The sequence below is a fragment of the Lithobates pipiens genome, unplaced genomic scaffold, assembly GCF_037356315.1.
Source record: "Lithobates pipiens isolate NorthernLeopardFrog02 unplaced genomic scaffold, aLitPip1_a1.2 Scaffold_28, whole genome shotgun sequence".
Lineage (NCBI taxonomy): Eukaryota > Metazoa > Chordata > Amphibia > Anura > Ranidae > Lithobates > Lithobates pipiens.
In genome coordinates this window covers 203011863-203156041 of record NW_027507789.1, presented here as the reverse complement: position 1 = coordinate 203156041, position 144179 = coordinate 203011863, and the positions used below count along the sequence as shown (strand labels likewise).

Genomic DNA, 144179 nt, shown 5'->3' with positions numbered 1-144179 from the left:
AGCATCTCAGCGAGCCGCTGAGTCAGCCTCTCCCCACCCCTCCACAGCTCGGTGCTCCAGTGAGCGTGGAGAAGCAGAGAGGAGAGACGCTGACTGAGAGTCAGCAGCTCTTCTCTCGGGGATCTGTGAGAACTGAGCTATCGGTGATGTTCGGTGGCTCGGTTCTCAGTGCAGAGACGGCGGGGTACAGCTTTGGGGAAAAAAAAAACATACTTCTCTTTTAAAGGCTAAGTCCAAATGTGAAAGATGGTCACAGTCTACAGCTCCCACCCGCCGCCCCCCACCATCAAACTGCCCCCACTTACCTGAATACAGGGGTTCTTCTACTTGGCTCTTGACATTTTCTAGTCCAGAAATCTGTGAATGGAGAGACACATTCACTAAACTCTGAGGAAAATGAGTGCAACTGCACTTGTGTAGCACAGACCCCTGATGGGCCCTGCAGATTTGTCCCAGGTTCTATTTCCAAGTGAGTGCACAGCAGCCAGGCACACAGCAGCTCCCTCAGTCTTGCAACACAATGACCAGGCAGTGAGTGCCTTTTTAAGGTTTAAAGTATAACTTTAAAATCTTACAGTTAGAACATGCTGAGGGAACAAATTTAACCCGTTGATCACCCCCCCCCCCCCCCCCCTAGTGTTAACTACTTCCCTACCGGTGTCATTTATACATTGATTGATCACTGTGTTAGTATCACTGGTCCCCAAAAAGTGTAATTTAGGGTCAGATTTGTCCGCTGCAATGTCGCAGTCTGCCTAAAAATTGCAGATCGCTGCCATTACCAGTGAAAACAAAACAAAAAAAATCCCTAAATCTATCCCATAGTTTGTAGATGCGATAACTTTTTGCGCAACTCAATCAATATACGCCTATGCGATTTTTTTTTTTTTTTAACCGAAAATATGTAGAAGAATATATATCGGCTTAAACTGATGAAAACATTCGTTTTTTTTATATTTTTTTTGGATATGTATTATAGGAGAAAGTAAAAAAAATAATGTTTTTAAATTGTCACTATTTTTTTGTTTATAGCACAAAAAATAAAAACCGTAGAGGTGATCAAATGCCACCAAAAGAAAGCTCTATTTGTGGGGGAAAAAAATGACATTTTGTTTGGGTACAATGTTACACACTCGCGCAATTGTCAGTTAAAGCGACGCAGTGCCATATTGCAAAATAAGGGCCGGTCATTAAGGGGACAAATCCTTCCGGGGCTAAAGTGGTTAATGCTCGTTGAACTTGGATGGGTGGAGGGAAGCTTTGAAAGTTTTAGAATTTAGTGCACTAAATATTTGGAAAACTCTCATTTTATATTTATCAGCATGTACTGTGCCCCAAATCGGAGCAGCAGCCTGAGGATCTGGGGAGATCAGATTAGACAAACTTCAAAATGAACCACACAGAAGCAAGGAAAATGACCCCCCCCCCCCCCCCCTTCGCCTTTCCTCTTTTGTAGCAGGCACACCAATCTGGATCCTCAAAGTATTTAGTGTGAGGGGTTAGCTCGGCAGCGGGTGTGTGTGACCCCCTGGATGGGTTCACAACACAAAATCAGGCACAGCAGACAGCGTTGTAGGTAAAAAAAAACAAAAGATGCGGTTTATTCATGCTACATGCAGTAAAAAATATAACAGCCAAAACAAAAGAAAAACATGAAAATAAATCCTGGTCAGCTTGACCTCTAAATACACACATAGATTCCCTTTCTAACAACTGAGTGCAGCCTTGTGCTGCACCAGTCCCTGTCTCTGTTGTAGAGGTTTGCCACACAGGCGTTAACTCACCACACAGAACAGGTGTCACACTCCCCAGTCTATACAACACAAAACTGGTTCCAGGATGGAGCATCTCCCTAAGCATGCTGGGGTTTTTTGTAGAGGTCTTAATGAGCCCACTTACTTCAGCTGGGCTCATTAACTCTTCCCCTCTAATTGTAAAAGTCTGCATAAAGCCTGAATCTAGGGCACACATATTTCCCATCCTGGATACAACCAGGTGACTTTACCTGCGTGCTGCCACATACCCCCCCCTCTTGTTTCAACCTTGGGGTTGTAACACAAGCAGTCAGACACGCATGTATCCAAGACAAAGCATCCACATTCCCCATTTTAACACCAGGGCGATGCTTAACTGTAAAGTTAAATTCTTGTAGGACCAGGAACCACCTATTTACCCTTCTATTGGTCTCCTTGTTCTGAGCCATCCACTTTAAAGGAGCGTGATCAGTCACCAGGTCAAAGTGCCTACCTAGCAGATAGTACCGAAGGGAATCTAGAGCCCACTTCACTGCTAAACATTCCTTCTCAATCGTGGCGTAATTTACCTCATGGGACTTCAACTTCCTGCTGAGGTAAATGACTGGGTGCTCTTCCCCGTTCCAGACCTGGGATAACACTGCTCCTAACCCAACGTCTGATGCATCAGTTTGTACAACAAAGTCCTTAGAGAAGTCTGGCGAGTACAACACTGGCTGGCTACATAAAGCTGTTTTTAAGGACTGAAATGCTTCTTCAGCCTCTGGGGACCATTTAACCATAACAGACTCTTTCCCTTTTGTCAGGTTTGTGAGGGGCACAGCCTGAGAAGCAAAGTGGGGAATGAATCGTCGATAATAGCCAGCGATTCCCAGAAAGGCTCGTACCTGTTTCTTGCTGTTGGGACGTGGCCAACTCTGTATGGCCTTGACTTTATTGACTTGGGGTTTTATCACCCCCCTCCCAATAGTGTACCCAAGATATTTGGCCTCCTCCTGTCCAATGGTACACTTCTTTGGATTGGCCGTAAACCCAGCTTCCCGGATAGAGTCTAGGACTGCTTGTACTTTTGGCAAATGTGAGACCCAGTCTGTGCTATGGATAATCACATCATCCAGGTAAGCTGCAGCATATTTCTGATGGGGCCTCAGAATCTTATCCATTTTCCGCTGGAATGTTGCCGGTGCATTCTGTAACCCAAACGGCATTCTCTTATATTGGAATGCCCCATCTGGGGTTACAAACGCAGTTTTCTCCTTGGCCGACTCGGCCAGGGGAATTTGCCAATACCCTTTGGTGAGATCAAGAGTTGTCATATATATCGGGCTGTTCCCAGCCGGTCACTCAACTCATCTATACGCGGCATGGGGTAGGTGTCCAATTTTGTAACTTTATTTAATTGTCGAAAATCGTTACAAAACCGCCAGCTCCCATCAGGTTTAGGCACTAGTACGATAGGACTGGACCAGTCACTCTGGGACTCCTCTATCACACCCAATTCCAGCATCCTTTGAACCTCCCCACGTATTGCCTCCCGTCGGGCCTCTAGTATTTTATAAGGTTTTAGTTTTACCCTTTCTCCTGGCGGGGTGATAATGTCATGCTCTACGCCAGATGTTTGTCCCGGAAGCTCAGAGAAAATCTCTTTGTTACGAAGTACAAACTCTTTAACCTCCTGTTGTTGGGGTTTCTATAAGGTGTCTGCTATTCCAACCTCAGGAACTAAGCAATCAGGCTGTACTTGTGACAAAGTCTCTGCGACTAGGGATTCCCTATCCCTCCAGGCTTTCAGCAGATTGACGTGATAGATCTGCTCCGGCTTTCGCCTTCCTGGCTGTCTAACCCTGTAGTTCGCCTCACTAATTTTTTCAATTACTTCGTATGGACCTTGCCATTTGGCCAGAAATTTGCTTTCAACCGTAGGGACTAGCACCAAGACCCTATCCCCCGGGGAAAAAGTACGGGTCTTGGCCCCACGGTTGTACACTCTCTGCTGTGCTAACTGCGCTTGGGTCAAATGTTCCTTTACGATTGGCATTACATGTGCAATTCTATCTTGCATCAGGGCGACATGCTCAATCACGCTCCTGTGAGGAGAACTCTCATTTTCCCAAGTTTCCTTGGCGATATCCAGCAGCCCTCTTGGGTGTCTCCCATAGAGCAACTCGAAGGGTGAGAAACCCGTAGAGGATTGGGGTACCTCCCTAATGGCAAACATCAGATAGGGTATTAGACAGTCCCAATTCTTTCCATCTCTATCCACCACCTTCTTTAACATTTGTTTTAGGGTTTTGTTGAATCTTTCAACCAACCCTTCTGTTTGGGGGTGATACACAGATGTACGCAATTGTGTCACTTTGTACAACTTGCATAATTCTTTCATAACCCTGGACATAAAGGGTGTACCTTGGTCCGTAAGCAGTTCCTTACAAATACCCACGCGGCTAAAAACAAGAGATAGCTCTTTGGCTATGGTTTTGGCCGAGGTATTTTGAAGAGGAATTGCTTCCGGATAACGGGTGGCATAGTCCAATATAACCAAAATGTACTGATGCCCCCTAGCAGACTTCATTATCGGACCTACCAAATCCATTGCGATCCTCTCAAAGGGGACCTCAATGATAGGAAGAGGTACCAACGGGTTACGGAAATGTGGCATAGGTGCCGACTTCTGACACACAGGGCAGGAGGAACAATAATTTTCTGTTTCCTTCATGACCCCAGGCCAATAGAATCTCTGCAGTACCCTCTCTCTGGTTTTCTCGGCCCCCAGATGACCTCCCAGAATGTGCCCATGGGCCAATTCTAACACCAATTTCCTGTAAGGTTTGGGCACTACAAGTTGCTCAATGGTTTCTTTTGCCCTTTGAGCCACTCGATACAGCAGGTCCCTTTCCATAATGAAGTAAGGATAAGTGCAAGTCTTATCTGGGTTCACTAACTCGCCATCTATTTTCACCACATTTTCCCGTGCCTTTATTAGGGTGGGGTCTTTTAACTGTTCTGTGGCAAAATTTTCCCTGTGAACCTCAAGATCCGAAAACTCCACAGATGGCATGTTTTCATCTGAGGATGTTGGCTCCTCCCCAGTTTCTCGAGTTTCCCCCGCCAATACTGACAAGGGAAATTCAGGAGAGTCCTCACCACTCCCAGAGGAATTCTGGTCATCTTCCTGGTTTATAGGGGCACCAGTGGGGGGCTCAGGACAATCCCAGAGTTCCCAGAATTTTGGAAAATCCCTTCCCACAATAGCATCATGTGGTAAGTGAGACACTAACCCCACCTGATGAGAGAGGTTACCTTTGGGGGTCTCAAAAAACACTGAAGTTACAGGATACTCTCGGGTGTCCCCATGCACACAAATAACAGCCACCTTGTTCTTCCCAGAGAACTTTGTAGTAACTAATTCAGCTTTTATCAATGTTACCAGGCTACCTGAATCCAGCAACACATCAACATTTCTACCATTAATACACATTTTACATAAATGTTTCTCAGGTCCCCGAATGGCAGTGCATGCAACTGTCGAAAAACAGCGACTGACGTCTCTCCCTTATAAAGTCACATTGCATAGGCTCATCCACAACTGGGCAATTGGCTGCAATATGTCCCTCTTGGCGGCAGCGGTAGCAAATAATCTTTTTCGCTGCCTCTTGCAGCCTGGGCTTCCCGGGCTGCTCCCGCCAGACCTTAGGTAGAACTCCCACTCTCTCACTCTCTCCACCCTCACCCATTGGAGTCATCTTACCTGCCACTGGGGATGATCTGGTCCTAGGATGGAAAGTCCGTGAGTCCTTGGAAGAGGTGGTCAAGTTCTCTGTAGCCAAGTACCTCTTAACCAGATCCACAAGTTTATCTGCATTTTCTGGGTCTCCATGGCTTACCCATTTTTGGATGGCAGTAGGAAGAGCTCTCAGGAAACGATCCATAACAACACGTTCCACAATGTTTGGTGCGGTCAAAGTCTCTGGCTGCAGCCACTTCCTGCTCAGGTGAATGAGATCATACATTTGAGACCTGGGGGGTTTTCCAACCTGAAAAGTCCAATTATGCACACGCTGAGCCCGGACGGCCAGGGTGACACCCAGCCGTGCCAATATTTCTGTTTTTAGCACCACATAGTCTTTTGCTTGGTCAGGCTCTAGGTCATAATAAGCTTTCTTCGATTACCCAGTTAACAGAGGGGCCACCAGTCCAGCCCATTGCTCCTTAGGCCACTTTTCCCTTTCAGCAGTCCTTTCAAATGTGGTCAAAAACACCTCTAGATCATCCTCTCCAGTCATTTTTGTCAGTAATCGGCTCACACCAAAGGATGCGGTATTATTGTAACCACTTGCCTCATTGGCCTGCGGACGTTGCTGTATTAATGTCTCTATTTGCCATTGAAAACTCTGCTCTTGCTTCTGCAACAGGTCTATGAAGCGGGCTTCAGATTGCTGCTGGGCTTGTTGCTGAGCTTCCAAACTCTGCAGGTGAGCTTTCTGCTGAGCTTCCAGACTCTGCTGGTGAGCCTTCTGCTGAGCTTCCAGACTCTGCTGCAAAGTTGCATTTGTCTGCTGCTGGGCTGCAAGGCTCCTTTGTAAACCCGCATTTGTTTGCTGCTGATTTGCATTTGCTAGAGCCAGCTGTCTCAGTATCTCCTCCATGCTGGCCTTTAAAAAAAAACTGCCAAAATTCTCCACCAACTGTGAGGGGTTAGCTCGGCAGCGGGTGTGTGTGACCCCCTGGATGGGTTCACAACACAAAATCAGGCATAGCAGACAGCGTTGTAGGTAAAAAAAAACAAAAGATGCGGTTTATTCATGCTACATGCAGTAAAAAATATAACAGCCAAAACAAAAGAAAAACATGAAAATAAATCCTGGTCAGCTTGACCTCTAAATACACACATAGATTCCCTTTCTAACAACTGAGTGCAGCCTTGTGCTGCACCAGTCCCTGTCTCTGTTGTAGAGGTTTGCCACACAGGCGTTAACTCACCGCACAGAACAGGTGTCACACTCCCCAGTCTATACAACACAAAACTGGTTCCAGGATGGAGCATCTCCCTAAGCATGCTGGGGTTTTTTGTAGAGGTCTTAATGAGCCCACTTACTTCAGCTGTGCTCATTAACTCTTCCCCTCTAATTGTAAAAGTCTGCATAAAGCCTGAATCTAGGGCACACATATTTCCCATCCTGGATACAACCAGGTGACTTTACCTGCGTGCTGCCACATTAGGCAGAGCTTAAAGTGATTCTAAAACCTCAAGGTCTTTTACCCTAATGTATTCTGTGCATTAAGGTAAAAAACCTTCTGTGTCACAGACTAACCCCCAACCCCCCCCCCATATTTAACTGAACCCCCATCATGATCCAGCGCTGTGCATGAGAGCTGTGGCTCTCCTGGCTTCCTCCCTGGGCTGATCAATAGCAGCAGGAGCCATTGGCTCCCGCTCCTGTCAATCAACTCCAGGGAGAGCAGGGGGCAGGGCTTCCTATTGGCAGCACCAGCAAGAGAGGAGGAGCCAGGAGGACCAGTGGGGGACCCTGAGAAGAGGGGGATGAGGGCCAGAGCAGGTAGATCATAAGCACAATAATAACATGCAATGCCAATTTGCGGTCTCCAAAGTGAGCAAAGTCCTTTCTTGTATTAGGAGAGGTATGGACTCCAGAGAGAGATATATAATTTTGCCCCCCTGTAGTAAGACCTCATCTGGAATATGTAGTTCAGTTTTGGGCACCAGTTCTCAAAAAAGATATCAGGGAACTGGAGAAAGTGCAGAGAAGGGCAACCAATCTGATAAGAGGCATGGAGGAGCTCAGCTATGAGAAAAGATTAGAGGAACTGAATTTATTCACTCTAGAGAGGAGGAGATTAAGGGGGGATATGATCACCATGTATAAATATATAAGGGGTCCATATTCTGAACTTGGTGTTGAGTTATTCACTTTACGGTCATCACAGAGGACAAGGGGGAGCTCTTTACATCTAGAGGAAAAGAGATTTCATCTCCAAATACGGAAAGGTTTCTTCACAGTAAGAGCTGTGAAAATGTGGAATAGACTCCCTCCAGAGGTGGTTCTGGCCAGCTCAGTAGATTACTTTAAGAAGGGCCTGGATTATTTCCTAAATGTACATAATATAACTGGGTACTGACATTTATAGTTAGAGTTGATCCGAGGGAAAATCCGATTGCCTCTCTGGGATCAGAAAGGGATTTTTTTCCCCTGCTGTAGCAAATTGGATCATGCTTTTCTGGGGGGGGGGGGTTCACCTCCCTCTGGATCAACTGTGGGTATAGGATTGCGTATATGGGATTGTATGATATTATTATTTATTTTATTATTATTATATTTTCGAAAAAATAGAGCTTTCTTTTGGTGGTATTTGCTCGCCTCTGCGGTTTTAATTTTTTGCGCTATAAACAAAAAACAGCGACAATTTTGAAAAAGATGCAATATTTTGTACTTTTTGCTGTAATAAATATCCCCAATTTTTTTTTTTTTTAAAAGCCAATTTTTTCTCAGTTCAGGCCGATATGTATTCTTCTACATATTTTTGGTAACAAAAAATCACATTAAGCGTATATTGATTGGTTTGCACAAAAATTATTGCATCTACAAAATAGGGGATATATTTAAAGCATTTTAATTTATTTATTTACTAGTAATGGCGGCGATCTGCAACATTATGGCGGACACATCGGACAATTTTGACACATTTTTGGGACCATTGGCATTAATACAGCGATCAGAGCTATACAAATGCATTGATTACTGTAAAAATGTCACTGGCAGGGAAGGGGTTAACACTAGGGGGTGATCAATGGGTTCTAACTGTAGGGGGAGGGGACTGACTAGAGGAAGTGACGGATTGTGGTTCCTAGCTAATAGGAACACACGATCTGTCACCCCTGTCAGAACAGGGATTTGTGTGTTTACACATACACTTCTCGTGCCCATGATTGCTCATTGCCGGCGGTGATCGCGACTGTCGGCCACTAGCATCGGTGCCCCCGCTATGCCTCCGGAGGAGCACTCATGCCTGCTATCCCGATCACACGAGCCGACATATAGATACGACTGTTTGCGGGATCGTGCCGACCTGCCGCAGTAAAATGGCAGCGGCTGGTCGGCAATCAGTTAACCACTTAAGGACCATCTCCTGCATATATACGTCGGCAGAATGGCATGGCTGGGCACAAGCACGTACCTGTACGTTGCTCTTTAAGTGCCCAGCCGTGGGTCGGGAGCGCCCCGCTAGTGGCACGCTCCCGACGCGGTCCTGAGCTCCGTGACCGTGGGACCAGTAGCCCCAATCGCCGCTGGTGTCCCGCGATCGGGTCACAGAGCTGAAGAACGAGGAGAAGTCTGTGTAAACAAACCTCTCCTCGTGCTTCCTACTGAGCCTGTCACTGATTGTCTGTTCCCTGTTATAGGGGAAGACGATCAGTGACATCAGATGCCAAGCCACGCCCCCTACAGTTAAAAGACAAAAACACACACACACACACTTAACCCCTCCCTGCCCCCTAGTGGTTAACTCCTTCACTGCCAGTGTCATTTACACAGGAATCAGATGCATTTAAATAGCACTGATTGCTGTATAAATGACAATGGTCCCAAAAATGTGTCAAAAATGTCCGATGTGTCCGCCATAATGTAGCAGCCACAATAAAAATCGCTGATCACCGCCATTACTAGTGAAAAAAAAATATTAATAAAAATGCTATAAAACTATCCCCTATTTTGTAAACGCTATAACTTTTGTGCAAACCAATCAATAATCCGCAATCGCGATTTTTTTTTTTACCAAAAATATGTAGAAGAATACGTATCGGCCTAAACTGAGGGAAAAAATTGTATATATTTTTTGGAGATATTTATTAAAGCACAAATTTATTTTTCAAAATTGTCGCTCTATTTTTGTTTATAGTGCAAAAAATAAAAACCGCCAAAAGAAAGCTCTATTTGTGGGAAAAAAAGGACGCAAATTTTGTTTGTGAGCCACGTCGCACGACCGCGCAATTGTCAGTTAAAGTGATGCAGTGCCGAATTGCAAAAAGGGGCCTGGTCCTTTGGCTGCTAATTGGTCCAGGGCTTAAGTGGTTAAAGCAGTATAAAATCAAAACCAAAAAAAATTATATATTGCAGCTTGCCAATGTGGTGGCTGCATTCATTTTCTTTTCTTAGGTTTTCTTTTTCTTTATTTTCACCAATTTCATTTATCCTGCCAGCAAGTCTGTTCATTTTTTATTTCATTTAAGGGACCAAGCTGTCCAGACAAAGTGTCAGCTACAGGGTTGAGACAAACTATTTACCACTGACAGGGGTGCGTACAATTATCAGCTTTTATTCATTTATGTAAAATCTTTATTCCAAAAAGAAAAAAAAAAAAACTCTTGCTGTAGCTGCTTAAATGTTTTTGCTGGAGTTTGGCTTTGATTTGTTAGCCAAGTCCATCTAAATCTTCTACCATCTATCAGACCAACAGGGCTGCTGCCCAAGGGCATCTCTGTTGCTCCTCCAGTGGACTGGAAACACCCTAAAGCCTTGTACACACGGTCGGAGAATCCGTCGGAATGTGTCCTATCGGACCGTGTCGTCGGATAATCCGACTGTGTGTGGTATGCATCGGACTGATTCCGTCCGAATCTCCGTCAGACCCAATTTTTCAACATGTTGGAAATATTTCCCGACCAACTGGGCCGGTCAGACCTAATCCGATCATGTGTAGAGCATTTTGATCGGACCAAGTGCCACGCATGCTCAGATCAAATTTCTACATCAAAGCTATTGGCTACTAGCCTGAACGTAGTCCCATCGTAACGAAATTACGTCATCACGTTCTGAAAGATCAGATTTTTCGCCAACTTTGTCCGACCGTGTGTATGCAACAGTTTCGGACAAGATCCGACAGACAAAATCCGACGGGCAGAATCTGACGGATTTGGTTGTGGAAATCTCCGACCGTGTGTACAGGGGCTTAGACAGGAAATGTGTTAGCCCTCGTACACACGGTCAGACATTCTGACGTAAAATGTCCGATCGGACCATGTTGTCGGATAATCCGACTGTGTGTGGGCTCCATCGGACTGTTCCGACGGACAAAGTTTTAGAGCTGGGCTATAAAACTTTCCGACAACATGATCCGATCGGACTTTGTCCGAATGTGTGTAGAGAATTCCGATCGGACAAAGTGCCACACATGCTCAGATCAAATTCTTAGACCAAAGCTATTGGCTACTGGCCTGAACGTAGTCCCATCATAATGAAATAACGTCGTCACATTACATACGATTGGATTTTCCGACAACTTTGTCCGACCGTGTGTATGCAACACAAGTTTCAGACAAAATCCGTCGGACAAAATCGGACGAATTTTGTTGTCGGAATGTCCGACCGTGTGTATAAGGGCTTAGGTCACTAAAAATAAAGGGAAGAAAAAATGAAAATGAATGCAGCCAACTGCAATATATTCTTAAAATTATTAAATTGTTGTTTATTGGGTTTAATACTGCTTTGAATCTCCTAATAGAAAAACATTACACTTTGAAAATGAAGAATGCGCCCTATATTAAATACTTATAAGCAATATTTTGGTTTTCTAGAAATAATTTAAGAAAATACACTGATCTACCATTACATTATAACCACCCTCCTAATATTGAGTAGGTCCCTCTTTTGCCACCAAAATAGCCCCGACCTGTCGAGGTAATGGACTCCACTAGACCTCTAAAGGTATGCTGTGGTATCTGGACCCATGCCGTCAGTAGCAGATCCTTTACACCTCCCTTGGCTTGCCTTCTACCCATAGTGCATCCTGGTGCCATCTTTTTCCCAGGTAAGCAATGCAAACACACCCGACCCGCCACATGATGTAAAAGAAAACATGATTTATCAGACCAGACACCCTTCTTCCATTGCTCCGTGATCCAGTTCAGATCATATGCCCGTTGTAGGCACTTTTGGCTGTGGACACGGGTCAGCATGGGCATCCTGACCAATCTGTGGCTACACAGCCCCATAGCCCCAGAACACAACTCTATTTGAGCTCCAGTAGCTCTTCTACTGGTATGGACTACACAGGCCAACCTTCACTCCCCACGATTATCAATGAGCCTTGGCCACCCATGACTCTGTTGCTGGTTCACCGGTTTTCCTTCCTTGGACCATTTTTGGTAGGCCCCAACCACTGCAGACCAGGAAAATCCCACAAGTCCTGTAGTTTTGGAGATGCTCTGGCCCAGTCATCTAGAAATTACAATTTGACCCTTGTCAAAGTCACCCAGATCATTACACCCGTTTTTTTTTTTCTGCTTTCAACAAATCAACTTCAGAGACATGTTTACTTCCTACCTAATATATCTCACCCACTTTCAGGTACCATTGTAATGTGATAACCAATGTTATTCACTTTACCTGTCAGTGGTCATAATGTTATGGCTGATCGGTGTATATAAAACAGTTCTTCAAATGTGTAAATGTTGTAAATAAAATTTATGAAAACCGTTCTCTTTAATTGAGATTATATATTTTTTTGAATGGGTCAAGGTGACATGTACTTAGCTATAGGCTAGGGGTTTATAATCCTGAAGTCGTCTGTCTTGTCCCAACTTCCACTGTAACAATCTCTGGAGATCTCAGACTGATTATTCTTTTTTTTTTTTGCATTTCTTACATTTGTCCACTAGGTGGTAGTAAATGGTTATATAAATGTGGTATCCATCTTCACAACTCTGCACCCAAATGTGTGTCCTTTTTCCTTCTCACCTGTCAACATATATACCGTAGACCAGCTCACCCTGTAAAATGAATCAGGTTGCATATTTTCAAGCACTAGAATAAGGGAAAAGTAGAAGTTGTGTTTATACCGACTGGTCAGGTGTTCATTTTCATTCGACTATTCTGCAGCTTCAAGACATTTTGTTGATGTTGACCTCTGTGGATGTCTGCAACTGGGTGAAAAGGTGTTTTCCACCAATGGAGGATTCATTTGTTTGGTTCCAAGTGAAGTTGTGTGCGAGTTAAAACTAGTGACCTTTCCCCAAAGCACTAAAGTGCTAAAGTGATTATAAACAATTTCAAAAGCTGGTTTAATCACTTACCAAGTAGGCACTTTGGGGGAGTTGGGGGGCACTGTGTGATGGATTTGGAGGTCGGGGCATTATGGCGAGCTGAAGGCTGTGCAGCAGGCTGGGTGGCACTTTGAGAAGTTGTGATGCACTGTGGAGGGTGAAGGCTCTCAGGGGGCTTGGGGGCACTGTGGGACCCTGTTGGAGGTTGGGAGCACTATGGAGTGCAGGAGGATCTGCAGCAGTCTGGGGGGCACTATGGGAGGTTGGGGGTCACTGTGGGTTCTTAGGGGGCCTTGGACACTGTGGGCCACTATGGGAGGTTGGGGATACTATGGAGAGCTGGAGGCTCTGCAGCAGGCTGGGCAACGCTGTGGGAGATTGGGGTCCTCTGTGGAGGTTGAAGGCTCTCAGGGAGCTTGTGGGAAGTTGAGGGGGCACTATGGGACTATGTTGGAAGTTGGGGGCACTATGGAGTGCTTGAAGCTCTGCATCAGTCTGGGTGGCACTGTGGGAGGTTGGGGGGCACTGTGCAGGCTGTGGGCTCTCCGGGGGCCTGGGGCCACTATGGGAGGTTGGGGGCACTATGGAGAGCTGGAGGCTTTGCAGCAGGTTGGGCAGCACTGTGGGTGGTTGAGGGCTCTCAGGAGGCTTAGGGGCATTGTGCTAAGTTGAGTGGGCACTATAGGGCACTGTTGGAGGTTGGGGGCACTATGGAGTGCTGGAGGCTTTGCAGCAGTCTGCATGGCACTGTGGGAGGTTGGGGGGCACTATGCAGGCTGTTGGCTCTCAGGGGGCCTGGGGAAACTGTGGAACACCATGGGAGGTTGGGGTCACTATGGAGATATGGGAGGCTCTGCAGCAGGTTGGACAGCACTATGGGAGGCTAGGGAGCACTGTGCAGACTGAAGGCTCTCAGGGGGCCGGGGGACAATTTGGGCCACTATGGGAGGGGAGGTTGAGTAGGCACTGTGGAAGCAGGGAGGCAGTGTGGGAGTTTAATGTGTCTGCAGCTGTTTGGGGGCCCAGGAGAAGAGAGGCACTGGCCTGGTGGTTGAGAAGAACTAGTCTAAAGGGGGAAGACTTTCCATACTCGCTAGGTAGATGGACAGAAGGCCACATCACTGCTTACATGAGCCTCTAGTACAATCTCTTCCGCTCTGTCTACATCCTTTTAGAAGCTGTCCCCACAATACAGTTTTGCCACATGTTCCCATTGTTGTACATAGCCAGTGTTTTTTTTTTTTTTTTAGCAGAACAGGTTGCTTACAGCTAAGATGGAGGGGAGTCTGGTTGCTCAATCTATATACACATATTTAAAAATCTACAGATAAAGAATGCACCAAACACATATACAATAAAACCAAATAAACTTTTTTTTTAATAAAAAAAAAAAAATGTACATACATAATACATCTTCATACAAAATACCATAGAAGCAACATACATCCAGTGAATAAATTAAACATACACTCCGGTCACACTGAAAATGAAGCCTTGAGATGCAAATAGAGGATAACATACCAGTGTTATATCAAAGCATCGTGCCCCAGCCCACCCTACTGCTCAAAGGAGACTCGTACCTGTTCTGGGAGCACAGCCATGTGAAATAACAGGCGTTCACTGGCCTGCCCATCGTCAGCTCCTTGTTATTTGCCATACAGTAAGCCCCTGTTCACATCAGTGCGTCTTGCCATGCGGTTTGACAGTTCCAAATCGTATAACAAGTCGCACCGTATTGCCAGCAATAGAACCATTCAAATCGGTGCGACTCTAATGCCCCGTACACATGATCGGATTTTCCGACAACAAATGTTGGATGTGGGCCTGTTGGCGGAAAATCCGACCGTGTGTATGCTCCATCGAACATTTGTTGTAGGACTTTGCCACCAACAAATGTTGGCTAGCACGTTCTCAAATTTTCCGCCAACAAGTTTTTGTTGTCTGACTTTCCGATCGTGTGTACACAAGCCCGTCGCACAAAAGTCCGTACATGCTCAGAATCAATGCTCACCAAACACAACATTAGCAGAAGGAGCCCAAAGGGTGGTGCATGACTTGAACTTACTTTTTATCGGCTCGCCGCATGTCTTGTACGTCACTACGTTCGGAATTGTTGTGTGACCGTGTGTATGCAAGACAAGTTGGAGCCAACAACCTTCGAACAAAATTCCACGGTTTTGTTGTCGGAAAGTCAGATCGCGTGTACGGGGCATAACTTTGCGGTGCCGCACTGATTTGAAAAAAGTAGTTCCTGCACTATTTTTTTTTGCGATTTCAGGTGCGACTTGCATAGAAATCTGCACATGAAGTGGCCCAGATGTCAGTCAAGTAGCACCTGAAATCAGTCCACATCAATGCAAGCTCACCATTGGCATCAATGCAGCCTGATCGATGTCCATATGCAGCCATTTAGTGAGAATCTCCTATGATAGACAGAACACTGGTCCAATGGCGGCCCAGGAGACGGGACTTCCTATTACAGAGGCCGCCAAGTAAACAGGAGATTCTCGTTGTATGTAATCTGATGGCGCTTATCCCGCCCCCCTCCCTGTCCCCTCTGAGGCAGCTAAAATTGAAGTATTGGTGTATAACACGCACACGCTATTTGCACCTGATTTTCATGGTGAAAAAGTGAGTGTTATACGCCAATAAATACAGTAAGTCCTCAGTGGCTCATTAAGAAGAGAAGCAAAAATTAGGACGACAGCTGTGTTAATAATCTGTTATAGGTCCCTCTGAGGTTCATTTTATATAAGCGTAGTCGCAGTATTTCCGGGACAGCACTGGTAGTTCCCTTATTAATGTAATTTGTTGCTTAGTTAGGCCCCTATCACACGGAGCAGACTCAGTTCCGATAAGCTCACAGACCCCCCGCTGATCATAGCAGAGCGGGCAGATGACAGGTCCATGTCCGCTCAGTTCATGGCAGAGTGGAAATGGACAGAGCCCGCTCTGCTCTGTGGGCGGCCTGGTGTAAACGGACTCCGCTGTTCGTTTACACCCGACTACCTCCGATCCACCTACATGGTACCTATGTACCATAAAGCTGCATGACTCTGGCCAAAATTAGAATCACAATTTTTTTGTGTAGAATAAGGATCACAATTCTCTCACGATTCTTGCGGCGTAACATCATCTTATATAATATACAAAAAAAACGGGATAACTACACTGTTTCGTTTTTTTTTTAGATTCATTAAAGTGTATTTTTTTTTCCCAAAAAATTGCATTTGAAAGGCCGCTGTACAAATATAGTGGGACATAAAATATTGCAACAACCTCCATTTTATTCTCTAGGGTCTCTGCTTAATATATATATATATATATATATATATATATATATATATATATATAAAAATGTTTGGGCATTCTAAGTAATTTTCTAGCAAAAAAAATTATGATTTTAACTTAAAACCAACAAATGTCAGAAAAAGGTTTAGTTTTTAATTGGTTAAACTTCCCTCATTTACACACCCAAGTTCATTCCTTTGATCTAAAGGACAAAATGTTGCAATGGGGGGTTATTTACTAAAGGCAAATCCACTGTGCATTACAAGTGCAAACTACAAGTGCAAAGTGCACTTGAAATTGCACTGAAAGTGCAGTCGCTGTAGATCTGAGGGGGACATGCAATGAAAATAAAAAACAGCATTTTAGCTTGTACATGATTGGATAATAAAATCAGCAGAGCTTCCCCTCATTTCAGATCTTCCCCTCAGATTTACAGCGACTGCACTTCCAAGTGCACTTTCAATGCAATTTCAAGTGCACTTTGCACTTGTAGTGCAAAGTGGATTTGCCTTTTGTAAATAACCGCCAATGTTTATAGTTAGTTCCACTGAGGAATGTTATGATACTTGGCAGACTGCCTGTTTTTTTTTTTTTAATAGCTGGCGGCTTCAGGAGAGAATTTTCTGCATAGAAAGAATTGGGAAAATGCTTTGTCAAGATCACAAGGGTGGGAAAAAAAAATTGCGATCTCGATTCTTAACGATTAATCATGCAGCTCTAGTGTACCAAATCAGATCGGAGGTAGGCGGGTGTAAATGTACTTTGTTCGTCCATAGGGGTGAATGGACTGTCCCACCTGTCAATTTTTCATGAGAACGGTCGTCTGAAAGGGACCTTACTGTTTATGGGCCAGCTCACACTACATTAGCACATTGCAATGGTGCGAACAAAGCCTAATGCCGTGTACACATGAGTGGCTTTTCCGTCTGAAAAATCTTGGATGGTTTTTCCGACGGAATTCCGCTCAAGCTTGGCTTGCATACACACGGTCACGCAAAAGTTCTCTGAACTTTGGACCGCCAAGAACGCGGTGACATACAACACTACGACGAGCCAAGAAAATGAAGTTCGATGCTTCCGAGCATGCTTCGAATTGTTTCCGAGCATGCGTAGGAATTTTGCAAGTCGGAATTTGTACAGACTTTCGGATCGGAACTTTTTCGGACCGAAAAATTGAGAACCTGCTATCAACCTTTTGCTGGCAGGAATTCGGCCAGCAAAAACCAGATGGAGCATATACACGGTAGCATTTTCCGACCAAAAGCTCTCATCAGCCTTTTGCTGGCCGAATTTCCAATCGTGTGTATGGGGCATAAGAGAAAGCAGTGGTAGGGGCATGGTTTTCCCAAATCAGGGAACACAATGTGGCAGGTCAGGGAACAAGCATGGTTCTAATCCCCAAATGAGGTGTCCAGCTTAGACCCATGGGCAAATACAGTTTTAAAGCCTGTACGCACCATCCTTGAAGGATGGAACATGGCTCATGCATCAGATCTCCACTGAATAATGCAGGCTGAAATGCTCCTTTAGGAGAATGTAACCCCAATTTTCAGAATTTGTATTTAGGATTTCAAGTAAAGTCAATTATAAAAAAAAAAAAAATGTATGAACACAATTTTAAATAAAACATTAAAAATAAATTTGATTTGTTATAAAAACAGATATAGGGGGTTATTTACTAAAGTAAAATCCACTTTGCACTGCAAGTGCACTTGGAAGTGCAGTCACTGTAGATCCGAGGGGGACATGCAAGGAAAATGCACATGATTGGATGATAAAATCAGCAGAGCTTCCCCTCATTTCAGATCTACCCCTTAGATTTAGAGCAACTGCACTTCCAAGTGCACTCGCAGTGTAAAGTAGATTTGCCCTTTGTAAATAACCCCCATAGTTTCCTTAAATAATACATCTTACAGCTAAATCATTCACTTTCCTTTTCATAACTTATCTTGGGGTGAGGCAAGCAATGTCATTTACACATAAATATAAGGGAAATATATTCCCATCTCCTCACTGGTCGTATTGCATTGCCTGTTCGAATGTTGGCAGCATTTATAGGGTCAAGATAGATAACAGTAATAGTGGTTCAGTTTTTATAGAACGGGAGCATGAACCATATTTTCCAGCAATGTAGTCTCACTGGCCTCCTAGTGGATTACTCATTCGAGTATATTACACTCCAGGCAAGTCCAGCTTACATCACAACCCTGACTGTCAAGGTTGTGCTGGGGTGGTATCCCCACCGGGGTTATGTATATCTATAAAGACGCAGTGGTCTCAGTCCTTTACACCCAAAACCAGAAAACTTTTGTTGGTGATAAACATCAGCCTACGCGTGCGCCTGAGCATACTGTAGGTCTGCTTTAATTTTCACAGAAAATTCGGGGACTTTGTAAAGTCTGAGGTCTTAACTGAAATCCATTCTCCTGGAGTATACTGAGTATTTATGGTAGCAGCTCCACTACCAGCCAGTTAACCACTTGCCGACCGCCTCACGCCGATCTACGTCATCAGAATGGCACGGGCAGGCATAAGCACATATATGTACGTCCTTTGCCTCCCGCGGGTCGGGGGCCCGATCGGGCCCCCGCCCGGTGCCTGCGGCGGTCGGTTTTCGTTCGGGAGCGATCCCGGACGAGGGGACGGCCATTCATTCATGGCCACCCCCTCGCGATCGCTCCCGACGAATGGAAATCCCCGGTGACATCACTTCCTCTCCTGTAATGTAAACACAGGAGAGGAAGTGATGTATTCTCTCCTCCGTGTCGGTATTTTTCGTTCCGACACGGAGGAGAGCGGATCAGTGAGTTGCACCAACACATCCCACACACAGTAGAACATGCCAGGCACACTCACACCCCCCCTTTACCCCCCGATCACCCCCCCAATTACCCCTGCCCCCCAGTCACAGTGACACCAATGTCATTTTTTTTTTTTTTTTTTTTTTTTTTTGCATTGGTGTCATTTGTGACTGTAATAACTGTTAGGGCAGTTAGGGTTAGCCCCCTTTAGTTCTAATGTACCCCCCTAACCCCCCCAATAAAGGTTTAACCCCGTGATCACCCCCCGTCGCCAGTGTCACTAAGGCTGGGTTCACATTGCAGCGGTTTATGAGAACGAATGTGATTCGCACCGCACTGCAGTGCAAATCACATCCGATCTCTGTGCGATTCGAGTTCAGCCATTCGCCGCACCCGCCGCACCCGCCACACCCGCCGCAAATTCGCACGGGACCCTTTTTTTGGCCCGCAGCAGAATCGGATCGCATGGGTGTTCACACCATGCGATCCGAGTTTGCAGATCGCACTGCGATATGCGAACTGATCTGGGGGTGTCAGTAACATTTCACTGACACTCCCAGCAGTTCGCATAGGGCAGTGTGAACTGCCGCCGGGAGGCATGCGATGCGGGAACCCGCCGCGGATTCGCGGCGTTTCCGCATCGCTCCAGTGTGAACCCAGCCTAATAAGCGATCATTTTTCTGATCGCCGTATTAGTGTCACAGGTGACGCTAGTTAGGCAGGTAGGTATTTAGGTTCGCCGCAGCTTTTTATAGCGCTAGGGACCCCCATATACTACCGCATAAAGCCCCCTGATTGCCCCCTAGTTAACCCTTTCACCAGTGATCACCATATAACTGTTACAGGTGACGCTGGTTGGTTAGTTATTTTTTTATAGTTTCAGGGCACCCGCCATTTATTACCTAATAAAGGTTTAACCCCCTGATCACCCGGCAGGTGTCATTTGTGACTAATAACTGTTAGGGCAGTTAGGGTTAGCCCCCTTTAGTTCTAAGGTACCCCCCTAACCCCCCCAATAAAGGTTTAACCCCGTGATCACCCCCCGTCGCCAGTGTCACTAAGGCTGGGTTCACATTGCAGCGGTTTATGAGAACGGATGTGATTCGCACCGCACTGCAGTGCAAATCACATCCGATCTCTGTGCGATTCGAGTTCAGCTATACAGATAGTATGGCTGAATTCGTGTCGCACCCGCCGCAAACTCGCACGGGACCCTTTTTTTGGTCCGCAGCAGAATCGGATCGCATGGGTGTTCACACCATGCGATCCAAGTTTGCAGATCGCACTGCGATATGCGAACTGATCTGGGGGTGTCATTAACATTTCACTGACACTCCCAGCAGTTCGCATAGGGCAGTGTGAACTGCCGCCGGGAGGCATGCGATGCGGGAACCCGCCGCGCATTCGTGGCGTTCCCGCATCGCTCCAGTGTGAACCCAGCCTAATAAGCGATCGTTTTTCTGATCGCTGTATTAGTGTCACAGGTGACGCTAGTTAGGCAGGTAGGTATTTAGGTTCGCCGCAGCTTTTTATAGCGCCAGGGACCCCCATATACTACCGCATAAAGCCCCCTGATTGCCCCCTAGTTAACCCTTTCACCAGTGATCACCATATAACTGTTACAGGTGACGCTGGTTGGTTAGTTATTTTTTTATAGTTTCAGGGCACCCGCCATTTATTACCTAGTCTCACTAGTGTACCCCTAAATTTAGGGGTGTCTACTTTCTAAAATGGGGTCATTTGGGGGGGGGGGGGTTTGTGCCATCTTGGCATTTTATGGCCTTCAAAACTGTAACGCCCTTAGAAAGCCTGAAGGCGGTGCTTGGTTTTTGGGGCCCCGTACGCGGCTAGGCTCCCAAAAAGTCCCACATATGTGGTATCCCCGTACTCAGGAGAAGCAGCAGAATTTATTTTGGGGTGTCATTTCACATATGCCCATGGCATGCGTGAGCAATATATCATTTAGTGACAACTTTGTGAAAAAAAAAAAAAGTTTGTAATTTTCCCGCAACTTGTGGCAAAATATAAAATATTCCATGGACTCAACATGCCTCTCAGCAAATAGCTTGGGGTGTCTACTTTCTAAAATGGGGTCATTTGTGGGGGTTTTGTGCCATCTTGGCATTTTATGGCCTTCAAAACTGTAATAGGTAGTGAGAAGTGAACTCAAAAAATTACGCCCTTAGAAAGCCTGAAGGCGGTGCTTGGTTTTCGGGGCCCCGTACGCGGCTAGGCTCCCAAAAAGTCCCACATATGTGGTATCCCCGTACTCAGGAGAAGCAGCAGAATTTATTTTGGGGTGTCATTTCACATATGCCCATGGCATGCATGAGCAATATATCATTTAGTGACAACTTTGTGAAAAAAAAAAAAAAAAAAAAAAAGTTTGTAATTTTCCCGCAACTTGTGGCAAAATATAAAATATTCCATGGACTCAACATGCCTCTCAGCAAATAGCTTGGGGTGTCTACTTTCTAAAATGGGGTCATTTGTGGGGGTTTTGTGCCATCTTGGCATTTTATGGCCTTCAAAACTGTAATAGGTAGTGAGGCGTGAAATCAAAAATTGACGCCCTTAGAAAGCCTGAAGGCGGTGCTTGGTTTTCGGGGCCCTGTACGCGGCTAGGCTCCCAAAAAGTCCCACATATGTGGTATCCCCGTACTCAGGAGAAGCAGCAGAATTTATTTTGGGGTGTCATTTCACATACGCCCATAGCATGTGTGAGCAATATATCATTTAGTGACAACTTTGTGTAAAAAAAAAAAAAAAATTTTTTTTTTGTCATTATTCAATCGCTTGAGGCAAAAAAATAAAATATTCAATGGGCTCAACATGCCTCTTATCAATTTCCTTAGGGGGTCTACTTTCCAAAATGGGGTCATTTGGGGGGGTTTTGTACTGCCCTGTCATTTTAGCACCTCAAGAAATGAGATAGGCAGTCGTAAACTAAAAGCTGCGTAAATTCCAGAAAACGTACCTTAGTTTGTAGATGTGACAACTTTTGCGCAAACCAATAAATATACAATTATTGACTTTTTTTTTACCAAAGACATGTGGCTGAATACATTTTGTCCTAAATGTATGACTAAAATTGAGTTTATTGGATTTTTCTAATAACAAAAAGTAGAAAATATCATTTTTTTTCAAAATTTGCGGTCTTTTTACGTTTATATCGCAAAAAATAAAAATCGCAGAGGCAATCAAATACCATCAAAAGAAAGCTCTATTTGTGGGAAGAAAAGGACGCAAATTTTGTTTGGGTACAACATTGCATGACCGCGCAATTACCAGTTAAAGCAGCGCAGTGCCAAAGTGTAAAAAGACCTCTGGTCATTTACCAGCAAAATGGTCCGGTCTGAAAGTGGTTAATTAGAACTGCTGCTTTCAGAACTGGGCTCAGACCTCACACAGCCCTCCATTCTGCACATATATTGGATAGCTCATTACAGAGGCTTATGAGATGAGAGCTGCAACTCATTAAACAAGTCACCCTGTGAATAACGGGAAGAACGCTTTTAGTAACATCAACTTGGGTACAATCAGTTTGCCCATAGATGGATCAAATCTTGGCTGGTACCTGCTGAACTGGCCGAATTTCGATCCATGTATGAACACAGGCTTTGAGACCAGTGAAGGTCAATATGACAATAGTTTGTACTTTGCTTTTATTCTACTATATACAAATCAATGTGGGACACAGGTCGGACACCCATGTACACAATCCTTGAAGAATATCTTTGCATCAAGGTCCAAATCTGCATTACATCATAGTGGCCAGTCAATGTTGTTCATTTTGTGAGTAGCCTGCAGACAATTAATTCTTATTTAACAATGTGGTTCTAGGGAAATCCCCAAAACCTTTCACATTTTTCTCAGTTTCATAAAACAGGTGCATGCAGGGTTAACGGTCAATAGATTCCATGCAGACTGGATTTTACAAACTGTTCGGGAATTTACTGACAGTTGGCAACCCTGGGTGCATGCTGCTTGACAACTATGGGGCAGTCGACAGGGACACCTCCTTTTGGTGCGGTCTTAAAGCACTGCAGCCAATGAGGATGTGGTATTGATGTCTGGAGTCCTGTCAATTGCAACACGAGGGCTGATGTTAAGGGGCAGCTTTCACTAGTGCTAAAGCCACTGTGTTGCTATATTAATAGGCACTCCCTACAAACTCCCTACAAAGAAAAGATGTAATACTTACCCATCTTGCCCTCTCTGCCACTATCTTCACTCTCCTTTAAAGCTAAGCTAGCTGAAGAATTTACGGAATCTAACACTTTTGGGTGTGTTGGATGCCCTGTCCCCATCTGTGGTTTCCTGCCAGCCTATACATCACTACAGTGTCCTGTAATGCCATAGGGGCAGTCAGGCTGTTGGCAGCAAACACTACAGTGCATCCGGAAAGTATTCACAGCGCTTAACTTTTTCCTACACTTTATTTTACAGCCTTATTCCAAAATGGATTAAATTCATAATTTTCCTCAAAATTCTACAAACATTGCCCCATAATGACAACGTGAAAGAAGTTTGTTTGCAAATTTATAAAAAAAAAAAATGAAAAAAAAAAAAGTTCCAAGTACATAATAAGTATTTACAGCCTTTGCTCAATACTTTTTGAAGCTCCTTTGGCACCATTTACAGCCTCAAGTCTTTCTGAGTATGATGTTACAAGCTTGGAACACCTATTTCTGGGCAGTTTCTCCAATTCTTCTTTGCAGGACCTCTCAAGCTCCATCAGGTTGGATGGGGAGCGTCGGTGCACAGCCATTTTCAGATCTCTCCAGAGATGTTCAATCGGGTTCAAGTTTGGGCTCTGGCTGGGCCACTCAAGGACATTCAGAGAGTTGTCTTGTAGCCACTCTTTTGTTATCTTGGCTGTGTGCTTAGGGTTGTTGTCCTGTTGGAAGACAAACTTTCGCCCCAGTCTGAGGTCCAGAGCGCTCTCGAGCAGGTTTTCATCAAGGATGTCTCTATACATTGCTGCATTTATCTTTTCCTCAATCCTGACTAGCCTCCCAGTTCTTGCCACACAAAAAAACCTCCTCACAGCATGATGTTACCACCACCATGCTTCACAGTAGGGATCGTATCAGCCAGGCGATGAGCAGTGCCTGGTTTTCTCCAGACATGACGCTTGCCATTAAGGCCAAAGAGTTCAATCTTCGTTTCATCGGACCAGAGAATTTTGTTTCTCATGGTCTGAGAGTCCTTCAGGTGCCTTTTGGCAAACTCCAAGCGGGCTATCATGTGCCTTTTACTGAGGAGTGGCTTCCGTCTGGCCACTCTACCATACAACCTGATTGGTGGAGTTCTGCAGAGATGGTTGTTCTCCTAGAAGGTTCTACTCTCTCCACAGAGAAATTCTGGAGCTCTGTCAGAGTGATCATCGGGTTCTTAGCCCTTGTACACACGGTCGGAGATTCCGATGTAATGTGTCCGATCGGACCGTTTTGTCAGATATTCCGACTGTGTGTGGTCTACATCGGACTGTTTCCGTCGGAGTATCCGACGGACCAAGTTTTCCAACTTGTTGGTAAAATTTTCCGACAAAATGCTCCGATCGGACATACTCCGATCATGTGTAGAGAATTCCGATCGGACAAAGTGCCACGCATGCTCAGATCAAATTCCTACACCAAAGCTATTGGCTACTAGCGTGAACGTAGTGCCGTCGTAACGAAATAAGTCATCACGTCGGATTTTCCGACAACTTTTGTCGTGAGTATGCAACAGTTTCGGACAAAATCCGTCGGACAAAATCCGACGGATTTGGTTGTCGGAATCTCCGACCGTGTGTACAAGGGCTTAGTCACCTTCCTGACTAAGACCCTTCTCCCCTGATAGCTCAGTTTGGCTGGGTGGCCGGCTCTAGGAAGAGTCCCGGTGGTTCCAAACTTCTTCCATTTAGGGATGATGATCACTGTGCTCATTGGGACTTTCATTGCTGCAGAAATTTTTCTGTACCCTTCCCCAGATCTGCGCCTCCATACAATCCTGTCTCAGAGGTCTAAAGACAATTCCTTGGACTTCATGGCTTGGTTTGTGCTCTGACATGCACTGTTAGGCTGGGTTCACATAGCAGGAGATTTTGACTGGCTCTCTATGAAGCCGGTCCACATATCTACGCTGTGGCTCCTGTGCAAATTTGCACAGGGGTCCTGTGTGTCTTTTGGTCCATTTCAGGTCCGAATTCAGCCTAAAAGTCTGCTGAAATCGGACCTGAGACGGTGAATGGAGACGCACCGGACCCCCGCTGTGAGCCGCATGTGAAGATAGTGTGAACCCAGCCTCAACCGTGGGACCTTTTATAGACAGCTGTGTGCCTTTCCAAGTTAGGTCCAAGCAAATTTTACCACAGGTGGACTCCAATCAAGTTGTAGAAACACCTCAAGGACGATCATTGGAAACAGGACGCACCTGAGCTCAGTTTTGAGTGGCATGGCAAAGGCTGTGAATACTTATGTACATGGGATTTTTAAAACATTTTTTAATACTTTTGCAAAGATTTCAAACAAACTTCTTTCACATTGTCATTATGGGGTATTGTTTGTAGAATTTTGAGGAAAATAATGAATTGAATCTTGGAATAAGGCTGTAACATAACAAAATGTGGAAAAAGTGAAGCGCTGTGAATACTTTTTGGATGCACTGTACATAGTAATGTGCCTTGCCAGCCTTCGAAGGAGTCTGGAGACAACTGAGCAGCTCTGGGGCATGGCTAAAATAACTGAATAGTTGGAGTTTTAAGCATTCCTACTGGTTAGCAAGTGTAGAGACCTCCCCTTCCTGTAAAAGTGGAAGCCCTCTTTAAAAGTGCTTTGGCCTAGCTTTGTTAAGATAATAAACATACATGGACTGATAATAGAGCAATCTTATCTGAATAGAACACATATTGGGGGCCATATACTAACGCTGGAGCACTCAGAATCTGATGCAGCTGTGCATGTTAGCCAATCAGCATCTAACTTCAGCCTGTTCAATTAAGCTTTGACAATAAAACCTGGAAGCTGATTGGTTTCTATGTAGAGTTGCACCAGCTTTTGTACGCTCCAGTTTTAGTAAATCTCCCCCACTATGTCTATGGGTATGCCTTAATGTTTTGGGACACCTTAGGGGCGCACTGTGTTTGGCATCAAAGTTTGGCACAGACAGGATTTAGCATTTTATTGAGCTCTGTAGGCAACACACCTTCCTATACCATACCAATTTTGTAACAAACAAGCAATACACAAACTAATGACTAGCGAGTGAGTCAGCGCTTCACTTCACAGGAGATTATATTGGATAACGAAGAAGTCCATACAGACCCTGTAGGACTGGAGCGCAATGGAGGTGGGATGGGCAGATGGACAGATCCACAGGTAGGCAAGGAAAACACACACCGGCAGCTCCTCAACAGGGTATGGGAATCCCTTAGGCTCCGTTCACATATGCTGTGGCCGTGGCTCACAGCATGTGGTCCAGTGCGCCCCTGTTCACCGATTCAAGTGCAAATCAGGTCCGAATTCGCAAATGAATTGGACCGGAAGGTTTACAGGACCCTTCTGCAATCCGGACCGTGGCTGCCCCGGAGCTGTGTGAACCGGCTCCATCGAGAGACGGGCAAACTCTCCTGTCCTGCGAAAACCACATCCAATTTGCATATATATGAACCCGGACACAAGAGCAAACAAGACAGCAGAAAATGCGCCAGGTAAGTATGAGTAACAATAATTTATTCCATATCCACTTCCATTAAAAAAATCTTGTATACTGCATGCAAGGCTTGTGTGGTGTGCAGTTTGAACAGGCAGCGTTCCCTATAGAATGGAGGACAGCTGCAGGCACAAGCTCCGACCCGCCGCAGGAATTCTAAGAAGGAGGTGGGCAGCAAAGTGTTTCCGAGGCCCTGCCTCCTTCATCAGGCAGCCTCAGAAACATGTTGCAGGCTGCCCACTCCTTAGCTTGCCTATCTGTCCTTGGTCTCCTGTGCGCAGCTTGTGAGAGCCCCTGCAGCAGGCCCAAGCTTGTGCCTGCAGCTGTCCTCTATACCATTGAGATTGCTGCCTATTCAATCTGCACACCACACCAGCCTTGCATGCAGTATACAATCAATTTTAATGGAAGTGGATATGGACTAAATTATTGTTGTTTTTTACTGATACTTACCTGGCACCCTTTCTGTTGTCTCACACCAGTTTTGTAGGAATTCAAGAAAACTTGCAGCAGGGCGATTGAGGAAGGAATGGCAAGGGTTAACAGGAAGGTTCGTATAGGGGAGTGGTGACCTTTGCAGAAATACTGTCTTTTTTCTCTGCATGGGCAAGGTGGCAGAGGGGTTTATTTACTAAAGCTGGAGAGTGCAAAATTAGGCTCACTGCTGCATAAAAACCAATCAGCTTCCAGGTTTTATTGTCAAAATTTAACTAAACAAGCTAAAGTTATAAGCTGATTGGCTACCATGCACAGCTGCACCAGATTCTGAGTGCACCAGTTTTAGTACATCTACTCCAGTGTCTCTTTAATGTCTCACAGTGGTCCTTTAATCATTTATACCAGTCCCTGCCTCAGATGAACCTATGCTACAGTATAATTCCCCCAACAAACACACATTAAGGCCAATTTGGTTAGAAGCCAGTTCACCTCTCGGTAAGTTCTTGGGTTGCAGAAGTAAATCGGATCACGCACAGGAAGCCCACACAAACACAGGGTGAATGTGCAAATACTATGTAGATAAGTGCCCTTGGTAGCACCTAGGTGCTATTGAGCTACCTTTTTTTTTCTCTAAGCCCCTGTACTGCTCTAGGCCAGTGATGGTGAACCTTGGCACCCCAGAACTACATTTCCCATGATGCTCACCTACACTGCAGAGTGCATGAGCATCATGGGAAATGTAGCTCCAAAACATTTGGGTGCCAAGGTTCGCCATTACTGCTCTAGGCAAACCTTCTTTCACGTATTATACTGTGCTATTTTCTTAGTGCCCAGTGCAAAGTTGCCCCGGGATTTTCAAAAACAGCTATGTGTATAAACCTGAAAAAAAGCTGAGAAATTAAATCTGATTCCACTAAGTCATGTGAAAATACTGTTCGAGTTGCAGGTTCTGCGATGTCTGTTGGCATCTGGCAATCAGAAACCAGGAATGAATATACATTTTTTTTCTTATGAGAAAGATGTATCCCTGTATAGTAATATGAAAATATTACTGATAAATTTGCAATGAAATATTAGCATAAATAAATGACATTAGGAACACGCTGCATAGACGTACATACTGAAACGGTGTGCCACCGAATGTGCTTCCTGTGCCCAGAATGACAATTGAAGAACAGAGATTATTGTGCTACCTTCAGCGCGTCTTGGCATTCAGTAAAAAAAAGGAAAGTCGCGTTCTGAATTGTATGCGGTGGGTTTCTGCAGCGCTTCGAATAGCCCTTCCTTCCTAAACAGGACGAAGTCTAAAAATCTGCAGCAGATGATTGTAGGATTGTGCAATACGTCAAGAAGGCAGCGGAACAAGTGCAGATGCGATTGGTGGTGGTGGGAAGGGGGGAGTTGGAGCCTCAGGAGGGCATGTCTGGTGATGTCACTGCGACTTCCCCCTGGCAAGGTCTTTCTAAATGCTCATTGGATGCTTTGTCCAAAGTAGTTACTGGAGAGACCGGTGGAGGTTTATAGAGCAAGATAGCGAGCAAAAAGAACAGTAGTCCAATCACCTGCCAAAACAAGAAAAGTTTAGCATAAGTAAAGAGCAACTCCACCTTTAAACTTTTATAGTTTTTATTTTTATAGATCAAAGATCAACTTCAGAATTTCTTTTTATTTGGCTTTGGATAGAGGTGGGAAGGGTCAGGGCCTATATGAAATGTTCATTGAAGCCTGTGTTCATATTGAGAAGACTTCATCTCATCTCCTGTCAGCTCAGGAAAAGGAACGAACTTGTGCTTGTGGTCAAATTAAGCAAATTATGTCATAAGTATCCCGGCCCTTTTGTGTATGTCAGCTGCGGGACATGGAGTCCTTCACCCGCAGCTCATTGGCCCAGGAATTGTAAGTAGGTAAATATCCGCGCTCAGTTAAACTTAAACAACTAACAGCAGCTTAACACCATAACCCAGATACTGGACACAGAAATGCAAAGAAAAAGATAAAGTGCAGTGCTTGTTCAATAAATAATGATTAGATAATCACACAAGTGAAACGTGCAAAAAATGGTGAAAAACCAAAATAAAATGGCATTCAAACGAAATCAATATTAACATATAAATGTGCAATAAAAAATTTATAAAAATTAATTCATATGTGAGTCCATAAATGGACTCACATATGAATTAATTTTTATTAAAGAGGAAGTAAACTCTCCCACTCTGATGCTTCTTTCCATTTAGTCCATTATAATAAGTCATTATCAGACTATAGCCACTGTAATCCAGCCCAAATCACATATTACTTACTGTTTAAAGAAACTTTAAAAAAAACTTGTTTCCAGGGATTAGGCAGTGCCACCTTAAAGAGGAAGTAAACCCTGATGAGTTTACTTCCTCTTTCATTCCCTGCAAAGGCAAAGCATAATGGACTACTATGCATCGCATAGTAGCCCATTATGTGTCACTTACCTGACACAGGAGCCAGCGAAGTCGCCGCTGTCCCCTGTAGTCCGCCGCATCCATCTTGTTGGTGGGGTCTCGCAGCTCCGCCGCTGTCATTCGGCGAAGCCGCGATGACGTCACTCCCGCGCATGCGCACGGGAGCCGAGACGCGCGGCAGCTCCGTCGCTGAGAATGACGCGCTCAGTGCGCCTACGCGCCGCTGTCTACGGCGCATGCACCGTAGACAGCGGTGCCCGTTTTCGGGCAAATATCTCCTAAACCATATAGGTTTAGGAGATATTGCTTGGACCTACAGGTAAGCCTTAATCTAGGCTTACCTGTAGGTCAAAGTGGTTTGTAAGGGTTTACAACCACTTTAAGTATTGTTTTCTGAGTCCACAGTGGAGTGTATTTCCGCCCTTACATTGAGCACTTCCTGTACTGTTAACCAAGAGTCCTTCTCAATCCATCGTTTCTATGGAAACCCTGCTTCCCTGTTCATAGCTTACTTGTTTATTTCATAGTATTTACTTGTGCCGGATGTCTAATGTTTCCTTTTGTCAGACTTATCAGCTTCAGCTGATAAGACTGCAGTAATGGCCAAGTTTAGACTGTATGTGAGGTCACATGGTGTGTAGGAGGAAGCTCTGAGTGATTAGCAGAGTTCAGTGTTGTGCCATAGGAAGTCCTGATCACAGATAGATAAGACATAGAGAGTGTGCCGTAAGGGAAGATCTGGGCATGCTCAGTGACTTCATTCTACAGAACAACAGGGATTACAACAATACTAAGCAAGTAAGGAGATATCTACAAGCAGTGTTCCTTAAGCCCCGTACACACGAGCGGACTTTTCAACATCCAAAGTCCGTCAGACCGAGTCCGTCAGACTATCCGATCGTGTGTGGGCTGCAACGGACTTTAGCTTCGCAAAAGTCTGACGGACTTTAGAAATGAAGCATGCTTCAAATTTTCCCGACGGAACTCCGCCGGACCCGGTCCCCTTCGAAAAATCCGCTCGTGTGTATGCTACTCCGACGGACTAAAACCGACGCTAGGGCAGCTATTGGCTACTGGCTATGAACTTCCTTATTCGAGTCGGGTCGTACGTCATCACGTTCGAATCCGTCGGAGTTTAGTGTGATCGTGTGTGGCCAAGTCCGTTCGGCCGAAAAGTCTGTCAGAACTCCGGCGGAACTCCAGCGGAACTCCGGCGGAACTCCTTTGGAAGTCTGTCGGACATAAGTCCTCTCGTGTGTACGGGGCTTTATGGTTTTTTTATGCTGATTTACATGGGACAAAGTTGTGGGGGAGGGTTTACAACCACTTTCATTTTTTATTGCACATTTATATGTTTATATTGATTTCGTTTGAATGCCATTTTATTTTGTTTTTTCACAGTTTTTGCACGTTTCACTTGTGTGATTATATAATCATTATTTACTGAACAAGCGCTGCACTTTATCTTTTTCATTGGCCCAGGAATGACCGCTGACTTCTCGGACCAAACTCTGTTCAGAACAAATACAAGCTCATCCCTAGTCGGGAACATATGGGAAATCATTTAAATAGGGACAAAACAATTTTTTTTACATCATATGGGCTGGGTAGGGGATGAGCTCAGTCTTGTTCAGATCAGTGGTGTTAACACACCCTAAAGGGGCAGCTGGTGGGCTTAAACCATGAGTTGCAGGAAAGAAATTTACTTGATTCCCCCATCAACACAGTCAGTAGTAGGGGTGCAACAGATCGTCACGATCCGTGATCCGAGCGGGTCACCCTGTTCGGACCGACCCACCACGCGATCCGTGGATTGCTCCGCTGATCGCGGGCTTAGGAAAGGCAGCAGCTTCCGCCTAGCTCCATCTTGGTACACCCGGGGGGCACTGTCTCGTCAGGAAGTGACGGTTCGTCTCCGCCATCTTGCTACACCCCACACTCCTGCACAGTAATGATAGTGAGAAGGGGGCAAGCAGACATCTTGTTACACCCACCAGAGTGTTCTATTTCACAGTTATTTTCAACGCAAAACAGAGCTTATATGCTTAAATACAGTATTTGCAAATCTGACGGACTGTTTAGGTGTTAAATTTTAAAAGCAGCAGCAAACCTGCTGACCTTACATGGTTGCTAATAGTTAAATGTGAAAATCAGAGGTGTTCTGTCACATTAGCAACCATGTAAGATCAGCAGGTTTGCTGCTGCTTTTAAAATTTAACATCTAAACAGTCCATCGGATTTGCAAATACTGTATTTAAGCATATTAGCTCAGTTTTGTTGAAAATAACTGTGAAATCTAAAACTTCTGTGGGTGTAACAAGATTTGTCTTTTCTTTTTTTTTTGCTGATCCGAAAAATGATCCGATCCGAGGAACGATCCAATCCGTGAGCTTTTTGATCCGTTGCACCCCTAGTCAGTAGTGATGGAGGAATCCCTCCTGTAGAGCTATTTTGTTCTGCCAGCGTGCGCAGGGGGGAGGCCAGGAGAACAGGAGTAACAGGATTAACAGGAGTAATTATTGCTAGCAGCTATAGCCGCTGACAATAATCGCATGTAAAAATCTGACATGCTGGTTGTATCCAAGTTGATCGATGAAGTGACTTGGGTGCAATCAGCCTGCCCATAGATAGTTCAAATCTGAGCCAGTCCCTGCTGAATCAGCTGAGATTTGAACCACCCATGGCTGGATTAAGGGCCATTTGTTCTGGACATAAGGCCAGCTCACATTAACCCTTCACTCACCTTGTAAACCAGACCAGCGATGAGCATGTAGCTGCTCATGGCTGAGTTTTGGTACATGTAACATGAGCCCTTTTCTCCACTTTGGTTCTGCCAGAGCAGGCAGGAAATGTCAATCATCGAGCCAAAGGCAATTGGTCCAGGGATTCCACCTGAAAAAGAAAAGGAAATTATTGCAAAAAGTAACTGCTGTATGCACTTTATTGCTGAAGTCATTGACCTTTACCTGATCTAACACATGTGTATTGCTGATGCTAACCACTGTGTGTGAGGCAAGTATGGTGGCTTTATGGTTAGCCCTGTTGCCTGGCCGCTCTAGGGTCCTGGCTTCTGTATCCACCAAGAACTATCTGCATGGAGGCTATATATCATCTCCACAATCTCCCTTAGTGTAGAGTAAATTGGCTCTTTCCTACTTTACCCTAAACTGCATGCTTGACTATGGTAGGGAGATTTCTCTGCAATTCCATCAGCGGCCGGGACTAGTATGAATTGTTCTTTTAGCCTGGGTTCACACTATTGTGAATTGGATGCGGATTGGCCGCATCCAATTCAGAATAGCAGGAGATTTTGACCGGCTCTCTGTGGAGACGGTTCACATATCTCCGCAGGGGTCCGGTTGCGACTTTTGGTCCGTTTCAGGTCCCAATTAAGCCAGGTCCCAATTCAGCCGGACCTGAAACGGTGAACCAGCATGCACCGGACGCATGCTGTGAGCCGCATGCGGCTCATATGTGAACCGAGCCTGACTCTGTACAGCAATTTAGAAGATGTGAGTGTTGTACAACTGTGGGTAAATAAAATAATGGAGTAATGGAATTATGGCATTAGCAGGGGAACCTGTCAAGATGAATGTTACCTATCAAAGCCAAAGCTACCATGCAGTGCAAGAGTCTGCCGTTTCCCGACCCCTGATATACTACTAATACTGAGGTTGTGTGACCGGCACAGCTGTCATTTAGGATTTAAGAATGTAACTGGAAGTGGCTGGTCTATATCTTGACGTCATAGCACCAGCCACTGCAGCGCCAGCCAAGCTATAAACAATGCATGGTGGTGTTATTAAGAAAAGAGCTCCTGGAGATGCTGCAGTTAATTTACTAGCTTAAAGAGGAGCTCTAGTCCCCCCCCCCCCAAAAAAAAAATCTAAAAGTCAGCAGCTACAAACATTGTAGCTGCTGACTTTTAATTTAAGGACACCTACTGCGCATGCGCGAACCACACTGTACTTTTTGAAAGGTCCTGTAGTCTTCTGAGACCTGTGTGTGTCCGAGAAAGGCTGTGGGGGGGGGGGGGGGGGGGGGTTAATCTGAGCTGGAGGTGGGAGTAGGTACAGTACCTGTGAAAACCAGGTACCTGCTCAGCCCAAAAAAGGTGCCAAATGTTGCAGTGGAGGGGGGTGGGGGTATGCAAACAAGTGGAACTTCCCCTTTTTGGTGAAGTTCCACTTTAAGTAGCAGGCTTTTGACAGTTTTGGGCAGATTGGGGAAGGGTTAGAACCCCTGTCAGTTTTTTTTTTTTTTTTTTGCTGCCCTCACTTCCTGTCATGGTGACACAACAGGAGATTAGAAAACTTGACAAAGGAGCAACTTTCCCACTGCATCTAAAACTACAAAAGCCTGGAGTCTGGCTTTAAACAAAAGGCTCCCAATCCCCCCAACTGGCCGCTGGCAATATGAATTGAAGAGGAACACAATCTGAATTTTGGCCCACAAAAGACTGATGAGAGTTTTTCATTGGAAAATGCAATCGTATGTATGCTCCATCTGACTTTTGCCGGCCGAATTCCAGCCAGCAAAAGATTAAGAGCATGTTCTCAATTTTTCGGTCGGGAAAGGTTCCTATCTGAAAATCGAAAAAAAGCGATCGTCTGTGGCAATTCCGACGTGCAAAAAAACCCACGCATGCTCAGAATCAAGTAGGAGACGGAAGCTATTGGCTACTGGCTATTGAACTTCCTTTTTCTAGTCCCGTCGTACAAGTTGTACGTCACCGTGTTCTTGGCGGTCAGAATTTGGTGTGGCCGCGTGTACGCAAGACAGCTTGAGCGAAATTCCTTCGGAATTCCTTTGGGAAAACCATCAGAGCTTTTTCCTATGAAAATTCTGATCGTGTGCACGTGGCAGTAAACATGATTTGTGAGTTGTTAATCAGCACTAGAATGCCATAATTTCACCTCCCATCTGAACAGAGCTATAGGAAAGCTTGAAAGTATTTATAAAAAGCCATAAATCTTGTCCCATCCAAAGCCCACTTTACCAGTTAAACTGTAGCCATTAATGGTGTTTTATAGGGAAAGCTGGTTACTTAGTGAACAGCAGAGATGGGAGATAATGAAATGCAGGAAGCCTATCAGCGAGGTTATTGAATCCATTAGCTAAGTGCTTCTTGTCATAGCATACCTAATGTTCGGACTAATATCCACTGAATCCCAAGTGCAAAGGAACGCTGACTGTCCGGTACACACCTACAACAACACGGAGCCACAGGGAAGAATATGAAGAACACTTATAGATAAACTCCAACCTACATAACAAACTCTAAAGTAGATTCCATTAGCACAGCTGTCCTTAAATACATTTTATTACACCATACAAGACTATACAGTGGAGAAAATAAATATTTGATCCTCCTGCAGATTTTGTAACTTTGCCCACTTACAAAGAAATGAAGGGTCTAAGTATTTGATCCCCAAAGAAAAACATGACTTAATACTTCTGGAGACACTACTACTACTGTAGAAACCCTTTTTGGCAAGCACAGAGGTAAGACGTTTCTTGTAGTTGGTGACCAGGTTTGCTCACATCTCAGGAGGGATTTTGGTCCACTCTTCTTTACAGATCTTCTCTCTAAATCCTTAAGGTTTCTTGCCTGTAGCTTGGCAACTCTAAGTTTCTGCTCCCTCCATAAATTTTCTATAGGATTAAGGTCTGGAGGCTGGTTACGCCACTCCATGACCTTAATGTGCTTCTTCTTGAGCCACTACTTTGTTGCCTTTCCAGTATGTTTTGGGTCATTCTCATGCTGGAAGACTCATCCACGACCCATCTTCAATGTTCTGGCTGAGGAAAGCAGGTTCTCATCCAAGATTTTACAATGCATGGCCCCGTCCATTGGCCCCTCAATGCGCCAAAGTCGGCCTGTACCTTTTAGTAGAGAAACTGCCCCAAAACATAATGTTTCCACCTCCGTGCTTGACTGAAGGGATTGTGTTTTTGTTGCAGTCAGCATTTTTCTTCCTCCAAACACGGCGAGTCGAGTTAATGCCAAAGAGCTCAATTTTGGTCTCATCTGATGACAGGACTTTATCCCAATCCTTCTCTGAATCATTTAGATGTTCACCGGCAAACTTCAGATGGGCCTGTACATGTGCCTTCTTAAGGAGGACCTTGTGGGTGCTGCAGGATTTCAATCCATGGCAGCGTATTGCATTACCAATTGTTTGTTTGGTGACTGTGGTCCCAACTGCCTTGAGATCGTTCACAATCTCCTCCCGTGTAGTTCTGAGCTGATCTCTCACTTTTCTCATGATCACCCTCACCCTATGAGGAGAAATCTTGCACAGAGCTCTAGAACCAGAGCGATTGATAGTTTTTTTGTATTTCTTCCATTGTCTCCTTCTCACCAAGCTTCTTGCTGATGGTCTTGTAGCCCATTCCAGCCTTGTGCAGGTCTACAATCTTGTCCCTGATGTCCTTTGACAGCTCTTTGGTCCTGCCCATGATGGTGAGGTTTGAATGGAAGAAAGAGATTCTGTGGACAGGTGTCTTTTATACACATAACGAGTTGGCGTTATGACAGGACTAATCTGTGTACCACTTGTTGGTTGGTAGGGGATCAAATGCTTATTTTACTCACTGAACTGCAACTCCATTTATAACAGTTGTATTGTGTGTTTTTTGAGGATTTTTGGTTGATATTCTGTCTCTATCATTTAAAATACACCTATTATAACAATTATAGACCCTTCATTTCTTTGTAAGGGATCAAATAATTATTTTCCCCACTGTATATTTTAATTTTTTTTTTAGGTTACTATAAAAATTATTTTATGTATTTTAGGGCACAGCAGCCCACTTCTATTGACCAAAACAGAAAGTTCACATAAACATCAGGGATTCCTCTTCAACATGAAAAAACAGCTGACAATGCCGAGCCACCTGGCTCCCTTGTCAGCAGCTCTTCTCTTCTTCAGAGATGGGCGCCAGACCTGTTTGATCTCTCTTTGATCCCGGCTTTTCCCTTGGCTTGTTCTACTGACCTTCCTCCTGCTTGATCACCTGTGTATGACCCCAGCTTGCCTTATGGACTTTGTTACCTCTTACGGGCTTGCCCACCTGTGTGTGACCCCCATCCTGGCTTTTACTTCTGTCTCCTGGGTGCACAGATTGCCCAAAGAACAGCTGGAGTTCCTAAGAGACATTTATCTTGCTATCCACTCTGCTGTCCTCCACAGTCTCTGGGTGATCACCAGCTCTGCTCGCCCAGACCCTGCCAGCACCCTGTGCTTCTTTGGCTACTATACCTCCTGTTCCACTTTCAGGGGTATACTGCACTTAGCTGCAAGGGGAGCCCCTCTCAGCACATTGGCCTCGGATCAGGTATGTGACACTCTGGCTGTGCAGCTCTCCTGGTTCACTTGGCTCACTTAGCATTTAGTCGCAGCAACCTGCCTCTGGATAGGGGTGCTCCTGACACCCCGATAGGACTTCTGTTCTCTGGCTGCTGGCTGTGGTCCCTCTGACCCCTGGGTGAGACCTCCTGTCTCCAAACTGGAAGCCCGTTGTCAGCTGATGTCACAAAGCCTGTCCGGGCTAGGGAGGGATCGCGACCATACGATCGGAATCTGCCCACATGCCTGAACCGATTTTTTTTCGATTGAAAAAGCCTATGGCGTGCAAAACAAACCCAAAAACTTCCACCCGGTGCCAAAAAAAGTGGACACACATCAAGAGTGACACACAAAAACGTGCAACGGGTGTCTGCTGTCCTCCACAAGGAAGGACCTTACCCTGATCCCCCCCGGGGCGTTAGGCTCCAGACGGGGACTGAGGTACCAATACATGGCCCATCCAGCCGAAGCCGGACGACGGCCTTTCTCCGGGAAGGTCTGCCGAAACAGACCCACCCAGGTACTAGGGTAGGGGCTCCCCGAAGGGAGACCCCCCCCAAAGAGAGGGCGAACCAAGCCAGAAGGCCTATGTCCACCCTCCCACAAGACTTTAAGGATAGGTCCGAGGACCGACACCCTACTCGCCAAACGTGCAGTAACAACATAAAACGTGACACACAACACACAAAATAAAATAAATAAAAAGTGGGGAAGGGATAGTGGAGAGGAGGAGTGAAAATGGTGGCCATTGTGTAAACACAATGACCAGGCCCTCTGGCCAGGAACCAATACCCGACTTACCCTCTCAGTGAGAGCAGATCGCTAGTGCCATGCAGGTCTCCTGCAGACTGTCAGTGGGAGCTGTCTGCCCCATACATCATATAGAGAGGTGACTAAAGCTGGCCATACACCTATAGATTATCTGCAGATTTTTTCTGGTTAGATAGAAAATGTGCAACAGATTTCTCCATGTATGCTAAACTGTGTGAATGGAGGAATCTCCCACTTTTTCCATCTAACCATAGAAAATCTGCAGAGAATCTATAGGTGTATGGCCAGCTTTAGTCTCACACTGATAGGAACAATCAATGAACTAATACAGTGCTGTGGGAGTTCACTGAGAAGTATAAGCTGAGAACTGCAAAGGATGTTGGGACTTTCTTTTTCATTCAGTCACAAAACTGTGTGAATGAATGATGCGGCCGCGTGGACCACACTGTTTTCAAAAAGTGACAGCTAGTACGATGGTCAAATCCATGGAGACCCCACCTCACAACTTACAGGATTTGAAGGATCTGGTACTGACAGCTTGGTGCCAGATACCACGGCACACCTTCAGAGGTCTAGTGGAGTCCATGCCTCAATGGGCCAGGACCTGCAAAAGTGGGACCTACTCAATATTAGGTGAGTGATCATAATGTTATGGCTGATCGGTGTGTGTCTCTGCCACATGAACCAGGACCTGGATAAATTCAATGAATAAGGTTCAAATGAATAAATCGATAAATTGAATGATAAGGTGCATACCGTAACGTTGCAGTGAGTGCAGGAATGCTGCACAGGAATGTAAACAGTATAATGGAGAATGTAAAGACCAGGAGCAGCGACATCTTTTTGCAAGAGGAAGAGCATTTTCCCGCTACGGCCTGCGCCCCCATCACAGAGATATTGGAGGCCACACAACTGCAGTTTTCATACACCTAAAAGAATAAAAAAGATTGCCAACTTCAGTATAATAAGTATAATATAATACAGTATATATCATAATATAGTTCAGTATAATAAGTATAATATAATACAGTATATATCATAATATAGTTCAGTATAATAAGTATTCCGTATAATAAATAAGATAAATTAGATTGTATCCTCTGACAGCCACAAATATATAGTAGATACAGAAAATAATTAACTGTTAGCGAACTTCAATGCTGGGTATACATTAGTAGAATTTTGAATCGTTAGTGGAGTCAAATCTGAAGTCATTTTCAATTGGGGTCGACCCATATCGTTTTTTCAGGGCCGATACCAATTTTTCGGCTGCCTTTCAGGCCGATAGCTAATATCAGGTGCCAATATTCTGTAGATTTAAACTTTTTATTTTACACTGTCCTTTTTTATCACTTTTATTGCTGTCAGAAGGAATGTAAACATCCCTTGTGACAGTAAAAGCAGTGACAGGTACTCTTTATGGAGGGATCGGGGGTTCTATAAGACCCCAAACCCCTCCTCTGCACTTGAAAGTATTCAAAACGTCAAGATCTGCATTTATTAACACTTTCTATTTTTTTAAACAAATCAATATTAAAGAAAGGAAGGGATTCCGGCGCTCCAATTTTTGTAATGTCTCATAAGCCCTTGATCGGAGCGTTTTGTCGGATATTCCGACTGTGTGTGGTATGCATCTGACTGTTTCCGTCGGAATATCAGTCGGACCAAATTTTCCAACTTGCCGGAAATATTTTCCGACAAAATGCTCCAATCGGACATACTCCGATCATGTGTAGAGAATTCCGATCGGACAAAGTGCCACGCATGCTCAGATCAAATTCCTACATCAAAGCTATTGGCTACTAGCGTGAACGTAGTCGGAATCTCTGATCGTCTGTACAAGGGCTTAGAATGGTGCAATATAAGCTTAAATGGCCCCCCCCCCCCCTCCTGTTATTTTTTTAAAACTGGCGCCTTTAAGATGCCAGTAATCAGGAAGTGATGTCATGACATCGCTTCCGGGTTAGTAGATCCGAGACCTGAAAAAAACACCCACTGGCTTTGTTCGGGCCGTCGGCCTCCAGCGGACATGCCGGATGGTTGCTCGGGCCTCTTAGTGGGATGGAAAGACCCAGGCGCAGCGGCGGGATGCGGCTGCTGAGCTGCATCAGTTGTTAGTTGTTATTACAAGAAAGTTGACCATCCGCTCTGAACTAGAATGGTACTGGAATGATGCCTGCAGCTGCATGCATCGCCGTGGTACAACACCTTAAAACAATATCGGTAACATTGGTAAGTTTGTGACTAATGCTTCAAAAAAAGTGAAAATCAGCAGCCGATAATGGGCTGCACCGACAATCGGTCGACCCCTAGTTTTCAACCAGTGACGAGAAGATTTGTAGGAAACAGGATGGAAAATTTTTCTCATACAAATGAATTTCTTACAGTGTATGTGGTTTTCGTGTAGTAAAGTCCATCCACTCCAAAAATCAAATGTTAAAAGCAAACAAAATTTTCAACTATTTTCAAACAACATTCTTCAAGCAGTGGAATGTAATGAGAATTTTTCGAATGAATTTTTGTACGAATTTTCAATCAAAAATCTACCAGTGTATACCCAGGTTTAGGGCCGGTTCACACCACAATTGCTGCATGCCGGATGCGTTTCTGCATGCGCAGTTTTGATGCGTTCTGGTGCATTTTTTCCCCCGTCTTTTTTTCTTCAGGAAATGTGTGTTTTGCCACATGCCATACAAAAACAATGCAGTATGTCCCACTTTTGTTGACCTGCACTGGAACACACTGCACTGGTATTGGAATACATGGAAAACACAGTGCATGCATTTTTTGATGTAGATTAAAAATACACTGGACTGCATCTGGTGTGAACCAGCCCTTATGCCACGTACACACGACCGGACTTTTTGACAGCAAAGGTCCGTCGGACAATTCGATCTTGTGTGGGCTCCATCGGACCTTTGCTTGCCAAAAATCTGGCGGACTTTAGAAATAGAACATGTTTTACATTTTTCCACCGGAACTCCTACCTACCGAGAAATCCGCTCGTGTGTATGCTAGTCCGACGGGCAAAAACGGACGCTAGGGCAGCTATTGGCTACTGGCTGTGAACTTCCTTATTCTAGTCCGGTCGTACGTCATCACGTTCGAATCCGTCGGACTTTGGTGTGATTGTGTGTGGCCAAGTCCGTTCATTCGGAAAGTCCGTCAGAACTCTGCTGAAAATCCGTCGGACCTAGTCCCTCGAAAACTCCGGTCGTGTGTACGTGGCATTAGACACATTGGGGTTGAATTACTAGAGGCAAATAGACAAGGTAAAGCTGCACTCTGCAAGTGCTGTTACTCCAGAGCTTAGTAAATGAGCAGAAGCTCAACTGACTTCCATCATCCAATCATGTGCAAGCAAAAATGCATTTCTTTTTTTCCTTGCACGTGATTGGGTATTCTTTGTGAAGCTTTACCTTATTTACTAAGCTCTGGAGCAACTGCAGTCTATTGACCTTTAGTAAATCAAACCCATTGTTTTTTTTTTTATCCACCAGACAATGGGCTGATTTCCTGCAATGGTTTGTCTTCCAAAGGGCTGTAATGAAAGGGTCACTACGCCCACTTGGTGCAAGTACTACGAGCGTGCCTCGCTCTGCCTGTTGTGTCGCTCTGCCTGTTGAAAACTCCTCTCCGGTTTGGGTCTCCCCTCCAATTCTCTCTAATTCACTCCCCAATAGTAGTTAAAAAATAAAAAAAATTGCTAAGTGCCAGAAATGCCCTAAATCATGGTAATGTGACATGCCGGGCCAGGAGTCTTCTCTTTTCTCCACTGCAGAGTGGAAAAATTATTTTATTGGGTGCCCACATCACTGCCTGGTGACTCGGGCACTTTCCATTTGCTGTCAGGGTCCTCACACTTTCCAAAAGGCTACAGCGGCAGCGTGAGGGCCAACAATAAGACCAGGGGCTAAGAGGACCTAGACTGAAGCACTGGACCAGCAGTCCCAACTCCCTGAGACAGGAAATGAGATTAAGCCCACGTTCACATCAGGGCGTTTTGGCATGCGATTTGATATGTCAAATCGGCGGCTATTGCCGGCAATAGCACCCTCTGAATCGCGCAGCGCCAACTTTGTGGCGCCACCCTGACTCCCAAAAGTAGTTCCTGTGCTTCTTTTGGTGACTTTGGGGGCGATTTGTATAGACATCTGTGCAGGAACCCGCACAGATGTCTGTCAAATCGCCCCTGAAGTCGGATTGATATGCGGGTATGAAATCGTACGAGTTCAGCTGAACGCTTTCTAAACCACCGTCAGTGTCAACCTAGGCTAAATATCCACAAAGGGGAATCAGTGCTAAAATCCCTACAGATTAACTAACCCTTCCCCTCAAAAAAAAAACACAGATGAAGAGGGACATTCTTCGAACTTCTGTAGGCTAATTTCATAGCCAGTCTCCAAACCATAAAAAGTGTTTTGCTTATTTTAAATGTATACAGTCAAAATGCTGTCTACCTGTCAATTTACGTGACATATGTGGGGGAGGGGATTTACTAAAACTGGAGCATGCAAAATCTGGAAACCAATCAGCTGTCAGATTTTATTGCCAAAGCTTAACCGCTTGCTGACCGCTGCACACAGATGTATGTGTCAGCAGAATGGCACAGGCAGGTAAATGGGCGTACCCGTACCTTTGCCACCTATCTGGTACGCACACGCCAGCGATTGCGGTGTGGAGAGGCAGAATGGGGAGATGCCTATATCAGGGATGCCCAACCTTTTGAAGAGCGAGAGCCATTTAAGCGACTAGGTAACCAGTCACGGGCCACAATGAGTGGCGTGGGCAGATGATATGCATATTGCAGGGCGGACACGTATGCAGCCCACTCTACTCTATGGGCCCTCCGATCCGATCTGCCCAGACGGAAGAAGAAGTATCCCCTTTTTTTTAGCAGATCGAATTGTAGGTAGGCGGGTGTAAATGGATACAAGTCTGTTTGCATCTGCCGCTCCATAGAGGTGAATAGAGAGTCCGATTGGGTTGGACTGATCCTCTGAAAGGGGCCTAGGGCTGCTTTCACACTGTTGCGCTGCGGTTTACCCACACCGTGGGTGCAGTGCACTTGTGGATTTCCTGCGGGTTAGCTGCACTTTGCCATAGAATTCTATTATGTCCTGCATGTGTGGTGCACTTTCAGAAAGTGAGCCAAACCTGCATGTAATTACTGAAGTCTATGGCTCAGTGAAGGTAACCCACTGGTACACTGCGCTGCACCTGCAGATCAGTTAGAAAGCAGCCCAGTAACCAATGCAGAAGCTATGCCCGTATATACACTGTGATTTTAGTAATGAACTGACCTATAATAACTGTCTTCCATTCAGGTATTGTCGGCTGTTGCTGTCCCAGGCAGTGCACATTTGGTACCACTCCGCCTGTGACAGGAACCGACGCTATACAGGAAGCATCGGTTTATGTGGCTCTGCTCCGCAGTTGCTTCCTTCCTCTACTGCTCGCTTCATTCACAACACTGATGCTCTGGGATAGAGGGTTGGGAACCCAAGATCTGTGCTTGCCAGTCAACCATCACAGAGCAAGAGGTCGCAGGCCACATCAGAGGGCTCCGCAGGCCACATGTGGCTCCCGGGCCACTGGTTGGACACCCCTGGCCTATATAAACAAGGCATTTCCCCGTTCTGGCTTGTGTTATGACAGAGATCTACTGCTCCCTGCAACGGGAGCCGTGATCGCTGTCATGTCAGTGGAAGCCCAGTCCCCCACAGTTAGAATCACTCCCTAGGACACACTTAACCCCTTGATCGCCCCCTAGTGTTAACCCCTTCCCTGCTGTTGTCATTTACTCAGTAATCAGTGCGTTTTTATAGCACTGATCACTGTATAAATGACAATGGTCCCAAAATAGTGTCAAAAGTGTCCGATGTGTCCACCATAATGTCGTAGTCACGATAACACTCGCAGATCGCTGCCATTACTAATAGAAATAAAATGAATACTAAAAACGCCATAAACTATCCCCTATTTTGTAGACGCTATAACTTTTGCGCAAAACAATCTATATCTGCTTATTGCAATTTTTTTTTTTTCTACCAAAAATATGTAGAAGAATAAATATCGGCCTAAACTAAGAAAGACATTATTTTTTTATATATTTTTGGGGGATATTTATTATAGCATAAGAAAAAATATTGCTTTTTTTTTCAAAAATTGTCGCTCTTTTTTTGTTTATAGCACAAAAAATAAAAACAGCAGAGGTGATCAAATACCACCAAAAGAAAGCTCTATTTTGGGGGGAAAAAGGACGTACATTTTTGTTTGGGTACAACGTCGCACGACCGCGCAATTGTCAGCTAAAGCGACGTAGTGCCGAATCCCAAAAAATGCTCTGGTCAGGAAGGGGGTAAAATCTTTCCCGGTGGTTCATTGAACAAGTTAAAGGTAGAAGCTGATTGGCTACCATGCACAGCTGCACCAGATTCGGAGTGCACCAATTTTAGTGAATCTTCCCCTTTATGTCTTCTGTTTTTAAATCTCTAAACGCTATAAGAAGTCAGTGGGTAATTCTGCTCATTAGCAGACACTCATAACTTTGGGTGGACGGAGCTGCATGTCAGTTTCTTCTATATACATATAAAAAATACATAATTACCTTTCTGCCATTACCATGGTCCACGTAACGTCCTGAGCAGCCTGCATAGCAAGCAGAGTAGTACATGACATTATCGGCTCCGCAGACAGGACTGTAAAGATCCTGTGAACAGCGGCACCCGGCATTACAGACAGAGGAGAGGTTGAGGTCGCTCCCTAAGAGGACACTGCAGAGAAAGCACAGGGGACAATGAGATCACACCTGTAAAGCTGCCCATACAACGATAGTTTTTTTTTTTTTTTTTTTCAGTCTGCAAGCTAAATGAAAAAAAAACAATTAAGATTCCTCCATTGACGACATCTGCTTGGATGAACCCCTAAGCAGCAGTAAATCTTTAGGCTGTAAGCGGAACATTGCTAGTAATAGAGAGCAACTGAGCATGTGCAGAGTGGGGTGAGACAGTGTATTACTGGATTTTAAACTGTATAGGCTCTTATTTTTATCAGGACTTCATTTTCTGACCAAAGTTCCACTTTAAGGCTAGCCATACACATTTTGAATTTTTTCACATTGAGCCCCAAAGGCAAAAATGTGAGAAATCCCACCATCCATGTTAAACAGCCTGGAGGGAAGAATCTACCTTGCTGTCTATTGTAGTCAGACAGCCGCAGCACCTGCGGCTGTCTGCATAGCAGCACAATGACTGCCTCTGATTGGATGGAATCACCTTCTCCTGTCGATTTTCACCCGGCTCACTTCAAATTTTTTAAGCAACTTTTGTCGAGCTACGAGGGGCCAACCATGGCTCAAATCTTGGCCAATTCAGCAGGAATCGGCCGATATTCAAGCCATGTATGTCCAGCTTAATGCCCCGTACACACGGTCGGACATTCCGACCACAAAATCCGTCGGATTTTGTCCGAAACTGGTGTTGCATACACACAGTAGGACAAAGTTGTCGGAAAATCCGATCGTTCAGAACGAGGTGACATTCGTTGCGTACGACGGGACTACGTAGAGGCTAGTAGCCAATAGCTTCGGTGTCGTAATTTGATCTGAGCATGCGTGGAACTTTGTCCGTTGGAATTCTCTACAAACGATCGGAAAAAGTCAGATCGGATTTTTTTGTCGGAAAATTTTAAATCCTGCTCTCAAATTTTTTCCGACAGAAAAAAAAAGTCAGATAGAGCCCACACACGGATTTTCCGATAACATAATCCGATCGGACCTTTTCCGTCGGAATTTTGTGTGTAGGGGGCATAATACTGTGTGATGGTGGTGACTGTGACAGGAAATGGGGAAAAATTCTCTCAGTATTGGGACACCTTCCTTTACACGCACATAAACTTTAATGGCATCCCAGTCTTAGTCCGTAGGTTTTAATATTGTGTTGGTCCACCCTTTGCAGCTATAACAGCTTCAACTCTTCTGGGAAGGCCGTTCACAAGGTTTAGGAGTGTGTCTATGGGGATGTTTGACTATTCTTCCAGAAGTGCATTTGTGAGGTCAGCTACTGATGTTGGATGAGAAGCTCTGGCTTGTAGTTTCCACTCTAGTACATCCCAAAGGTGTTCTATCGGGTTGAGGTCAGGACCCTGTGCAGTCCAGTCAAGTTCCTCCACCCCAAACTTGCTCATCCATGTCTTTATGGACCTTGCTTTGTGCACTGGTATGCAGTCATGTTGGGACAGGAAGGGGCCATCCCCAAACTGTTCCCACAAAGTTGGGAGCATGAAATTGTCTAAAATGTCTTGGTATGCTGACGCCCTAACCGTTTGCCGACCAGTGCACGACGATACATGTTGGCACCATGGCACTGCTGCACAAATGTGTGTACCTGTATGTCCCCTTTAAATCGCGGGGCTTGTGGGCGAGCACGTGCCTGTGGGTCCCGCAAACTCCATATCCACCGGTGGCCCGTGATTGTGACAAGGAAAGGAAGAACGGGGAGATGCCTATGTAAACAAGGCATTTCTCTGTTCTGCCTAGCAACATGACAGGGATCTACTGCTCCCAGTGATCGGTAGCAGTGATCTCTGTCATGTCCTAGTGAGCCCATCCACTCTAAAGTTAGAACATAGTGAGGGAACACACTTAACCTCTTGATCGCCCCCTAGTGTTTAACCCCTTCCCTGCCAGTGACATTTACACAGTAAACAGTGCATTTTTAAAGCACTGATCGCTGTATAAATGTCACTGATCCCAAAATAGTGTCAAAAGTGTCTGATGCGTCAGCTGCAATGTCGCAGTCACGCTAAAAATCGCAGATCGCTGCCATTACTAATTTAAAAAATAATAATACTAAAAATGAATCGGTGTGTGTGTGGCAGCCACACGTTGATCGCTTGATTGACTTCTGTTGAAAGGACATGCTATTGACAATCAGCAGGAGCCAATTGTCCTGGTAGGTGGGATTCATCCATCCACCTTGTTAATGTGAATAAAATATTTTTTTCTTTTTCATTCAGCCCAATGAACAAAAAACAAAAAATAAAAAATAAAAAAACACGACCCTTCTATGGCTGTCTTAACACTGTAAATTCAGTTAGAAATGATGGCACTAAAAAAATATTTCAAAGACATATACACACAGTCCATCAATACAAAACTGAAGAAAGTTGTAGGATTGACAATCGGGGTGATTTACTAAAGGCAATTACACTGTGCCCTTTGCAAAGTGCAGCTGCTCCAGAGCTTAGTAAATTAGGTAAATCTTCATTTTGCAAAGCATGTCCAATCAGATGCAAGGGAAATAAAAAAAAACAGCATTTTTGCTTGCATATCATTGGATGATAAGTTCTGGAGTAACTGCTCTTGTCGGGTGCAACTGCACATTGCAAAGTGCACAGTCTAAGTGCCTTTAGTAAATCACTGTTTAGCAGGATTAGTCATGACTATTAACAAAGAGTACCTGTCAGGGTAGGAAGCGGTGACTCCGGCCATGGGCAAGTTAGGACAGCTGATGAGGAAGATGAAGACTGACATAAGACTGAATACAGTACACAGGACACAGAATCTGATGATTCCTGAGCAGTGCAATTTCAGTTTGTTCACTATGAATCCCCCCAGGAAGGTTCCGCCACCCCCAGCAGGAACCACCAAGTAGCCTGTATGAGAGAAGGAAAGAAATCATCAGCCTTTACTACTACACAGGAGATCATCACTATGTACACACACTGAGAATACACACAGGGAACACGGCTTTCTCATGGACCCGGCCACCACACATCACCTGGGAACACCTAATTCCAAGCCAATGGGAAGGGGATTCCCAACTCCACCCACTATAGGATGTGTAGACAAGACCCAACTGCTGAAAGAAATCATGGCATTTTTCAGAGGTTTACTTTAAAGTGTTACTAAACCCACAACAGTAAAATCAGTCTGTGTATGCCACATGGCATGATGGATGCGTGATTTTTGGCGTGTCGGAATTGCATACACACGGAATTAGAAAGTTTTTCCATCTGGAAAATTGAGAAGATGCTATCAATTTTTGGCTGGTGGGAATTCGGCCAGCTAAATTCCAATGGAGCATACACGCGGTCAATGAAAAGCTTTTTTGGCCAGAAGTCCGATCGTGTGTACTCGGCATTAAAGTGGAGTTCCACCCAAAAGTGGAACTTCCGCTTTAAGCACTCCTCGCCCCCCTGACATGCCACATTTGTTCGTGGGACTTCCTGTCTCACTTCCTATCTTCGGCCGCCTAGGAAACTCCTCCTCTCACCCTATGCCAGTGATGGCGAACCTTGGCACCCCAGATGTTTTGGAACTACATTTCCCATGATGCTCATGCACTCTGCAGTGTAGTTGAGCATCATGGGAAATGTAGTTCCAAAACATCTGGAGTGCCAAGGTTTGCCATCACTGCCCTATGCGGTCCCTCCCTGCCAGCAATCATCTGGGACACAACTCTGGTCCCAGAAGACCGGCTGGCCAATAGGAGAGCGCAGCAGGACTCGTGCATGCGCAGTGCGCGCCCGGCCCTGAAGCCGTAAGCTGTGCCCACAGTTACCATGACGGTGCCGAGACGAGGGAGAGGAGCTAGCCTCTGGGCGGCCACATCGATGGACCACGGGGCAGGTAAGTGTCCTTTTATTAAGTCAGCAGCTATGATTTTTGTAGCTGCTGACTTTTAATAAACTAAGAAACAGGTGGCACTCCGCTTTAAGGGGTTAATCCTCTGCATTGTATAAAAAAGGCTGTTTGATCCTGTATGCACAGATCCTCCCCCTCCTGCACTGTCTATCTGGGGAAAGCCAGCTAACACAGGCAGGGTAGCCGACCTGCACATGCTCACATGTGTCTTTTATGCTGTAGTATAGGGAATATTTCCTTGTTGAGCTGAACTAGCCAGGCCACATGATATTGACATCACGCATGTGGGCATGTGTATACAGGCTGAAGTGGAAATCTCCTCCTACCTAAACCATGGTATACAGATCAGCCAAAAAGGTATATAGTGGTAGTATTTTAATGTAAAAAGAAGATTTATAAGCTGTGGGTACTGGGGGGGGGGGGGGGATGCAGATGATGTTGATAATTCTGGGTTTAGTACCACTTTAAGCTGACCACATTTACACAGTTAGAAAATATATTTCTCTTTAATTACATTCTTTTACCCCTTTGTGATATTATGCAGTTTAATAAATGAAATGGGACAGGGTGATAAGATTCCATGCTGAGCTCCTGTGCCGTCAAATGAAGACACAAGTGCAGAAACAGGCGTTGGCCTCCCGCCTCTCCCCATCTGTTCAGTCTTCTAAAAACCATCGCACTGCGTTTGACCTCAAAACGGATCCGGGTTTCACTTTTAGGCAGCGCAATGCTCTGACGATGAGCTGTGTGATGAATTCTCAGAGATTTACAACTATAGCGTGACTAAAGATATTATAAAAAGTTCTCACCGAGGATCTTTCCATCACCCCCACAACACAATGGCACGTCGGGTATTTTGCAGGTTTCTTTTTTACATAAGCAATTTTTGGACAGACGTGCAGTTTGAGTATGACAGTATGTAAACGCTAACTGACGTTTCTTTTTGATAAAGATAAGATAAACAACTGCCATTTATTAACTACTTGACTTCTGGAAGGTTCTACCCCCTTTATAACCAGGGCATTTTTTGCTATTCGGCACTGTGCTATTTTGACTGACAATTACTCGGTCATGTGACACTGTACTCAAATGAAACACTGTACCCAAATGAAACACTGTACCCAAATGAAATTGCAATCATTTTTGAGATTTTGATCAACACTGTTTTCTATTAATTTTACATTTTTGATTCACTGTTTTATTTTTTATTTTTTTACCTTTTGATTCTTGAGTATTTGGTTACCACTGTTTTTTTGTTTTGTTTTTTATTTATTGATCATCGCTGTTTATTTTTTAAAATTTTTGATTTATTGACCATCACTGGTTTTTGTTTTGTTTTTTTGATTCTTGAGTATTTGATCACCACTGTTTTCTTTTCATTTACAATTTTTGATTCTTGAGTATTTGATCACCACTGTTTGTTTTTTTTTTGTTTTTTTTGTTTAAATTTTTGATTCATGAGTATTTGACCACCACTGTTTTCTTTTAATTGTTAATTTTTGATTCTTGCGTATTTGATCACCACTGTTTTTTTTTTTTTTTCATTTTTGAGTATTTGATCACCACTGTTTTCTTTTCATTTAAAATTTTAAATTCTTGAGTATTTGATCACCACTGTTTTTTTTTATTTTTTTCATTTTTGATTCTTCAGTATTTGATCACCACTGTTTTATTTTATTTATTTTTTCTTTTAATTTTTGATTCGTGAGTATTTGACCACCGCTGTTTTCTTTTAATTTTTAATTTTTGATTTATGAGTATCTGATCACCACCTTTTTTTTTTTTTTTTTTCATTTTTAATTTAATCTCCCTGGCGGTACAATTATTTCGAATTTTAGGTGCTAAAAGCGCTACAATTATTTTGCATGAAAATTTGGCGTTTTTATATTGTAGTCCTGTAATTCTTAGGAATAACTCACTTAACCTCCCTGGCGGTATGATTATTTCAGATTTTAGGTGCTGAAAGCGGTACAATTATTTTGCATGGAAATTTGGTGTTTTATATTGTAGGCCTGCAATTCTTAGGAATAATTCACTTAAATCTGTTCAAACCAGAGTCTAGTAGACATCCCGGGTATGATAAAGTTTATAATATAATAAATAACTATAAATAATGATAACAAATAATAATAAAAATTATTCAATAATGTAATCAAATCCAAAAACACAGAAATTTGCTCAGTTGCAGAATTATCGCTGTCATTAGATTTAGTGTTTGATGACGGATCTCCCCACAAATCGCTATCCCTCAATTCTGCGAGTGATTCTAATTTATTATCGCTGTTTTCTAGCTGGTCTAAAATCACTTTTGACATAAAGGGACAGTTTTTGGTTGCTATGGACAATCTCCAAATTCCAGGCAGAAAAAAAAAAACAGTATTTATAATATAAAACTGCATGCAGGGCACTGCACAGACCACTAGGGACACAGGGGGTGTGTATTTTTTTATACAGTACTGTAATCTGTAAGATTACAGTACTGTGTGTGTTTTGTGTGTTTTAACTTTTTTGAATTTGGCGCCGATCTCCGCTCCCGTGCGCCGTAACGTCGCAAGGAATGGAGCTCGGCGGCACTCGGGCACTGTGGGAATCGAGCGGAGGACAGCTCGCTCACACATCGCGGAGGATGTGTGGGCCAATCTGATGCAGTCACTGTGCGGGTATTCAGACAGCTGCATCTGCTTGAATACAATAGCCAGCAGCGCGGATTCATTCATGAATGCTGTTTAGCATAGATGGAGGAATTTACTGGTTCTCTCTCATTCAGCCCACGTATGGCTCTCTTAAGCTGGCGTATTGCAGTTATTTTAAGAAGTTCCTTACAAAAAAGTCATTTGACGCATAGTAAAACCTTCACATACTCATGTCCTCCTTTCCGCTTTCCAACCACAAATGTGCTGCTACTACTGATGGGGTTTCCACATCTCACAGCGACCTCGTTACCTGACTTTAGCATGATTTTTAAGAAAAACCCACAAATAGTCCATCGCATATTACTTGAAATGTACAATCTTCCCTACAATGTATTTGATCTTCATTAAAGGGTATGCAAAGCCCAAAGCCACCTAACGAAATATTGTTCACTTTGAGCTGAAAGCGGAAGTGTAAGAACATCTGTCAGCTTTTGCTGCTGTGTTTCCCCATCACTTCATATCGATGTGACAAGAAGAAAAGAAACAAGAAGTGAAGGGGAATCCCCCCCCCCCCTCAACAGGGACACAGGTGGCACTCAAAAAACGATTGCAGATTTAGAAAGGATTAGAATTTATGCGGATTGTATTGCAGACTGGGGGGGATTTACCAAAGCTGGAGAGCGCAAAATCTGGTGCAGCTAGGGTTGCCACCTGTCTGGGATTCACCTGGACAGTCCCGGTTTTAAATCACATGTCCAGGTTTCAGTCTGCCTGAAACCCGGACCCATTATTCAGAACGGGGTGTGGCTTCCCAAGCAACTGAGATAGTTACACATATTATTATTATTATTCAGGATTTATATAGCGCCAAGAATTTACGCATCGCTTTACAATGTAAAAGGAGACAATACAGTTACAATACAGGGCAATGATGTCAGCAAGAGCAATTTGGCCAAACCCACTGTTCACTGCAGCACGCTATGTGCACCGCTTTACTACATTCCTTGGGGTGCCCAAAGGTGTCCCAGGCCGCTAAAGTGTTCGGGGTTGGCTTGAAGAAAAGGTGTCGACCCTAGGTGCAGCTCTGCATAGAAACCAATCGGCTTCCAGGTTTTATTGTGAAAGCTGAAAAAACAAAAGCAAAAAAAAAAAATACAAAACATGTATAAAAAAACAAAACAAAATGGGCCGATTCGATGGAGTACTCTTTTTTTTTTTTTTTCTGACGTAATTTTTCTGCATTTCTATGTAAAACTTGATTGAACAAGCTGAGGTTAGAAGCTGATTGGCTACCATCAGATACCACCAGACTCTATGTGCACCAGTTTTAGTAAATTGCATTTATTATTTTTTGTTGCAGGAGCCTGGAAAAGCATTGCACCAGGGATCAGCAGATCACGGGTGGTATGCAGGTCTCCTGCAGATCTGTCAGTGTATACAGGCTTGCTCGTATCTCGTATGAGGGAAGCCGATACATTCTGATAGGAAGACTCAATGAAGTACCACAGTGCTCACAGCGCCAGGGCAGTTCATCGAACTCTACAAGCCGACATCTGCAAAGGCTGCCGGATCTTGTAGTTTTCCATTCACAGAGGACTATGAATGAGTGACGTCATTTGCCACGTAGTTTTTAAATTGTGACAGCTAGCGGAAAAGGGGGGGGGGAGATCTCCGCTAGCTGTCAGATTGGGTATCAGGGAGGTGGGGGAGGGGGGGGGGTCGTCCGTTCGTAGCATGTTACATGTTACACCCTGAATATGGGTGTAACATGTTATAAAAAGTGAACTTATCTTTTGAAAAGCCATTTTTAACCAACCCCCATATTTCAGTTTTGCCTGATTTCTGTCAACCTTACTTTGCAGTATGCTGGCTTCTTAAGCTTCTTTCACAGTATCAGTACTGCCTACCGATCTCTCCATAGTGGATTGCTTTTTAGAAGAAGGCATAGCAGCAGCTGACAACTGTTCAGGAGGTGGTATTGCTGCCTTCTATATGCCTGTTTTTTTTACTTTTAGTTTTAAATTGTGTGGTACTGGGGTGATTATACTCCTGTGGTAGCTGCCTTTCCAATTGTTCACTTAGGCCGCGTACACACGGGCGGATTGTCTGTCCAACTTAGTCCGCTGAACCGTGTTTCAGCGGACAATCCGCTCGTGTGTGGGCTTCAGCGGACTTTTTCAGCGGACAGTCTGACGGACTTTGTCTTTCGGAATTTCCGTAATTTTGTCCGCTGAAACTTGGTTTTGTCCGTCCAAACTTGGTTTCAGCGGACAGTCCGCTCGTGTGTAGGCAAGTTGGACGAACTAAGTATGGCGCATGCTCAGAAAGGGTTTACACGGCCGAAGGTTGCATTGCAGTGTATTGGACGTCGTTTTTCTAGTCCCGTCGTACGTGCTGTACACGTCATCGCGCACGTTTTCAGCGGACTGTCTGTTCATCGTGTGTGGTCAAGTCCGTTCATTCAAATTTTGAACGGACTGTCTGTCGGATTGTCTGACGGACTTAGTTGGCCAGACAATCCGCCCGTGTGTACGCGGCCTTAGTCTTTAGTCACAGTGCCCTGCTGCATGGTCCACTACTGCCCTCTGAACAGGGGTTCTCCTGACACCCCAATCGGAGCCTGCCTGGCTCCTGGAACAAGACCTCCTGTCTTCTGGCTGGTGCATCTCTGACAACTGGTTGAGGCCTCCTGTCTCTTGACCAGAACACCTCTGACTCCTGGGTGAGACCAACTAGCTGGGGTATCTCTGACCCCTGGTTGAGGCCTCCTGTCTCTTGGCCAAGGCACCTATTGACTACTGAGTAAGACCAGCTAGCTGGGGTACCTCTGACCCATGGTTGAAGTCTCCTGTCTCTTGGCCAGGACACCTCTGACTCCTGGATGAGACCAACTGGCTGGGGCACCTCTGACGTCTGGTTGAGGCCGCCTGTCTCTTGACTCTTGGCCAAGGCACCTATGACTCCTATAACTCCTGGGTAAGACCAACTAGCTGGGGTACCTCTGACATCTGGTTGAGGCCTCCTGTCTCCAATATGGGAGCTGTCTCTAAACTGGGAGCCCTGAGGTTCCGTCCCACCCAATACACTTGGGAACCTTTAAGCTCCAGGCCCCCAATACAGGTTTACAGAATCCAGAGAAAGCCAATGACACAGCTTTCTCTACGCTGGTGCCTCAGATTAAAGTGTAAGTAAACTCCCCTATCGTTTTCAGCCAAGGAAGCTGCCATCTTTGCCTCTGTTTAATCTTCAACTGCTATGGTGCTGCACATGTGATTCGTTATGACACCAGCCATTGGATGGTTTGATAGTTTGGCTGAGAGCACAACCAATGTGCAGTTAGCATTCCCGGCATGCCTTTTTTTTAACTGTTTAAATCAATGGGTTTACTTTAAGCCGTAATGCAAATCCTGTATCAGTTTCTCACAGTGGCAGAGGGCCTCGCACTGTCACAATTGCTAAACAGCAATTTGACATGATGGGGCCGACCACACCGTAATCACAATCCAATTGTTTGGCAGTTGTGATGCAACCCTATTGAACTCAGTGGGAGTGATTGACTGGCACTCTGCACCTCAAGTTAAAAATGCTGCAGTCATGAAGCAAAGATCATGGCTGTGGCATGTGTACAGCCCTGTCCAACTGTTCTGTTAGAATTACAGTGGTTGACCTAGGACGGGGGTGGGGGGGCTCATTCACCTGTTTTTACCGCCCACCTCCCCACTCATGCTGCACGGCTGTCCGTCTGAAAGAGCCCTTACAGGTGTCTGGGATAATCATAATAATTCCACAAGTATTCCCAGTTATGTCCAATTGCTGAGGTCATGACAAAGTCAAATGATGGTGTCTTTCCCTTCCACGCAAAAGAAGTTGGGGAGACCAGCTGTAAGCCCCCATACACACGGTCGGACATTCCGACCACAATATCCGCTGGATTTTTTCCAACGGATTTTGTCTAAAAACTGGTGTTGCATACACACGATCGGACAAAGTTGTCGGAAAATCAGATCGTTCTGAACGTGATGACGTTCGTTTGTTACAACAGGACTACGTTAAGGCTAGTAGCCAATAGCTTTGGTCTCGTAATTTGATCTGAGCATGCGTGGCACTCTGTCCGATCGGAATTCTCTACAAACGATCGGAAAAAGTCCGATCGGATTTTGTTGTCGGAAAATTTGAGATCCAGTCCGATAGAGCCCACACACAATCGGATTTTCCGACAACATGATCCGATCGAACCTTTTCCGTCGGAAAATCTGACCCTTTGTACGGGGCATAAGACACACCTCTTATTTATTTTAATATTTTATTTTATTTATTTCAGGTACTTATATAGCGCCATCAATTTACACAGCACTTTACATAGACATTGTACATTCACATCAGTCCCTATCCTCAAGGAGCTTACAATCTAAGGTCCCTAACTCACATTCATACATAGCTAACCACTACACCACTGTGCTGCCCTCTTATGGACTTATGGTCTTAAGCTTCCAAGAGATATCGGGCTTATTTGGTGCATGCAGCCTGCCTAACACACCAAAAAGGTGCAAATAGCATTTCTGGCTGCACCACACCGCAAGACATGAGTGCATTGTCTTGCACTGTAATACACGTCCGTCAGCAAGGTGTTTTGGGGTGCCAGTCAGCATGAATATCACAGCATCACATGCAACGCACACTGCTGAACATAAACACAACGCGCTAGTGTAAATGAGCAACTGAAAAGGCTGTCAAGGAAGTCATTCTAGCTTGAAACCTTTAAGGCTGCATTCACGCCTGAGCATTTTCAGCTCATAAAACACTCGTAAAAACGCCCCAAAAAAAACGCCCAACAAGCGTTTCGTCACCTAAAGCAAAACGCCTGAAAAAATGCCCTTGGCTCAAAAAAGCACAGAGAGCTTCTTTGGAGCAGATTACAGGCGTTTTTCTGCCTTTTACATTGGTGAACTGAACAAAATTGCGGCAAAATCGCGGGAAAACGTGGCAAAAGCACTGTAAAAGCGCATAACTTTGAAATGCTCAGGTGTGAATGCAGCCTAAGGGAAATTTTACTGTTTGCCGTGTGTGGTAATGCACAATTACAACATAGATCTATGCCCTTTTTTCATTTACCTTTGAGTTGCCAAATTACAGCTGCAGTCACTGTTCTGTGCTTGGGAGCACTGAGACCCAGTCACATGATCACTGTGACAACCAATCACAGTGATCACATGAACTTTTAAAGAGTTGGATCCTGCTGGCTGGAATTGCATTCTGGTGTGTGGCCGATAATCATCAGACTAACTGCACTGTCCTTTGCCATGACTGCACTGTCCTTATTACCCCGACTAGGATCCATCTACTGTCCAAGGAAGAAAAGGGGACGAGGAGAAACTCACCAGATCATAGCCCCCTGGAACAAAAGATGTATACAGATTTTATGTTTTTAAAGCGTACAGGTTTTCTCCAAGGAGGCCTGAACCCAGAGTTTGGCTTTAGCTTCCTCTACACTCCTCAGATACACCCGTACCATGTTTCCCCGAAAATAAGCCTGGGTCTTATATTCATTTTGGCAACCAAAAACACACTAGGGCTTATTTTCGGAGTAGGGCATGCAATTTAATCCCCAGTGTGCACAGCGTAAAAATGCTTGCAAAACTGTAAGAATCCTTGCCACAGCAGAATATAATGCAAAGGTTATGGGTCTCTGCACTCTAACCATGTCACATACCTTCCCACAGCGCCGTGACCCACCAGATTGTTCTTCCCTGGCACAAGCACTGCAGAAGGAGGGGGGCCCCAAGATCCCCCGATGACAGCTGGCAGAAGAGGAGGGCAGCAGGGATCAGCTGAGCGTGGCTCGGCACTTCCATGACCCACCAGATTGTTCTTCCCTGGAAGGGGCACTGCAGAAGGAGGGGGGCCCAAAATCCCACAATGACAGTTGGCAGAAGCGGAGGGCAGCGGGGATCAGCTGAGCCACGGCTCAGCACTTCCGTGACCCACCAGATTGTTCTTCCCTGGCACAAGCACTGCATAAGGAGGGGGGCCCAATATCCCCCGATGACAGATGGCAGAAGCAGAGGGCAGCGGGGATGAGCTGAGTGTGGCTCGGCACTTCCCTGACCCACCTGAGCTCTCTTACCCGCTCCGAGCTTTGCAGAGGGAGGGGTGCCTGAGATCCTCTCATAACAGCTGGCAAAAGAGGAGAGTAGCGGGTATCAGCTGAGCGCGGCTCTGTGCTTACATGACCTACCTGAGTTCTTCTACCCGCTCTGAGCCTTGCGCGGGGGGGGGGGGTTGGGCTGAATTCCCCCGCTGACAGCCCTCCATGAAAATCGGGGTAGGTCTTTTTTTGGGGGTAGGTCTTACTTTCCGGGAAACCAGGTAGCTATAAATCATGGCCTTTCTGTGTTAGCCAAAATGGTCTTTCAGTTTTACTGGAAAGCAAAAACTTACCAAAAAAAGTAGCAGCTTCTGAAGCACTCAAACTAAACTGAGACTCTAAAAACTTTGGTCCAAACGTCGACACTCCCGTAATGAGGGTCGCCTCTGTTGCTCCGGCCAGGCACAGGAAAATAAAAGTGGGATTTTTCAGAAGCATCAACACTGACCTGCACAGGAAACAATACAGAAGAGGCTTTTTATATGGAGGGCATTGTTGAAGGACCAAATGACTTCTAATCAGGTAGACCCCTTATACTACATTACTGTTGGTAAATTTTGTTGATCAAAAGATTACATTTGGAAAAAAAAAAATCACTTACCATGGGTTTGTGGCCAGGATATGGACATTCAAGTATTTACATATCCCTAACAAACTCCTCACTATCCTTCACAGCCGAGGTACTGAAGTCATTCAAGCCATTCGCATTTAGAAGTTCCGTTCACCCCGCTCCACCCAAAGATTCTGCTTTGTGTTTACATTGACAATTAGAAAGATAGAAGGCTGCTGAGTCACTGCTGGGAGGGGGGAGCAGCATGGGCTGTACTGGGAGGAAGGAGCAGGGTGAGTTGGGTTGTAGGCCTTAAACACATAGGGCATGCGTTAGAGCTGCACGATTCTGGCTAAAATGAGAATCATGATTTTTTTTTGCTTAGAAGACAGATCACGATTCTCGCGGTGCAACATCATCTTTTACATTAAAACAATATTCATTGCGTTTGAAAGACCGCTGGGCAAATACAATGTGACATAAAATATTGCACCAATTGCCATTTTATTCCCTAGGGTCTCTGCTAAAATATATATGTTTGGGGGTTCCAAGTAATTTTCAAGTAAAAAATATTGATTATAACTTAACCACTTAAGGACCGCCTCACGCCGATGTACGTCGGCAGAATGGCAGGGCTGGGCACAAGCACGTACCTGTACGTTGCTTTTTAAGTGCCCAGCCATGGGTCGGGCTCGTGACCCAGTCCTGAGCTCCGTGACCGTGGCCGCGGGACCAGCGGACCCGATCGCCGCTGGTGTCCCACGATCGGGTTACAGAGCTGAAGAACGAGGAGAGGTCTGTATAAAAAAACCTCTCCCTGTGCTTCCTAATGTGGCTGTCACCGATCGTCTCTTCCCTTTTATAGGGAAGGACGAACAGTGACGTCACATGCCAGGCCACGCCCCCCTACAAAAAAAAAAACACATAACGTCATACATACAACCTACACTGCCCCCTAGTGGTTAACTCCTTCACTGCCAGTGTCATTTACACAGGAATCAATGCATTTAAATAGCACTGATTGCTGTATAAATGACAACGGTCCCAAAAATGTGTCAAAAATGTCCGATGTGTCCGCCATAATGTCACAGTCACAATAAAAATTGCTGATCGCCGCCATTACTAGTAAAAAAAAAAAAATATTTTTTTTTTTTACCAAAAATATGTAGAAGAATATGTATTGGCCCAAACTGAGGAAAAAAAATGTTATTTATTTTTGGGGGATATTTATTATAGCAAAAAGTAAAAAATATTGCATTTTTTTCAAAATTGTCACTCTATTTTTGTTTATAGCGCAAAAAATAAAAACCGCAGAGGCGATCAAATACCACCAAAAGAAAGCTCTATCTGTGGGAAAAAAGGATGGAAATTTTGTTTGGGAGCCACGTCGCACAACCGCACAATTGTCAGTTAATGCGACTCAGTGCCAAATCGCAAAAAGGGGCTTTGTCCTTTGGCTGCAAATTGGTCCGCGGCTTAAGTGGTTATGAAACAAGTGTCAGAAAAATATTTAGACTTTAAGTGGTTAAACTTCCTGCATTTACACATTTAGGGCCGGTTCACACTAGTGCGATGGCAGACATCGCATGTAATTCGCAGGGCACTGCTGTTCACATTACATGCAATGTCTGTGCGGGTGCGATGTCAGCCATACAGATAGTATGGCTGATATCACACTGCATTTTGTGCAAACACGCACAGAACCCTTTTCACAGTTCGGAGCAGAATCGAATCGCATGTGTGTTACGTGTCACGTTATATGAAAGAATCGGCAAACTCTGCAATAGAGATTGTCAGGGGGGTTGAATCGAGATCGTGATTTTTTTAACGATTAATTGTGCAGCTCTAGCATGTGTGGAATTCTACTTAATGCTGTGAATATGAAAAGCATTTAGGAGCATCAAGCGTTTGAGCATTTATGGATTTGATTGGCCTGAATATTACTTTATTCTGGCCATTGGAATGAATGAACACTGAAGTGTTAAACCTGTCCAGCTTTCGGGTGCGTTTAGACACGTTTACACAAGTCAAGCTTTTCCTTCTGCCCAAAAACTCCTCTCCTGAACATATTGGTGATGAGTTGTTTTTTTTTTCAGCCTGCAAACGTTCCTCTTCAAATATGCCTGTAAACGCCTATGTGTGCATGAACACATAACCTAAAACAGAGTTGCTTTGACAGGCTGAAAAAAACCTCCAGTAGAATAGGTGTTTTTAAGCCCTGTGTGCATGGGGGCCATAGAATCACTGCTGGGAGGGGGAGCTGAGCTGCTAAGGCAGCGCTGGGATTGGAGCAGAGCTACCTTGTTATTTCTAGGAGGGGACAGCAGGGGGAGCTGAGCTGTTGAGTCACTACCGGCAGGAAGGATCTGATCTGCTGAATCACTGCTGGGAACGGAAAACTAAGCAGAGACAAGACCTGAGGGAGAAGGGGTAAGGGCAGAGCTGCCGGGAGGAGAAACAGGGGAAGCTGATCTGCAGAGTCTAGGCCAGTGATAGAGAACCCTGGCACCCCAGATGTTTTGGAACTATAATTCCCATGATCCTCATGCACTCTGCAGTGTAGTTGCGCATCATGGGAAATGTAGTTCCAAAACACCTGGGGTGCCAAGGTTCGCCATCACTGGTCTAGGCTGGCAGGAGGGAAAGGGAGGTGAGCTGCTGGGTCACCACTGAGTTGGGGTAACAGGGTTAGCTATGCTGCTGCAAGGGTGAAGCAGAGCTGTTGAGTCACTGTTGGGAGGTGGGAGCAGGAGAAACTGAGCTACCGTGTCACTGCTGGGAGGGTTGCTGAGAAAAAAAAAAAAACGATTTGAACAACTTCAATGAACCTGCTTTACATTTTGAGTATGCATTGTCCCACAGTGCCTGCACCTACAGAGGTCAGTTGGGGGATTTGTTTTGATACCCATCTTTTTTATTAGAAATATGTAAATACTTAAATTTCTATAGCCCGTGACCTTGTAATGGGAACCATTCTGGTATCCCAACAGGATAATAGGCCATTCTCAAATTCTTAGGCTGCTTTTACACTGGGGCGGTATTCAGGCGTTACAGCGCTAAAAATAGCGCCTGTGTAGCGCCTGAAAAAAACCGGCCCCTTTCACTCCAGCGTGAAAGCCGGCGCTGGCAGGACGGTGAAAAAAGTCCTGCTAGCCGCATCTTTGGAGCGGTGAAGGAGCGGTATATTCACCGCTCCTAAACCACTCCTACCCATTGAAATCAATGGGACACCGCGGCAATACCGCCGGCAAAGCGCCGCTACAGCGGCGCTTTGCGGGCGGGTTTAACCCTTTTTCGGCCACTAGCGGGGGTTAAAACCACCCCGCTAGCGCCCGCAGACCGCCGCTAAAACGACGGTAAAGCGCCGCTAAAAATAGCGGCACTTTACCGCCAACGCTGCTCCCGCCCCAGTGTGAAAGCAGCCTTACCCAGACTGACAGATTTATAATTATGAAGTGCACATGGGGGCAGTTCAGGGGCGGACTGACAACTCATGGGGCCCCTGGGCAATAGGAGATTATGGGGCCCCCGGGCAATAGGAGATTATGGGGCCACACAGTATACACACACACATACAGTATACACACACAGACACAGTATATACACAGAATACACATACACACACTAAAAAGGTACTGGAGAGGCGGGGCAGCTAACATTTTTTTATTGCGGCTGGCAACCCTGATGGGGCCCCCCAGTGGCATGGGGCCCTCGGGCAGTACCCCGAGTGCCCCAATGGTCAGTCCGCCCCTGGGTCAGTTAATGAAGCCAATACATTGACCGTCAAGTTTGTATTTTGACATAGCACATCTTATAATTTGATTAATGCATCTATAACAATAGAATTTGCACGTTATGCATTCCCATTTGGTCAGCAGAACATTGGTCATTTCACAGAAAATCAATTGCATAAATATATTAAAAGAACAAAGAACTAGGAAAAAGTTCCCCAAATTAAATAAAGCAAATTAAGCAATCTGCAGTATGTTTCTATTATTAAACAGGTTCTTTCAACTGGGCAATTTTATCTCTTAAAGAGGAACTGCGGTCTGCTCACATAATTTGTAATAAAAACATTTTTGCCATTCTGAAGCTTCCCTCCAACCACTTTGCATATTAATTTATATATACTGTGATTCTGTACTTGCCAAATATACTGCAGAAATTTCCCTCCACTAAGTCTGGCTGCATCCATTTTAACAGTGAGCAGCTGAAGCTGCTGCCTAGTCACTTCCTGGATTTACAAAGAGGCACACCTTCAGCTCTGCAGCTCTCATTGACCCTCTTATGACTCATCCCCCTCCCTTCCTGGCAAACTCTTACAGGACTGATATGGACTCCTATACAATAGGAGTTCATATCAGCCGGTAAGTGGGGACACCGGAGGGGAGCCCAATTCGCACTACATATAAAGAGACAGCACCTGGCACTGTTAAAGATTGCACGATCAATTGTCACAATTTGAATGCATTAAAGAAACACGAGGTATGGACTAATTAATGAATGTCACGTTTAATTTTATTTAAATTGTTTCTTGCATTTTACATTGCACATTCATCTTATTTTGCACAATTGTATCTATATTGGTATTTGTATGACACTGAAGATACTAGGCAGGGCTTAAACCAGTATTATCATTTTAGATTTTTGATGCTGTCTGTCCTTGGTGCACATTTTCCCTCACTTCCTGTCTACCATGATGGTGCTGCCCAGCCATTGGACTTAAACAGCCAGCTGCTAGACATCTATCTCACACCTTCAGACATACCAGATAACAGAGCAGAGTACAGGGAAATGAAATTGGCCTTGTACCAAGTGATCACTGTGACCAATTGCATACAAAAAAACAATGTTGCAGCCAGTGCTCTGTTTTCTTTCACAGCAATCAACACTGTAGGAAACACCCTGTGTTTTGCCAGTCACAGTGTCACCCCAAACAGCAGTAAAAATCTCACTGGGGTTCTAATTCTACCCCACTCTGTCTAGAACTAGCAAAAAATGTTTTTGATGGATATCAGTGGCGGCTGGTGCTCAAAATTCTGAAAAAAACCCATCAATTGCAGCCTCGCTGTACCATCAATCGCAGCCACTGTGCCCATCAATCACAGCCACTGTGCTCATCAAACGCAGCCACTGTGCCCATCAATTGCCGCCACTGTGCCCATCAATTGCCGCCACTGTGCCCATCAATTGCCGCCGCTGTGCCATCAATTGGCAGCACTGTGCCCATCAATTGCTGCCACTGTGTCCATCAAGTGCCCCCACTGTGCCCAGCAAATACAGCCACTGTGCCATCAAATGCAGCCACTGTGCCATCAATTGCCGTCACTGTGCCCATCAAGTGTGCCCAGCAAATACAGCCACTGTGCCATAAAATGCAGCTACTGTGCCCATCAATTGCCACCACTGTGCCCATCAATTCCTCCCACTGTGCCCCATCAAACATAGCCACTGTGGCATATCAAATGATGCCAGTATTCCCCCCGCTGGCCCGCCGTCTGCACTTACCTGTCTTGGTGGGACAGCTCCTGGATGTCTTCTCCTGTCCTCTGCTATGATTGGACGCCTGGCGTCCAATCACAGCGCCTGTCGTTTCAGCCAATCAGGTGACGGGTAACAGATCTGAGCACTTTGGTAGGGGGGAAGGTTTAGTGTTAGGAAAGCGAATATTCATTCGCTTTTATAACACAGCTGAGTGACCTGCGAGCGCCCAGCATGTTGCCTGCAGGTCACCTTTTTTGATGCCTATTAGAGCCTATGGTTCTAATCTGGTGCTTCAAAACCACCCTCCGTCTCTGTAATTCAGGTGCCCTGCACCCCGAAAAGGGGCCAGGTGCCTGAATAGGGGGTGGCAGAGGCGGCCATAGATTCATGCAATGCATGACTCTATCTATTGGTGCTAGAGGGGGTGGCAGGAGAGAGGGGCGGCACCCGTGCGCCCTTAATGCACGGGCTGCCACTGCTGGATATACATTTTAAAGTTATTACATTCAAACCATTCTTACTTTGGAAGATCTTTAATTGTCTTCCCAAAATCAGGGTCTGGCTTGTAGTCCCCATCCTTTATCTGATGAGCTTCAGACACTCTCATCACCACGTAACGTTGGGAACCTGGAACAAAACGTAAATGTAATATTAACACTCCCAATATTTTCTCCCGGTGTGCAGGGGATTATGGGAATTTATTACCAAGACAAATGTCCTTGTGCTAGCGTATTTAGGAGCCAGTCCACTCAAAAGTGACATTTTATTTTTAGGTGGAACCTGGTGTTCTGAGTCAGCCCCTGGCCATAATCCCATAACTGACTCCGGTTCCTGTCCGCCTGGGGCTTGGGTTGTGCCCATCCACCTTTGTGTGTCCCAGCACCTCCACATCCTCAACGATATACAAATAAATACAAATCTAGCAGGAATGATGGGAGCCCTGCATAATATAGCAGGTGATCAGAACCTTTACATATTAAAGTGGAGCTCAACCCTCAATTGCAATTTTTCTTACAGGAGATAAATACTTTGTCTCTTCTGCAATAAAGACATCTTACTTTCTTTCTCATAAGATGCTTAAAGCGGTGTTCCACTTAAGTAAAAGTCAGCAGCTGCAGTATTTTTTTTTTATCGGACACTTACCTGTCCCAGGGTCCAGCGATGCGGGAGATCGAAGCCCCGCTCGTCTCACCCTCCGCTCGTCTCCTCCTCCGGCATTTTAACTGTATGCGTCCGACTGTGGCTTTAGAGGTGACTAAAAAAATGTAATATTTTTTTTTGGGGGGGGGGGGACTCCGCTTTTAAAACAGGGGTGTCAAACCTGTGGCCTGGGGATGGTATGTGGCCCCAGGGTGTTTGGCATGCAGCTGGGGAACGTCTGCAGGAGAGCTGGGGAATAAATGCTGCATGGACAGATAGAAGGGTGCAGGGGTGGGCTCAGGGGCGGACTGACCATTCAGCCACTCGGGCACTGCCCGAGGGCCTCTGGCCACTATGGGGGCCCCATCAGGGTTGCCAGCCTCAGTAAAACCAAGGACAGTATGTAAAATTCTGTGTTTTCTTTACATCTGTCTCTGAAATGTCCCTTGCCGACATCCTTTTGGTCTAAAAATCCAGAGATTATAGCTGCCCCACCTCTCCAGTACCTTCTCAGCCAATACAAACATGTCTGTGCATACTGTGTGATTGTATACTGTGTGTGTGTTTTTTGTATACTGTGTGGCCCCATAATCTCTGATTGTCTGGGGGCCCCATAATCTCCTATTGCCCGGGGGCCCCATGAGTTGTCAGTCCGCCCCTGGGTGGGCTGCGCCTTCCCAGATTTAAAATGCAACCCCCCCCCCCCCCAACAACCCTGCCTCTCCCACCCTAAACAGCACATACATAGGCTACAATTAAAGCAGCCAGTGCCATTGTAGAAGCAGTTCCTCCTGATACTCTTAGCGGGTAGGGGCAGCTGTGGCCCTGTTCACTATAATGACAATTCGCCGATAGCTGCACCTTTTGTGATCACTGCTGGATACACTTTACCTGCATCCAGCAGCAATCACTGCAAGTAATCACTGGCTTGTGTGGAGAGCCGCGAATAGGTGCGGCCGTCGGCAACCTGTTATTATAGTGAATGGGGCCGGCAGCCACGCCTGTTCGCCGACAGCCACAGGAGGAACTGCTCAACAGATATCCTTTATTGTTGTTTATCACTAGTTTTATGTTACCCCCTTTTGCAATAAAAAAAATTCCAAAAAAATGACGTTTTATAACTCAGATAGGTACATTATCTATATCGGTGATCATTAAACTGGCGATTTGCCCGACTATCTCTGTTCATTAACTATACTTATTGTTAGTGTTTAGACACCCCTGCTTTACAATGTAGACTGAACAAAACATATACAGCTCTACATTCTACATGGCACACCTGTGTTGGGATGTATGGGCTCCAATGTGCATGTGTAGATGCTACTTCATCCCAGCTTGGCCAATCAAGATGGCCAAAGACCTGAACCTGGAAAAAGCCAGGGAGAAGAAGATGTTGACAGCAGGTAAAGAGACAGCGGACATTGCATTGCTGGAGGGAAGTTCAGTACTAGAGAGTTTGGTTCCACTTTTTATTAAAGTGGGTATAAACCTCAGACATGAAATATGAACAAAACATATCTCTCTATATTGTGTCATTTCTGTCTGCTGCCTCGTTCCTCTACTATCCTGACATGCTTTCCTGACACCAAGAGATAAAAAGGTGACAGGGGAGGGAGCTCCAGCACACAGCCTATGATTGACAGCCACGGGTGGAAGGAAAGAAAATCACTCGATTTGCACATCAACACATCAGTGTGTTGATGGGAAATTCCTCCTGCTGGTCTACTGTATTCTGCCAGTGGGGTGGGGGCGCAGGCTGCCTTCCCGGTTGGCAGATTACAATGATTACTGATAGTGGCTATAGCTGCTGGCAGTAATAAAAATCTGGCAGGCTGGTTGTACCAGTCAATTTCAGCCTGTCCACACATGGATCAAAATTTGTTTGGTCCTTGCTGATCTAGCCGAGTTTTGACCCATGTATGGCTGGCTTAAGTTATGATTCAACTGGTGAAAAACCATCTCCAACAATGACAGTAATACCATCTGGACTATGTACTTAATTCGTTTGCTCGCGGCTTCCCAGTAATTCTCATATCAGTAATTGTATCACATGGGAAGATGTCATTAGTTTATTTATAGTCTGTTTATTCAGGGAGGAGATGGGTAATAATCACTGATTGTATTGCAGTAATAAGAGACGGTACCTGGCAGCTGTTGAGGATAGCCTAGAATAGGAAAGGAAATGAGAAAGGCAGCTACTCCAGCCCCCAGGAAGCCAATCCACCAGGCTCCGACCCACAGAGGGTTCTCCGGTGTCAGATGGGTTCTGCAATGAGACATAAAGACATTGAGTTTGATCGAGGCTGTTAAAGCAGACCCCAGCAAGTAAAGGTAACATCTATTTTTGCTAGTTGTGTCCCTGTGCTTAATGCACACGGGACATTTTTACAACCTCTCCTGAATGATTTAACTTGACAGATAATAACCCAAGTTTAAAATGTCAGTTTTTCCGCAATTACATGCCGCGTTTGAATTTTTTTTTCTTCGAAATGACCCAAAAAAAAATAAACGCCTGTAAAAGAAACGCGTCTAAACACGAGCTACCGCATTTAGACGCATTTGGTGTCTGAAACGTCTGAATCTTCGGCGTCTGAACTCAATTTTTTTGCCCTCAATGAAAAGCCTCTAAACGCAACTGCCTAAAAATGACATTAAACGAATCTGTGTACGTGTATACATAAGACAACGTTGGATGAGTTCAGGGGCAGCGGCAACATCCGTTTACCAGCAGCAGTGTACATGAGGCCTTAGGGAGATTCAACCCTTCTATTTGTCCTGGTGACCACCATCACAGAAGGGGAAAGAAAATCCCAAATTTTGAATGGTCTCTTCCAAACCAGGACATTAGGTCTGGTAAACCCTGGTGACTACCGGGAATTTTATTCACTTTATCAGAGAAGAGCCAAGATCCTGACAATCACGGCCAGTCTCTCAGGTGTGCCAATTTATGAAGCTGAGATGAGGAGTGGAGAACATGTTCTTCACTTCTCATCACAGGACACACCCTTCTGTCATTCACTTTTACACAGATGACCAGTTTATGAAGGTGAGATCTGAAGATCTCATCACTAGCCATCTCTGTAAAATATCTCCGTCCCAGATTCTCCAGCCCAGAGGTGGAGAATAATGGGCGAGAAGCTGCTGTGATGTGAGGAAGGAGGCTTCTTTCTTCCTAATATCAGCAACAGCAAGCTTAGAGATTGATATAAATAATAACTATATATGTTTATGTGGATGTATATATGTATTTGTAAATATATATTTACAATCTACAGTTTCTCACAAAAGTGAGTACACCCCTCACATTTTTGTAAATATTTTATCTTTTCACGTGACAACACTGAAGAAATGACACTTTGCTACAATGTAAAGTAGTGAGTGTACAGCTTGTATAACAGTGTAAATTTGCTGTCCCCTCAAAATAACTCAACACACAGCCATTAATGTCTAAACCGCTGGCAACAAAAGTGAGTACACCCCTAAGTGAAAATGTCCAAATTGGGCCCAAAGGTGTCAATATTTTGTGTGGCCATCATTATTTTCCAGCACTGCCTTAATCTTCTTGGGCATGGAGGTCACCAGAGCTTCACAGGTCACCACTGGAGTCCTCTTCCACTTCTCCATGACGACATCACAGAGCTGGTGGATGTTATAGACCTTGCGCTCCTCCTCCTTCTGTTTGAGGATGCCCCACAGATGCTCAATAGGGTTTAGGTCTGGAGACATGCTGGGCCAGTCCATCACCTTTACCTTCAGCTTCTTTAGCAAGGCAGTGGTGTGTTTGAGGTTGTTATGTTGGAATACTGCCCTGCGGCCCGGCCTCCGAAGGGAGGGGATCATGCTCAGCTTCAGTATGTCACAGTACATGTTGGCATTCATGGTTCCCTCAACGAACTGTAGCTCCCCAGTGCCGGCAGCACTCATGCAGCCCCAGACCATGACACTCTCACCACCATGCCTGACTGTAGACAAGACACACTTGTCTTTGTACTCCTCACCTGGTTGCCGCCACACATGCCTAACACCATCTGAACCAAATATGTTTATCTTGGTCTCATCAGACCACGGCACATGGTTCCAGTAATCCACGTCCTTATTCTGCTTGTCTTTAGCAAACTATTTGCTTTCTTGTGCATCATCTTTAGAAGAGGCTTCCTTCTGGGATGACAGCCATGCAGACCAATTTGATGCAGTGTGCGGCGTATGGTCTGAGCACTGACAGGCTGACCCCTCCCCCCTTCAACCTCTGCAGCAATATTGGCAGCACTGATACATCTATTCTGAGTGGAACCTGTTCTGTTAAACAGCTGTATGGTTTTGGCCACCGTGCTGCAGCTCAGTTTCAGGTTCTTGGCAATCTTCTTATAGCCTAGGCCATCTTTATGTAGAGCAACAATTCTTTTTTTCAGATCCTCAGAGAGTTCTTTACCATGAGGTGCCATGTTGAACTTCCAGTGACCAGTGAGAGAGTGAGAGCGATAACACCAAATTTAACACACCTGCTCCCCATTCACACCTGAGACCTTGTAACACTAACAAGTCACATGACACCAGGGAGGGAAAATAGCTAACTGGGCCCAATTTGCACATTTTCACTTAGGGGTGTACTCACTTTTGTTGCCAGCGGTTTAGACATTAATGGCTGTGTGTTGAGTTATTTTGAGGGGACAGAAAATGTACACTGTTATACAAGCTGTACACTCACTACTTTACATTGTAGCAATGTGTCATTTCTTTAGTGTTGTCACATGAAAAGAAAAAAAAAATATATAAAAAAATATTTTTTTTCCCCTCAGTTTAGGCCGATACGTATTCTTCTACATATCTTTGGTAAAAAAATCGCAATAAGCGATTGATTGGTTTGCGCAAAAGTTATAGCGTTTACAAAATAGGGGATAGTTTTTTGGCATTTTTATTAATAATAGTTTTTTTTACTAGTAATGGCGGCGATCAGCGGTTTTTATTGTGACTGCAACATTATGGCGGACACATTGGACATTTTTGGGACCATTGTCATTTATACAGCAATCACTGCTATATAAATGCAGTGATTCCTGTGTAAATGACACTGGCAGTGAAGGGGTTAACCAGTGGGTGGCAGTGTAGGGGTTAAGTGTTCCTAGGGGTGTGTTACTAACTGCTGGGGGCTGGGCTTTCATTTAGTGAAAACTGATCTCTGCTCCAATCACATGGAGCAGAGATCAGCGTCACTAGTTGCTAGGCAGAACGGGGAGATGCTGTTTACAACGGCATCTCTCCATTCAGCCGCCCCGTGATACGATCGCGGGTATGTCGGCGGCAATCGAGTCCGCAGGACCCGCGACCGGACCCACGGGGGTCCTGACCAGCACGCGAGCACGCCACCGCGCTCGCGATGGCAGGGCGGCATTAAAGATTGGACGTACCTGTATGCCAATATGCCTGCCCGTGCCATTCTGCCGACGTACATCGGCGTGCGCTGGTCGGGAACTGGTTAAGACGTATGGGCGGAAGTGACGTTATGACGTCGCTTCCGCCCTGCTATGGTATGAAGATGGGTGAGGGCCATCTTCCCCTCACTCTTCTCCATACCCAGCCATGGACAGGTCCTGATCACCTCCACCGCTGCCAAAGGCTCCGGTAAGCGGCTGAGGGGGGGTGGCACCACTGCAAATTGCGGCAAATCCACCACAGAGACCACCATTATTGTAAACACTCCTGAAGAGATGGATATCTCGGTTGTGGCAGCAGCTGCTGTTGTTACCGAGATATCCAGCTTCAAAGTGCCGACATATATGTACATGAGCTGGTCGGCAAGTGGCTAGGGTCCATCATTTTAATGCCGTATTTTGTACAATAAATATTAGATTTTTTTTCAATGTCTCATTTTGTTGTGTAGATATTTATGCCTTTAAAGTCCACTTAGGGGTATTTTCTCTTTTTTGTTCAGATTATTGGATGTGGCATTATATCTAAAGAAACACTTTTTCGACCTCCTCATTTTCTCTAGGATAGCAAATGAAGCAAGGAAAAAATCTGACGAATGTTCTAACTCGCCCTCATTCTACCCAAAATGTTTTACTAAGAATAGCTACTTGTGGGTGTTCACATAAAAGAAAAGAAGGAAGCGGTACATAGTCTTCAACATTACAGAACAAGTTCAGTTGTTTGTGACTAATTACTACTACTAGCTATACTACGACCTAAATAAATACCTTCACAGATATATTGGAAGCATTTAATTAATTTCTACGTATGCCTTATTAGCTAAAGACATCATTAGTCTCCCCCGGCCTTTCTCAACCTTTCAAACACAGAGGAACGCTTGAAATAACTTTCCGGTCTCAGGGAACCCCTGCTAAAAATTCCTATATCTACATCTCATATCACCCAAATCGTCCCCTCCGCTCTTCTCAAGACCTCCTACTCTCCAGCTCTCTCATCTCCTCCTCCTGTGCTCATTTCCAGGATTTCTCCAGAGCCTCTCCCATCCTCCGGAAATTGCTACCTCCACTGGTCCGGCTATCCCCTACTATTGCTACCTTCAGGCGATCCCTGAAAACTCATCTCTTCAGGGAAGCCTCTCACGTTTCCAACTAATCTCCTACCACTTCCATCAGCTCATCCCCCACAGTTACAACTAGGGCTGACACTAACGATTATTTTCATAATCGATTAGTTGACCGATTATAGTTTCGATTAATCGGTTAATAACCTTAAAAAAAAGTGTGGTGTATAATTTAGTTAATATGTAAAGTTTAAAAAAAAAGGCAATTTATTATTCTTAAATATCTCTATATGCAGTGGTAAATCTAAATAACTATATGGTTAGGGAGCAAAATATCGAATCCACTCTGAGAATAACAGACAGAAGAGATATACTGTATATTAGAGGGGATATATATACTGTGTATATACTATTAGAGATATACTGTATATACTATTATAGAGATACTGTATATACTATTAGAGGAGAGAGATACTGTATATACTATTATAGGCTATATACTATTAGAGGAGAGATACTGTATATACTATTAGAGGAGAGATACTGTATATACTATTAGAGGAGAGATATACTGCATATACTATTAAAGGAGATATACGGTATAAACTATTAAAGGAGAGATATACTGTATATAATATTAGAGGAGAGATATAGTGTTTATACTATTAGAGTGTATATAATGCATATACTATTATTATTATTATTATACAGGTTTTATATAGCGCCAACAGTTTGCTCAGCGCTTTACAACATAAGGGCAGACATTACATTTACATTACAATTTGGCACAAGAGGAATAAGAGGGCCCTGCTCGTTAGAGCTTACAATCTAAAAAGGAAGGGGCAATTGATACAGGAGGTAATTGCTGTGGGGGATGAGCTGATGGGGGAAGTAAAACAGTGTTAGTTAGAAGCAGGATAGGCTTCTTTGAAGAGAAGGGTTTTCAGGGATCGTCTAAAGATGGATAGATTAGGGGACAGTCGGACAGATTGGCGTAGGGAGTTCCAGAGGATGGGAGAAGCTCTGGAGAAATCCTGGAGGCGAGCATGGGAGGAGGGGACAAGGGAGCTAGAGAGCAGGAGGTCTTGAGATGACCGAAGAGGGCGGTTTGGTTGGTATTTTGGGACCAGGTCAGTGATGTAGCTGGGGGCAGAGTTATGGATGGCTTTGTAAATTATTGTTAGTACTTTGAATTTTATTCGTTGGGTGAGTGGAAGCCAGTGCAGGGATTGGCAGAGAGGGGTGGAGGACACTGAATGGCTGGTAAGGTGGATGAGTCTGGCAGCGGCATTCATTATGGACTGGAGGGGGGATAGCCTATGTAAAGGTAATCCAACGAGGAGGGAGTTGCAGTAGTCGAGGCGAGAGATGACCAGGGAGTGAATTAGAAGCTTGGTGGTGTCATTAGTTAAAAAGGGGCGTATTCTGGAAATGTTGCGGAGGCTAAGGCGGCATGATTTGGACAGGGCTTGTATGTGGGCCTGAAAGGACAGTTCGGAGTCTAAGGTTACCCCTAGCACCTTGGCATGTGGGGATGGACTGATAGATGTGCCATTGATCTTGACAGAGAAGTCAGGTGAAGGGGTACGTGGGGGAGGAAATATTAAGAGCTCGGTTTTAGATAGATTAAGTTTGAGGAAGTGGTGTGACATCCAGGCTGATATGTCTGTTAGTAGATCAGCGATGCGTGAGGAGACTGATGGGGTGAGCTGAGGGGTAGAGAGATAGATTTGGGTGTCATCAGCATATAAATGGTAGCGAAAGCCATGGGAGGCTATCAGCTGACCCAAGGAGGATGTGTAGATCGAGAATAGTAGAGGTCCAAGGACAGAACCTTGGGGGACCCCAACGGTAAGAGGAGTTGGAGAAGAGGAAGTGGAGTTGTAAGTGACACTGAAGGTGCGATGAGATAGGTAAGATTCAAACCAACGGAGAGTGCAGTCATGGAGACCAAGCAAATTGAGTTTTTTGAGGAGGAGGGGGTGGTCAACTGTATCAAAGGCAGCAGAAAGGTCCAAGAGTAAGAGTATGGAATAATGACCGTTGGTTTTGGCTGTTAGTAAGTCGTTGGTGAGTTTTAGAAGGGCAGTTTCTGTGGAGTGCTGTGGGCGAAATCCAGACTGAAAAGGATCGAGAAGGTTATTTTCAGTGAGGTGGTTGCTCAGTCGGTTATAGACTAAACGTTCGAGGAGTTTGGAGGCAAAAGGGAGTAAAGAGATGGGTCTTAAGTTGTTAAGATTAGTGGGGTCTGAGGCCTTTTTTGGTATGGGAGTGACTAGTGCATGTTTTAGAGGGTTGGGGAAGATGCCAGTAGAGAGTGAGAGGTTGAAGATATGAGTTAAGGAGTGTAGGATTGAGTCAGATGGTGACCGTAGTATTTGAGAAGGAACAGGGTCCAGGGGGCAGGAGGTTAGGCGGGCATTAGAAAAAAGTTTAGTGACTTCCTCTATAGTAGCTGGGTCAAAAGAGGAAAGTATTGATTGTGCAGGAGGACAGGGAGTGTAAGGTGAGGGAGATGTCTGTAGAGCAGAGATCTCGAGACGAATCGTCTCAATCTTATTTTTGAAGTGATAAGCAATCTCCTGGGCAGTGAGTAAGTTAGTGGGTGGGGGTAATGGAGGACGAAGTAGAGTGGTAAAGGTAGAAAAGAGTTGACGGGGACTGCGTGAGAGGGTGTTAATGAGAGTGATAAAGTAGGTCTGTTTGGCAGCGTGCAGGCAGGAATGGTATTTTTGGAGGGCAGATTTATAATGGCTGAAATCTTGCTGTGACTTAGTTTTACGCCACAAACGCTCAAGAGCACGGCTACGTTTTTTGAGGCTTCTGGTATTGTCTGTCTGCCAGGGTTGCAGCGGCCGGGGCTTGATTCTGTGCGTAGTAAAGGGGGCCAAGGTATCCAGGGTGGATGACAGCGAACTGTTGTAGACAGAAGTAGCCAAGTTGGGGCAGGACAAGGAGGAGATTTTGTCGTAGAGACAGTCTGTAGCAGAGAAAAGAAGAGAAGGGTTAAGATGGCGAAGGTTTCTACGGGTAATAGTTTGGTAGTTGGAAGGCAAGGAGGAGGCAGACAAGGAGAGATTGAAACTAATAAGGTGGTGATCAGATAGAGGAAAAGGAATATTGGAAAGGGTGTGCGGAGTGCATAGGTAGGAGAAGATAAGGTCAAGGCAGTTGCCAACAGAGTGAGTGGAAGCACTTGTCCATTGTTTTAGATCAAAAGAGGAGGTTAGGCTCAGCAGCTTAGAAGTGGCAGGAGTGTTAAGATTAACAGGGATGTTAAAGTCACCAAGAATGAGTGTTGGAATTTCAGAGGAGAGAAAGTAGGGTAGCCAGGCAGAGAAGTCATCAAGGAAGTTTGATACCGGTCCAGGGGGCCGATAGATCACAGCAATTCTCAATGAAACCGGAGAAAATAGGCGAATACAGTGAGCTTCAAATGAAGAGAGGGACAGAGAGGGGGGTGGATGAAGAACCTGGAAAGTGCTTTGAGGGGATAGGAGAATTCCAACACCACCTCCTTTCCGTCCACTAGGCCTGGGAGAGTGAGTCCACAGGAGGCCACCATAGGAGAGAGACGCAGGAGAAGGAAGGTCAGATTCTTGAATCCAGGTCTCAGTAATTGCAAGTAGGTTCAGAGAGTTAGTGATAAATAGGTCATGGACAGTGGTGAGTTTGTTACAAACAGAGCGGGCATTCCAAAGGGCACAGGAGAAGGGGAGGCTGGCTCTAGGCTGAAGAGGAATAGAAATGAGATTGTGTGGATTGTGGCTGCTAGCAGAGGATGGGCTGTGCTGGGTATGTTGGCCGAAGGTAAATGATTGTGGTCCAGGATTTGGGGAAATATCTCCAGAAGTTAGGAGAAGCAGAAGGGTGAGAGAGGTGATATGGGAGTGTGACTTATGTGGGGGGAAACGTCCCAATGGCCTGCAGGCTTTATTGGTATAAGGATTTAGCGTTAGCAGGAGCTGATGAGTGCAGTAATAAGGTGAAGACAGGAGTGAGGGAGATATATATAAGCTGTGGGGTGGAGAAGGTGGGTGAAGGAGTGAGAATTTAAGCAGAGACGATGCAACTGTGAGAAGGAAGAATAGAGAGTGCATGATACAGAGTGGTGAGATTGGGAGGAAGCATGAATAAGAGAAGAAAAAGTTTGGAGAATCAGGTCACCTGTAGTCTGCTGTGTATTTTCGCTTTGTGCATTCGCTGAAGTGCTGAGCAGAAGTGCAATACTTAATCCAATATGAAATACTTTATCCAAGATGTTAGTAGCCAATGCAACCCCATGCCTGGGCATCCCCTATGTTATGCCTGATTTTATACTGAATTTGGGTGGGGGTTTTGCCAATTAATTAGTCAGGATTGCATAGGAGGAACACATGGCTAACAGAATGAACTTCTCACACCAAGACTCACTACAAGACACAGCAAGAGAGCAGAAAAGGTCAGTGCCATAAAGATAAGAACATCTCCTAAATTTTAGGTATAGTGAGACAATAAGAAAAAGTTAAATAAACATCATTCTGATATGGACAGAGGTAAAGAATTTGACAGCAGCATAGATCACCAAAAGCACATTACACAGAACTAGCAGAATGTTCCTAGTTGCAATTAAAGGTGGAAGTTGTGAGCTGACACATACACAGAACTAGCAGGATGTTCCTAGTTGCAATTAAAGGTGGAAGTTGTGAGCTGACACATACACAGAACTAGCAGGATGTTCCTAGTTGCAATTAAAGGTGGAAGTTGTGAGCTGACTATTAGAGGAGATATATACTTTTAAAGGGTTAGGGGTTAGGGTTTCCCCTAGAAGAACAAGGTCAGGACTCAGGGATTTGACTAGGGACCTCCCCCAAAGGTCAGGAGGCGTGTCCCCAGAGGTCAAAAGTCAAGTGTCGGGCTGACCCACCCCCACCAAAGTGTTCCGCCTACCCCAACTAAGTCGGGGCATGAACAAGTCTTGTAAATATCATCAGACCCATTAACTTTAACCCCATTTTGTTCTGACCGATTCATTTGATTATGAAAATATTAATCGATTAATTTCATAATCGATTAGTTGCTTCAGCCCAAGTTACAACCTTTTGTACCACCTGCCCCACCCTATTCTGAGCAGGGCCCTCTTAATCCTCTTGTATTTTATTCTATTATAACCGTATTGTCCCCTTTAATATAGTAAAGCGATGCGTAAACTGTTGGCGCTATATAAATCCTGTATAATAATAATAATCTCATGATACATTAGTGTGAGGGTCAGGGGGAAGAATGCTCCTCACACTTGTGGTCATTGGGAAGAATTAGTCCCCTTAAGCCTCGTACACACGATCTGATTTTCCAACAGGAATTGTGTGATGACAGTCTGTTGGTGGGAAATCCGACCATTTGTACGCTCCATCAGACAATTGTTGGCCAACTTTCTGTGGTATTACGTCACTACGTTTGGACCTTTCACCTGAAAGTACCCCTATTGGAAGATTTCCCCTGTATTCCTGCTCAGGTGCCAAATAAAAGTTTTGGCGTATCCCTCACTTTTATTTGTGGTAATGGCCCGTACGCACGATCCAAATATCATATGACAGATCGCACGACTTTTTTTGCTTAAGAGTCGCAAGTAGAAACTGAATAGGTTACTAAAGTCACGAAAATTCTCGTGCGACAGAAAAAAATAATAATTCGGAAGTGATGTCATGTGTTGTCATGTATTTGTATTCTATTTTCGGACAACTGACGAAATGAAAATCGTACGATCTGGTATCATATGAGGAAAATGTTGTGCTTCTCTGTTTCGAATAATATCAGATGAACTGTCGTGATCGGCTCTCGAAAGCTCTGTACTAACCATCTGATTATTGTATGATCTCGGCGAAAGCGGTATTTTTGTCAGATTTTCGGATCGTGTGTACGGGCCATAACAGTGGTCACCAGTACTTTAACCACTTGCCGCCCGCCCTATAACAAATTGACGGTGGCAAAGTGGTTGCATAATCCTGATCGGACGTCATATGACGTGATCAGGATTATGAGCCGCTGCGCGCCCCCGGGGGCGCGCATCGCGGCGATCGTTGTTGCGGGGTGTCAGTCTGACACCCGGCAACTACGATCTCGGTAAAGAGTCTCCGTCGGAGACTCTTTATCACGTGATCAGCCGTGTCCAATCACGGCTGATCACAGTGTAAATAGGAAAAGCCGGTGATCGGCTTTTCCTCACTCGCGTCTGTCAGACGCGAGTAGAGGAGAGCCGATCGGCTGCTCCTCTGACGGGGGGGGGGGGGGGGGGGTCTGTGCTGATCGATTATCAGCACAGCCCCGCCGAGGATGCCCACACTGGACCACCAGGGATGCCACCAGACCACCAGGGATGCCCAGGACAAGGTATGCCACCCTAGACCACCAGGGATTCCAGTCAGTGCCACAATGGATGCCAATCAGTGCTCATAATGGATGCCAATCAGTGCCCACAATGGGCATCACTGATTGGCATGCATTATTGTTTGGCACTGATTGGCATCCATTAGTACAATATATTATAATACAATGCCGCCTATCAGTTCCCATGTGTGCCACCTATCAGTGCCCATCCATGCCACCTATCAGTGCCCACCCATGCCCACCTGTGCCGCCTACCCATGCCCACCTGTGCCGACTAACCCATGCCCCCCTGTGCCACCTATCCATGCCCATCTATACCAATCCGTGCCAGCTATCAGTGCCAATTTGTGCCACCTATCAGTGCCCATCCGTGTCGCCCATCAGTGCTGCCCATCAGTGCCACATATCGGTGACCATCAATGCCACCTCATCAGTGCCACTTCATTGGTGCCACCTCATCGGTGCCCATCAGTGCCGCCTTATCATTGCCCATCAGTGTAACCCCATCAGTGCCCATCAGTGTAACCCCATCAGTGAAGGAGAAAACGTACTTATTTACAAAGCTTTGAAACTGAAACAAAAAAAAAACATTTTTTTTTTCAAAATTCTTGGTATTTTTTTTATTTGTTTAGCAAAAAATAAAAACCGCAGAGGTGATCAAATACCACCAAAAGAAATCTCTATTTGTGGGAAAAAAATGATAAAAATGTCATTTGGGTACAGTGTAGCATGACCGCGCAATTGTCATTCAAAGTGCGACAGCGCTGAAAGCTCAAAATTGGTCTGGGCAGGAAGGTGTTTAAGTGCCTGGTATTGAAGTGGTTAATTTGTGGATGTGATAATATATATAGTATCCAGTTTCTCCATATTGCGGGGCTCTGCGCAGATGACACTGCAGCCATTATTTTGGCTTAGATGGCGATTGTTCTGCTTTTTCTTTTTTTTTTTTACGTAAAAAAAAACAAAACTGTGGTCACCAGGACAAATGGAGAGGAAATTTCCCCAGCAGGGGGCACAGACAGCAATAAAACCTGACAGAGGTTCTAACCCCTCGCCACTCAAGATGGAAGACAGGCGTTTTGACTTGCGCTCTTTTCTCCCGGGTTATTTTTGTATGATGAGATTAATCCATTTGTATGGCTTTGTGTGGGGATACAATTCTTATTCAAGCGTTAAATATCTGTACAAACTCTCTATTGACAGAAAATGTGACGAGGAGGTTATTTCCATACCGCATGCAAATATGTGTCATGCAAAAATCTTCCTGCACAGTCACATGCTTTGTCATAAATGACATTTGCAGCAACATTTTATTCAGCAGAGCTTATAGATAAAACCCGGAGTGTCTTTGTTGCTTTTGGCAACCAATCAGATTCCAGCTGTCATTTGTGTGGCGCTGGCTAGGCATCAAAACCGAAATTGAAATGGCAAACGTAATCACGTATTTTATTCTTAATTGTATATAAAGGCAAAATATAATTGAGGTTTTGGATAGAGTGGTGGTGGTGGTGGGGGGGTTAGACCCTCTAACAAATTTATATTGTTGCCAGTGTCCCTGGTGGGGACATTCCCTTCGATATTGGTTCTGGTGACCACTGCCATTGAGACAGAATGTAACAGGAAATCCAAAATTGAAGAGCCATCATGAGAGCAATGGGTACTAAGGTTCTGGAGACAAGTCTTTAAAGCGTAGAAAAAAAATAAAAAAAAAAGCGTAAAAAAATAAAAAATAAAACCTGGGAGACAATAGCATAATGTGTTAGTATGCTAGTAATGCACTGCCTCACCCTGCTCTGCACATGCTCAGTTGCTCTCTATTTTTTTGGCACTGTGCTGAAAATGAAATATCTCCCAAACCTAAAAGGTTTAAGAGATATTTGCAGAAATAGGTGCAGCGATGTCTAAGGAGCATGCGCTGTAGACATCGGGCACAGGCGCACTGAGCGTGCCGCTTGTAACGGTGATCGTGCCGTTAGTGGCGGCACCAGCGCGCATGCGCGGGAGAGACATCAGCGCGGCTCCGGCCAGTCACAGCGCCAGAGCTGCGATACCCGGAAGTCACGTCAGGATAGATGGCAGCGTCAGAGGAGGTGAACAAGGTTCGCTTCAGGGGCTTCGATCTCAGGTAAGTTATTCATAATAAGCTAGAATGGCATGCTATGTATGCTATGGTATGTATACCAGCTCATTATGTCTTTGCCCTGCAGGGTGTATTTTTTATTTATTTTCCCCAGGCTTTACTTCCTCTTTAAACCTCCTTTGGAGTTCTTTCCTTTGATAAATGAAAGAAAAGATACTTTGTTTCTACTTATTCCTGGCTGCCTGGATATTTTTTTTTTTCTTTCCCTGCTGTGAGAACTCTCTGCACTTGTTAGAAAGAATTGTGACATGCTGTTTTGAAGATCGGGAAGTGAAAAAGATTGTGATTTCGATTATTAACGATTAATCGTGCAGCTCTAGTTCCTTGCTAAAGCACGTTATTTAGAAATATGTGAAATGCTGGAGAATGTGGGTCTGTCTCTGTTGTCTCTGATACATCATACTGGCTAATAGGACAATTTTAACAATGCAAAACTGCCGGTCTTACTGTAAGTAGGTGCCTGAATGGCAGCTAGAGACAGGAACACCAAAATATAAGTCTGTTTAACTGGTAAGATCGAAGCTTTTCTAATAATATAATTCCCATATCAGGTGTCCACTGTAAATGCAAGAAGAGTTTTTATATTTTCTTTATCGTTAGTAAATCTAATAATTAGTAGCAGCTGAAAATCCTTGCCGGTATTGTACACAAAATATGCAGATAGAAAAGATGTAGAGCAGCCTTTCTCAACCATTTTACCCCAGGGCAACCCTTAAAGTAATTTCCAGGTCTCGGGGGAACTCCTAATAAAACCCATTCATTGGGGGTCAGTGGGTACAATGCCCCTTACTTTGGTGGTCAGTGAGAAGAATGCCCTTTTTTTACAGTAGTGGTAAGAATGGCCCCATTTACAGAGAGCTATAAATATCATTGGTGTCATACCACTGGCTCCTCCAAGTGGCATTGGCTCAAAACTAGGTAGGCACCATCAAATGGGTGGTAAATCAGCCACGGCTCAAGGAACCCCTAGCCACCTCTGAAGGAACCCTGGTTGAGAATGGCTGGTGTAAAGAGTTCATTAACCTACGGCAGCCATAGCAAATCAGAAATAATCTTACACTTATAGGAACTTGGAGGCTGAAGGTTAATGAACTGCAAGACAACGTAAACAAATAAAAAGCTACTTACGGAGTGGTGATCTCGGTGTGCATGTTCAGGAAGAACCCTCCAAGCAGGTATCCTACAGCTGGGCCAACAATAGCCGCAGTGTAAAATATTCCTAAATGAAGAGGACACAGTGAGAAAATTAGTCGATGTTTCGCAACTGCAAAGAAAAACAGGTTGTGGACTTATGAGGGACTCAGTGAGATCAACTTAAGGCGTGTCTCTTGTTTACCTGGCCCATAAACAGGTACACTTTTTCATACACTATATTGGCAAAAGTATGGGGACAACTGACTTTCACGTCCAACCACTTCAAAGTACAGGTTCAGGTGAGTGAAGGATACTGTGGATGCTTCACCATACTGGGACGTCTTATACAATTGTGGGCTTCCAACCTTGTGATAGTTTGGGGCAGGGGCGGATTGACCATTTGGCCACTAGGGCCCCGGGCCACTAGGGGGACTCATCAGGGTTGCCAGCCTCAGTAAAACCAGGGACAGTATGTAAAAATCTGTGTTTTTTTTACATCTGTCTCTGAAATGTCCCTTACCTACATCCTTTTGGTCTAAAAATCCTGAGATTATAGCTGCCCCACCTCTCCAGTACCTTCTCAGCCAATAGAAACATGTCTGTGTATACTGTGTGTACATGTCTGTGTATACTGTGTGATGGTATACTGTGTGGACCCATAATCTGATTGGCTGGGGGCTCCATAAGCTATTGCCGGGGGCCCCATGAGTTGTCAGTCCGCCCCCTGGTTTGGGGAAGGCCCTGTTTATCCCGGAATGACTATGCCCCTGTGTACATAGCCAGCTCTATAAAGCCATGGTTTGATGAGTTTGGTGTGAAGGAACTCGAGTGTCCTACGCAGAGCCCTGACCTCAACCCTCTGAAAACCTCTGGGGTGAATTGTAACGGCGACTGTGAACCAAGTCTTCTCCTCCGACATTAGTACGGAACTTCAGAAATGCTCTTTTGCTCATTCTCACAGACACAATTCAAAATCTTGTGAAAGATCTTTCAAGAACAGTGCAGGCTGTTCTAACCACAAAGGAAGGGCCACCGCCATTTTAATGTCCATGGTTTTGAAATGGGATGACCACAAAGGTTTGGCTATATAGTGTACATATGCCTATGAAGCAGATGATGAGGTAGGGGAAGCCGCGGTTTCCTGAAACTTAACTCAGTGGAAAGAATAGCAACCTGACAACTTTTTTTAAACCTGCAATCTGCAGTAGTTGTCCTTTAACAACTGTGTCAGAACTACAACAGTGATACATTTTTGGTGTATGTGGGATTCTGAAAGGGTTGTTCTGACATTCCAATAATGTCATATTCAAGACACCAATGAACTACATTCTTTTTATGTCCCAAGAGAGAATGTCAGATGTATAATGAATGTGAAATGTTGGCATGGAAAGAATATGGAGGCGTTATAATTCAAAGCATGCAAGGAATGTAAAGTGAACCCGCTTGACTGACCTAACAGTAGCGTCAAACTGCAGGCGTCAAGAGCGTGTTTGGTAGTTCCCAAGTTCCTGTGCAGGGCCGTCTTAATAGCATCATGGGCCCCTGGGCAAAGTAATGCTCTGGGGTCCCTACAATGGAGACAGCGTAGGTAAACGGACATCAAGTAGGTAGGAGGCAGACAAGAGAAGCTTCGCCTTTTGGGTGGAGCTCCGCTTTAACTACATGAACACTCATTCTGTACAGCAAAGAAAGAGTGGGCCTCAGATACCCCAACACTGTAACCCCTCTACATTTTATATACATCCAGCATGCCACCCACATATCCCCCCAGCACTCTGACCCCTCTACACCCCAGATATCCCCCCAGCACTCTGACCCCTCAACACCTCAGATATTCCCCCAAAACACTGATCCCTCTCTGCACCCCAAATATTCCCCCAGCACTCTGACCCCTCTACACCTCCGATATCCCCCCAGCACTCTGACCCCTCTACACCCCAGATATCCCCCTAGCACTCTGACCCCTCTACACCCCAGACATCCCCCCAAGCAATCTGACCCCTCTCTGCACCCTAGATATCCCCTCAACACTCTGATCCCTCTCTGCACCCCACATATCCCCCCAGCACTCTGACTCCTCTACACCCCAGATATCCCCCCAGCACCCTGATCCCTCTCTCCACTCCAAATATCCCCACAGCACTCTGACCCCTCTACACCCCAGATATCCCCCCAGCACTCTGACCCTTCTACACCCCAGATATCCCCCCGGCACTCTGATCCCTCTACACCTCATATATTCCCCCAGCACTCTGATCCCTCTCTGCACCTAACATATCCCCCCAGCACTCTGACCTCTGTTCACCCCAGATGTTCCCCCAGCACCCTGATCCCTCTCTGCACCCCAAATATCCCTCCAGCACTCTGACCCCTCTAAACCTCATATATCACCCCAGCAGTCTGATCCCTCTCTGCAACCTAGATATTCCCCCATCACTGTTACCATATAACATAAGATACCCCTTGTATTGTGACCCCACTACATCCCTGATACCCCCTACACTGTGACCTCTCTATATCCCTGATACCTCTAGCACTATAGCCACCCACAATACCCCAAGCATTGCTACCCCCTATACCAGGGATATGCAATTAGCAGACCTCCAGCTGTTGCATAACTACAAGTTCCATGTGGCATAGCAAGACTCTGAGAGCCACAAGCATGACACCCAGAGGCAGAGGCATGATGGGACTTGTAGTTTTGCAACAGCTGGAGATCCGCTAATTGCATATCCCTGCGCTATACACTCCAGATCCCCCCTCAGCATTGTTTTCCCCCATACACCCTTGATATCCCCCAGCACCATTATTCCATCCATGTAGCACCCCCTTTTCTGGTGGAGATAAAGTGCATGTGAACTTTTGGCTATGTGCCCACCTCCAGCACTGGGACAAGGACTCACCTATACCAATCAAGTCATGCAGGCAGAAGAAGGGGTGGAGGAAGGAGCATCCCTCTGGGCATTCCAAGCCCTTCGGTGCAAACAGTGCTGGACAGCTGGGCTCACCATGACACCATCCACAATGCCACTTCCACAGGCGGGCTCTCAGTGCTGCCGACTCAGCAGCCCCCACTCCAGCTCCTACCCAGCGGACTTCGAGTCTGAGGCATTGAAGCTGCATGGAGTGGGGGTCAGAGCATCACTGGCCCTCTGGCCCCGCCACTCCCTGCTGGCTATGAAATAGGTATGGTTCTGCACAGCACGGTGCACCGCTGCCAGCCTGCCACCCCTGTGTATCCATCACTCTCAGTGCCATCATGGGGCCCCCAATTTCCAGGCAGTATGGGCTCAAGGAGCAGCTTCTTTGGGGAAAGTGCAGGGACCGCCCCCATGCAGCTGGGGCCCCTGGGCATTAAGACGGCCCTGCCCCTGTGTACCTGGGGGGTACATGCTATACACAGGACCTCAACTTCTAACCTGTTCTAAGCCTGGCCAACTTATAGGTAGGTTACAACCTTGAGATCAGCAGAGAGAGAAAGTTTACTGGCCACAGAGGGTCTCACACTACACTGTTGAACAGCAGGGCAACTGTTAACTTTGGAGTGGGTGGGACTCATTAGTAACTCAGAGTCTTTCATAGTGTGGGTCTTAGATCCAGGGGCTTTCAAGATGCACTAAAAAACAACTTTGGGGGTTATTTACGAAAGGCAAATCCCCTCTGCACTGAAAGTGCACTTGGAAGTGCAGTCTCTGTAAATCCAAGGGGTAGATCTGAAATGAGGGGAAGCTCTGCTGATTTTATCATCCAATCATGTACAAGCTAAAATGCTGTTTTTTTATTTTCCTTGCATGTCCCCCTTGGATCTACAGCGACTGCACTTCCAAGTGCACTTGCAGTGCAAAGTGGATTTGCCTTTTCGTAAATAACCCCCTATGTGTGCATGGACACATAGGATACCATGATAGAGAGTTTAATGATTGTAGAAAAAAAACTGCCAAAAACAGCAGCTGTAAAAACGTCAACGTCAACGTGTGCATGAGGCTTAATAACTGAATGGCCTTTTCCGAAAGATTTTATCAGGCAGTTGGCGGCACCAATAAGCCACACAATTGTCATAATGACTCTATGGTGGTCTATGCTGGTCTGCACCATGACAAACAGGCTTCTGGTCTACGGCCGGCATTTACCGGTACAGCAGGCGCGATTTCTGTTGATTAGGGGGCACCAGCTTACAGGTAAGTGTACAATATGCCTAAAGTGCTAAAGATACACTTATCCTTATTACATTCTCGAAGGCAATAAACTTGCTGATATTGCGCTATATATCTACTATACTTTGAAGTAGAGACGTTTTTTATAGTTTACTTATAGTCATGTGAGGGGACCGTTTATGACAGCCTTGGACTTTATCCTGATAAAAAAAGTGTCCTATACTATCATGAAAAGGAAATGAGAATTCACCACACACTGTAGTATGACAAAGCCCTTGTACACACAGTCGGACACTCTGACCACAAAATCCGTCTGATTTTTTCAGACGGATTTTGTCCGAAACTGGTGTTGCATACACACGGTCGGACAAAGTTTGTCGGAAAATCTGATCGTTCGGAAACGTGATGATGTTCGTTCATTGCGACGGGACGACGTTCAGGCTAGTAGCCAATAGCTTTGGTCTCGTAATTTTGATCTGAGCATGCGTGGCACTTTGTCCGATCGGAATTCTCTACAAACGATCGGACTTTGTTGTCGTAAAATTTTATATCCAGCTCTCAAACTTTGTTGGTCGGACATTTCGACGGAAAAAGTCACACATGGTCGGATTATCCGACAACACAGTCCGTTCGGAATGTCCGACCGTGTATACAAGGGCAAAGAGGAACTCTGGGAATTTTTAGCAAATACATCCATGGCTTTATGGGATGATGATGTATAATGTATGTAATGTATATGTAAGAAGAAGAGCAAAAAAAGCAGATAAAATAATCTGCATGAGATATATTTATAAGATCTCATGCCGCGTACACACGACCAGACTGTCTGGCAGACTATGTCCGAAGGAATCAGTCTGGCGGACAATCCGATCGTGTGTTTGCTAATCCAATCGTTTTTCATTTAAAGAATCCGACGGATGTATAAATAGAACACGTTTCAAATCTGTCCGACGGACTCAATTCCTATCGGGAAAACCGTTGGTCTGTATGCTGCTTCGACGGACCAAATACAACGCAAGGGCAGCTATTGGCTACTGGCTATTGAACTTCCTTTTTTAGTCCCGTCTTATGTCATCACGTTCAAAACCAACGGACTTAGTCCATTCGTGTGTGGGCAAGTCCGTTCTTTTTGGAAGTCCGTCGGAGCTCCGTCGAAAGTCCGTCGGGAAGACCGCCGGACCTTTTCTGCCGGAAAGTCCGGTCGTGTGTACGCGGCATTAGGAGTCTGGTAGCCACTTGGCTTTCATGGCCAGTTACAGACAGATTGACAGGTTCAGCAGTCTTCCACTGTCTGCTGGCCAACTGCTGTCAGAACACCATCAATGTAAAAAAGTTTAAATGCCTCATCAAATCAATTTAGCTCCCCTAGACTCTCCTTCCAACAGATAAAAATCACTAATGCCGCATACACACAATCAGATTTTCCGTCGGAAAAATCTTGGATGGTTTTTCCGTCTGAATTCCACTCAAGCTTGGCTTGCATACACACGGTCACACAAACGTTCTCTGAACTTTCGACCGTCAAGAACGCGGTGATGTATAACACTACGACGAGCCGAGAAAATTAAGTTCAATGCTTCCGAAGATGCGTCAAATTGTTTCCGAGCATGCGTAAGAATTTTCCGCTTTGGAATTGCTACAGACGATCGGAATTTCCGATCGGAACTTTTTCCGTTGGAAAAATAGAGAACCTGCTCTCAATCGTTTGCTGGTGGAAATTCCGCCAGCAAAAGTCAGATGGAGCGTACACACGGTCGTAATTTCCGACCAACAGCTCACCTCGGACTTTTGCTGGCGGAATTTCCCACCGCGTGTACGAGGCATTAGGCTTCAATGACAATTGAGCGTTTAGGAATCAAAGGCAGAATCGCAGCAAAATACGGGACATGTTTGCGATACCATCATTTCTTGCCAACAAAATGCATGAAAATCACAGCCAAACGTGCCTGGCTCTGTGCCAAAATTCGGTATATAAGTATTTTTGGAGCGGAGGGAGGCTCATCCAAGCGAATGATGCTATTCCAAAAAAACGCTCAAAAAAATGTTTTAATGGAGCCTTATGCCTGGATACTTCTTCCTTCTAATTACTGAACATGCAGCCAAGCACATACACTATATTGTCAAGTATTGGGGCGCCTTTACACGCACATGACCATAACTTTAATGGCATCCCAGTCTTAAGCCTCGTATAGACGATACGACTGTTGGCCAACCGAGCGTCTGATTTTTGTCAAAAGGGGAGTGTGCCAGGATCTTGTCTTGCATACTAACGGTACACAATTGTCGTGCAACAAACACAAACGTAGCCACATACTAGGAGGAATTTCAGCTCTTGAGCACCACCCTTTGGGCCCTTTCTGCTAATTTTGTGTCTGGTGAGCATTGATTCCGAGCATGTGTGTTTGTAGTACTTTTGACATTTGTGTGATGGATTTGTGTACAGACCATACAAAAATCCGATGTCAAACCGTTGTTCACCAAAAATGTACTAACCTGCCATGCAACATTTGTTGGCCGAAAGTTGGACAACAATTGCCAGAAGGAGCGTACGAACCGTAAGATTTTAGGACAACAGTCTGTCAACAGACAATCCCCTGCCAACAATCGTACTGTGTGTTCAAGGCTTTAACCCATAGGGTTCAATAGTGAGTTGGCCCACCCTTTGCAGCTATAACAGCTTAAACTCTTCTGAGAAGGCCGTCCACAAGGAGTGTGTCTATGGGAATGTTTGACCATTCTTCCAGAAGTGCATTTGTGAGGTCAGGCACAGGCGCTCAAATTCATCCCAAAGGTGTTCTATCGGGTAGATGTCAGGACTGTGCAGACCAGCCAAGTTCCTCCACCCCAAACTCGCTCATCCATGTCTTTATGGACCTTGCTTTGTTCACTGGTCTATATCACTTGGTGGGGGGGGGGGGATTATGGTGTGGTGATGTTTTTCAGGGGTTGGGCTTGGTCCCTTACTTCCAGTAATGGGAACTCTTAAGGCGTCAGCATACCAAGACATTTTGGACAATTTTATGCTCCCAACTTTGTGGGAACAGTTTGGGGGTGGCCCCTTCCTGTTCCAACATGACTGCTCACCAGTACACAAATCAAGGTCCATAAAGACTTGGATAATCGAGTTTGGGGTGGAGAAACTTGACTGGCCTGCACAGAGTCCTGACCTCAACCCGACAGAACACCTTTGGGGTGAATTAGAGCAGAGACTGCGAGCCAGATCTTCTCGTCCTACATCAGTGCATGACCTCACAAATGCACTTCTGGAAGAATGGTTAGTGCCCTAACAATCAACGGAAATCCTGCTATGTTGTTAGATCAAGCCTGAATGACTGACCATCCCTGCATAAGTTGTGCACGTGCATTCCCATCCAAGAGATCAGTAATTACCGTATTTATCGGCGTATAACACACATCCTTTTCCCCTTAAAATCAGGGGGAAATCGTGGGTGCGTTTTTCACGCCGATCCCCATCGATCTCCGCTGATTGTGAGCGATCGCCGCCGAGAAACACATAGCCAAGCGTACTCGGCTCCGCTCACAGTCACACCCACTTTGCGACTGTGAGCGGAGCTGAGAAGAGCTGAGTACACTCGGCTATGTGTATCTCGGCTCCGCCCAGTCCCTGCGATCTCGGCGGCATTTGCTCTGCTCCGGCAAGTCTCGGTGGCGCCAATTTTAAATTCATCCAAGGCTGCAATAGACACTGGGGGCAAGGCTGCACTGGGGCAAGGCTTCAATAGACACTGGGGGCAAGGCTGCACTGGGGCAAGGCTGCACTGACAAGGCTGCACTGACAAGGCTGCACTGGGGCAAGGCTGCACTGGGGCAAGGCTGCACTGACAAGGCTGCACTGGGGGCAAGGCTGCACTGGGGCAAGGCTGCACTGACAAGGCTGCACTGGGGCAAGGCTGCACTGACAAGGCTGCACTGGGGGCAAGGCTGCACTGACAAGGCTGCACTGACAAGGCTGCACTGACAAGGCTGCACTGGGGGCAAGGCTGCACTGACAAGGTTGCAATGGACACTGATAAGGCTGCATTGCTGGGCATTTAAATGTACGATTTTTTCCCTTAAACTTCCCTCCTAAACTTGGGGTGCGTGTTATACACCGGCACGTGTTATACGCCGATAAATACGGTAGCTTCTTTTAATATCCCAACTCTAGCCTAAATAGAGCATGTGTAGCCATTCCTCGGCTATACATGCCTTTTTATTTGGTCTCATCAAAGTAGAAATGATCAGATAGGTTGGAAATATTGTATCTCTTCATTTACAATGTGGTATGACTATATTCAGCTTTTTTAGGGAAGCAAAAAAAAAAAAAAAGCAGATGTTATTAGCATTTATAGGAAACAGTTGAACAGACAGGTTGTGGTTGGTTCACTAAAGGCAAATAAACTGAGCACTTTGCAAGTGCAGTTGCTTCAAAGCTTAGTAAACGAGGGAAATCTCTGCTGACTTCCACCATCCAATCATGTGCAAGCACAAATGCTATTTTCTTTGCATGTGATTGGGTATTTTTCGCAAAGAGACGCTTCACCTCATTCACTAAGCTCTGGAGCAACTGCACTTGCAAAGTGCACAGTCTATTTGTCTTTAGTAAATGCACCCCTATGAGTGTAGCTTCACTGAGAAAAATATCTGCCAATACATCCAAAAATTTGAAGATCACAATTCAAGATGCAAAATTGATGAGTTTTTGTAGCTGGAATAAGACTATAGTAAGGACTCTAGATTGTAAGTTCCTTCAGGAAGTAATGTGGTCACTTCTAGAGTATGTGGTCTTTAAACTGTTATGGAGCACGATGGCTCTGTGTATAGTGACTCTAAACAGGCTGAAACCTCTTCAGCATCTGGCACACTTTTTTGTGTATCGGATGCCTGGTCCCCCTCTTCATGTTCTGGTTGCTTCCTCTAGCCCAGGCATGTCCAAAGTACGCGTTTCGATTTGATGTGGCCCCCACTTGGAATTCACACACACACACACATATATATATATAATCTGTGGCCCCCCAAAGCTCGAGCGTGTTATGTTTTTTATGCTGTTAATATATCCATCTTCTTTAGCGTGACAAATCCCGAGCGCCGCGCTCATTCTTAGTATGAGCCGGGGCGTGTGGCTGGGCGTGTTGACAAGTCTATGTGCCCGAGCCTCTATGAAGCTGACAGCGCGAAGAGCCAATCACAGGCACTGACTGTTCCCGATCTCTGCATCTGCGGACTGCAGGTGCAGAGATCGGGGAAATGTCACAGTGCCTGTGATTGGCAGTGGCGGGATTTGTCAGGCTAAAGAAGATGGATATATTAACAGCATAAAAAACACAACACGCTCGAGCTTTGGGGGGGGGGGGGGCACATCAAACCGAAACATGGTTCCTTTCCTTTTGATAGAGAGAGAGAGAGAGAGAGAGAGGGGGGGGGGAAATAGAGAGAGAGAGAAAGGGAGAGAGAGAGAGATGGGGGAAATAGAGAGAGAGAGAGATATGGGGAAATAGAGAGATAGAGAGAGATGGGGGAAATAGAGGGAGGGAGGGAGAGGAAGATAGAGGGAAATGGAGAGCAATAGAGACAGAGGGAGCAAGAGAGGGAGAGAGAGGGGAGGAGGGAGAGAGGGGGAGGAAGCTAGAGGGGGAGAGAGGGGGAGGGAGGGGGGAGAGGGATAGAGGGGAGGGAGAGAAAGGGGGGAGAGTGAGGGAGAGAGGGAGGGAGAGGGGGAGGGAGACGGAGAGAGAGAGAGAAAGGGGGAGGGAGGAGCAGAGAAAGGGACAGGGAGGGAGAGAGGGAGAACGAGAGAGAGAGAGAGAGAGAGGGAGGGAGAGGGAGACGGAGTGAGGGAGAGTGAGGGGGAGAAGGAGGGAGAGGGAGGAGCAGAGAGAGGGACAGGGAGGGAGAGAGAGTGAGAAGGAGAGGGAGAGAGAGAGAGAGAGAGAGGGATGGAGAGGGATGGAGAGGGAGAGAGAGAGAGAGGGATGGAGAGAGGGAGAACGAGAGAGAGAGGGAGAAAGAGAGAGAAATAGAGGGAGAGAGAGAGATTTATAAAAAAAATGTGAACATAACACGCCTGAGCTCATCGTTATCCTGAGCGGAGAAGATATAGGGCACAGGGGTCGGGAGAAGGAACCACAAAGTGCAGGAGGGGACCAAGCATACAACACACCTGGATGTGTGCCAGATGCTGAAGATGTTTCAGCCAGTGGAGATCATGGAGGCAGTGGAGATCAGCAGCACGGTGGCTTCAGGGTAAGTACATGAATGAATGAATGAATGAATGAAGTACTTGTATAGCGCACAATGCGAACTGAATCGTCCCTAGGCGAAACATAGGTTTGCCCAGCTTATTGCATTAGGTTTGCACCCCAGAGCTCAAACACACATGCCTTTCTCTTCAGCCTCAGCTGCACTGGATAATGAATGAATGAAAAATGAGATTGTTATGAATGAACACAGTAAATGAGTGTGTTCCCGGTATTCATTTCGAAATGGGAAAGGGGTTGAGTAAATGTCATGTTGACTAGCTTCCCCCCCCCCCCCACACTCTCCATCCTGAAACAGCAGCCGAGGGACGAGGAGAGAAGAGGAGGGAAGCCAGCAGCAATGTGTGGGGGCAACACGGGGGGGAAAGTCCAGGCAGTAGTGGGAAGTTGGCACCGCACACCGAGTGATTAAGGTGTGCCCGGGCACACCCCCTGCGCACGCCTATGGGTAAGTATTAACACTTTACTTTGAAGAGAGGGATTTTATTGAGCTATTAAGGCCGGGTTCACACCTATACGAATTAGATGCGGGTTTCCACGCATCCAATTCACATAGCAGGAGAATGTGACTATGAGTCCCTATGGAGCCGGTTCACATATCTCCGTTGCAGCTGCGGAGCGCACTGCACAGAAACGCTGTGCGTCTTTTCCGGGCTCAAGTCAGGCCCTGATTCGCCCCTAAAACGGGGAATAGGGATGCACAGCGCTCCTGTGCGATCCACAGCCGGTTCCAGTGTGAACCCGGCCTAAAAAAAAAAAAAAGTGACAGTAGCTTAAAATAAACCTAAAACAAGGGGGCAGTTACTGATGTCTTCCTAGTTGCCTGGCTGTTATGCTGACCCAATGGCTTCAATTGTTCGGCATCACTTGAAGCCATGGGATCAGTATAGCTGCCAGGTATATTAGTAGTATTTTCATAAGAAGCAATGACATATTTCCTTTTATAACATAAGTAAGTAAATATACTGGTGTAAGCTTCTTTGTGAAAGAAATGCACAGACACTGAAGCACAGCCAAAGGCACATCTTTGTTAATGATTGAGCACTTGCATACATTATGCATGTATACTTTTTAGCTAATTATTGGAAATAGCTTAGACAACTGGCAAAAGCAATGCCGTGGAAGGCTACAGCATTAAAAGACTACTCATCATAACACACAAACAACCTATACTCACCAATATACACTGGGGAATAGCTTGACTTGACGTTCTCATCTAGATAAGTGACTCCCAGTGTGTAGAGTGGTGTAGCTCCAATCCCATGAAGGAACTGTCCCAACATGAAGACATAGCGGTAGTAGGACAGCCTGGAGGTATGTTGAGAGACCCCATAAGTGTGATTGGAAGGGCACAGTCCCGTATCTTCAGCAAAGTTCACCTCGTATTCTCCAGTGCTGAAGTGCGGCAAAGCAAAGACTAAGGAACCAATGCCCATTATTAATACTCCCCAGCCCAACCAGCGAGGCTTGTGACCATTCCCCCCAAAGTAGCTAACAAATGTCAAGCACACGCATGCTGCTATGTCATAGGAGCTGGCGATCAGTCCGCTATGATAGCTGTGCAGGTCAAACCTCCGTTCTATAGAGGTGATAACAGTGTTGATGAAACCATTGACCACCATGCCCTGGAGAAAGGAGGCTATGCAGAGGAAAAAGAGCACCCCTTTAGATGTGTTGAACACTTGCAAGAAGGAGGGCTTGAAAGCACCCCACCCACACAAGTTCTCACTTTCGGAAGGTATAAAGTTAATTTCACAAGGATCGTCCCCATAGAGTGCTCTCTTAGCACAGGTTTCGTCATACAGACTTTCATCGTAGGAATCCGGAGTCCTGTCTGCATTGGAATGCAGCGGTGTCTTCGAGAGCAGGGCGTCCGCTTGTTCACCGCCATCCGGACTGGCCAAGCTGTATTCGCTGACGCTTCGGGAGGGTTCGACAAAGGAGAGTAGCTCTTGTTTGGAATTGAAAGAACTTTCCGGGGATAGATGATGGGGCATTTCACAGGACAATGGATGGAGTGGTGGCTTCAGTTTCCTTGGGGTTGGAAAAGTTCTGTGGACCCAAGAAGAACAAATGTCCCTGTACAAGACAAATAAAAAAACAGTCAATGTTATGCCACCGCAGGAATAAGCAGCAGTAATGTGTAATATATTGGAACTTTTGCAATGTAAGTGAGTGAACATCTTTCTAGATACACACTGAGGAAACGTGGCTGCTTTAGTCCGCACATCTGCTCAGCATAGTTACATCGTTACATAGTAGGTGAGTCCATCAAGGCCAACCTATGTGTGTGATTATAGTTCACATTGTATATCCCTGTATGTTGCGGTGGTTCAGGTGCTTATCTAAAAGTTTTTTGAAACTATCGATGCCCCCCCCGCTGAGACCACCGCCTGTGGAAGGGAATTCCACATCCTTACAGTAAAGAACCCTCTACGCAGTTTAAGGTTAAACCACTTGTCTTCTCATTTTAGTGAGTGGCCACGTGTCTTATTAAACTCCCTTCCGCAAAAAAGTTTTATCCCTATTGTGGGGTCACCAGTACGGTATTTGTAAATTGAAATCGTATCCCCTCTCAAGCGTCTCTTCTCCAGAGAGAATAAGTTGGGTGCTCGCAACCTTTCCTCATAACCAATATCCTCCAGACCCTTTATTAGCTTTGTTGCCCTTCTTTGTACTCACTCCATTGAAAGTACATCCTTCCTGAGGACTGGTGCCCAGAACTGGACAGGATACTCCAGGTGCGGCTGGACCAGAGTCTTATAGAGCAGGAGAATTATCACTTTATCCCTGGAGTCAATCCCCTTTTTAATGCATGCCAATAGTCTGTTTGCTTTGTTAGCAGCAGCTTGGGATTGCATGCCATTGCTGAGCCTATCATCTACTAAGACCCCCAGGTCCTTTTCCATCCTAGATTCCCCCAGAGGTTCTCCCCCCAGTGTATAGATTGCATTCACATTTTTGCCACCAAAATGCATTATTTTAAAATTTTCTACTTTAAACCTCATTTGCCACGTAGTTGCCCACCCCATTAATTTGTTCAGATCTTCTTGCAAGGTTTCCACATACTGCAGAGAAATTATTGCCCTACTTAGCTTAGTGTCGTCCGCAAATACAGAGATTGAACTGGTTACACCATCCTTCAGGTCGTTTATGAACAAATTAAATAGGATTGGTCCCAGCACAGAACCCTGGGGGACCCCACTACCCACCCCTGACCATTCTGAGTGTTCCCCATTTATCACCACCCTCTGAACCCGCCTTGTAGCCAGTTTTCAATCCACGTACTCACCCTATGGTCCATGCCAACGGACCTCACTTTGCACAGTAAACGTTTATGGGGAACTGTGTCAAATGCTTTTGCAAAATCCAGATACACCACGTCTACGGGCCTTCCTTTATCTAGATGGCAACTCACCACCTCATAGAAGGTTAGTAGATTGGCTTGGCAAGAACGATTCTTCATGAATCCATGCTGATTACTGCTAATGATACCGTTCTCATTACTAAAATCTTTTACATAGTCCCTTATCGTCCCCTTCATGAGTTTACATACTATTGATGTTGGGCTAACTGGTCTGTAATTCCCAGGGATGTATTTTGGCTAGGGATGCACCGATACCATTTTTTACAATGCGTACAATGGTCAGTGGGAAGAATGGTCCTTACACTTGTGATCATTGGGAAGAATTACCTCCTTACAGATAGCTAAAAAGATCAATAGTGTGAGTGGGAACTTATCCGAGAGGCAAAAATTGCCCAATGCTGAAGGTACCCCTAGCAACCTCTGGAGGAACCCTGGTTGAGAATCACTGGAATAGAGAGTAGTCAACACATTGCTTGGCTGTTCAATGTTTCCCTGTACTCCAGTGTTGGAACCCTTCCAGTTCTGCTCTTGTGACAAACCCTGCTCAGCCCCAAGGCTGCATTCGCACCTGAGTGTTGCGTTTTCAGGCAGAAAATCGCGTGAATTTACCGTGCTTTTTGTGGCTTTTTTTACCGCGATTTTGCATCGTTTTTAACGGCGTTTTGCCGCGATTTTGTGCAGGGCAAAAGGTCACCAATGTAAAAAGAAGAAAAATGCCCGAATCTGCCCGATTCGAGCGACAAAAAAGGGTCCGGAACTTGTTTGAGCTTCAGGCGTAGGGCTTCAGGCGACATGGAGTGGAGATGTGAATCATCTCCATTGAGAATAATGGATTTTTTCCCCTCCAGCGTTTTGTAGCTTCAGGCTTCAAGCTACAAAACGCTAAGGTGTGAATGGGGACTAAAGGGAAGCTTCAAAAACACAGTGCAGTCCTAAATATGATGTGCAATAAAAATCGAATCTCCTGTAACTGACCACCCAAGACCCCCACACTGCGACCCATTTGTGGTCTCTGCTGGGACCAGGTGCCAGTCTGCTGCTGACACAGAGGATGTCAATACTTACAAAGAGCAAGAGTAGCTTACTCAGGGGGTTATTTACGAAAAGGCAAATCCACTTTGCACTAAAAGTGCAAACTACAAGTGCAAAGTACACTTGGAAGTAAAGTCGCTGTAGATCCGAGGGGGACATGCAAGGAAAAAAAAAACAGCATTTTAGCTTACACATGATTGGATGATAAAATCAGCAGAGCTTCCCCTCATTTCAGAGCTACCCCTTAGATTTAGAGTGACTGCACTTCCAAGTGCACTTTAAGTGCACTTTGCACTTGTAGTGCAAATTAGATTTGCCTTTCGTAAATAACCCCCTCAGTCTCTTGATGAGACAAAAAGGGTGTCTCTGCTTGAGAAGTATGTTGATGTCAAGGGGGGTTATTTACTAAAGGAAAATCCACTTTGCACTGCAAGTGCACTTGACATTGCACTGAAAGTGCACGTGGAAGTGCAGTCGCTGTAGATCCGAGGGGGACATGCAAGGAAAATAAAAAACAGCATTTTATCTTGCACATGCTTGGATGATAAAATCAGCAGAGCTTCCCCTCATTTCAGAGCTACCCCTTAGATTTAGAGTGACTGCACTTCCAAGTGCACTTTCAGTGCAAAGTGGATTTACCTTTCGTAAATAACCCCCAAGGTCTTCCACTAAAGCAGAGACCACACAACTGATGTGACCAGGAAACCATAACATTTTGGTAAAAGAGAAGTATGACCTAAGCTTTTTTGGCCATGCTCCTCTTGTGTGGGTCCCAAGAGTGAACTTGTTTGTGCTCTCCTGTAACCCAGAATCAGCCGCCAGCGGGATAAAGCCTCTTGTTGACTGGTGTCATAGAGCCACACCAGGCTCTGGAAGGATCCTGACAATAATGTTGAGATCCACCCAGATGCCAGATCGGCAGCTGGCTCAGCCTCTCGGAGCGCCGCTGAGATCCTGAACCAGCTGCTCTTTCCCCCTCCCCAGCACGGTGCTCCAGTGAGCACTGGAGGGGCAGAGCACATAGTGGTGACTGATAGTCACTGCTCTCTGCTCAGAGCAGACTGAGAACCGAACAATTATATCATCTCTCAGTACTTGGGCTTAGAATCGGCAGGGCTTCACACTGATGCCGCAGCAGGGAGATGAGTATATGGGGGTTATTTACGAAAGGCAAATCCACTTTGCACTACAAGTGCAAAGTGCGCTTGAAATTGTACTGAAAGTGCACTTGGAAGTGCAGTCTCTGTAAATCTGAGGGGTAGATCGGAAATGAGGGGAAGCTCTGCTGATTTTATCATCCAATCACATACAAACTAAAATGCTGTTTTTTATTCTCCTTGCATATCCCCCTCGGATCTACAGCGACTTAACTTCCAAGTGCACTTTCAGTGCAATTTCAAGTGCACTTGTAGTGCAAAATTGATTTACCTTTCATAAATAACCCCCCTATATGTTTTTTTTTTTTTTTTGTATTCCCACACTACTTTAAAGAGCAAGGCAATGGGGGTTATTTACTAAAGGATCACCTTGCACTGGAAGTGCAGTCGCTGTAGATCCGAGGGGGACATGCAAGGGAAATAAAAAAACAGCATTTTAGCTTGCACATGATTGGATGATAAAATCAGCAGAGCTTCCCTTCATTTCAGATCTACCCCTTAGATTTAGAGCGACTGCACTTCCAAGTGCACTTGCAGTGCAAAGTGGATTTTCCTTTAGTAAATAACCCCCAATGCTATAACTTATACCCCCTATCATGAACAATTAAATGTTTTTGTAGTAAAATACTGTTTTTGTCTTTTATTATCCTTTGTTGCAGCCCAGTACTGCTGATCTCCTTCAGCCTCTTTCTGTCTACATGCACTCATGCGATGGCTGAATGGCATTTCTCTGGGTGTGTTTTTTTTTTCCTGATGGTGACAGCAGTAGACTATTGGGGGTTATTTACTAAAGGCAAATCCACTTTGCACTGCAAGTGCAAATAAATAACCCCCAATAGTCTACTGCTGTCACCATTGTCACCCTTTCATATGGGCTTCTGATGGGGACCAAAAATGGACATTACAACGCACATTAGTAAATAACCCCCCTATGGCTGCATAATGTGCGTTGTAATGTCCATTTATGGTCCCCATCAGAAGCCCATATGAAAGGGTGACAACTCATTAGACCAACTGGGAAGCGGGGACAGGATGTTGCCACCCACTAACAGGAAGTGCCTGAACAAAGCCCTTCATGGCAGGATCACCAGGTATTCATTTCATAAAAGTTTTAAAAGCATTGCAAAATGACTTCTAAAATGACATCATAAAGCTTATATGGGACTTTTGTGGCTGGGCTCATTCCCCCCCATCATGTTTCCCCTAGCTTCATGATGACTGCCTTCCTTTGTGAGCCTACGTTTCATTTTTAACCATCAACCTGCTTTCTTTTTCTAGCAAAATAATAAATCCCGTCATTGTGATTACATCACAGAAAAGCACATGCATTTTACAGGAATGAAATTTCCTATTTCCCAAGTATCAAGGCAAAAGCGCAGAGCAGGAGAGACGGGAAAGCGAAGGCAGGAGTCTGACCGACAGTAACCTCAAACAATGCGGCTTACCCTTACAGGCAGAGGCTGTCTAGCATGACCGTACACTGAATGGCAGCCTGGGAACAGTTCTTCAGCAGGTCGAAATCCCATGGCACGTCCACCCGTCACAGCAAATTATTTTAATGTGCATCAGCAGCTGAGAAAGGGACAGAGAGAATCCCATATCTGCAGACAGTACGGATGGGGGGGAGGGACACAATAATTCTGCATTAAGCAGACATCACAGTGCTGCACCCAACGTACGACTGCATGGAGAGAGTCAGATGCTGAGCCTTGCCCTATCATGTTATTCTTGCAGCTGTATTTAAAGGGACATGCCAATGAAATGTGAAAATGTTGTGTTTAAAAGGAAAGCCTACCATTGCTGACTTCATCATTTAAAAAATGTCATTTGTCCCTCTCTATGTTCTAAAAAAACCTGCTTGATCCTGCCTTGTTTCTGCGTCCCCCTTAGTGTGCTGATCACGGTAATCATGGCTGCTGATGCCTGATTAAACCCCATACACACGGGCATAATGTCGGGAGACTAGAGCTGTACAATTCTGGATAAAATGAGAATAACGTTTTTTTTTTTTTTGCTTAGAATAAAAAGATTACGATTCTTGCGACGTAAAATCTTTCACATTATACAAAAAAAAGGGTGGTTACCTTTTCTGGTTATTTATTATTATTTTTTAATTCATTAAAGAATTTTTTTCCAAAGAAATTGCATTTGAAAGACCACTGCACAAATACAGTGTGAAATAAAATATTACAAAAACCACCATTTTATTCTCTAGGGTGTCTACTAAAAAAATGGATTAATGTTTGGGGGTTCTAAGTAATTTTCTAGCAAAAAAAAAAAAAAATGATTTTAACTTGAAACCAACAAATGTCAGAAAAAGGTTTAGTGTTTAAGTGGTTGAACTTTTTTCACATACACACAGTCTATTCCATTGACAAATTGTTACAATGTTTATACTTAAGTTCAACTGATAAAGAATGTTTTGATTCTTGGCAGACTGCCCAGTTTTTCTCTTCCTTTCTTTTGAGGGCTGTGGCTTCAGAAGAGCAGAGAGAATTCTTTGCATAGAAAGAATTTTGAAACACTTTAATCAAGATCGCGATTACGATTCTTGGCGATTAATTGTGCAGCTCTACGGGAGACATTTGCCGGTTCCAAATAAACCGGTCCACATTATGCCCGTGTGTATGTCAGTCTGACAAGGAAACAGTAGAGAATGTAAGGAAATGGGCATTTAAGTGGTGAATCCCTCATGATATAGCATGCACATACATTCTTAAAAACAAACATTTATTGAAACATACATAGAAGATACATTGCCTAATACATAAAGGGGGCTAACAAAGAGTCCCCCACATCTATAAAATGACCACATGTGTAACAAAACATCAAATGGTATAATATAAAAACTTGTCACAGCATAATGTCAAATGAGTGTTGTATGGAGCTTGCCAACATGTTTCTCGGAGCAAAGGCCGCTTCCTCAGGGCTTCATTCCATAGAGTATAGCTCCACACCTATGCTCAAAATTGTCTGGCACATCCGAGCTAAAGGGGAAACCAAAGAAAAAAATGTCTAGTCAGCCACCAACATACAGCAAAGGAAACCCAACTATATCAGAGGATACATGGTATTTACCCTCAAACCGGGATATGATGAGCCACTTAAAATTCAATCAGAGGTTAGGCAATCCCTGCATATCATCCAATTGCTCAGTCAATCAAAGGACCCTTATTCCTTTTCTGTATGTTGGTGGCTGACTGCACGTTTTTTTGTTTAGTCTCCCCTTACCTTGGATGCGCCAGGCAATTTTGAATAAAAAAATAAAAAAATAGCCTGCGGCAAATGTTTAGCGCTGAGAGGTGACTACAAACATTTGAACATTTAGTTCTTTTAGATTAAAAGGATGAACTTCAGTCTGTAAATGAGGTTAGTTTAACCACTTAAAGAGGAAGTAAACCCTGATGGGTTTTACTTCCTTTCTTTTATCCTGCAAAGTAAAAGCATAATGTGCTAGCATGACACTTACCTGCAAACGAAGCCCACGCTGTCCCCACATCCATCTTCATCCCTCTTCCTTTTGGGGGAGGGGCCACAGACTCCTGGCTCTGTGACTAGCCCGAGCAGCGTGACGTCACTCCCGTGCATGCATGCGGGTGTCGCCAGGCACGGCACTCGCTCATGAAGAAACGGTAGAGGGAGGCCGTTGCTTCACAGCGCATGCGCTGATGACATCATCAGTGCAGTATACAGTAAATATCTCCTAAACGGCGCACGCAGGCGTAAGGCGTGCAAAGGAAGGTTTAGAAAACCAGGCCTTTTTCTGACACTTGGTGCTTACAAGTTAAAAATCTGTATTTTTTGCTAGAAAATTACTTAGAACCTCCAAACATACATATATATTTATATATGTTTTTTAGCACATTTTTTTATGTCACACTGTATTTGCACAGTGGTCTTTCAAATGCAATTTTTGGGGAAAAAATACATTACAATGAATTAAAAAAAAAAAAAAAACAGTACATTTAGTCCAATTTTTTTCTATAATCTGAAAGATGATGTTACGCCGAGAATTCTATTCTAAGCAATAAAATTGTGATTCTCATTTTTTTCCAGAATCGTGCAGCTCTAATGTGCAGTATCTGTGTTTTTAAAAAATTATTCCGCAAAATACCTTATTTACAGTGCTGCTGGGCGCTCACGTGACCTCCCACCACTCTCCTCCTCTCCTTCCGGCTGACGTCAGCGGGGAATCTCAGCCCCCCCCCCCCCCCCCCTGCTGTAGCCGGGGAATGTGGTGCTGTTAAATAAGGTATTTTGTGGAATAAAAAACAAAACAAAACAAAAAAACAGATACTGCACAGTAAATATTACTGTAAAAGAGGAGCTTACAGGATTTCTCAGTAGTCACTTTACAACCACTTTAAATAAGGCAGTGCAAAGAGCAATAATGATTTATTGAGTTTGGTAGTTCTAGCTGTAGCACTTTCACTTTTGATCTAAAACAAGCATTCAGATAAGGAGATACTTATATAAGGAGATAAGGACGATAAGGAGATGCAGATAACGATACTTGGACTTTTACATATAATATATAATAGGCTCCAATCACAAAACTAACACACCCAGATAAGGATATTTTCAAAAAAGTGTCATTTATTTTCCGTTGATTCAAATGAGATTTGAAAATTACAGCCACGCGGCTAAAACGATATCTAAACCGCTACTGAAGTTAAAAAGTTAAAAGTTGCAAACAGGTAAGACCCCATACACACTATTAGATTTTCTGTAGATTTTTGTCTTCAGATTTACCAAAACCATATAATATGGGGGTCAAACCTTAATGCCGCGTACACACGAGCGGATTTTCCGTCAGAAAAATCTTGGATGGTTTTTCCAACGGAATTTCGCTCAAGCACGGTCACATAAAAGTTTGCTGAACTTTTTGATCCGCCAAGAACGTGGTGACGTACAACACTACGCCGAGCCGAGAAAATGAAGTTCAATGCTTCCGAGCATGCGTCGAATTGTTTCCGAGCATGTGTAGGAATTTTGCGCATCGGAATTGCTACAGACAATCGGAATTTCCGATTTGAACTGTTTCCGACCGAAAAATTGAGAACATGCTCTCAATCTTTTGCTGGCTGGAATTCGGCCAGCAAAAATTCCAATGGTACATACACACGGTTGCATTTTCCGACCAAAAGCTCTATTTTGCTGGCCGAATTTCCGATTGTGTGTATGCGGCATAAGTTTCTACGCAATCAGGCAGGCCCTTGTACTACATGATTTTGGTAAATCTGAAGACAAAAATCTGCAGAAAATCGAATCGTGCTTATGGGGTCTAAGTGTACATTCTTCGCATGGTTTGGTGATGGGATTAAGAAAATCCCGTGCACATGCGTTAGGTCATCCTGTGCTGGTCAAAACAGCTGAAGACCCCGCACCCAGAGGAAGCCAGAGATGTGGAAGGACACTGCGTTGCTGGAGCCAAAGTGAGTATTTATGCACTTTAATCTTGCATTTTATGAACTGAGCCTAATGCAGGCTTATTCTGTTCATTACTTTAATCACCAGCTTGCGTATCTTAAAACATAGGGAGCCCGTGATGTGTCGAATACTGCCCCCCGTCGGATAGTGTCCGCCCTGTACTGCGCTTGCGCAGTACGGAAGAAAAGAAGAAGCCGAAAGTCTCCACAGATGAATGGCGCCTGCGCACTGAGTCCAGGTTCAAGTCCCACCATCCAAGTGGACATACGGTAGCACTTAGTGACAGGGCCCCTCGGGGGCTCGCTTCACTCGCCACGTTTCGGGCACGGCCTTGCTTCGCTCGCCAATTTTTTATTCTAACTCTATATCCACTTGGATGGTGGGGCTTCAACCTGGACTCAGAGCGCAGGCGCCGTTCATCTTCGGAGACTTTCGGAGTCTCCTTGTCCTCCGTACTGTGCAAGCGATGTGCCTGCGCAGTATGGGGTGGACACTATCCGATGGGGGGGACAGTTTTTGGCAGAACACCAGCCCATGACACCCATGGAACCAACTGGGGTGGTTGTTTTAGGAAACATTCATGGAGACGCGGTGGGAGTCAGCTCTGAGGCCAAAGTGTCCAGTATGCAGTGAATGTTCAGCCCTGTGTATGTTGACACCACGGGCAGCTACCTGCATCATAAAAACCAATGACGCTGTGCAGCCTGCCCACCTGCATCCTAGTATCAAGAATGCTATGCCAGCCTAGCTGCCAGTACACAGAAGGAATGACCACACAATTACAATTTTTTTTAATTCTTCCACATGTACACGGTGGGAGCATGGGGACCCTAAAGGCATTTCTTCTCATGAAAGGTTATGGTTCTAGAACAGTGGGGGCCTGTCACTTGACCAATTTAGATTTAAATTCTGCTTAGCAGAAAACATAATTGGCAACTCTTGAGTATGAAGGAACATAGGTCATTCCCTAACAGCTATGCTCTTATTGCCTTCTTCTAATACACAGTCAGCGAGACATAATCATCCCAGCATGACTAGCACCTTGAACATATTCAGCACAACTATTGACTGTAATTGGCACGCCTCTGAGTGTACACTAAAACCTCTGCCTACAAGCAAAGAGCTTAATGCCTGGTACACACGAACAGATTTTTAGACGAATGATCGTCCTTTTTTGGGGGTTTTTTTTGCATGCTAGTCTCATATGTTGGGGGTATCTTGAGAACTGAGGTTGAGAACCACTGACCTACATCACATCCATGTCTGAGCAGGCACAACCTACAGAAAAATGTATTCCGCTGACTGTGTTAAAGCTCTATAGCTCTTTCTGTATTCACTTTTTCACAAGACTGTGTGAAGATCCCATCGTATACACAGGTCAGGGCCATCTTAAAGGCAAGGCAAAAGGGGCAGCTGCCCTGGGCCCCATCATTGTTGTGGGGCCCAAAGCAGCTGCCTCATACTTGCCAACTATACCAGTTTAAATTACCTTGAAGTTTTAGTCCCGATATCTCAGTGTAAAGTTCTGTTACTAATGCTTCCCAGCTCTGCCCTATTGTTGTGTACAGATGACTCACATGCAGACCCCGTGTTTACATGTAAATAACCGGTGTTGATATATAAACAAAAGCAGCATTAATATGTAAATAGCCGCGGATCAGCTGCATTGACATGTAAACAGAGGCAGCATTCATATGTATATCATGCTCCCCTGAGGTCATATCCACCATCACCTCTGCTGAATACTGCCTACTGGGGAGGTAAAGGGGCATGCTTGAAAGTCCTGCCTACAACTGCAGTCATTAAACCTAAAATCAGCCTGTTCTGCAAAGGTAAGCCACAGCACAGCATGGGTGCCACAGCACCATGAATTTTAGTGCATGTAAATACGCACATCTCAGCCAATGTGTGAGGGTGTCATTAACGATTAGTGGCACTGCTGTGTATCTGCTAAAGGACAGCACGTTTCTGTGGTGTCAGGAAAGTGATTTTGTATGCGTTCCCGACACACACAAATGTGAACGAAGTTAAATGTCTCAGTTACATTGGTGGTCGGTGTAAATCTTCTCATTACATCCTTTTATTCAAACTAGTGGCCAGTATGAAGGCCCCCCTTACATTGGTGGTCAGTGTAAATCCCTCCTTACATCTGTGGTTACTGTTAATGCCCCTATTACATTAGTGGTCAGTGTAAATCTCCACTACACTCCTCTTTATATTGGTAATCTGTAAAAAAATCTAAACTTTTATGGTAAGTTTTAAATCCTCCCTTACATTGGTGGTCCATGTAGAGGCCCCCTTTAAATTGGTGTTTAATGTAAATCCCCCCTTACCTTGGTGGCCAGCGTAGAAACCCCCCATTATTGGTTGTTTATGTAAAATCCCCCATTACATTGGTGATCAGTGTACATTTCTATTTACATTGGTGGTAAGTGCATACACTGGCGATCAGTGTAAATCTCCCTTTACATTGGTGGTCAGTGTAAATCCCCCATATTATTGGTGGTCGGTGTAGAAGTGTCATCTTACATTGGTGGTCAGTGCAAATCTCCTCGACAGTGGTTGTCATTGCAAATTCCCCCTTATTTGGAGGTCATTGTATTTTCCCCCTTACATTGGTGGTTGGTGTAAATGGTCCTATTACATTGGTGTCAGTGTAGAAATCACTCTTTATATTGGTGGGTGGCATAAAATCCCTGTTACATGGTGGTCAATGCACATTCATCCTCACATTGGTGGTAATTGTAAATTCTCCACTATATATCTGCCAAAGATTTCCAGCTTTGCTCTACATGATCTACAGAATTTGTCGCAGTGTGCTGCCTCCTAACTAATCCCATCATCCCACCACTGCAATTAATCCCATCAACCCCCCAGCATTGCCACTGATGACCCCCCCCCCCCCCCCCCCCACAGCATTGCCACTCATCCTAGGAGTCCTAGGATCCCTAGGAGTTTTCTGTCTATTGATGAGTTCCCTCACCTCCACAGCCCATGGTATGCAGGCAGTGAGCAGTTGATGTGCTATAACCTTTAGCAACCGATTAGTGAGCAGTAATGATGTGCACTAACCTCTTGCAACCAATCATTGAGCGGTAAGGATATGCAGTAACCTCTAGCAACCAATCAATCAGTGAGCAGTAATAAAGTGCAATAACCTCTATAAACCAATTAGTGATTGGTAAGGATGTCCAGTAACCTCTAGCAACCAATCAGTGAGCAGTATTGATGTACAGTAATCTCTAGCATCCATCAACAAGCAGAAGTCATGTGCTGTAAACTCTATCAAATAATCAGTGAGCCATAATGTGTGCTGTAAACTCTAGCAGTCAGTGAGCGGTAATGATATACAGTTACGTCTGGCAACCAATTGCAATAGCTGCCTGATCTGATTCATTAAACTGATTTTGAGTCTAGCTGCTATTTATTGTATGTCTCAGAGCAGGTGGAGAGCGAAAATTGCATGGGTGGGGGGGGTCCCAAAAAAATATTTGCCCAGGGTCCAATCAATATTAAAGACAGCCCTGACACAGGTATAAATGAGCATTCATCCTACTAGACCAGCCTTTCTCAACCTTTTTAACGTGGAGGAACTCTTGAAATAACTTTTTGCCTTCAGCGAACCCTTGCCAATAAATATTATATTTACAGCTTACAGGATCAGTGGAACGAATGCTTCTTACATTTGTGGTCTTTGGGAAGAATCTCCCTTACAGATCGTTAAAAAGATCATTGGTGTCAGTGATTCAGTGGTGGAGACAGAAATCTCCCATTGCTTAAGGTAGGCTCTGGCTACCTCTGAAGGAACCCTGGTTGAGAAACCTTGTACTAGACAGTCACCTTTGCATATCTGTGAAACAAACAGCTGTAAATGTTCAATAAGAAATGATTAGATATCTGACCTTCTAGATATTGGAATGCAGGAATGTGACACTTCTCCAACCCTTGTACATCTAAACCAGCATGGTAGTGGCATGACCTCTTGATAAGGTGAATAGGGGGTATAGGGGGCACGTGCACGCTTACCTTATGAATTGCAAGGCTTTTAATGAACCTAACTCATCAATGGTGGCCACCACAGCTTGGGTACCTTGAACTTAGTGTTACAGGACTTTGAAGAAACGTCTAAATCAAAGAACAAATGTATGTATCATTCAGTTCAATTTAGGTGACATCAAGGACTTTAACTGGGGCTTCCAATGACAACTGAAAACTGGCTATCTGGGCCCAAAATTTGCCTAGTTCTACCCTAGGAAATGTAGATCTTAGCCCTTGTACACACGGTCGGACATTCCGACTGAAAATGTCCGATCGGACCATGTTGTCGGATAATCCGGCCGTGTGTGGGCTTCATCTGACTTCCCATCAGAATGTCCGACTTTAGAATAAACTATGGAAAATCGGAGGCAATGGGAGTAGAGATGGATTCGCCTCAGTTGCAAGCAGTGTCCACGCAATTTGATTTTAGATGGACGAATTCATATATAAGTTACTTAGGAACAAAAATGTCAAAAAATCTAAATGAACTGTTCGAACTTAACTATATCCCACTGGTAAGACAGATCAAAAGTGATCTTCAAAAATGGGACAAAGAGATTTTTACATGGTTCGGGAGAACCAATATTATTAAGATGAATGTGATGCCCAGACTGTTATACATAATTCAAACTATACCAATTAAGATCCCTTCAAGTTTGTTTAAGGATCTTAGATCAAGATTTATGAAGTTCATCTGGGCTGGGAAACCAGCAAGAGTACGTCGAGATATTTTAGTACTCCCCAAAGGAAAAGGAGGGATAGGACTTCCAGATCCAATAAAATACCAGGAGGCTTCACACTTAACTAGAGTAGTGGAATGGTGTAGGCTTAAAAACGAAAAACCGTGGATACAGACAGAACAAGCAGCGACAGATATCCCATTGGAAGGATTAGTGTGGATTCCAGATACAGAAATACCAATGGGATTGAGAAAACATCCAATACTAGGTGAGACATTACGAATAACTAAAAGAGTATTCAGGAAAACATCTATTTCAAGAATTCCCAGTCCGCTCCTTCCTATCCTTGGTACCCCAGCATTTCTACCGGGAATGACAGATCCAAAGTTTAAAACAATACAAGATAGAGGTATGAGTAGAATTTGTCATTTCTCGGTAGGCAATCGGTTAATGACTAAAAAAGATATTGAAAAAGGAATGACATTAGGACTAGACCCTTTCAGAATGAGGCAATTAGAAGCCTTTATTAGATCTAAATCAAAGGTATACGTAGAAATAAGGGCATTGACTGAGTTTGAAGAGATCTGTTTGAAAGGAGAGGAACTGAGACATCTGATGTCTTATTTTTATAGTATGTTAATAGAACAGGAGACTTCACAAGATTTGCCCTTTTTACAGGCTTGGGAAAGAGATTTAGGGACTACGTTTTCCCCAGAACAAAAGGATAAGATGCTGTTGTTTAATCAAAAGGCCTCGATGGCAAGCAGATATCAAGAAGGGGGATACAAGATCCTTACTAGGTGGTATAGAACACCAAAAGTGTTACATCAAATTTACCCCCAGATATCAGAGACATGTTGGAGATGTCATGGAGCAGAGGGAACACTATTACATATATTTTGGGAATGTCCAAAAATTAGAGTGTTCTGGGAGATGGTAGCCGATACTATTGTAAGGATTACAGGAATTGACCTGGGAGATAAACCGGCAACTTTTCTGCTGCTGGACATCCCAATGGCAATAGAAAGATTCAAAAATTCTTTGCTGAGACATTTATTGATAGCAGCAAGGGCATGTATCCCGGTTCTGTGGAAAAAAAGCAGCCCTCCAGCTAGAGCACAGTGGTTTCAGAGAATTGCAGAAATCCAACAAATGGAAAATTTAACAATGACAATGAGAGATCAAGATGAGAAATATCAGAAGATCTGGGCTCCATATCTAAATTATAGAGAAAGTATGATGTGAAACATTTCGAAATATGATAGAGCAGGCGGGTGGTGGTGGGGGGGGGGGGGGGGGGAGTGAGGGGGGGGATTATAGTGAAAATTCAAACATTTTTTTTTTTTTTTTTTTGTATATTTATTTATTTTTCTGGGAGGGAAGGGTGAGGGAGGGGGGAGGATGACGTGGAATTGAGGTATGGATTGAAATATTATAAGACTGTTATAGCTGTTAAAGAAGTTGTAGATGTATAACGAAATGTAATGTGAAATCTATGGAAAGAAAAGATGAAAAAATAAAGAATTTATAAAAAAAAGAATGTCCGACCAACAAAGTTTGAGAGCTGGATATAACATTTTTCCGACAACATGATCCGATCGGACTTTGTCCGATTGTTTGTAGAGAATTCTGATCGGACAAAGTGCCACGCATGTTCAGATCAAATTCCTAGACCAAAGCTATTGGCTACTAGCCTGAACGTAGTCCCGTTGTAACTAAAAAACTTCATCACGTTACGAACAATCGGATTTTCCGACAACTTTGTCTGACAGTGTGTATGCAACACCAGTTTCGGACAAAATCCGTCTGAAAAAATCCGACGGATTTTGTTGTCGGAATGTCTGCCCGTGTGTACAAGGGCTAAGACTATCTGTATCAGAAGGTCACACAAGTACAAAGTCAGATTAGCAGAACATCTAGGATCAGAGCTAAATGGATTGGCCTAGACAAGGATCAGGCCACAGCAGTTGAAGTACCTAGTATCACAATAGCTACGGCAGGTGAAGAGCCCGCCTGACCACAAGCCACATTACAATCTGTTTGAGATGCAGTAGTGGTAATCAGCTTACCAGCCATTAATACTATAAAGACGTGTACTACCTCTGGAATCTGATCTCTGTTCCCAAGAAGGAATGTTGCGACATTTGCCATGTCATTGGTGGCCCACTTGGAAGACAGGCTTGTATTCCTGACACCCGACACGTGGGCCAAGCCCCCATATTCAATTGTGTATGACAATATACCATACAAACACAAACAAATAAGTTGTATATGGTGGTCTTCATTTTCTTTCTTTCACATACTCACATACTGTGATTCAGTAGAAGGGCCCTGTACTACGTGACAGCCATAGCCACTGCCATTCAATTCTTGAACTGAAATAGAAACTAGAGACCTTGAAGTCATCACATAAAGTGAGTCATGTTGTGGTCTTATTTGTTGCTGTCGTTGGGTGGATGAGGAAGTGTATGCTCAAATATGTATCTTTCAAGCTATATAATCTTTTTTTTTTTTTTTTTTTTTATAGTTCAACCAATAAAAAAAAGACACACACACACACACACACACACACACACAAATGTAAAACCTCCTTATATACTATCCTTTACCTGTAGCTGATTCAGTTTATGAATGGTCATACCAAATTTCCTAGTGCCAGTATGCTTAAAAAAAAAAAAAAAAAAAACAGCTATTTTTTAAGTTTTTTAAAGCCTCAATGAGATATGGATATTTTTGCATAGTTATATTGTACCAGTTTGAACCAATATACACTATATTCACCAGAGTGCCTCATACAATAAAGTGGGATATTCAACCAAAACATACAAATAGATGGCCAAGTATCCTGCTTTACTGGATGAGGTGGTGGGACACTTTGGCATTTGGAGCATCTGGTTATCAAGATTCTCACAATAGTTTTCGACCAATTTGGACTTTCACTCACGTTTTATAGCAGCTTGAAAAACAACTGGGTAAATTGTGTGCTAAAAAGTAAATCCAAATTGCCATGCTAAAATCTCGTAAAATTACTGCAAACTATAAAAGTAGTGTATGAGAATAAAGATAATAGTCCCAAAAATGTGAATAAAAGTCCAAACTGGTGAAAACTATTGTGAGAGAATCTTGATAACCAGATGCTCCAAATGCCAAAGTGTCCCACCACCTCATCCAATAAAGCAGGATACTTGGCCATCTATTTGTTTTGGTTGAATATCCTACTTTATTGTATGAGGTGTTCTGGTGACCAAATATGGAGACCTAGAGGCGGCCTATGCTCTCCAATATACAAGCTCATGTGACTCTTTTTATGTACATCGAGTTCACTTGCTCCGGTAAGAGTCCTATATATTCAAGGTGGTGGGACACTTTTTACTGGTACTAGATGGATATGTGTATGCATGTGCCATACCCATGGGATCCCTGTGGAAACTGGAAATAACTATGGTGGACACAAGTACTACAGTGATCATTGCTGCAGAATTCCCATGGCAAGAGGCTGCTCTACACCTTAGTGAACACGCAGAAGGTCACTCTTTGAAGAAGTGCAATTCAGATAACACTTTGCATTTTCTCAACGAACACAAAGCGTTATTTGATTGGACAAGGTGAAGAGGCAGGGTGGCGACATCATCATATCCACCTCGTCCAATCAGAGAGCACTTTGCATTCATTGAAGAAATTAAAAGTGTTCTCTGAATGGGACCTGTGCCAAGCAAGCAACCTCTTGGGTTCACTAATGCCGCATACACACGACCGGACTTTTCGACGGACTAAGTCCGACGGAATGAATCTATCGGATATCACGATCGTGTTAGGCTTTTGGTACTGACACAGCAACCGATCGATCCAGAGAGATTAAACAATTAAGAGAGAAACAAATTCATCTAGAATAGCATGGACAGACTTTATCCGAGTGATACAGAGTGAGGAAAATCCCAATGGGTTATCGGCCCGCGATTGGGTGGCATAAACGTGATTTCTGTAATAAATGGTGCGAAGTATCCACCCAGAACTCTTTGAATTACATGCTTTTAGTGATCGATCAAAATGCAGCGTGTCAGGCGAACTGGGAGCTAACAGTTTTGGAATTGGCAGTGCAAGATAAAGATAAACAAACCAACGTATTTCAGGAGACAAAGAAATTGTGGCATATACCACAAGACAAAGGCAAGCCAAACGGGAGAAGTTTAAACAATTGAATCGAGATTATCAAGATGGAAGGGTGTACACATGGTTGACTGGTATAAGAGAGAGAAGACGACCATGCACCTATCCGCCGTTTAGTAGATCACGAAGGGTTGATCTGCAGACCTCATCAGATAGTGAACGATCAACTGAAGATCCTTAAACCGACAGGAAGGGTGGGGTAAACAGTAACCCCATAGTGCCCAGTACTGGGAACAGCAATTCCCCTTTTCCAAAGGTGGGAGAGGAAGAAGAACCAGGAGGGGCATCAAAAGGTTGCAGCACCTATCAGACCCGCAGGGGCCGTCAACAAACAGGCAGACGAGCTTGGTGATCAACCTGTCGTCTAGAATCATCACAGAGGATGAGTTAGGCCTTCTATCCAAAGGTCTTTCATTTTGTCCTACAGCAAAATTTGATCATTTTAACTATGGAATAGAATTGTTCAAGTTTGAAAGGGCACCGAAGATAAAAAAATTTCCCATACGCAAGCAGGAACTGTAACTGGGTCTAAGGGCCAAGCATTTAAGATGAAAAAGTAAGTTCTTGAGTCCGGTGGAATATAAGGCTTTGAAATCATCGAGGGACGATAAAAATCTCATCCTTAAACCCGCCGACAAAGGTGGGGCCGTTGTGGCAATGAATTACATAGACTATAGGTATGGCATGCTGCTGATGATAGCAGATACTGCCAGCTATATACAACTTGATAGGGATCCTACACAAAGCACAATCAATGCCCTGTCATCCCTTATTAATATTGGTCTCTCAAACGATTGGATCTCTTGGCTGATGGATAAGCATCCTAGACTGCCCGTTATATATGGGCTACCAAAGGTTCACAAGGCAACAACACCCTTGAAGTTTAGGCTGATAGTTTCAGGAACAGGATCGATTATGTAGCCCTTGGCCCAGTTGATTGACTTTCATCTTCGGCCCCTGGTAAAAAATGTATCATCGTACTGTCAGAGACACGAGTGACTTTTTGGAGAAATTAAGAAGTTTCTTCACCTTTGATGCCAATTGGAAATTGGCGACCATGGACATTTCGTCCTTGTACACAAGCATACCAAACAAAGCTGGCTTGATGGCGGTGAGATATTACTTATCCAAACTGATAGTCCATAATCCCCCAGATGAATTTCTTATTGAAGGTTTACAGTTTGTTCTGGAGAGTAATCTTTTCTCGTTCAAATGAACAAAGTTTGCCCAAATTCGTGCTACAGCCATGGGCAGCTCAGCAGCCCATTTGTTTGCGAACTTGTTCGTTGGATACACGGAGGAACATCACATTTATCCTATGGCTCTTTTCTCTCAGCACGTCAAGTGTTAGTTAAGATACATTGATGACATTTTTTTAATCTGGGATGCATTTTTCATGAGTTTGTGGGGCATTTGAATAGGATATTCCTGGGCAGTGATTTATATTCCCCATCAGAAGCCTGTGTGATAGGATTACAATGCAGGAGCACAATTAGGTGTTGTCACCGTATAAAAGGAAGTGACTAAATAAAGACTTTGGTGGCAGGATCATCAATAATTATTTGAATAAAAGTTTCAAATCTAAAAGTATCTAAATTTTAAAATGACATTGCCATGTCTACAAAGCTCATATGAGATTTTAGTGATTGCATTCATATCTGCTTAAAGACAAACATTTTTGTTTTGGATATAGTGGAGAGGGATTAGAACTCCTGGGAGGTTATTATTGTCTATCTCTGCTCCTTGTTACAAAGATTCCCCCTCTCTGCTTGTCCTGATGACTGGTATCACTGAAATCGATAGTGAAAGCACATTCCAATAGAGGCAGAAATAGTGAGGGGGAGAGAGTGGGGAGATATGGAAAAGAGAGATGGAGGGGGAGAGAGAGAGGGAGAGAGGGGGAGATATATATATATATATATATATAGAGAGAGAGGGGGGAGAGGAGGGACAGAGTGAGGGAGAGAGAGGGAGGGGGTGAGAGGGAGATGGGGGAGATAGAGGGAAAGAGAGCAGGGGAGAGGGGAAAAAGAGAGAGGAGGCACAGGGAGAGGGAGAAAGAGAGGGGGGGAGAGGGGAAAAAGAGAGAGGAGGCACAGGGAGAGGGAGAAAGAGAGGGGGAGAGAGAGGGGAATAGAGAGGAGGGGGAAGAGAGATAGAAGGGGTAGATAGGGAGAGAGAGGGAGGGGTAGAGAGATGGAGGGATAGAGAGAGGCAGAGAGAGAGAGAGAGAGAAGGAAGGAAAGGGAAGAGAGAGAGAGGAGAGAGGGGGATAGAGAGGGAAGAGGGTGAGATAGAGAGGGAGAGTGAGAGGAAGGGGGAAGGAGAGAGAGGGGGGAGAGATGGGGGTGGAGAGAGGGAGGGATAGACAGAGGGAGAGAGAGAGAGCGAGAGAGGGGGAGAGAGAAAGGGAGGAGAGAGGAGGAGAGGGAAAGGGGGGGGGAGGAGAGGGAAAGGGGGGAAAGAGATGGAGAGAGAGAGAGAGAGAGAGAGAGAAAAGAGAGGGAGAGATGGGGGGGGGGGGTAGAGAGGGAAGAGAGAGGGGGAAAGAGAGAGAGGAAGGGTGAGGGAGAGAGATGGGAGAGCAGGTGGGGGGGTAGAGGGGGGAAGAGAGAGTGAGAGGGAATAGAGAGAGGGGGATAGAAATGGATAGAAAAAGCGAGAGGGGAGAGGGAGGAATGGGGATAGGGAGGGAAGGGGGGAGATAGGGAGAGAAGGGGGGAGATAGGGAGGGAGAGGGGAGAGATGGAGGGGGGCAGGGAGAAATAGGGGGGGGGGGGGAGAAGACACAGGGGAAGAACAGAAAATGACATTATTTTAGTATTCAATTAAAATAACAATAGTAATATGTACCCTACTAACCCTCTTGTATTGAATTGTAGTGCAGCTGTACTGTCTCCCCTTATATTGTAAAGCTTTGTACAAACTGTATAAATCCTGTACATTCTTTCTATATATATATATATACACACACACACACACACTGTATAGAAGGCAGAAAGGAAGAACAGCAGATGACATGTCTTTACTATTCAATGACAATATTAATAAAAATAGTATAATAATAATAATATGTACCGTGGTATATAGATAGATAGATAGATAGATAGATAGATAGATAGATAGATTAGTCCCAAAGAAAGAACAGCAGCAGACATGATTTTAGTAATGAATGAGAATAGTAATAATAATGTAGTATACACTATATATATATATATATACCATGTGGCAGACAGACATATAGAAGGGGAGATATCCCAGCACAGTGATGATGATAGGTAGTGTAGACGGACATACCTGTACAGTGGTGGAGTCCCCCTGACTGCCCTGCGCACTGATGATGATGATGATGATGATGATGATGATGATGATGAGGATGATGCAGGCGGTGGTCCTCCCCGCTCCCTCTGCTCACCTCTGCCTCTCCTCCACTCCCAGTCTCTTCGTTTTCATTGTCACGTCAGGCTCCTCCTTTCCCAGCATCGACTGGCGTCCTCGCCGGCCAATGAGCGTCAGGCAAGCGCTGGCCTTATCGCTTATTGACTAATCTGGAGCCGACTGTCAGGCGAGCCCCCCTCATCGGCATGACAGCTGGCCGAGCGCCCAAAAGGAGATAGCGAGAACCGTCTGTGTGCGAGAGCGAGAGACGTGACGTCAGGCAGCCCCGCCCCTTATCACCCACCTCAATGGAGGGGGTATAGTAAGCGGGAGGTGCGCAGGTAGCGGAGTGGGAGGAGGGGTCACGTGATGCGGTAGTGAGGGCGGGAAGCGCGTCTGAGGAGGAGATGAGGTGGAAAGGTGACAGGGTGTCAGCTCGTGGAGCTGGGCCAGCACTAACACTGGTAACATGGTCAGTTTTATTGTTTTTTGGTGACAATATTTTTTTATTTTTTGCTTAGGTTTTCTGGTGACACGTTCCAGCGGTGGTGTTGTATTCAATATTGTTATATAAAATACCACAATAGGCCTAAAATGTTGACATTTGTGCGCTTAGACGGGATGGGGAACCCAAGCAATGGTGCCGGAGACGGTAGCCTCTTTCAACAAGGCTTTGAGAAGCGATATGGCGGAGGATCACTTTTCAGAGGCGGTGTGTGAACCACACACCGCCGTGCCGCTGTCATGTGTGTGGCACCGCGCCATTCTCTGATATTCATGAACGCCAAATGCATCGTGGCGTTTTTATTTCTCTGTGTGGCGTGTGTACATCCCTGAGCGGGCGCACGCCGCTGATCAGGCGGTAAAACCTCGGCTCAGCTGCCTGCTATCCGTATGCAGAGCTTCAGACACCACGGATGCCCAATACCGCCCCTATCGCATTACCATGCGTCATTCGCCTGTTTTGCGCACATTTGTCATGCGTTGTTCAGTAACGCTTTCCAGCCTCTGTGTTTTGCTTTCTCACTTTCTGTTTGCGGTAGCGGTGCTGTCTGAGGTTGATCCACATTCAGATCGCTCTTCAGAGGTCACCTGACAAACGGTGAGGAGTCGTTTTTATTTCCTCGCTTTGATCCCAACACCTCCGCGCTGCAACCACATGCCAAGCAGAATGGGCACATTGGGTGGGCACTATGCAACAGTGTCATGTGTACAGCCGTGTCTGTGGCAGGAAGGGAGGAGGCAATATGGCGTCTTATTACCACCTGATTTAACCCTTTAAAAACCGCACCACCAGACCCATAAACCTGCATTAGGGACATTCAGCGGCATGCAGTTGAAGGACAGACCCATGGACCCGCATCAGTCACATTCAGCTGCACACAGTCGCAGGCCAGACCCATGGACTCGCATTAGTCACATTCAGCTATACACAGTCACAGAGCAGACCCATGGACCCGCATTAGTCACATTCAGCTATACACAGTCACAGAGCAGACCCATGGACCCGCATTAGTCACATTAAGCTGCACACAGTTGCAGACCCATGGACCCGCATTAGTCACATTCAGCTGTACACAGTTGAAGGACAGACCCATGGACCCGCATTAGTCACATTCAGCGGTACACAGTTGCAGGACAGACCCATGGACCCGCATTAGTCACATTCAGCTATACACAGTCACAGAGCAGACCCATGGACCCGCATTAGTCACATTCAGCTATACACAGTCACAGAGCAGACCCATGGACCCGCATTAGTCACATTCAGCTATACACAGTCACAGAGCAGACCCATGGACCCGCATTAGTCACATTAAGCTGCACACAGTTGCAGACCCATGGACCCGCATTAGTCACATTCAGCTGTACACAGTTGAAGGACAGACCCATGGACCCACATTAGTCACATTCAGCTGCACACAGTCGCAGAGCAGACCCATGGACCAGCATCAGTCACATTCAGCTGCACACAGTCGCAGAGCAGACCCATGGACCCGCATCAGTCACATTCAGCTGCACACAGTCGCAGAGCAGACCCATGGACCCGCATTAGTCACATTCAGCGGCACGCAGTCGCAGAGCAGACCCACGGACCCGCATTAGTCACATTCAGCTATACACAGTCACAGAGCAGACCCATGGACCCGCATTAGTCACATTCAGCTATACACAGTCACAGAGCAGACCCATGGACCCGCATTAGTCACATTCAGCTATACACAGTCACAGAGCAGACCCATGGACCCGCATTAGTCACATTAAGCTGCACACAGTTGCAGAGCCATGGACCTGCATTAGTCACATTCAGCTGTACACAGTTGCAGGACAGACCCATGGACCCGCATTAGTCACATTCAGCTGTACACAGTTGCGGAGCAGACCCATGGACCCGCATTAGTCACATTCAGCTATACACAGTCACAGAGCAGACCCATGGACCCGCATTAGTCACATTCAGCTATACACAGTCACAGAGCAGACCCATGGACCCGCATTAGTCACATTAAGCTGCACACAGTCGCAGAGCAGACCCATGGACCCGCATTACTCACATTCAGCGGCACGCAGTCGCAGAGCAGATCCATGGACCCGCATTAGTCACATTCAGCTGTACACAGTCGCAGAACAGACCCATGGACTTGCATTAGTCACATTCAGCTGCACACAGTCGCAGAGCAGACCCATGGACCCGCATTAGTCACATTCAGCGGCACACAGTTGCAGGGCAGACCCATGGACCCACAGTCACATTCAGCTGCACACAGTCGCAGAGCAAACCCATGGACCCGCATTAGTCACATTCAGCTGTACACAGTCGCAGAACAGACCTATGGACTTGCATTAGTCATATTTAGCTGCACACAGTCACAGAACAGACCCATGGACCCGCATTAGTCACATTAAGCTGCACACAGTTGCAGAGCCATGGACCCGGATTAGTCACATTCAGCTGCATGCAGTCACAGAAAAGACCCATGGACCCGCATTAGTCACATTCAGCGGTACGCAGTCGCAGGGCAGACCCATGGACCCACATTAGTCACATTCAGCGGCATGCAGTCGCAGAGCAGATCCATGGACCCGCATTAGTCACATTCAGCTGCACACAGTTGCAGGGCAGACCCATGGACTCGCATTAGTCAAATTCAGCGATATGCAGTTGCAGAGCAGACCCATGGACCTGCATTAGTCACATTAAGAGGCACACAGTCGCAGAGCAGACCCATGGACCCGCATTAGTCACATTCAGCGGCACACAGTTGCAGGGCAGACCCATGGACCCGCATTAGTCACATTCAGCTGTACACAGTCGCAGAACAGACCTATGGACTTGCATTAGTCAAATTCAGCGATATGCAGTTGCAGAGCAGACCCATGGACCTGCATTAGTCACATTCAGCGGCATGCAGTCGCAGAGCAGATCCATGGACCCGCATTAGTCACATTCAGCTGCACACAGTTGCAGGGCAGACCCATGGACTCGCATTAGTCAAATTCAGCGATATGCAGTTGCAGAGCAGACCCATGGACCTGCATTAGTCACATTAAGAGGCACACAGTCGCAGAGCAGACCCATGGACCCGCATTAGTCACATTCAGCGGCACACAGTTGCAGGGCAGACCCATGGACCCGCATTAGTCACATTCAGCTGTACACAGTCGCAGAACAGACCTATGGACTTGCATTAGTCATATTTAGCTGCACACAGACGCAGAGCAGACCCATGGACTCGCATTAGTCACATTCAGCTGTACACAGTCACAGAACAGACCCATGGACCCGCATTAGTCACATTAAGCTGCACACAGTTGCAGAGCCATGGACCTGCATTAGTCACATTCAGCTGTACACAGTTGCAGGACAGACCCATGGACCCGCATTAGTCACATTCAGCTGTACACAGTTGCGGAGCAGACCCATGGACCCGCATTAGTCACATTCAGCTATACACAGTCACAGAGCAGACCCATGGACCCGCATTAGTCACATTCAGCTATACACAGTCACAGAGCAGACCCATGGACCCGCATTAGTCACATTCAGCGGTACGCAGTCGCAGGGCAGACCCATGGACTCGCATTAGTCAAATTCAGCGATATACAGTTGCAGAGCAGACCCATGGACCTGCATTAGTCACATTAAGCGGCACACAGTCGCAGAGCAGATCCATGGACCCGCATTAGTCACATTCAGCTGTACACAGTCGCAGAACAGACCCATGGACCCGCATTAGTCACATTCAGCTGTACGCAGTTGCAGAGCAGACCCATGGACTTGCATTAGTCATATTTAGCTGCACACAGTTGCAGAGCCATGGACCCGGATTAGTCACATTCAGCTGCACGCAGTCACAGAAAAGACCCATGGACTCGCATTAGTCAAATTCAGCGATATGCAGTTGCAGAGCAGACCCATGGACCTGCATTAGTCACATTCAGCGGCACGCAGTCGCAGAGCAGATCCATGGACCCGCATTAGTCACATTCAGCTGTACACAGTCGCAGAACAGACCCATGGACTTGCATTAGTCACATTCAGCTGCACACAGTCGCAGAGCCATGGACCTGCATTAGTCACATTCAGCGGCACGCAGTCGCAGAGCAGATCCATGGACCCGCATTAGTCACATTCAGCTGTACACAGTCGCAGAACAGACCCATGGACTTGCATTAGTCACATTCAGCTGCACACAGTCGCAGAGCAAACCCATGGACCCGCATTAGTCACATTCAGCTGTACACAGTCGCAGAACAGACCCATGGACCCGCATTAGTCACATCCAGCGGCACACAGTTGCAGGGCAGACCCATGGACCCACAGTCACATTCACCTGTACACAGTCGCAGAGCAAACCCATGGACCCGCATTAGTCATATTGTTCTGCGACTGTGTACAGCTGAATGTGACTAATGCAAGTCCATGGGTCTGGTCTGCGACTGTGTACAGCTGAGACCCATGGACTTGCATTAGTCACATTCAGCTGCACACAGTCGCAGAGCAGACCCATGGACCTGCATTAGTCACATTCAGCTGTACACAGTCGCAGAGCCATGGACCCACATTAGTCACATACAGTTGCAGAACAGACCCATGGACCCGCATTAGTCATATTGTTCGGCGACTGTGTACAGCTGAATGTGACTAATGCAGGTCCATGGGTCTGTTCTGCGACTGTGTACAGCTGAGACCCATGGACCTGCATTAGTCACATTCAGCTGTACGCAGTTGCAGGGCAGACCCATGGACCCGCATTAGTCACATTAAGTGGCACACAGTCGCAGAGCAGACCCATGGACCCGCATTACTCACATTCAGCTGTAGACAGTTGCAGAGCAGACCCATGGACCCGCATTAGTCACATTAAGTGGCACACAGTCGCAGAGCAGACCCATAGACCCGCATTAGTCACATTCAGCGGCACGCAGTCGCAGAGCAGACCCATGGACCCGCATTACTCACATTCAGCTGTACACAGTCGCAGAGCAGACCCATGGACCCGCATTAGTCACATTCAACTGTACGCAGTTGCAGGGCAGACCCATGGACCCGCATTAGTCACATTCAGCTATACACAGTCGCAGAGCAGACCCATGGACCTGCATTAGTCACATTCAGCTGCACACAGTCGCAGAGCCATGGACCCGCATTAGTCCTATTCAGCTGCACGCAGTCACAGAAAAGACCCATGGACCCGCATTATTCACATTCAGCGGCACGCAGTTGCAGAACAGACCCATGGACCCGCATTACTCACATTCAGCTGTACACAGTTGCAGAGCAGACCCATGAACCCGCATTAGTCACATTCAACTGTACGCAGTTGCAGGGCAGACCCATGTGGACCCGCATTAGTCACATTCAGCTGCACGCAGTCGCAGAGAAGACCCATGGACCCGAATTAGTCACATTCAGCTGTACGCAGTTGCAGGGCAGACCCATGGACCCGCATTAGTCACATTCAGCAGCACACAGTCGCAGAGCAGACCCATGGACCCGCATTAGTCACATTCAGCTGTACACAGTCGCAGAGCAAACCCATGGACCCGCATTAGTCACATTCAGCTGTACGCAGTTGCAGAACAGACCCATGGACCTGCATTAGTCACATTCAGCAGCACACAGTCGCAGAGCAGACCCATGGACCCGCATTAGTCACATTCAGCTGTACACAGTCGCAGAGCAAACCCATGGACCCGCATTAGTCACATTCAGCTGTACACAGTCGCAGAGCAGACCCATGGACCCGCATTAGTCACATTCAGCGGCACACAGTTGCAGGGCAGACCCATGGACCCACAGTCACATTCAGCTGCACACAGTCACAGAGCAGACCCATGGACCTGCATTAGTCACATACAGTTGCGGAACAGACCCATGGACCCGCATTAGTCACATTCAGCTGTACGCAGTTGCAGGGCAGACCCATGGACCCACATTAGTCACATTCAGCTGTAAACAGTTGCAGAGCAGAGCCATGGACCCGCATTAGTCACATTCATCTGCACACAGTCGCAGACCCATGGACCCGCATTAGTCACATTCAGCTGTACGCAGTTGCAGCGCAGACCCATGGACCCGCATTAGTCACATTCAGCTGCACACAGTCGCAGAGCAGAGCCATGGACCCGCATTAGTCACATATAGCTGTACGCATTTGCAGGGCAGACCCATGGACCCGCATTAGTCACATTCAGCTGTACGCATTTGCAGGGCAGACCCATGGACCCGCATTAGACACATTCAGCTGTACGCAGTTGCAGAGCAGACCCATGGACCCGCATTAGACACATTCAGCTGTACGCAGTTGCAGAGCAGACCCATGGACCCGCATTAGTCACATTCAGCGGCACACAGTCGCAGAGCAGACCCATGGACCCGCATTAGTCACATTCAGCGGCACACAGTCGCAGAGCAGACCCATGGACCCGCATTAGTCACATTCAGCGGCACACAGTCGCAGAGCAGACCCATGGACCCGCATTAGTCACATTCAGCGGCACGGGCGACAGAAGCGATTGTGGGCACGAGAGACAGAACAGGGGCGTGTGTGTAAACACATACATTCCAGTTCTGTGAGGAGAGGAGAGAGAGATTGTGAGTTCCTACAAGCTGGGAACCACGATCTCTCATCTCCTATAGTCAGTCTCATCCCCCACAGTTAGACCCCACACATAGGGAACACAGTTAACCCCCTTGATCGCCCCCTAGTGGTAACCACTTCCCTGCCAGTGATATTTACACAGTAATCAGTGAATTTTTAGAGCATGTATAATTGTCAATGGTCCCAAAAATGTGTCAAAAGTGTCCGATGTGTCCACCGTAATGTCGCAGTCCCGATAAAAATCACCGACATTACTAGTAAAAAATAAAATAATAATAAAAATGCCATAAATCTATCCAATATTTTGTAAACGCTATAATTTTTGCGCAAACAATCAATATACAGTTTTTGCTATTTTTATTACCAAAAATATGTAGAGGAATACATATCGGCCTAAACTGAGGAAAAAATTAGCTTTTTAAAAAAAAACGGGATATTTTTTACTGCAAAAAGTAGAAAATATTTTTTATTTTTTTCAAAATTTCGCTATTTTTTTAGTTTATAGCGTAAAAAAAAAAAAAAATGCAGAGAAGATCAAATAGCACCAAAAGAAGGCTCTATTTGTGGGAAAAAAAGGATGTCAATTTTGTTTGAGTACAGCGTTGCACGACCGCGCAATTGTCAGTTAAAGCGACAGTGCCGTATCACAAGAAATGGCCTGGTCATTGAGCAGCCAATTCTTCCGAGGCTGAAGTGGTTAAGATCAATAAATCTGCTTTTTAAAGTGGACCTGCACTGTGAAAGCTGTGGCTCAAGAAAGGCAAGCAGAAAACCACCATCACCAGGAGTGTACAGTGGCTGATCTTTACACACTACTAACTTACAATGCCCTTTTTTTTTCAGCCAGAGGCAGGTTTTTGCTTCCTCACATTGGAGAAGCACCCCCCCCCCCCTCCGATGATTGGAGAGCTAATTACTGCTGAGGCAATGATCAAGAAGTCACAGAAGAGGTGGAGGAAACACAAATCCACAGAATGAATAAAGCAGAAGCAGGGGGATCCTTGTGCTGCAGGTCTCCAGGTGCAGCTTACTTTCCAGCAAAGAGAACAGTGCGTGGCACAGTTTCCACATCACCAAATCTCAAAAGTGGCAGTGCCTTCGGTGAATCTCGTGCTACAAATAAAAATCTAAATGTACAATCTCTGTTCAATCTCCAAAAAAAAAACAACGCACATAGTATAATGACCTGCCTGCTTGTAATTAAATTGAAGAAATTGTTTAGGTGGGAACTAGCACCTCTTTATAGTTGGAGGTTTAAAGAGGACCTTTCTGTTGTAAAAGTATATAAACATAGCGGTTCCTCCAGCTCTATCAAAATGCTCCCTAACCAAAATGTGGAGAAGGAGAATCGTAGTTCAAGACCGTAACGGCCAGTACAGTGACCACAAAATAGAGCACCATTTATGGTTGAATGTGCTGTAAGCATTACAAAAACTGACAGAGTTTCTAGCCCTTCCATGTTCTATCCAAAGCTAAAAAAAAAACTTTTGATTTTAGATACACCTTAACCTACTAAAAAACCAAAGGCAGCTTCTAATTTCATAAAATTCATTTGCATAGGCCCAGAAAGACCCACCAGGGTGGATTTGATTTAAATCAAGTCGATTTAAATCACGACTGTAATCACTAGTAAAAAGGCTCGATCAACTCGATTTAAATCATCATTTTTAAAGAGCAATCCTCATCTCTGTCCCACAGCGGCTCCTCCACTGACCGGCTGTTGACTCGCCGACAGTCCCATTCGCTTTAATGGAACGGCTGGTGATGCGGCGGTGACACAACAAGGTGAGGAATGTGGCGGCAGCAGGTGAGTGGATGCCCGCTAAGTCTGAATTCACACCTATGGCAGATTTAGTGCTTTTTGCATTTTTCAGATTGGCACTACAGTCAATTTAACATGGTTTCCTATAGGTGTGAATCCAGCCTTACAGGCGCTGAGCCCGTCATGGATCTGAAATGACAGGAGCTCTTTAAATGTAAAGACTCATTCTTGCTGGTAGTTAGAATCTTTAATATTTGCAAACAAAATTAAGGCTCCCTATTTAGAATAATAAGCCATCAAGTTCGTAAAAAAAAGTGATATCAGAACTGATTCAATCATACAGTTTGTAGTGTACATAGATTTGCAAAACAATGAATAAATGGATAATAAAGGAATATTCCTGAACTTTGTTTTATCTCATGGTTACTGTAAAATTCTGTGAATGCATTGATGCAGTGCACATTATCTCAGCTTGCAGAGCTTGCTTAAAGAGCTTGCAGAGCTTGGATTCATCTAATGAGTTTACCAAAAAAAAAAGTAAATATTGCAGAATATACAGCCTCATGCTACAAAACTAAGCTCCATTTTATGCTGAATAAACTAAATTATGAGTGTATCTTATATAGAAAACTATCTTTAGATCGATTTTTTACTCCGAAAGCATTTTATTAAAATAAATTTGATAAAAAAAATAAAATAAAATCAGATTTAAATTTAAAAAATCTGTTTTTTTAAAAAAAATATATATATATATATATATATATATATATATATATATATATATATATATATATATATATATATATATATATAAAAAGAAAATCGTTGATTTTTTATCTACCATGGGTTGCACACTTTTTATATGGCATACAAAAAGGCAGCTAGCAAGTTCTCATGGAGCAGGCATAGCACACTGAGATATGGAACAGATCAGCACTACAATTAAATCTGTGCTGGGTGTCTGCCAGATATCTTTATTGTACCACAGAAGACTGACTTGTAGAGTCCATTTTGGCAATGATGAAGTTGGATATATCAAGCTGCGGGGCGTTCAGCTGTCTTTTACTGATACCAGTGTAAGCTGCAATTTCCTGCCTCGGCGCACAGACTCTTGTGGAAATGTTTTTAGAGAACAGAACTGACTGTTAGCTGGGGAACCAGCATGTAGATGGGATGGATTGTTTTTCCTAGCAGGTCCCCGTTTACAATGCACCCGGAAAGTGTTACAGTCTTATTCCAAAATTGACTACATTTATTCTTTTCCTAAAAATTCTACAAACAATACCCCATAATGTCCACATGAAGGAAGTTTGTTTGAAATCTTTACAAATGTATTAAAAATAAAAAACAAAAAAATCCCATGTATATAAGTATTCACAGCCTTTGCCATGACACTCAAAATTGAGCTTAGGAGCGTCCTGTTCTGTTTCCACTGATCATCCTTGAGCTGTTTCTACAACTTGATTAGAGTCCACCTGTGGTAAATTCAGTTGATTGGACATGATTTGGAAAGGCACACACCTGTCTGTATAACCTCCTCGCGCCCGCCCTATAGCCGAATTACGGCCGTAGAGCAGGCGCGTTCGTTCGGGCGGTCGTCCCTGGACGGCCTGATGTTTACTTCCGCAATGCGCGCCGCCGCGGGCGCGCATCGCGGAAGTTCTGTGTTCGCCGTGTCCCCCGGGGACAGGCAAACACAGATCGCTGTAAACGGCCAATCACAGCGGCCGTTTACAGCGTGATCGGCGTGTCCACTGGGAGATGATCTCATATGTAAACATATGAGATCATCTCGCAGCGCCGCTCTCCTTCCTCGCACAGACAGTGCGAGAGGGGAGAGATGAACGGCTGCAGCGGCAGCCGTTCTGATTCTGGAAAAAATAAAAATAAAAAAAATGAAATAAAAAGTGCCATCCGCCCCCAGCAGTGCCATCCGCCCCCAGCAGTGCCATCCGCCCCCAGCAGTGCTATCTGCCCCAGTGCCATCCACCCCAGTGCTACCTGCCCCCAGTGCCATCCACCCCAGTGCTACCTGCCCCCAGTGCCATCCACCCCAGTGCTACCTGCCCCTAGTGCCATCCACCCCAGTGCTACCTGCCCCTAGTGCCATCCACCCCAGTGCTACCTGCCCCCAGTGCCATCCACCCCAGTGCTACCTGCCCCCAGTGCCCCCAGTGCCACCTGCCGTCAGTGCCACCTGCCGTCAGTGCCACCTGCCCCCAGTGCCACCTGCCCCCAGTGCCACCTGCCCCCAGTGCCACCTGCCGTCAGTGCCACCTGCCGTCAGTGCCACGTGTCATCAGTGCCACATAGTGCCATCTGTCATCAGTGCCACGTATCAGTGCCATTTGTCATCAGTGCTACCTGTCAGTGTCACGTGCCATCTGTTGTCAGTGTCACGTGTCATCAATGCCACTTATCAGTGCCATCTGTCATCAGTGTCACGCGTCATCGGTGCCATGTATTAGTGCCATCTGTCATCGGTGGCACATATTAGTGCCACGTATTAGTGCCATCTGTCATCGGTGCCACGTTTCAGTGCCACGTGTCATCAGTGCCACGTATTAGTGCCACGTGTCATCAGTGCCACGTATAAGTGCCACGCGTCATCAGTGCCACATATTAGTGCCATCTGTCATCAGTGCCACATATTAGTGCCATCTGTCATCAGTGCCACCTGTCATCATTGCCACGTATCAGTGCCATCTGTCATCAGTGTCACGTGTCATTGTCCTGGTGCTTCAAAAGTGTAATAAATAGTCAACAAGTTAGATGTGTAACTTATGTTCCTAGAACACATGATGGCGCTACCTGCATGTTGGGCCTCTCTATGTGGCCAGGCTGTGAAAAAGTCCCACACATGTGGTATTGTAATACTCAGGAGGAGTAGCAGAATTTTTTGGGGGGTGTCATTTGTGGTATACACATGCCACGTGAGAGAAATAACCTATTACAATGACAATTTTGTGGAGAAAAAAAAAAAAAATGAAAAATCTTAATTTTGCAAAGAATTGTGGGAAAAAAATGACAACATCAAAAAGCTCACTATACCTCTTACTAAATACCTTGGAATGTCTACTTTCCAAAAAGGGGTCATTTGGGGGGTATTTGTACTTTCCTGACTTGTTCGGGTCACAAGAAGCGAGATAGGCCACCAGTACATCAGATGTGATCAATTTTGTGCGATTCGCACCACAGCTTGTAGACTCTCTAACTTTCACAAAGACCAAATAATATCCACTAATTTGGGTTATTTTTACCAAAGACATGTAGCAGTATAAATTGTGACCAAAATTTATGAAGAAAAATTAATAATTTGCATAATTCTGTCACAGAAACAAAGAAATATGCGTTTTTTTAAAAAATTTTCGGTCTTTTTTCATTTATAGCGCAAAAAATAAAAACCCCAGAGGTGATCAAATACCACCAAAAGAAAGCTCTATTTGTGGGAAAAAAAGGACAAAAAATTCATTTGGGTACAGTGTTGCATGACTGAGTACCGTAATTGTCATTCAAATTGTGAGAGCACCGAAAGCTGAAAATTGGTCTGGGCAGGAAGGTGTTTAAGTGCCCTGTAAGCAAGTGGATAAGGTCCCACAGTTAACAGTGCATGTCAGAGCACAAACCAAGCCATGAAGGAATTGTCAGTAGATCTCCGAGACAGGATTGTATGGAGGCACAAATATGGGGAAGGGTACAGAAAAATGTCTGCAGCATTGAAGGTCCCAGTTTGCACAGTGGTCTCTAGTATCCATCATTGGAAGAAGTTTGGAACCACCAGGTCTCTTTCTAGAGCGGACTGCCTGGCCATACTGAGCAATTGGGGGAGAAGGGCCTTATCAGGGAGGTGACCAAGAACCTGATGGTCACTCTGACAGAGCTCCAGCATTTCTCAGTGGAGATAGTTGTTCTTCTGGAAGGTTCTCCTATCTCTGCAGCACTCCACCAATCAGGCCTGTATGGTAGACTGGCCAGATGGGAGTCACTTCTCAGTAAAAGGCACATGACAGCCTGCCTGAAGTTTGCCAAAAGGTACCTGAAGGACTCTCAGACAATGAGAAACAAAATTCTAGACAAAGATTGAACTCTTTGGCCTGAATGGCAAGCATCACATCTGGAAGAAACCAGGCACTGCTCATCACCTGGCCATTACCAGCCCTACAGTGAAGCATGGTGGTGGCAGCATCATGCTGTGGGGATGTTTTTTAGCATCAGGAACTGGGAGACTAGTCAGGATCGAGGGGAAGATGAATGTAGCAATGTACAGAGACATCCTTGATGAAAACCTGCTCCAGAAGCACTCTGGACCTCAGACTGGGTAGAAGGTTCATCTTCCTACCAAACAACGACCCGAAGCACACAAACAAGATAACAAAGGAGTGGCTACTGGACAACTCTGAATGTCATTGAGTGGCCCAACCAGAGCCCAGACTTGAACCCAATTGAACATCTCTGGAGAGATCTGAAAATGGCTGTGCACCGAAGCTCCCCATCCAACCTGATGGAGCTTGAGAGGTCCTGCAAAGAAGAATGGGAGAAACTGCCCAGAAATAGGTGTTCCAAGCTTGTAGCATCATACTCAAAAAGACTTGAGGCTGTAATTGGTGCCAAAGGTGCTTCACCAAAGTATTGAGTAAAGGCTGTGATACTTATGTACATGGGATTTGTTTCATTTTTATATTTAATACATTTTCAAAGATCTGAAACAAACTTCTTTCACGTTTGTCATTATGGGATAATGTTTGTAGAATTTTGATGGAAATAATGAATTTAATCCATTTTGGAATAAGGCTGCAACATAACAAAATGTGGAAAAAAGTGAAGCGCTGTGAATACTTTCCAGATGCACTGTATCAGAACAATATCTATGTTGCCCATAGCATCTGATCTGAGTCTACATTGTGTTTTCAGATGAACAAATTAAAAGTGACATGTGGAATTTGGCTTTGGGCAGCACATGCAGTTTGCCAACAACGAAATCATGCACAGCAATGACTGGGAGGTCCACAAATGACTGTATACACCGTGCAATCACATCCTAGTTAAACTGGACTAAAAAATCGCTTTGAGTGTAGCCTTTGGGAATATTTCTCCTCACTTTTTATGCTAACACCTGTCAAAAAAGTCAGCAAGTGAAGGAAAATCCCCCCAATGGGGATAAGAACACAACAGCCACTTTGATCAATGAGAGTACTTAAAATATTTTTGTTAGTGATATGAGCTGGTCTTACATCTGTGTGCTGTGGTAAAATGTGCATTATCATTACAAAATTGGATTTCCTCCAAATTAGCATATAAAACAAGTTATCTGTGTACAAAGGTCTAATCCCACGTTTCTGGCTTCTCAGGGCTGGCACTAGAGATGTGCACAACAGAAAAAACAACTTGTTTCATTTCAGATCCGTTTGTTAAGTTAATAATTTTGTTTTGTGATATTCGTTATGGTAGAATGATTTGTTTTCAAAATTCAAATTAGTTTAGTATGTTCGGTTTCGGCTAGTTTATTTGATATTTTCTAATCGATTTTGGAAGATGGCTATATTAGTTCTATTCTATTTTTTAATTTCTATTCTTATCATCATCTTATTTCACTTGTATACCTTTCTGTATTGCAATATGTTTCCAATTCAAATTCAAATTAATTTTCAAGTTTTTCACATAGATTTTTTCGTCATATAAGTTTCATTATAATTTAATTTGGATTTGTTGAAATTCATTACCGTGGTGATTTGGAAATTCGGAAAAATCCAAATCTCCGAAATAACAATTTTTTTTTCAGAATTTTGATTTGAAAATTAAACGGATCGTGCATGTCTAGCTGGCACAATTTGCTTACTACTGTATGCTGTGTCTAGGAAACCGTATTACTTACCAGACTATGTCTAAAAAAAACCTTTTCTGATATTCTGGAAACCACAAATAGAATTGCACATTTCACCGGCAGCGGCACCCGCTGTTTAAAGAGGAAGTAAACCCTGATGGGTTTACTTCCTCTTTCATTCCCTGCAAAGGTAAAGCATAATGGACTACTATGCATCGCATAGTAGTCCATTATGTGTCACTTACCTGACACAGGAGCCAGCGAAGTCACCGCTGTCCCCTGTAGCCTGGCGCATCTATCTTTTCGGTGGGGTCTCGCAGCTCTGCCGCTGTCATTCGGCGAAGCCGCGATGACGTCACTCCCGCGCATGCGCACGGGAGCCGACACGCGCGGCAGCTCCGTTGTTGGAAATGCCGCGCTCAGTGCGCCTGCGCGCCGCTGTCTACGGCGCATGCGCCGTAGACAGCGGTGCCTGTCTTCGGGCAAATATCTCCTAAACCGTATAGGTTTAGGAGATATTTCTTGGACCTACAGGTAAGCCTTAATCTAGGCTTACCTGTAGGTCAAAGTGGTTTGTAAGGGTTTACAACCACTTTAAATCTGATATTGGGACACAGCCTGAAAATACAGTGATGCCCTAAAGAAACAGTTGTATAATTGTTGCCTTGCAGACATTTGTCTACTAAATAGTTCAAACACTAGGATAGGAGATCTACTGTTTGCTGTGGAGCTTCCTTCATTTTGCTATATACAAAGCAGTAGTAGTATTACCTAATTGGGGGTTGCATAGAAAGTATCCTATCCAATAGGGGGTTGCTATTTTTATTGCATATGTTTATTCAAAACAGTACATGCTGGTTATGGCAGTGGGCTCTGAAGCAATTTTAAAGTAACCTTATAGGACGCTGTATAGTATGTGATAACATACATGCAAATATCTCTAAATATGCACATATCTATATTAAAAAAAAGACTTTATTTAAAACAGTTATATATATCAATGTTTGCATTTATTTTTTTATTTTTTTTTATTTATTTAATAGGAACAGCATCCCAGTCTGTGGGACTTTTATGGATGGAGGGAGAAAATTCACTTCACGATGGTTCAAACCACCAGTTGCCCTTTCATGTAATGGGAGTCTATATCTGTAATATATTGACGGAAGAGTCCTCCTGTGTGGAACAGCAAGGCACCTGCTACCTTCATCATAGGAGACGCGTAAACACTTCAGCAATCTGTTTATTGAAACTCATATTGGGGAAAAAAATAAAAGCCTGCAGTTTTGTGGACTGAAAGAGAAAATTTGAAGTCGCAACTGCTAAGAAGTCTATTTCTGAGCGTAAATACTGTTAGTTAGGTCCATATTTAGTGATGGTGCGGCACTTCTGTGTTAAAGTTAAATTCTATACCTGAATAGCACTACTGACTATGTTATCATGTCAAGCTTGCAAAAAATGACGAGCAGCCAACAATTCATGGACATTTTTTATATCGCTAAAGTAAAAATTGACTTCAAATATTCTGTGACGTTTAACTGCTCCGTATCATGGTGATAAGTCTTACTCCCATGTGTTAGCTGAGCCAATGAACATACAAACAAAATTGCCCAGTAAAAGGCTTCAGTACCTATCTGCTATTTCAAGCACTATGTGCCTTCAGAAAGTATTAAGAGATATTGTGTGGTGGACATAAAAATCAAAAACGGGTCAATAAAGTCCTAAAAGGGGCCTGGAAGATACAAACGTGATGAAATGAAAGGTTCAAGCCCGTATGCATACTGCTGCGCCTAAGAAGAGGTGAGGAGAACCTAGAGGCAATCCGATGAGGGGAGGTCCTCGCAGAGACCACAGGCAGTTATTAAAGAGGTGCTTAAGTAGAAGGCAAAAAGGTCTGACAATGGCAAAATACTGGCTGAGCCTGTATGATCAGTGGCCCTGTGGCAGTGGCCCTGCACTATACCATGCTGTCTGTAAGAGAGAACTGTGCTGGCATTCCTTAATCAGTGTGTCACAGTGCTAAAAGCATGGAGAGGTGAACAACATCCAAGAAGGTGTGAACTTGTACCCAATGGTACAGTACAGAGGCAGAAAACTGCTGCCACTTCTGGTAAGATAATTTTCTCATCCTTTAAAAAAAAAAAAGATTGGATTTCTCCGATAGCAGCTAATTTCACTAAAAGATTTCTGCATTGTTGCAGCAATCAAAATGTCATGTAAGATATACATAGGTGCATTAGTGCTTGTAGAGCTAATATCATTATTTATGAACATAATGCAAATAATGGGTGTGTGCAATTGCAGTCTCCTTCTTTCATTATTGTAGTCAGGACTTATTATGGTGTAGTCTCCTTTTCACATATTCAGCTGGCATGATAGAATCCCTATTGAAAAAAGGGGGTCATCACAGCAGGAACTCATCAACTCAGTAGAAAGATTTAAGCCAGGGGTGCTCAACCTTTTGAAGAGCAAGGGCCACTTAAGCAATTTGGTAACCAGTCGTGGGCCACAGTGGGCTTGTTTTTCAACAGAAACATTTTTATTTAGCTCTAAAAGGAGAATTAATTAGCGTACATACAAAGTACACAAGAAATAACATGAAAATTTAAAGTGGTTGTAAACTCTCTACTATTACTACTACTACTAAGGCTTACCTGTAGGTACTGGAAATATCTCCTAAACCTGCATGATTTAGGAGATATTTACAATATATGCGTGCGCCGACATCATCTGCGCATGCACACTTTAGAAAGGGCCGTTTCTAAAGGGATCATGCCGTGACTGGCGGCTCCCTCGCGCATGCTTGGAGTGAAGTCACGTAACTCCGGCCAGTCATAGAGGCGGAGTTCGCAGCCCTGGATGGAAGAGGGATGATGATGGATGCTTCCAGCCAGTGGGGACAGTGGTGACATCGCAGGCTTCGTTTTCAGGTACATTCTAAGCCCTTGTACACACGGTCGGAGATTCCGACAACCAAATCCGTCGGATTTTGTCCGAAACTGTTGCATACACGCGGTCGGACAAAGTTGTCGGAAAATCCAACGTGATTACGTTATTTCGTTACGACGGGACTACGTTCACGCTAGTAGCCAATAGCTTTGGTGTAGGAATTTGATCTGAGCATGCGTGGCACTTTGTCCGATCGGAATTCTCTACACATGATCGGAGTATGTCCGATCGGAGCATTTTGTCGGAAAATTTTACCAACAAGTTGGAAAACAGTCCGATGTAGACCACACACAGTCGGAATATCCGACAAAACGGTCCGATCGGACACATCCCGTCGGAATCTCCGACCGTGTGTACAAGGGCTAACAGGGAGCCAAGAGAAGAAAGTACACCAAGGAGTCAAAGTATTTATAAAGGTCACACTGGACCGCTGCTACCGCACTCAAATGACCAAATGAAAAACAGACAAAAATAACAGAATTGGGAAGTGCAGATCCTGGAGGTGGCAAGGAATCACTTGGACATGGAATCAATGTGAAATGTAAAACAGTTTATTGCTGATAAAACATGTAACTAATACACAGTACAAATGGCAAAAGTCGTCAAAATGGCCATACTCACAGTGATAGTGCCAGCAATAGAGCCAAAAGATGGTGGAGAAATGACTGTCCCGCTTCCGTGAGGGCTGTGGACAGAGGGGGCTTCAGACCAAAAATGGGAAGCCCAAAAACACTTTCCAACAGCTGGGAGCGGTGACCATAACCAAAGCTGGGCTACATCAGGAAGGGGAAAGGCTGGGTCCAGATCCAGGAAGCACGATCACTGTATGACCAGAGTGGAAATGGCAGAGCCGCTGTAGTGGCAGGTGAGACCAGAGATGGATGCCCGAAACATGTAAGCGTATACTGCTCAAGCTCTGGCACCTGCTGTGATACTCATCATATCTCCTGCTCTGATCCATTTGGTCCACTAGGCTTTGCCGATGTCTGCCTGTGGTTGGAGCGTGTGATGAGGCTGGGGAGGAGTCCTGGACACCTTGCAGCTCAGCCTCGTACTGCCCCTCCAGCATCCATCTGTAGCCCAGCTTTGGTTATGGTCACCGATCCCAACTGTTGGAAAGTGTTTTCAGGCTTCCCATTTTTGGTCTGCAGCCCCCTCTGTCCACAGCCCTCACGGAAGTGGGACAGCCATTTCTCCACCACTCTTTGGCTCCATTGCTGGCACTATCACAGTGAGTTTGGCCACTCTGACGATTTTTTTCCCATTTGTACTGTGTATTGGTTACATGTTTTATCAGCAATAAACTGTTTTAAATTTCACATGGATTCCACCTCCAATTGATTCCGTGCCACCTCCTGGATCTGTGCTTCCCAATTCTGTTGTGTTTTTTTTCCTTTTCAGGTAAGTGACACATAATGGGCTACTATGCGATGAATAGTAGCCCATTATGCTTTCCCTTTGCAGGGAAATAAAGAGGAAGTAAAACCCATTAGGGTTTACTTCCTCTTTAACATACAGTGAATAACAAGGCACATCTTTTTAGTACACTTCTATTTAGTACAAAAAATAGATGATATAGCACATATTATTCTAGTAACAGTATTAGATACAATAGTGCTAGAAAAATCTTCCACTAGCTTAGTACTGTATGATTCTGTTATGTAGAATATTTAATGTTAAATGAATTTTGGCGGCGGTATACATACCGCCTCCTTTCAATTCTTTGGTGAACTCTTCTGATGTACCAGCTGGGCAGCCCTGACATCCCCCTCATACTAGTTGGTGATTTTAATGGCTATCTAGATCCTCTACTAGACAAACACCAACCCCCCCCCCCCCCCCCGCTGCGGTGGGAACCAAGTACCCCCACCCTACACTGCGGAAATTGTAGAAGAAGCAGGCTGGAGAGACCCATGGAGGTGCCGTAACCCAGTCCAGAAGCAATTCTCCTGTTTTTCCCATTTATCCCTGTTTACAATTGATCTGTATCTATGTACCCGGCTGCCTCACTCTTCGTCCAGGATGTACCATGCCTAGTGAGAGGTATATCCGACCACCTTCCTCTGGTGATTTCTCTAGCGGTGGGGCCTACCTCAGTGTTCCCAAGAGCTCCATGGAACCTTAATACCTTTTGGTTGAACCTATTTCCCTCCCACGATAGAATAACTGACAAGATTTCCATTTACTGGCAGGCCAATAGGGAACATCCTGACCCCCTAAGTACATAAGACACCTTTAAGGCATTCCTGAGAGGCTTATTCATGACTGAGGTCAATGAAATTAAACACAACACTCAGGTACAGAGGGAGCAGGCTGTGCAGCTGGTTCATCGATTGGAGGTGGAGTTTATTGCCAACTCGTCTGATGCCACTAGAGAAGCATGGATAGCCGCTCACGTGGCCATAGACCGCCTGGCAACATCCTCGGCTGATAAGCACTTCTTCAGTAGGTTGGCCTTTTATGAGGAGAGCGAGCAGACAGATAGGCTGCTAGCCAAAATTGTGAAATCAAACCAGGCTTCCCCAGCTGTAGGGGCTCTAAGTACTCCTCAGGGAAGGGTGGTGAATGACCCGACTATTATTATGCAGGAACTGGTGGAGTTCTACTGAGACTTGTATCGCTCTAGGCAGGATTACACACCAGAGGAATTGCAGGATTTCCTGCATGGGATCAAGCTACCCTGTCTGTCAGCCTCCCAGAGGTAGCTGTTGGATTCCCCCATAACCGAAGAGGCAATGTGCGGTCAACTCCTTCCCTAACTGCAAGGCTCCTGGAGACGATGGGCTCCCACTTGAGGCATTTAAGTAGTACAGGGAGATGATACTACCCCACCTTCTCAAGGTGTTTAATGCAGCCAAGGAGTGCCAGACTCAGCCTGTCTCCATGACTAAGGCTAACATTGTTCTACTATTAAAACCCGGGAAGGACCCTTTAGAGCACTTTCACACCACACCGCCCATAGCGTCAGCGGTAAAACACCGCTATTTTTACAGCGTTATTAGAGCGTTTTCACAGCGTTTTTGGGGCGCTAGCGTTAAAATTACCGCACCGCTGTGGGCGTTTTTACAGCGTTTTACAAGCGTTGGGCGTCAAAGAGCCACCTCACCTCCCTACATCACTTCCTGTTTACTTCCTGGGATCTTGTGAGGTGACAGAGGATACAGAAAGAAGATGGAGTTCATGGAGCTGTTCTTGATGTTTGTGCTACTGTATTGGGAAAATATCCACCAACAGAGGCAGCAACGTCGGTATTGGGTTCATCCCATCCTACAAACACACAGCTCTATTGGGCAATTTGTCTTGCTATATGAGCACCTAAGAGTGCACCCAGACAAATTCCGAAACTATACTCGAATGAGCATTGGAACGTAAGTATCTATATCCTAATCCCGCTCCCACTGCTCCCAAATCTCCAACCATAATCCCACTCCCACTGGTCCCAAATCTAGAACCATAATCCCGCTCCCACTGGTCCCAAAACCCAAATCTAGAACCATAATCCCACTCCCACTGGTCCCAAAACCCAAATCTAGAACCATAATCCCACTCCCACTGGTCCCAAAACCCAAATCTAGAACCATAATCCCACTCCCACTGGTCCCAGAACCCTAATCTCCAACCCTAATCCCACTCCCACTGGTCCCAAATCCCTGGTCTCTTTAAACCTCCATCTTCTCTTAGCTCCTATCCACCTCTACAAACAGGATTCCCTGATTTCCCAGCATCCTACGCTTCAGTGAGATCATGTTACCTCCCCACAGCTAGTCCTGTTTCTGTGGATGCTATCTTTTTGTTTGCATGTTTATCTTTTGTTTGTGAGATCATGTAAAAACAAGCAGTTTATATAAAGTACATGCAGTGTCTTGTTTTACTTCAAATCTACATTTTTCTACGATTTCTTTGGCACTTTGATGGCTTGGAAATCATTGTGACCTTTCCACAATTTCAGTCCTGTTGTTGTAGATGCTCTCTTTCTACTTGCATGTTTACTTTTTTTTTAGATCATGTGACTTTTTCTACAGCTCAGGGCGGATTATAGGCGTTTTTAGGGCGTTTTTACAGCGCTTTCAATTCATTTCAATGGAGTGGAGCGTTTTTGAAGCGCTTTTTTTAACGCCCAAAAGCTGCTCCAAATATGCTGCTTGCAGGACTTTTCTCAACGCTCAGCCAGCGCAACGCCTTGGTGTGAAAGGGTCCATTGAGATGCATGGAGAGCGTTTTATGAGCGTTTTAATAGCGTTATTTTTAACGCTAAAACGCTGCAAAAACGCCCTGGTGTGAAAGGGGTCTTAGACTCAAGCTCATACAGGCCCATATCCCTTTTACAGGTGGATTTTAATATTGTGGCCAAAGTTCTGGCCATGAGACTTAATAAAGCCATGTCTTCAATTATACATCCGGACCAATCTGGATTTATACCTGAGAGGTCCACCTCGATTAATTTTCACAGGCTTTTCCTCGACAATACTTGTGGGCCACCATGCATAAGTTTGGGTTTGGCCCCACCTTCCTATCATGGGTGAAATTAATGGCTGCCTGTGGGGAGCTGTATAATAGAGAGGCAGGACATGTATCCATGCCTTTTCCATTACATAGAGGCACACGACAGGGCTGCCCTTTATCCCCTCTTTTGTTTGCCATTGCCATTGAGCCACGATCCGTTCCAACCCCTTAATCTCTGGCTTCAAATATGGCTAGATGCCGGAAAAACTCATGCTCTATGCTGACGACGTCATATTACTTTTGGGGGACATGTCGGATTCTCTGAGAGAGGCTATGGCAGTCATTACTAAGTTTGACACATTTTTAGGCTTGGTGATCAACTGGACCAAATCCTCAATCTTATTGCTAGACTCTTCGGCTGGCGGACATGGTGGCACACTTCAAAATATTCCTGTGACCTCCTCTTTTAAATATTTGGGGGTGCATGTTACCTTACAGTCCCATGATTATGTTACCCTCAATCTATCACCACTACTGGGTCGAATAAGGGATAATACCAAAATATGGTCCAAGCTTAAAATGTAATTGGTAGGAAGAGTGAACCTCATAAAAATGTTTTTTATGCCACAGTTCCTCTACATCCTGCACAATACTGTACAATGGCTGTCCCTCATCATAAACTCGCTGTTCCCCTTCTTTATTTGGCTTAATGAACCTCTGAGGGTCAAGTTCGAGCAACTGCAAAAAAACAAAAGAGAGTGAGGGTCTGGCTTTACCCAACCCTTGTCTTTATTACCTGGAAGCTCTGCTGCAACACATCACTTGGGCTTTGCCCGTGGAGCCAGCCGGTGAAGGGGGGACAGGGGACCCAGCCACAGCTCTGTTGCCCCATGTCACGAGGATGTACAGTGTGGTCGCAGCCTAGGAAGCTCTGGCCTACGCTAAATCCAACAAGCTTTTTCCCACCTACGTGTTGATGCAGAAGTTGTGGAACAAGGCCAGACAGCTACAAGATGTTACAGGATTCACGGGTCATAGTCCTATTTGGGATAACGGGCATTATAAGGAGCTGCAATCTCTGCAGTGCGGTACGAGATGGAAGCGGTATGGGGTCACACACCTGGTGCACTTTTTCTCCAGCGGCAAACTGTGCTCCTTCTCATCTTTGCAGACTAAATTTAACCTCCCCAATCGATGTATTTCCCATATCTACAATTGCATCACGCTGTCCAGGCGCAATCAGAGGGATCCCTATGGGTCCTGTCCCCGGCCCCCATCTTTCATCATATGACAGAGGTCTCTCACGTTAAGGGATTTATATCCCGGTGTTACGCCATGCTTACGTCCACACACTTGAAGGGCTTCCCGACCAAAGTGACACCCCTGTGGGAGAGTGATGTGGGAGTGTTTGAGGATGAACAGTGGGAGGAGGCCCTGCAGGCGGTTCAGCTGTGTTCTCTCAACGTGGCACAGGGCCTGCCCCAGTTGTACATAGTGTTGCGGTTACATCTTACCCCCGCAAGACTGTGGAGGATGGGTCAGAGAGATAACTCGGAGAGCACTAGATGCTCCAGAGACCATGGTGACCTCATACATCTATTGTGGCGATTCCCCAAGCTCCATCTATACTGTTCAGGGGTGGTAGCTACCATTAACCCCTTCAGATCCGCACTATAGCCGAATAGCAGCTACAGCGCAGACCTACTTTGCTGGGAGGCCATCAATAGACGTCCTCCCCTTTGCACGCTCCCTGCGAAGTGCGCGCTGTGATCACAGAGTCAATGTGACGAGGGTGATCGGAATAAGGGGTCGATCCCGGCCCCTTACCACGTGATCAGCTGTCAGCCAATGACAGCTGATCACGTGATGTAAACAGAAGATCGGTAATAATTTTTTTGGGGAAAAATCACTGGCTTCTGTGCAAGGGACATCGGTCCCGAAGAGGAAGAGGCAAAGCCAACTCATCTGTGCCAACCAGTACCGCCTGCCAGTTCCACCTGTCAATACCCACAGTGCCACATATCAGTGCCCACCAGTGCATAACGGTGCTAGCAATCAATGCCACCTATCAATGCCCACGAGTGCCATCTATCAGTGCCTCCCAGTAGTGCCAATCACTGCCACCTAGGAAGCGCTGCTATCAGTGTCACCTACTAGTGCCGATCAGTGCCCACCACTGCCACCCATTAGTGCCCATCACTGCCACCTATCAGTGCCCATCACTGCCACCTATCAGTGCCACCTCTCAGTGCCCACCAATACCACCTATCAGTGCCCACCAGTGCCGCCTATTAGTGCCCATCAGTGCTGCCTTATGCCCTATACAACCTGTACTATTGGATTGTATACTGATATTTACTTCAATAAAACTTTTCCAGGCTGTTAGAAAGGATTAGAGGCAAGTTGATATCACTCCGCCTGGGACAGGAAGCATTGGTTTATGCCGCTTCTGCTGCCAGCGCCAGCTCACTGCCCTCTGATGGATAAACAAATAGCAACACAGTCAGGGGGTTAATATGGTGCACTCTGGAACTAGCCACATACTAATAAAATAAAATATACCTAAATAGAGTGGGGGGGGGGGAGAAATCAGGGGCCAATAAAAGGGGGCACTGCCCTCTGATGCTCTGGGATGGCGGGTTGACAAGCCCAGACTGTGAACAATGGGTTTCCAACCCTGGGCATCCGCTTCCCTGGTTTGAGGTTGAGAGCCACGTCAGAGGGCTCTGGGTCATGAGTTGAGCACCCCTGATTTAAGCAGACAAAGGAAGCTGCAAAGCTAGTGTTTTTAATGTACTGTGTCTAGCTAACTCCTAGTGCTTTGGGAATCATTTTTCATATTTTTAATGTTTGCATAATGGTGGCACTATTTAAATTATGTATAATAATATTTAACAAAACAAATCTAAAGCAACAGTTAAAAAAAAATTAACTTTGAAAAACAATGAAAGTAACCACTTAGATTTCCCTTTAATGGGATACTTACACCCAAAAATGATGATACGTTTTAGGTGTTTAAGGGGGTCAGTTACCGGCCTCTTATCTTTAGAAAATTTTACTGGGATATTTTCCTGCTTAATTTTAGTTTGGGGATTCTACATAATTCATAACCCATTAAGGGAGTGGGTGCCAAATGTCACTTGGTTTTAATACCTGAATAGATGTTTTGGGTGTAGAAGGCCTTTTCATAAACTAGTGTTATATTTTAAGGTACCAAAGTTATCTGTTCCGAGCTTCCGTACCCAGTACAGTAAAGTTACTTTGCTGTAATATTTAAAAAGTGCAGTTTTATTTTCAGGCTTTGATTAGGAGTTCCATAAACAATGTGTCTTTTTGCACGCTGCTATTCAGAAGATTAAAGAAGTTTATACGTAATTTCAGTCAGCCGTTAGACTGGTTTAATGAGCAGCAGAACAAAGCATTGCTACTTATTAAGTTAATTGTCTTAATTACACAAGAAGCGACAGTCAAAATGACCACATTATTAAACCTTTTTTATCAAATCTACCTTGTTCATTTAGTTACTTATATAAGAGCAGTGGATTGGTTGCAGTGCATTAACTCATTACGCATACCGTAGGCTGCCAGTGTATCAGCATGTTCTTTTGCTCAGTGCGCTTTCTTTTACAAAAGATTTTATGAACGTTTAACAAAAAATGCAAAGATGCGTCATGCCTCAAGGAAAAGCATGAAGATTTACATACAGTACATATACAAGAAAATGGAACAAGACACATAATGGTTGGCCCAGGGTCTACATACAGCACACAAACAACAATAACATGCTTAACCCCTTCCCACTGATCGCCTCCCAATCCATTAAGAGTTCTAAAAGCTAGTCGGGTCATGTGACCACAAGTATGCATTGGGTGCTTACCAATCCCTATTGACCACCGCGCAGGGAGCGCACTCTCATCACATTAAGCTGTTTACATGGGGACGCATATGTGCGACTGCTAGGTCTTAAGACCCACCTGGTGAGAGGCCACATGAATGCGTACTGCCGGCTCCAAGGGGTTAAGGTATGTAAAGCCCTGCAGAGGAGGGGAGTTTTTAACTCAACAGATGAGGGCATAATTAACTACCCCACCTGAACACAGAGAAGACAGTGGGGGCTGCCCAAAAACCAATATGTGCAGTGAACAGTCAAGAGAAAAAAGCGAAGAGAAAGAAGAAAGAAAAGGCAAGAAGGGAGGAAATAAAAAAAATAAAAATAAAAAAAAAAACAAGAAAAAATAAATAAGTAAATAAATAAAAAGAAAACAAAAAAAAAAAAGAAGGGAGGAAATAAACAAAATAGAAATAGCGTGGAAATATCAGATTGGTAGCAACAAATGGCCAAAATGGTGATGGATGTAGTATTCAAGGTTGCCAAACTCGAAGGAATTTATCGTGGGAGTCAGGAAATATGGCTGTTAGTTTTTCATTAACCAGGATATCGTTCATACGGTATTTCACCACCTCAAAGCTGAGGATGGGAGGCTTCCACTCTCTGGCAATGGTAAGCTTGGCTGCTGTGTAAAGGTGAGCAGCCAGCTGCTATTCAACAGGTAAAGGAACATCTATAGGCTTAAAAATAAGCTCTTTATAGGTGTTTTTCTTGAGATTGTAGTGTAACAATGTACGAAGCAAGGTGTAGACCTCAATCTACAGTCTACTCACTCTTGGACAAAACCACCAAATACGCACCATTGTTCCTGGCTGGGCACATCCACGGAACCAAGTAGAAGGATAGTTAGCAGGGATTTGGCACAACAATTTGTAAGCGTTCTCATATACAGTGACATTTTTTGAGCATTTGGAACCAGCCAAGGTCATAATCTACCAGTCCTCAGGACCCAGCTCTATTCCGAATTTGCGTTTCTCTGTGCTCTTTCTAATGTTCACTGGTTACACTACCATAGACAGCAAACGCATCATATGGTATTATATGTAAACAAGTAGATTCTGAGTGCAGGACATGCTGAGCCTGTCACTGCCTTTTTAATGTGTAGTGTATGTGGATTCCTTCGACATGGGTGAGTGATGCTTTTCAGTGGCCAATGGATTTAAAATTAAAGTGATTAAAAGAAGACCCCACCTAACAGTGTCTTTTTCCAGTTGTGTTTGATTGTTGACAGGCTGAATTACATCACAGTTAATTTTACCTGTTTTAAAACCAAATATTACTGAAGCCCCTTCAACCATACCAAACACTTTACAAAAGTAAAAAAGTTAGTAAAAATACTTACCTAGCCACCAGTTTCCCAACCACAAGGGGGTGAATTCATTATCCTTCCAGTGAGATCCTGGGAAATGCTAAATATCCCATATCTCACCAGAATTCTCTGCTGCACTGTGCTGGACCATCTTGGGTCATCTTGTGAGAATTGGGCCACTTAGCATTCCCCTGGATCTCATTAGAAGGATAGGTGAGTTCACTCTCATCTGGGCACCATGGGCAGAATCTGGGGTCAAGGTAATTATATTTCCCAATTCCACCTGTCCCGTTCCCCACCACCACAGGTAATTTGTTAGTGAAGTGGAGAGAGATTAGAACGCTTGTCAGTTTTTATTGCTATTTGTACCCCGTCAGGGAGTATCACGCTCTCAATTTTTCCTGTTTACCGTTATCATTGAAAGTGAAAGTAAAAGAAAATCACATTTTGGGGTGTGCCCAGAAAAGTAATAGAAGGGAAATCTTTAAATGGAGATGCTAGTTCTGGTGACCTGGGGGGTCCCCAAGGAATCCCCTTAATTTGCAGTGATTTACTCTGACTTATGGTTTGGCTATGGGACAGGAAGTGAAGGGAAATCTCCCCAATGGTACACAGATGGCAAAAAAAATCTGTCAGGGGTTATAACCCTCCCTTACTCTATCCAAAATTTAAAAAAAATCTTTATAATATTTTAAAATGCACCTGTCAAGAGAGAAGTAATCTTCCACTTCTCTCTGAAATGACAACTTGCCTGGTTGTATCGATCTTCCATTTTTCTGTGTCACAGGCCTAGAATGAGCATGTAGCACATAAAGTAAGAAAGCCTGATCTCTACCCTTAGACTGTGTCTACCAAAGTATCAGTGTGGCAGGCAGGTAATAAGCATTTTCAGAAGGAGAGGTCAGCAGTGGCAGCAGGCATACCTCCCTTATGGCACATTTCCTTTAACTGTTTAACCATAGGTTCACTAAAGGCTGTTAAAAAACTGCTTTGCTCTTCTTGACTAAAAAAGTGCAGGGCTGCTGGTAAGTCATAGTTGGTTTCCCTAGTGTAGCACCCTGGTCCTAAACAGGCCTACTAATATATCTAGTTGTGCTAGGTGGTAACTAGCCTGGCTAATTGATAGTTTGATCCACTGATTTCTGTCTTAAGTCTGAGTTTAATTGGTAGTCTCTCTCTTCTGTCAATAGGTGGCACTGTTACCTTTGGCATTAGGATGATGGATTACAGTAAATTCAGGTGATGGCTAAATAAGCTGTGTCAGCCAATCAGTAGGAGTTTCTTTTGGCTGTTGTGCATGCTGGGATAGGCCATTTATTCAGGAGGAGTCAGATGATCGGGGTTCTTCCTGCCTGGGGCTATGGCCTTGGTGGACATATGTTGAGTAATTCCTGGTTGCTAGGCCTGAGTCCTATCCAGGAGTCATACTGGCTGGTAGGTCTACATAAGGCCTATCCAGTAGTTCAGGGTTCCGCAAAGGAGGAGCAGCTAAGGTTAAGCCCGAAGCATGGGGTGAAACCATGTGTGTTAGAGGCTCAGCCCGAGGTGAGCCTGATCGCTGACAGAGGTAAAGGAGAAGCAGTTACCACAAAGGGATGACCACTCTTGTTACCAGAGGCAAATTTGGAAGGGGTGAAGTCCTGAAGGAGTACCAGAGCAGACGCTTCACTAGCCAGGGAGGGTGAAGTAAGTGGGAAAGCTTCAGTAGAAGCTCATCAAGGAACACAGCGGGTAGCTGTGCGTAAAGCTTGAAGGAGTAAGGTGGGTAGCTGTAAGCTGTGGGTGAAGCTTGAAAGATCCAGCAGTTAGCTGAGAATCCAAGAAGTCTACTGAGAGATGGCGAGCTGAGCTTAAAGCGGAGGTTCACACAAAAATGGAACCTCCGCTTTTCAGAGCCCTCCCCCCCTCCGGTGTCACATTTGGCACCTTTCAGGGGGGAGGGGGTGCAGATACCTGTATAATATAGGTATTTGTACCCACTTCCGGGCATAGACTCCCGCGGGACTCTACGCCTCTTCCCATGGGTCCCAGAGACAGCAGGGACCACCGGAATTGCGCAGCGCAACTCGCGCATGTGCAGTAGGGAACCGGGAAGGGAAACCGCAATGCTTCACTTAGGCGGCAGTACCCGAGAGCCAAATCAAAATTGGCGGACCTTCGCTTTAAGGACCTACAGTGGGATACTGTGAGTTAAGCTGGAAGATCTACAGGGGGGATACTTTGAGAGAAGTTGTTGCTATAGAAGACAACAGTTGCTACAAGATACCGATTGCTGCATTCAGCTTAAAGGCCCTTTATCTGTACTGCTGTCTGCATAGTTCTATATTTTTCTATGGAGTTTGCCTAATTGCTATTGCATTTGCCTAAGTGTCCTGAGCCTTAACCCTCTCTCCCACCATTCCTGTTAAGAGAAATACAACTCTTTGTTCATTTTTACAAAAAGTGACTGGTGCCCAATCTTTCCACCTTGCACCTCACTAGGGCTGAAACAACTAATCAATTAATCGACAACTAATCGATTATGAAATTAATTGATTACTATTTTCATAATCGATTTATCTGGCAGTAACATAATGGGGTTAAAATAAGCTAAAATTAGCCCTTTATAGTACAAAAAGAGCAAATAATCGCTACTGTAAATATTACTTTCACAGTATATATCCTCTAATAGTATATACAGTATATCTCCTCTAATAGTATATACAGAATATCTCTCCTCTAATAGTATATACTGTATATCTCTCCTCTAATAGTATATACAGTATATCTCTCCTCTAATAGTATATACTGTATATCTCTCCTCTAATAGTATATCTCTCCTCTAATAGTATATACTGTATATCTCTCCTCTAATAGTATATACTGTATATCTCTCCTCTAATAGTATATACAGTATATCTCTCCTCTAATAGTATATACT

The 144179-nt window shown here is 45.0% G+C and overlaps 1 protein-coding gene across 1 annotated transcript; it reads right to left on the bottom strand.

Moving 5' to 3' along the window:
- Positions 1-26673: 26673 nt before the first annotated feature.
- SLCO4A1 (solute carrier organic anion transporter family member 4A1) lies at positions 26674-114255 on the bottom strand. Its single transcript, XM_077460305.1, has 12 exons — positions 113903-114255; positions 91912-92813; positions 80318-80408; positions 66341-66462; positions 63578-63683; positions 57316-57470; positions 47058-47253; positions 44207-44372; positions 38353-38525; positions 34616-34680; positions 32217-32365; positions 26674-28603 (listed from the first exon to the last, which is right to left on the bottom strand). The coding sequence occupies exons 2-12, from the start codon at positions 92729-92731 to the stop codon at positions 28451-28453; spliced, it is 2196 nt and encodes a 731-aa protein (XP_077316431.1). The 5' UTR covers positions 92732-92813; positions 113903-114255; the 3' UTR covers positions 26674-28450.
- Between the last annotated feature and the right edge of the window lie 29924 nt (positions 114256-144179).

Excerpts from the sequence above, each read along its gene's own strand:
- SLCO4A1 (XM_077460305.1), bottom strand. The coding sequence starts at position 92,731 with ATGCCCCATCATCTATCCCCGGAAAGTTCTTTCAATTCCAAACAAGAG. Across the intron at positions 57,471-63,577 it reads ACAATTAAAGATCTTCCAAA|GTCAGTGTTGATGCTTCTGA; the intron begins GTAAGAATGGTT and ends TTTCCTGTGCAG. Across the intron at positions 47,254-57,315 it reads AGAAGCTGCTACTTTTTTTG|GCTACTTGGTGGTTCCTGCT; the intron begins GTAAGTTTTTGC and ends TCTCTCATACAG.